Below are 144,179 nucleotides of genomic sequence, written 5' to 3'. Positions count from 1 at the left end.
AAAAGGGATAATTTGCATATTTAGTGGTAGTGCATTGTGGGTAACCACAAATGTTCATTTATAACTGAATTATTGCAAATTTCCTTCTGTTTTAAGAAGGCAATTACACCAAGCTTGGCTTTTTTAGTAGGAGGGCTTTTTAGTTCCTTTTATCCCCCTATACATTCCTAGTAGTTTGGGTCACCCTGAGCTGCTTGATTACTCTGTTTTTTAAATATGTGTTGATTTTAATTTTTTTTTACATTTAGTTGTAGTTTTACTTTTTGGCCACAAGATGGCAGAGTTTGTTTACATGACGTCACTCTAAGCGTAACATGTACGCTTAGAGCGACGTAGGGGGACGTTGGAGCCAGAAAAAGCGAAGCTTCCGAGAGAAGCTGTCGCTCTTTCTGCATGGGAGAGGAATCAGTGATCGGGCACCATAGCCCGATTCATTGATTCCTGGGCTAACGATCGGCCGGATGGCAGAGTTTGTTTACATGACGTCACTCTAAGCGTAACATGTACGCTTAGAGCGACGTAGGGGGACGTTGGAGCCAGAAAAAGCGAAGCTTCCGAGAGAAGCTGTCGCTCTTTCTGCATGGGAGAGGAATCAGTGATCGGGCACCATAGCCCGATTCATTGATTCCTGGGCTAACGATCGGCCGCAGGAGCGCACATGGCCTCCTGAACATAGCTAGTAAAGTTATTAAGGGGGTCAATTGTAAGCTTCCCTCCTCTTTTAAGTTTCTCTGAAGAGTAGCAACATGGGGGTATCAAAACAACTCTCAAATGACCTGAAGACAAAGATTGTTCACCATCATGGTTTAGGGGAAGGATACAGAAAGCTGTCTCAGAGATTTCAGCTGTCTGTTTTCACAGTTAGGAACATATTGAGGAAATAGAAGACCATAAGCTCACTTCAAGTTAAGGCTCAAAGTGGCAGACAAAGAAAAATCTTGGATAAACAGAAGCAACGAATGGTGAGAATAATCAGAGTCAACCCACAGACCAGCACCAAAGACCTACAACATCATCTTGCTGCAGATGGAGTCATTGTGCATCGTTCAACCATTTGGCGCACTTTACACAAGGAGATGCTGTATGCAGAGGAAGCCTTTTCTCCGCCCACAGCACAAACAGAGCCACTTGAGGTATGCTAAAGCACATTTGGACAAGCCAGCTTCATTTTGAAATAAGGTGCTGTGGACCGATAAAACAAAAATTGAGTTATTTGGGCATAACAAGGGGCATTATATGCAAGGAGGAAAAAGAACACAGCATTCCAAAAAAACTCCTGCTACCTACAGTAAAATATGGTGGTGGTTTATGCTGTGGGGCTGTGTTGTCAGTGCAGAGACTGGGAATCTTGTTGAGGGATGCATGGATTCCATTCAGTATCAGCAGATTCTGGAGAACAATGTGCAGGAATCAGTGACAAAGCTGAAGCTGCGCCGGGGCTGGATCTTGCAACAAGACAACGCCCCTAAACACTGCTCAAAATCCACTAAGGCATTCATGCAGAGGAACAAGTACAATGTTCTGGAATTGCCATCTCAGTCCCTAGACCTGAATATAATTGAAAATGGAAGTGTTTAGAGGCTGTAATTTCTGCAAAAGGAGGATCTACTAAATATTGATTTCATTTCTTTTTTGTGGTGCCCAAATTTATGGACCGGCATAATTTTGTTTAAAGAATTATTGCATACTTTCTGTAAATCCAATAAACTTCATTTCACTTCTCAAATATCACTGTGTGTGTCTCCTATATGATATATTTAACTGACATTTTTTATTGTAATAACCAACGATTTATACAGGAAAATCATGACTATTAACAACGTTGCCCAAACTTTCGCATCCCACTGTATAATGGACGAAAACTGAGAAATAATTATTTTTTCTTCTTTTTCTCTTCTTTTTTTCTGTTAAACACTTGTAGAAAAAAATAATTCTTAGCAAAAAGTACCCCCCAAAGAAAACCTAATTAGTGGCAAAAAACAAGATGTAGGCTGCTTCATTGTGATAAGTAGTAAGTAATAAAGTTATAGGCAAATTAATGGAAGGAGCGCTGTCAGGTGAAAATTGCTCTGGATTTTTAAGGGGGAAAACCCTTGGAGGTGAAGTGGTTAATTCATTTTCTGCAAAAACACCAAACAACTGAGCAGATAGTATCTACTTCCTTTTAATATGATCCACCTAAATCATCATCACTGCTGTAGCCAACTATTTGCCAAACTCACATATTTGGTTAAATGAAGATCACTTGTACTCAGTCGAGAAGTAAGAAGTGACTGTGGTATATTAACGTGTACCAGTACACGTGTTGTACAGCAGGGGACAAAGGGGAGGGTTAGCTTCAGCAAAAATAATATGTGTACAAATTATTCACTACTAGACTCTACCATGGCGATGACATACCCTCACGGAAGAGGCCTAACCACTACCACTAGCCTAACTGTAAAAACATAATTCTTACCTGGTGCTGCTAGTCATAAATGGTATACACATATTTTCTTTTCCAAAGGACAGCAAACAATTGACAGCTTGAGATAAGAATAGTTTGGGAAGTGCTGTTAAAGAGACTCCGACCAGTACTGCAAAGTACTTAAAGATGCATATGTTTCTGTAGCTTGGGCTCTCTTCTCTCCTTTGATGCCTGAATCGCCGTTCTAAACCAAATAATTTTCATTAAATTTCAATTTAAAAATCGAGGCTGCCATCTTGGATTATTATAACTTCCGGGTCACCCCTGTGTTCTCTGTTAGAGAAGTGCATCACTGAACGAAGCAGGAAGAGGAAGTGACACGCATGGCCATTGCAAGAGGCTCCTCCAGAAGGGTCATAGCATGACTTTGTTGGAAGTTGTCTGGCTTAAAGGCATACCCATGAGAGGTGCTCAGAGTGCCTTTAAGTACAGGTGTATACTTTTAAATGCTTATCTCTTTGTTTATTGTTATAAAATGTATTTCACACTTACTGACGGCATCTGAGGCAAAATCTAATGGGACTACTCATTAATGAAGGGAGAGGTGATTCCCTCAGACTGCATCTGTTAACCCTGAGTGTGAGAGAAAGCTCTCACTGCCTGTCACTGACTGAGCTGTCTGCAGAGCAGAGGAATGTAACTTGTTTGTAATTGTTTGTGAAATCTGACACCCCTTTTCATATGCAGTCTGACATGCAAAGAACAGTGTAATATGCACCGTTTTCGTACTATCACTGTGCGACGAAAACGGCGCACCAAACGTAGGGCTAAATAACGCTCAAGTTATAGTATTTCAATGCGTTGCATTAGGGGCACGTTATGCGACCTTAACATCGCATCAAACACAACGTCTTAGTGTGTAAGAGGCCTAAAACTCATGATTTTGCCTACATTTTCCAAAAATTGTATGAAAGATGCTTGATGACACCAATGACACCAATATTAAATGTTTAAGTCATTAGTTACACTACACACTATATTTGGCATACGCTGAATAGTGCACTTCATCATAAATAAACCATACCTACAGTGAAGCATGGTGGTGTAACAAGGTTTGTCCAGGCTTGTGAAAGTAAAAACAAGATACAATAAAAACCTGAGTTCTTATACAGCAAGGACACTATATGCATGAAGCTTGGAGTATGTTCTCCATGTGTTTCTGTGGGTTTTCTCCTATTATCAGAACTGCAGGCAATAGAGTATTTCAAAACATCAAGGTTTTCCCTGTCAAAAGATCTGCCATTCTGCAACGCGGGTACTTCTCATATCACGTTTGTAGCCTGAGGTGCCACTGACTTCCCCACTGACTTCCTCTCGAAAAATGTCCGTTGCTAAAATATTGGTATATATATCCTTTAATGCCTGCCCTTCCTCTGTTTACAAGCTCTGCAGGAGGAGCTCAGTTACATTTGTTTGTGAGAACGTAGCCAACGTAACTTACATTGCAGCATAAATCTGGCAGTGCTACTTCAGTTTGGTATTCATTTTATCTAGATATATTGACAAATGTCGGATTACTTCCTGAATATAACAATACTGGGCCCATACAGTGCTGAACACTGATTAGACTCAATGAGCCTGAAACAGCTGTATGCAAGTTAGATTAGTATAACTGTGTAAAAAGAATATGCTATGGACACAGTGGATCTGGATGTGTGTTTGGCTTTTCAGGGATATACAGTTGAAACTCAAAAAGTTGGAATATTATGCAAAAGTCCATTTATTTTAGTAATTCAACTTATAGGTGAAACTTAGATATGAAATATACTCATTACATGGAAAACAAGATATTTTGAGTCTTTATTTGTTATAATTTGATGATTATGGCTTACAGCTTATGAAAACCTCAAAATTAAAACCTCAGAACATTAGAATATAGTGAACATGTTGAATATGAACATGTTGAATATTCTAGGTTTAAGTGTCAGACTCTAATCGGCTAATTCACCCAGGTTCCTATTTCATATACAGTATATGAGAGAACGCGGAAAAGCCGCCGCATGTGCTGTTGAGGAGGCGGCTGCTTCCGCGTCCAATGCAGCGGTTTGCATGCGGAGGCGTGCGTCTGGTAACAGGGCAGAACGCGGAAAAGCCGCCGCATGTGACAACAGTAAGGCGGCTGATTCTGCGTCCAGCGCGGCAGTTTGCACGCGGCAGCGTGTGTCTGGTGTGGCTGGGTCTGTTAGTGCACACAGGCTTAGGAATACACGCGCGCGCGCTGAGAGGCAGAACTCTTATACTGGATGAGGAGAAGTCAGCTGATCATGCCGATCAGCTGACGCCAGAGCAAGATACTATTGGTTGATCATTTAGGGGTGGTGCTGGAGGGCACTGCTCCATATATACTTGCTGCTGGCCAGTCTCAAGTTGTCTGCCGTTGCGATCACTACGTGGAAGCACTCAGACCTTAGTCAGATCCTACAGTGTGTTTGAACCAGGGTGATCTGGGAATTCACATTGAGCCAGTTTACTTGTATCGTTATTCTGTTTATGCGTAGACTAGTTCCAGGGTGTAGAGACCACGGACCTCACACCCAGACTAGGGAACTGTGTTATCATCTGTGTTATACTCCAGTCTAGTTCCAGGGTGCTGAGACCACAGACCTCGCACCCAAGACTAGGGAACTGTATTGTCATCTGTGTTGTGCTCCAGACTAGTTCCAGGGTGCTGAGACCACGGACCTCGCACCCAAGACTAGGGAACTGTATTGTCATCTGTGTTATACTCCAGACTAGTTCCAGGGTGCTGAGACCACGGACCTCGCACCCAAGACTAGGGAACTTGTACGATCATTCTGTTATACATCAGACTAGTCCCAGGGTGTAGAGACCAAGGACCTCACACCCAGACTAGGCATTGTTGATATCTGTTATGACTTATTGCTTCCCTGACCACTCCTCTGTCTTCTGATTCGGTACCTCGCATATCTGATACTCTGTTGCCAAACCCTGCTTGCCTTGGATACCGAATCAGTTTTCCGTCTATGTACTTTATCTGACCGTGTGTTGCCGACCTGGCTTGCCCGACCTCGAGAGCTATCTCTCCCTTTAAGAGATAGTCTCCAGATCAGATAGTGACATTCAATTTCAGGTGTCACTCACCTTCTGGTCCTTCCTACCTCCAGCCTGACTCCACCCCTTGGAGAGTCTCAGGCTGCCGGAAGGTTTCTGGTCCTCAAGAGCAGTATTTCTTCACTGCCTTTGATTACCTGCTCAGCAGGTGCAGTTCTCAAAGTATTACTGTTACACCAAACACTCACATACCATCGGTGTCCAGAGGTTAGTAATATATCTGTATTATCGGTGATTCTGCAGATCATCAATAATCAGGTATATATCTGCATTCTTGGTGATACTGCAGATCACCAATAATCAGATTCTCTCTGCGTGCTGACACCAATCGTTACACAGTACTAGTTTCACCTTTTAAATTGAATTACTGAAATACATGGACTTGGAATAAATGGAACAATTGGCAGTTTCACTACCCGTTGAATCATGGGAGATCCCTCTTGCTCACTCGGAATTTATTTATTGCAAGTACCTTCTGTTTCAAGAAGGAGAATTTAGCAAAGTTTTTATTTCTCTATGAAGGAGTTTTTTGTTTGTTTCCTTTTAAAATCCTAGTGGCTCTGGTTCCCATGATGTAACAAGGTATTTTGTAAAACTGCTGTTATTTGATAGTAGAACTCTTTTAGGAATCTTTTAGCACACTCTTTTCCAACTGTGGATCTTTAGTTAAATGTTTCCACTTTACAACAGAGTTGAGTCTGAGGTCACAAACTTTCCTGCACCTCTTCAGCTGAGGACATTGTTTATCCTGCAGGCTGGATAAGGTTGTTGTGCAGTGTGCAGTGCACTCATACAAACCCAGACTCCAGCAGTTCAAGTAAACTCTGTGTACCTCTCAAGGGTTTCGATCTTTGACTTATCTTCAGTTTCTTCTGCTTGTAATCTTATTCTTTCCATTGAAACACATTCACCAGTTGAATCTGGAATCTTTTTTAATAAGAGAACCATAAGATAAGATAATTGAGATAATGGGGTTTAGTGTGAAGTAATATTTCATAAACTTGCTCAGTTTTCCATCACAGATTTGACTTTGTTAACAATGTTGTTCAGAATGAATAAGTTAGCCCGACTGGTATCTATACTAACCGCATGCATAGTGCAAATGTTTCAGAAGGAGAATTTCCTTGAGAAAGTTACTAAGGGGCATCATTATTAAAGTGAGTCAATAAAAAAACAAAATAGATACTCAACTAAGGAGAGGGAAGGCTCTAGGTCCTCTAGAGCAGAGTTCCCCAACCCTGTCCACTGCCGCATGGAAGGGGGTGTTCGGGATGTCTGGAACCAACCCCTCACACCTAGACCGGAAGTGCCTCCTGAATCTGAGCAGCGGCAGCCACGGAATGTTATAGTGCAGCTGCCGCCTGCTCATGTGTGTGTGCCGGGGATGCAAACCCATAGGCCGCAGGGGGGCCCGGGGCCCGCCAGCCGTGTGTGGGGTGAGCGCTGACGCCCTAACGATTGCGGGACCCCCCCAGCCAGGTGTAGAACTTCTTCCCCGCAGCCTGCAGTCTCCCGAGAGGCAGAGCAGGGCTACGGCAAGATGGCTGCCGAAGCCCTGCTCTGGAGACTATTTGTGTCTCCAGTACAGGGCTTCGGGAGCCATCTTGCCGTAGCCCTGCACTCTGCCTGTCAGCGCGGGAGATGTGTTGCAGGAGGACTCGGGGAGCTGCACTCCAGAAGCCGGGAGAGGAGGAGACTTCTGTCAGGTAAGTGAATTGTTTTTTTTTCACAGGTGCATTTTTTTTTCTGGTGTCTGCTGCCTACATTGTGATTTTCTGGTCACTGCTGCCTACATTGTGATTTTCAGGTGTCTGCTGCCCACATTATGATTTTCTGGTCACTGCTGCCCACATTACGATTTTCAGGTGTCTGCTGCCCACATTACGATTTTCTGGTCACTGCTGCCCACATTACGATTTTCAGGTGTCTGCTGCCCACATTACGATTTTCAGGTGTCTGCTGCCCACATTACGAATTTCTGGTCACTGCTGCCCACATTGTGATTTTCAGGTGTCTGCTGCCCACATTACGATTTTCTGGTCACTGCTGCCCACATTGTGATTTTCAGGTGTCTGCTGCCCACTTTACGATTTTCTGGTCACTGCTGCCCACATTGCGATTTTCAGGTGTCTGCTGCCCACATTAAGATTTTCTGGTCACTGCTGCCCACATTGTGATTTTCAGGTGTCTGCTGCCCACATTGTGATTTTCAGGTGTCTGCTGCCCACATTACGATTTTCTGGTCATTGCTGCCCACATTGCGATTTTCTGGTGCCTGCTGCCCACATTGCGATTTTCTGGTAACTGCTGCCCACATTGTGATTTTCAGGTGTCTGCTGCCCACATTATGATTTTCTGGTCACTGCTGCCCACATTGTGATATTCAGGTGTCTGCTGCCCACATTGTGATTTTCAGGTGTCTGCTGCCCACATTGTGATTTTCAGGTGTCTGCTGCCCACATTACGATTTTCTGGTGACTGCTGCCCACATTGCGATTTTCAGGTGTCTGCTGCCCACATTATGATTTTCTGGTCACTGCTGCCCACATTGTGATTTTCAGGTGTCTGCTGCCCACATTACGATTTTCTGGTGACTGCTGCCCACATTGTGATTTTCAGGTGTCTGCTGCCCACATAACGATTTTCTGATCACTGCTGCCCACATTGCGATTTTCTGGTAACTGCTGCCCACATTGTGATTTTCAGGTGTCTGCTGCCCACATTATGATTTTCTGGTCACTGCTGCCCACATTGTGATTTTCAGGTGTCTGCTGCCCACATTACGATTTTCTGGTGACTGCCGCCCACATTGCGATTTTCTGGTGCCTGCTGCCCACATTGCGATTTTCTGGTAACTGCTGCCCACATTGTAATTTTCAGGTGTCTGCTGCCCACATTATGATTTTCTGGTCACTGCTGCCCACATTGTGATTTTCAGGTGTCTGCTGCCCACATTACGATTTTCTGGTGACTGCTGCCCACATTGTGATTTTCAGGTGTCTGCTGCCCACATTACAATTTTCTGGTCACTGCTGCCCACATTGCGATTTTCAGGTGTCTGCTGCCCACATTGTGATTTTCAGGTGTCTGCTGCCCACATTGTGATTTTCAGGTGTCTGCTGCCCACATTACGATTTTCTGGTGACTGCTGCCCACATTACGATTTTCTGGTGACTGCTGCCCACATTGCGATTTTCTGGTAACTGGTGCCCACATTGCAATTTTCTGGTGACTGCTGCCCACATTGCGATTTTCTGGTAACTGCTTCCCACATTGCGATTTTCTGGTGCCTGCTGCCCACATTGCGATTTTCAGGTGTCTGCTGCCCACATTGTGATTTTCAGGTGTCTGCTGCCCACATTACGATTTTCTGGTCATTGCTGCCCACATTGCGATTTTCTGGTGCCTGCTGCCCACATTGCGATTTTCTGGTAACTGCTGCCCACATTGTGATTTTCAGGTGTCTGCTGCCTACATTATGATTTTCTGGTCACTGCTGCCCACATTGTGATATTCAGGTGTCTGCTGCCCACATTGTGATTTTCAGGTGTCTGCTGCCCACATTGTGATTTTCAGGTGTCTGCTGCCCACATTACGATTTTCTGGTGACTGCTGCCCACATTGCGATTTTCAGGTGTCTGCTGCCCACATTATGATTTTCTGGTCACTGCTGCCCACATTGTGATTTTCAGGTGTCTGCTGCCCACATTACGATTTTCTGGTGACTGCTGCCCACATTGTGATTTTCAGGTGTCTGCTGCCCACATAACGATTTTCTGATCACTGCTGCCCACATTGCGATTTTCTGGTAACTGCTGCCCACATTGTGATTTTCAGGTGTCTGCTGCCCACATTATGATTTTCTGGTCACTGCTGCCCACATTGTGATTTTCAGGTGTCTGCTGCCCACATTACGATTTTCTGGTGACTGCCGCCCACATTGCGATTTTCTGGTGCCTGCTGCCCACATTGCGATTTTCTGGTAACTGCTGCCCACATTGTAATTTTCAGGTGTCTGCTGCCCACATTATGATTTTCTGGTCACTGCTGCCCACATTGTGATTTTCAGGTGTCTGCTGCCCACATTACGATTTTCTGGTGACTGCTGCCCACATTGTGATTTTCAGGTGTCTGCTGCCCACATTACAATTTTCTGGTCACTGCTGCCCACATTGCGATTTTCAGGTGTCTGCTGCCCACATTGTGATTTTCAGGTGTCTGCTGCCCACATTGTGATTTTCAGGTGTCTGCTGCCCACATTACGATTTTCTGGTGACTGCTGCCCACATTACGATTTTCTGGTGACTGCTGCCCACATTGCGATTTTCTGGTAACTGGTGCCCACATTGCAATTTTCTGGTGACTGCTGCCCACATTGCGATTTTCTGGTAACTGCTTCCCACATTGCGATTTTCTGGTGCCTGCTGCCCACATTGCGATTTTCAGGTGTCTGCTGCCCACATTGTGATTTTCAGGTGTCTGCTGCCCACATTATGATTTTCTGGTCACTGCTGCCCACACTGTGATATTCAGGTGTCTGCTGCCCACATTGTGATTTTCAGGTGTCTGCTGCCCACATTGTGATTTTCAGGTGTCTGCTGCCCACATTACGATTTTCTGGTGACTGCTGCCCACATTGCGATTTTCAGGTGTCTGCTGCCCACATTATGATTTTCTGGTCACTGTTGCCCACATTGTGATTTTCAGGTGTCTGCTGCCCACATTACGATTTTCTGGTGACTGCTGCCCACATTGTGATTTTCAGGTGTCTGCTGCCCACATAACGATTTTCTGATCACTGCTGCCCACATTGCGATTTTCTGGTAACTGCTGCCCACATTGTGATTTTCAGGTGTCTGCTGCCCACATTGCGATTTTTTGGTAACTGCTGCCCACATTGTGATTTTCAGGTGTCTGCTGCCCACATTATGATTTTCTGGTCACTGCTGCCCACATTGTGATTTTCAGGTGTCTGCTACCCACATTACGATTTTCTGGTGACTGCTGCCCACATTGCGATTTTCTGGTGCCTGCTGCCCACATTGCGATTTTCTGGTAACTGCTGCCCACATTGTAATTTTCAGGTGTCTGCTGCCCACATTATGATTTTCTGGTGACTGCTGCCCACATTGTGATTTTCAGGTGTCTGCTGTCCACATTACAATTTTCTGGTCACTGCTGCCCACATTGCAATTTTCAGGTGTCTGCTGCCCACATTGTGATTTTCAGGTGTCTGCTGCCCACATTGTGATTTTCAGGTGTTTGCTGCCCACATTACGATTTTCTGGTGTCTGCTGCCCACATTACGATTTTCTGGTGACTGCTGCCCACATTACGATTTTCTGGTGACTGCTGCCCACATTGCGATTTTCTGGTAACTGGTGCCCACATTGCAATTTTCTGGTGACTGCTGCCCACATTGCAATTTTCTGGTAACTGCTGCCCACATTGCGATTTTCTGGTGTCTGCTGCCCACATTACGATTTTCTGGTGACTGCTGCCCACATTGCGATTTTCTGGTGCCTGCTGCCCACATTGCGATTATTTTCTGATGACTGCTGGCTGCTGCCCACATTACAATTATTTTCTGATGACTGCTGCCCATATTACGATTTTTTTCTGGTGACTACTGCCCACTTTACGATTATTTTATGGTGAAATGCTGCCCACTTTACGATTATTTTATAGGTAAATGCTGCTCAATTTATGAATAATTTCTAGTGAAATGCTGCCCACTTTACGATTATTTTATGGTGAAATGCTGCCCACTTTACGATCATTTTATGGTGAAATGCTGCCCAATTTACGATTCATTTCTAGTGAAATGCTGCCCATTTTACGATTCATTTCTGGTGAAATGCTGCCCAATTTACAATTCATTTCTGGTGAAATATTGCTGCATTAGGATTATTTTCTAGTGAAACATTGCTGCATTAGGATTATTTTATAGTGAAACATTGCTGCATTAGGATTATTTTATAGTGAAACGCTGCCCCACTACGATTATTTGGTTCCTATGGGGAGGGCCCCATCCTCATTTTGGCAGAGGGATCCAGTGATTTCTAGTTACGCCCCTGGGGGAGGGTCTCTCTGACTGGCGGTATGAGAGCGGGGGTACTAGGGGGGCGGCGCAGAGATACATTACCTTTCTCGGCGGCGGTGATGGTGTCCCAGGTCTCCATGGCTAGTTGGCTACCTTTCATCTTGGCTCTTACGTGACGTCACCACGCCATCCAGCTGCAGGGGCCACGCTCCTCCCCCTGAAGGCCATTGGACATCAGAGTATGCGTCCATGGAGAGAGAAGTACTGCTGCTGGATGAGCTGGAGTCTGGATAAGGCAAGTGCAGCCAGGGCTCACTGAGAGGCAGGGCGGGGGGAAGTTTGGAAGCCAGCCAGCCAGCCATTCCATGATCCACCATATGTGAGAGGGAGAGACGGGGGGGGGGGGGGGGGGTCATCTGGCTATATATACAGGGGGTATCTGACTATGTACACTGGCTATATGCAGGGGGATCTGACTATATACACTGGCTATATGCAGGGGGATCTGGCTATATACACTGGCTATATGCAGGGGGATCTGGCTTTATACACTGGCTATATGCAGGGGGATCTGGCTATATACACTGGCTATATGCAGGGGGATCTGGCTATATACACTGGCTATATGCAGGGGGATCTGGCTATATACACTGGCTATATGCAGGGGGATCTGGCTATACACACTGGCTATATGCAGGGGGATCTGGCTATATACACTGGCTATATGCAGGGGGAGGCACCTGGCTACATACAGTGGGTATATGGCTATATACAGCGGGGGATCTCTGGCTATATATACAGGGGATCTGACTATATACACTGGCTATATATACAAGGGGGATCTGGCGAAATACAAGGGGGAATGTACTGAACGTGGAGTCATCTGGCTATATACTATAAATGGGGATCATGTGGTTACTTATCCTAACTGGGGGGGGCCTCATCTGGCTACCTGTGTGATAAATGGGGGTCATCTGGTCACCTATACTAAAGAGGGGTGGGGTAATTTCGTTATCCATAATAAAGGGGGGTTATCTGGCTACTTAATCACTGCCACATTATATATATTTTGGTGAAACACTACTGCATCATGTGTATTTTGTAGGGAAACACTGCGCATTGTGTGTATTTTGTGGAGAAATGCTGTGCATCATGTGGATTTTGTGGGCAAACGCATGCGCGGTAGTGTGCGGCTTGCCAAAAGAGACCTATCAGGATTCCCCCTCTTGAAAATCCTGGATTTGCCCCTGCTGTCCTCAAGGCCCACCAACAGTACAGGTTTTGCAGGAAACCACAAACATGCACAGGTGGGGTAATTAGTGTCTCAGCAGAGCTGATTAACTACCTATGTGGATTTCCACAAAACATGCACTGTCGGTGGGCCTTGAGGACAGGGTTGGGGAACACTGCTCTAGAGCCTTTCTGTTCCTCCTACGGTTCCTGCGTTCTAGCACTGGCTCCCCCGTTAGCTGTCGGAGACTGCTCACTTCTATCGATGTGGGAGGCTTTGGCAATCTTCAGGAGTCCCAGTGCTCCCAAAGACAGCTACTCCATACCTCCAGGACCCAAAGCCTTCCCTCTCCTTAGGTGTTTTTTTTTTGTTTTGTTTTTTAATTGACACCTTAGACTTCCTTTAAAGAGGAACTCTTACGAAAATCTTAATACACATACAAATAGGAAGTACATTTTTCCCAGAGTAAAATGAGCCATAAATTACTTTTCTCCTATGTTGCTGTCACTTACAGTAGGTAGTAGAAATCTGACATTACCGGCAGATTTTGGACTATCCCATCGTTTCATAGGGGGTTCTCAGGGTTTTCTTTATTTTAAAATGCACTTAGTGAATGGCAGCTGCTCCGTCCAACTGCTAAAATAGTGTACAGCGAGCAGAGAGGCTGGCCAGCTTCTTTGCATTAATCATTTTCAGGGAATGTCTTTATAAAGAATAAGGGCCATTCTGAGAATCCCCCATGAAGAGATGGACTAGCCCAAAACCTGTCGGCAATGTCAGATTTCTACTACCTACTGTAAGTGACAGCAACATAGGAGAATAATTTATGGCTCATTTTACTCTGGGCGATATGTACTTCTTATTTGTATCTGTTTTAAATTTTAAGATTTTCGTGACAGTTCCTCTTTAAGTACAGACAGTCCCCTACTTAAAAACAAATGACAGATTTTCAGATACAAACACAGTGGCCTTCATGTAAAAATGATACTGTTTTTTTCATTACATATTTTGATTGTTAAATGTTACAACACTGTATAAAATTTTATAAGTACTTAACCACTTGAGGACCTAGCCTTTACCCCCCCTTAACGACCAGCGCTGCTTTTTCAGATCTGTGCTGGGTGGGCTCTACAGCCCCCAGCCCAGATCAAATGACAGGCAGAGTGACCAGACCGCCCCCCTTTTTTCCCCACTAGGGGTATGATGTGCTGGGGGGGTCTGATCGCTCCTGCATGCTGTCGGTGGCGGGGGGTGCACCTCGAAGCCCCCTCCACCGCAGGATTCCCCCTCTCCCTCTCCTCCCTCCCTTCCCCGAGAGATCGGAAGCTGCACAGTAACGGATCTGTCCTGTGCAGCCTCTAACAGGCTCCCCGCTGTCATGTGACAGCGATCCCCGGCCGCTGATTGGCCGGGGATCGCTAATCTACTACAACGCTGCTACTGTAGCAGCGTTGTAAAAATGTAAACAAAGCGGATTATTTCCGCTTGTGTTTACATTTAGCCTGCGAGCCGCGATCAGCGGCCCGCAGGCTATTCACGGAGCCCCCCGCCGTGAAATAACAGAAAACAGGCGCTCGCGCGAGCGGCTGTTTCCTGATTAATTAGCCTGCAGCCGGCGACGCAGATCTGCGTCGCTTTTCCTGCAGCTGCCACTTTGCCGACGCGCGGTATGAGTGCGCGGTCGGCAAGTGGTTAAAAAACTTCAAAAGCACATTGAAAACAACAAAAAAACATAGTTTATACTATACAGTATGTCCTAATCCACAGTTGTCCAAAAGTAAATCATTTATCCACATTTCTCCATGTTTTTAACACAGGACTCAAGCTACAAACAACTTCAGCTTACAAACAAGCTCCTGGAATGGAACCTGTTTGCAAGTTGGGGAACGCCTGTAGTAGTAAACCACTATTTTAGGTATTGCAGTAATGTATGTAAACTTCAATCTATTTATAAAAGACTGAAGTATATTAGGAATTTTGTATGTTTACAAATGAACTCTATAACAAATATGGTCCAGAATGTGAATAAGTCATATCAGATTCCAAGCAACGTGATTAGATTGCTAATTTGCCTCAAAACATATGTATAAACAGTGCAATTTACCTTTTCCAGCTTGTGACACATTTTGAAAAATGATTTTCTCTTAATGGACCACCGTCGCGAAAATCTTAAAATTTAAAGAGACTCTGAAGTCTCGTAAAAAACATCTTTTTATTTTAAAAATGTGTTTAACATGATTGTCCTAACAAAACCGCTGCATCCCCGCCGCTGTAATCTATCTAAATCCCCCCCTAACTCCCTGGGGGGCAATCCGGGCAGCGCTTCCGTGAGTGGCAGAGAGGGGCGGGGGAGAGGCAGAGAGCGCTGACAGACGCGTGTCGAGGCAGTTTTGCAGGGGAGAGGGAGGGGGGAGTTAGGGGGGATTTAGATAGATTACAGCCGTGGGGATGCGGCGGTTTAGTTATGACAATCATGTTACACACATTTTTTAACTAAAAAGATTTTTTTACGAGACTTCAGTGTCTCATTAATATATATATATATACACACATGCAAATAAGAAGTATGTTTCTTCCAGAGTAAAATGAGCCACAAATTACTTTTCTCCTATGTTGCTGTCACTTACAGTAGGTAGTAGAAATCTGACATTACCGACAGGTTTTGGGCTAGTCCATCTCTCAATAGGGAATTCTCCGCATGGCCTAAAGACACTCCCTGAAAAAGATTTATACAAAGATGTTGGCCAGCCTCCCTGCTCACCATACACTTTTATGGCAGTTGAACGGAGCAACTGCCATTCACTAAGTGCTTTTGAAAATAAAGAAATAAAGAAATCCCTGAGAATCCCCATGAGGAGATGGGCTAGTCTAAAACCTGTTGGTTCTGTCAGATTTCTACTACTTACTATTAGTGACCGCAACATAGGAAAAAAGTAATTTAGGGCTTATTTTACTTTGGGAGAAATGCACCTCTTATCTGTATATGTTTACATATATATAGTTTAAATTTTAAGATTTTCATGACAGTGGTCCTTTAAATAAGAGACTCTTCATTAAAGAGAACCCGAGGCGGGGTTCTTACATCGCAATCCATATACAGAGGCAGGGGCGTAACTAGAAATCACTGGGCCCCCCTGCAAAACTTTGAATGGGGCCCCCTTCTGCCAACCTTCCCCCAACCCCCCATCTGGTAAACTGTGTCACAGGTAAACTGAGAACCAATGTTATTAATTTGGCTAGTGCACACTGGAATGTGTTTTCCCCATGCAGATAAAAGCTGACAACAGTAAAGCACTGCAGGCATTTTCTCTATCAATTACATTAGTTTTTGTGATAAAACATGCATGATGTAACACATACAGACACACATGGTGTGCAGAAAATGCATACAGAATACAGATAGATGAGTCCCAGCCTCAGCTTATTACACTCACTCTGTCCATCGCTGATGGAGCAGAACTGGCTCTACAGACTTCTCCAGCATCACTACAGTACACAGCACTTGGGGAGGGGCAGAGAGGTTGGTGGCTGTACAGAAGAGCCTGCTGCACACTGAATAGCGTCTGTTTACAAATCTTTGTTTGTAAAACTTTGTATGATTCCTTATCAGTGGCTGAGCAAATGCAGTCATTAGAACAATTTTGCAGAGAGCAGAAAGCTTTTACCTACTTGCCCTTAGTTGTCAGTCTCTCAGGACGGGGCCCCATGTGGCTTCTGGGCACCCCTGAGGCTGCATCTCTTGCAGGGTCTATTGTTACGCCCCTGTACAGAGGCTGGGTCTGTCTATAGAGCCCAGCCTCTGTTGCTAGTTCGTTTCCTTCAAAGCCCCCCCCCTGCGCACTGTCAGACCCCATAAAACACAGCCGCGCTGGCGACATGCAGCGTGTCGCAGCCGGCTGTGTTTATCTCACTAATGTCAGTCTCGCCGCTCCCCCGCCTCCTGAATCGCGCCGGTCCCCGCCCACGTCCCTTCCCTCGCCGCTGATTGGAGGGAAGGGACGTGGGCGGGGACCGGAGCGATTCAGGAGGCGGGGGAGCAGCCGAGACTGACAGTAACTATGCGGCTGTGATTTATGGGGTCTGACAGCGCGCAGGGGGGGGGGGGGGGCTTTGGAGGGAATGAACTAGCAACGGAGGCTGGGCTCTATAGACAGACCCAGCCTCTGTATATGGATTGCGATGGAAGGGCCCCGCCTCGGGTTCTCTTTAAATGGATAGTGTTGTGTAATGTTTACCAGTTTCTGCTAAACATATTTATGGGAAAAAATGTCTAGTGTCTTTCTTAGACAAGTGAGAAAGCTTGGTATGCCGCGGGAGCTGCTGGCCAGCTTTTACACAGCCGCCATGAAATTGATCCTCTACTACTCCGTCACTGCCTGGTATGCATGGGCAACCGTGAGCGGCAGGAACAAACTTCAGAGAGTAATCAGCACTGCAGAGAGGATCACCGGGTCACCCCTGCCACCACTGGACTTCCTCCACAGATCTAGACTAAAGTCCAGTCCCAACAGGATAATGCAGGGCCCCTCCCACCCTGGCAGTCACTTCCTCTACCTTCTCCCCTCAGGCCTCTGTTGTAGGACCATCCCAGCCAAAACCTATAGGAACCGGAACACCATTTTCAGGCAAGCAGTTCACCTTCTGAACTCAAGCCCCCTCCTCAGCAAAACCTCCCACCCTCCTCCAGCTTCTCTGGAAGTCCTAAATCACTGAACCTGTGCTCTAATGTGTGCCTTCAGTGTTTGCTACTCACTGTCTGTCATTTGCATTACGTCTGTTATCTGCACTTTATGTACTACAAATAATCCTGGGTCGTACTTGGCGAATAATGTTGATTCTGCTTCGAGTTTATCTATGCTGTAAAGAAAAATGTATTCTAAGCAAGAACACTACACTTCTGGAACAGAACCACTTGAGGGCAGTGTTGTTTAGCAAGTTTCCTTGTACCATGCAAAAGGATTCATTTGAAATTTACAGCAATTTTGCTAACTTTGTATTTCTTCAGACTCATGTTTTAGCAATGTATTGGATCAGACTCACTAACAAGCGCTAAAATTTAGGTCTGCAAACTTTACTGCCTTTTACACACAGTAACTGGCATTGTACAAATAGCGCAGCTCGTGTTATGTAAGTTACGCACATGTTGCTTGTGTAATGGATGTTACACTATTTGCATAACACACATTACACAAGCAACGCATGCATTATATATACTACCCAAGATGTGTTATTTTCATAAATGTTGTCATTAACCACTTGCCGACTGCACACTCATACCGTGCGGCGGCAAAGTGGTAGCTGGAGGACCAGCGATGCACATCTGCGTCGCCAGGTGCCTCCCTAATTAATCAGGAATGGCCGCTCGCGCGAGCGGCCGTTTCCTGTTAGATCACGGAGCGGGTCTCCGTGAATAGCCTGCGAGCCGCTGATCGTGGCTCGCAGACTAAATGTAAACACAGGAGACGTTTATCTCCTTTGTTTACATTGAACGGCGCTGCTGCTACAGCAGCGCTGTAAGGCAGATCGGCGATCCCCAACCAATCAGCGGCCGGGGATCGCCGCCATGTGACAGAGGACAGCTTGTCACAGGCTGCACAGGACGGTTAGCGTCCTGTGTAGCCCCGATCACCAGGTGTGAGAGGAAGAAGAGGGAGGGGGGGAATTTTGCCGTGGAGGGGGGTTTTGAGGTGCCCCCCCCCCCCCCCCGCAACACCCAGGCAGGCAGGAGCGATCAGACCCCCACTGCACATCATCCCCATAGGGGGGGTAAAAAGGGGGGTGATCTGATCGCTCTGCCTGCAACCTGATCTGTGCTGGGGGCTGCAGAGCCCACCCAGCACAGATCATAAAAAAACACGCTGGTCCTTAAGGGGGGGTAAAGGCTGGGTCCTCAAGTGGTTAAGACAACAGAACAACAAGGTCCAACAGGGTAGATTTGGCTGCAGTCATATAACTAGTTTACGTAACCTCAGGAAAGAAACTAGAGCAGTCGAACGGAAATGGAGGAAATCACGTCTCAATTCTGTATTCCTAGATTACAAGGCCAAACTGTTACTCTTCCACACTGCCCTCTCTGAGGCTAAACAAAGGTACTTTGCATCACTGATTGGAACCCAAGCTTCCAACCCTCGACAGCTTTTTGCTACCTTTAACTCCCTCCTCAACCCCACTCCTCCGCCTCCCAGCTCCTCCCTCTCAGCCAACGACTTTGCCAACCACTTCACCACCAAAATTGCAACAATACGCAATGAAAGTTCCCTCCTCCATCCCTCCCTTTCCAACGCCTCTCAGGTGTCCCCTTGCCTTCCCTCTCAGCTGCTCCCCTGTCTCATCCACCCCTCACCTCTTTCGCTCCTGCCGCCATTGATGAAGTCAGCCTGCTGCTAGCGGCTTCCCCCCCTCCTCCTTCCCCTGTGATCCTGTATCCACAAATACTCTTAGTCCCCACTTCCCTGACCTGGCCCCAGTCCTCACCTCCTTGTTCAATCTTTCCCTTTCCACAGGCACCTTCCCCAAAGTATTCAAACAGGCCACTGTACTTCCCCTCCTGAAAAAACCCTCACTTGACCCAGCCCTACCCTCAAACTACCGCCCAATCTCCCTCCTTCCCTATGCTTCTAAACTCCTCGAACGCCTAGTCCACCAACGCATTACCCAATACATCAACACCAATACCCTACTTGACCCCCTACAGTCTGGATTCCAACCTGCACACTCAACTAAAACAGCCCTCACCAAGGTGGTCAACGACCTTACCCTTGCCAGGGCCAAAGGCAGTTATTCCATCCTGCTCCTCCTTGATCTCTCCGCAGCATTTGACACTGTTGACCACGCCCTCCTCCTCCAATCACTGCAGTCCATGGGCATCCATGGTCTTGCCTTGACCTGGATCTAGTCCATCTATCCAATCGCTCCGTCACAACTTCCTTCAATGGCTCCTCCTCAACCGCTGCCCCCCTCGCAGTTGGGGTCCCCCAGGGCTCTGTTCTGGACCCTCTCCATATACACTTCCTCAATTGGCAAGCTTATCTCCTCCCTGGGCTTCAAATATCACCTCTATGCCGATGACACACAGATTTCCTTCCTTACCCCCAATCTCTCATCCACCACCATAAACAAGGTCTCCACGTGTCTCTCTGCAATTTCCTCCTGGATGTCTGCTAGGTTCCTGAAGCTTAACCTAGACAAAACTGAGCTCCTGATCATTTCACCCCATGCTGCTGCACCCCTCCCAGATTTCCACCTGACAATCGATAACACAACCATTCACCCTACCTCCCAGGCCCGCTGTCTGGGTGTCACCTTGGACTCCGAACTCTCCTTCATCCCACACATCGAAAACATCACCAGAGCCTGCAATTTCCACCTCCGATAAATCTCCAAGATCCGCCCCTTCTTAACTCCGGACACGACCTAACTGCTCATCCATGCCCTCATCATCTCCTGCCTTGATTACTGCAACTCCCTTCTTTCTGGCCTCCCCTTGAAACGCACTGATGAACGCGACTGCAAGACTCATCCATTCTTGGCACCGCTCCGCATCCACATCTCCCCTTTGTGAATCCCTGCACTGGCTCCCTATCCGTTTCAGGATAACTTTCAAGATTCTATGCCTGGCGTGTAAACCTGTGCACAAAACCTGCCCTACCTACATCTCGGAGCTTGTTCACAGGTATACACCAGGTCGCCCCCTCCGATCCTCCAACGACCTTCGCCTCACCACCCCACGCATTTCACACTCCCATGCCCACCTGCAGGATTTCTCAAGAGCTGCCTCCACCCTCTGGAACGCCCTTCGACCACTCATCAGACTTTTCCCTCCCTTTTTCAACACATTCAAGCAAGCCCTCAAAACCCACTGCTTTATGATGGCCTACCCACCTCCTACCACACAGTAACTCTCTACTGAATATTTAACAGCCCCACCTAGTGTTTCCACCCCACCCTTTAGATTGTAAGCCTCTGGCAGGGTTTTCCATTCCCTAGTGTAATCTACAGGATCATGTACTCCTGTCCTATGACAGCCTGTACTTGTATTACTGGGCCTACCTAACCAGCCCATATTGCATGATCATGTATTTTGTACAATTTGCATGTATAACTTTGTTCTATGTTGTATAACCTTGTTATGTCTGTCATCCTTGTATCATTGTATATATTTATTATCCAGCGCTGCGTAATAAGTTGGCGCTTTATAAATACAATTAATAATAATAATAATACCGGTAATACTTTTAGAGTGGCCATCCTTAGGCAGATACAGCAGAAACGATGGGTGCTATGAGATATGCTCATCTTTGGTTCATGCCACAGGTGCTATTGTATTATACTTAAATGTACCCAAAAACATGATAGTTGGGCTGGCTGACATGGTTAATATTGGCCATCTTGGTATGCCTTCTACTGCCTGCAAAAAGACAAGGCCACCAACAAGGCAGTACAAGGAGTACTGTCCTATGGGGCCTGTGAAGAGTCTGGGGCCCAAACAGTGCCTCAAGGTCCCTAGCCTGTAATCTGTGTTTATATCTAAGGAGGGGGGAGGGGTAATTGAGCTCCTGGGGTAAGGAGTTAGCACATGATTAAATAAGGGGGGAGGCTAAGGGAGTGAGGAGGGCCCAGTAGGTTTGCCCAGTATGGGGCTTAGAGATTTCTGATGGTGCCCACTATTATTTATTTTTTGAGACAGGTGTCAGGGATTTTTTTTTTCATAATTATGCCAACTGGCCTGCCAAAAAGTGGACCAATCACTGCTACATCAGTACACCAGCAGCCAATATTTGTCAGCTGAAACAGAATCAATAGGCAGACATTATGCCGTAGTTTCCAATAGGCAGACATTATTCCTTAGTTTCCAATAGGCAGACATTATGCCGTAGTTTCCAATAGGCAGACATTATTCCTTAGTTTCCAATAGGCAGACATTATGCTGTAGTTTCCAATAGGCAGACATTATGCTGTCGTTTCGTCTGACAAATCTACAGACAGCAGGCTGACTGTTGATGTTAGTTGGCCTTCTATCTCCAGACTAAATTTTGAAGGCAACAGCGACCATAGTTCAGATGTTGGGTGTTTGTGGTGCACTGGTGCTAAGGTCGTCATTTGTTTTTCTCTGAAGAAGCTGTATGTGCTGTTGACCTCCACACAAGCACATTGTCATAAGTGATAATGGAAGCCCTGCATTCTGCTATCAGGCAGTCTACGGCAGCTGTGCTACGTTTCCCACAAAAATAAAGCCAGCATGCAAGTCTATTTCAGTTTTCTACTAAAGGAATGTCAATAGATGCCAGGAAAGAGACACTTAACATGTTTTGCATTAAACCAGCGATTAATTAAAGAACGTCTTATGCAATTAATTATATTCTCATAATTTTAGCTTTTGTGGCTTCTATGTGGTTTTCCCTCAGTCTGCCGTACACATCAATGTGGGGGATCGCAGAGCTGGCATGAAACGTGCACAGAATGGGCCACACACATTTACCAACCCAAAATTCATGTTTTATAAACAACATAGCATCTCTGCATTTACATGGCCCATTACATCATCACACACTTTTTATCCTTATTCTTACTATTACGTGTCTCTGCCATTCCCCACAGTGCTTTAACAGAGTATATTGAGTAATTCCCATCACTCACTATCCCTCAATGTGGTCCAATCCAAAGGCTCCTACACACGTCTAACAAATCTACCCAATTGTCTCCTGATTTTTGTCTGATAGATGACAATCAGGCGAGTGGACGCGTGGCAAACGACAAGACAAGTGACTGATAACAAGCAGTTTGCCCGATCCATCTGGGTGGATCAACTCACACCACTGTTGGTCCAATATTGTGCAGTTGGCCATGTTTGTACAAGTCATTTGAGTGACATGCACTTGTTTTGAATGCGGCCATGCCATGCAGTCCATCGTTTCGCTTGCACGAGCAGTATGCAAATAACTGGTCATTCAGTTGGTTGGTGCATGGAAAATACAAGTCATGTAAGCGGTGTGTGGGGTCAGTCATGTCGTGGAGTTGGTCATGCACTTTGTTCAACGTGTGTACGAGCCTTAAAGCAACCTGAAGGACATGCAGGTTGGGTTCATTGACGCCTATTGTAAAACATATAGCAGTGTATACACAATAGGGGCGTAGCTTCTTAAATAAAAGTGCTGGTGTATTTCTCAGTGTGCACCCGGATGAAGCTTATGTAGGTTTAGAAAAACACCTGGAACAAGCATGCAGCTAATCCAGTCAGACTTCAGTCATAAACATTTTATTTGCATGCTTATTCAGGGTCTATGGTTAAAAGTCTTATGCCTGGTACAAACAATGCAATTTCCTGTCAGATCGACGAGTTGAATTGATGATTTCTGTCAAGTCCACACAGAATTCCAAACATTTTTCTTATCAATTTTTGGATCACTTTTGTACAAAAATGATAAAAAATTGATCAGAAACTTGATTGGATCTGTGGGACATTATTGATTCTACCCATCGATCTGGTGGGAAATTGCATTGCGTGTACCAGGCATTTGAGACAGAGGTTTTGCTAGACAGCCAGTCAATTTGCATTGTTTAAAAGGAAATAGATATGGCAGCCTCCATGTCCCTCTCACTTCAGGTGTCCTTTTAAACCTGGCTTGGATAGTGCCAGAGTCCTGTATGCAGTGGTACTGTTATCACTATGATATAACTGCTGACTATCAGGCTGTCTTGTAAACAATGTGGGTAGGAATTAGGAAAGTGCTTTGTCATACTAGGGGCTCTAGTTATGGAACATCTCAACAAGCTCTAAAGAAATGCTGAGAGTTTCTGAACAAAAGTATTTGTATTGTATTTAACTCTTTAACCACTTGAGGACCCAGGGCTTAAACCCACCCAAGATACCAGGCCATTTTTCACAAAATAGGCCACTGCAGCTTTAAGGCCTCGCTGCAGGGCTGTAATACTCAGCACTAGGGCTGCTCAAATCCGGATCTGGGAGATACCTGGGTATTGCTATCCGGATATCTCCCAGTAAACCTGTTCGGGGTGGGTGGGGGGTCAATCTTACCTGTCTGACATCTTCTTCGTCCGTCCCTCGGCGCCTCCCGCGATGCGCTCCACGCGCGTCACGTGATTACAAACACTTCCTCCTTCAACCCGGAAGGAGGAAGTGTTTGTAATCACGTGTCCGCCGCTTGGACCGCATTGTGGGAGGCGCTGAGGGACGGACCGAAGAAGACGTCAGACAGGTAAGATTGACCCCCCACGCCGCCCATCCCGAACAGATAGCAGGGAGATATCCGGATATAACTATCCGGATGTCTCCCGGATTCGGATTTGAGCAGCCCTGCTCAGCACACATGTGATCCCCCCCACCCCAGTTTTCTGCCCAACAACAGAGCTTTCTGTTGGTGGACTGTGATTGCTCCTCCAATATTTTTGTTTGTTTTTTTTATAAATATTTCTTTATTTTTGTAATAAATGTTCCTATTTTTTTAAACCCTCCCTCCCCCCGCCAGCCAATCAGTGCGATAGCTTCCTTGCCTCCAGGGGGACAGCCATGTCACACGGCTGTCCCCAGTACAGCACTGCCGCAGATTGCAGCACTGTATGGAGTAAATAGACGGCAGTTTCGCCGTCTAACAGTCTCCTAGTGGCGATCGCTGCTCCGTCATCCAAGCGGAGATGAGAGTGCATCAGCGCGTGCAATCTCCTGCAAATCCCCGCCCCAGGACTTTACGCCGAGGTGGTCCTGGGGCTGCCGCCATGATCACTCCCATCGGCGTGACACGGTCATATAAGAGTTAAACAATGGCAGCTAGCAAAACACCTCTCAACCTCTCAACATTTAAACTCACACAGCTGCCCTGTCGTAGCTGATTGATTCTCCCATGTTCTAAAGCTGCGTACGCATGCCTGACTCAAGTCGGCTGAGCCAGCCATAGTGACCGCCTCAGCTGACAATCAGGCGTGTGTACGGCAACCAACATCTCCTGACACTCAACCCACCAGCGATCCGCCGGACGGATGTACCCAACCCCAATGACGCTGATCCCATTGCTCGCGCCACACCCCCACCCACTGATTGATGGCCTGCATGCACTGCTCATCATCTCTCCGTCGTTCCCACGCATAACAAGACAGCATGTCGTCAGCTACACCGCTGACGTGCTTGTGTGAATCAGGGCTCAGCTCCTGATCCCCGATGAACGACATGCGTTGTAGATATTTACAAGCCCTAAGACAGAAGAAGCACAGAATGAGAAGGTAGATGCCCTTGTTGTGACTTCAGCATTTGGGCACTTCATTGTGTGACCGTCTTGTATACATAAACTGTCCGAAACAAAAACACAAAAAAACAAAAACTCAAGACAACCTGGATAATGACAAATGGTTCTATTTATGTTCCAAAACAGATGAAAAAACTTCAGAAAAGTTTCAAAAAATGGACATCTTAGTATGAGCAGAAATATCTGAGGTATTCACTGTACAGGCCAGTTCAGGAACACCATCAGTAATTATAGAACAGAGATGAAGTAAAGTAGAGGCCAAGGCATGGGAAGTACAGAGGGGAGTTGGAAAGGTTTTTACTATGCTCTGTGTCCTCTTTGGAAGGAAATTTCCACTTACTTCCTATCCCTATAGCTCCACCCATAGCTCCCACTATGCTGTTTTTTGGGAACCTAGTCCCTCTGTCCCTCTTTCTTCCTCATTGGTCCCTCTTTCAGGACTGATGTATAAATCTATGTAAATATGTGTTTTTCTCTTGAAAAAAAAATGCTTTCAACTGACTCTAAAGTTTTTTCTCATCTTTAAAATTAATATTTTTCTTACTTTTAAATGTTATTATGAAATAAAATTTATGATGATAGATAGATAGATAGGATCACTGTGGTTTGAATGATAAAACAACATTTTCTGCCTTTGAATTCTTTGTTATATCCGTGACTAGGGGTGTGGCTGGGTGTGACTAGGGGTGTGACTGGGTGTGACTAGGGGTGTGGCTGGGCGTGACTAGCGGTGTGGCAGGGGTGTGACATAAACTGTCCCTCATTCTTAACTCAAAAATGCTGGGAGGTATATCCATCCCTGTGACAGATGGCACCAGGACAAAGAGTTACAAGATGAATTCCAAAAAGTTATGGCTGTCACTGGTACAGGAGTTAGGTGAAGATCTTCCATGGAGACAAGTACTGAAGATGGGACATTACATAATACCTTGGAAGAGTACTAATTATCATGGCGCGATTGATTTTGGGCTCAGGAAGAGGGAAAGGGACGGCTCCCCCAGCCCAAGTTTATTCTCGGGTATATCAAATACATTCCCCTACTGATTACCTTGTTTGACCTCAGGACACGTAATTTGGGGTCCAGGTAATGCCGGCACCCAAATCACAGTGTTTAAACTGCCATTTGGGCTGCAGAGCTATTAGTAATAGAGCTATAGCGGTGTCCATATCCAGCGCAGCGGGGAGGGTAACAAGCGCCAAAATGTCCTGCTTCACCTTAGAAGATGTTCCTCTAAATTCTGATTGTAAATCAGTATTCACAGATTCCCTTGCCTCTATCTGCTTTCTGAAAACCACTCAGTGCTGCCCATGGCTGTCTGTGACAGAGTCACCTGTTATCTGCATATCAGGTCCACTGAAAACAATCTGAAGTTAGGGAAAAAAAAGTTAAATACTTACCTCAATAGGGGAAGCCTCTGGATAGCCCACAAGCTTCTATCAGAGCCGTTTCTAACATTTTTTGTCACCCCAGGCAAGAAGTCCTAAGTCAACAGCTGCCCCCCCCCCCCCCCCTCGCAGGGAGGTGGCACAAGGGGGACAGAATAAGGCACAAGAGACAGAAGGAAGCATAGGGGAGCAAAAAGAGGCACAGGGAGTAGAAGTAGTCGCAAAGGACAAACAGGGGGCAGAGGTGGCACAAAGGGACTGAAGGTGGCACTAGAAGACAGAAAGGGGGGACAGAAGGAGGCACAGGGGAGCAGAGGTGGCACGGGGGACTGAAAAAGGCACTAGAGGACTGAAGGAAGCACAAAGGGGGACATAAGGAGGCACAAACACTCCTGGAGGCATGGCTTCATTCAGGGGGGTGGCAAGAAAAAAGAAGCAGTCCCAGGAGCTCAACTGTGATTATATAATTGAGCCAGGGAGTCAACCAGTCCACACCCGGATCCCTCACGGTGCAAAAAGTCCACAGCAACAGAAGAAAAAGACTGGGTCTCTACCTGGATAAATGCAATTGTAGCACTATTTTATTGCACCATAGTGACAAAACCACACGACGTTTCGGCCATCAGGCCTTTATCAAGTGTGATAAAGGCCTGATGGCCGAAACGTCGTGTGGTTTTGTCACTATGGTGCAATAAAATAGTGCTACAATTGCATTTATTCAGGTAGAGACCCAGTCTTTTTCTTTCATTCAGGGGGTGGCTTCATTTGAGGGGCGGGCTAAATCAGGGGCATGGTGTGCCCCAGGATGAATGGCACTCCAGGCAATAGTATGGAATGTCTTTGCTTAAAAACGGACCTGGCTTCTATGATCTTTCAATGACCCAATGTTCCTCTGCTGGGGCCCTTTTTAAAATATTCATAGGTTGAATATTCGTTCGGTGGCACTCCCCTCCATGTACAAATGTGGCTGCACTGTCTGTGCAGGTGCAAAGGACAGCCTGCGTCTGCCCAGTAGCACTGAGCTGCCCATGCATGTTTTTTTTCTCCATGCAGGAATGTCTGCATGCTACTCTGTAAGCACAAGCCCTACTGGCACCTCCTGCGCAGTGCAGCCACACTGGTTACCATTAACTGACTACATTCTGGTTTGCGTTAACTGACTACATTGTAGGAAAACTGTGCATCTTTTTAATGTAGTTGATGCTGACTAATCTCCATCTAATTATTGCTCTGAAACCCAGTAAAAGTTATATTCATTGAAAATAAAGCCTGTATGTAATCAATGGACAGCTCCCAGCAATACTTTATACAATACACTACAATAACATTTGTAAAGCTTTTTTCTCCCATGTGGGTTAATGGTGTGCACACTAGTAAATTCAGTTAGAATCGTGCCAGTCGGGCTTCTTGTGAACCTGTGATAAGTTTCAGCTATTGATAAGAATAAAGGGGTTAGGGATGGTCCTTTTCACTTCCTTTAAGATACCAAGAAATGCTTCCACACCCTCCTCATCTGGACTGTCAGCAGTGTGTATTGCAAGCTGTGGTTTTCATGCTGTCCAGACCAGGACAGCCACAAACTACAACAGAAGAGAAAATACGTATGTGAATCCGAGAGGTTGTATGTTTACAACACATACTTACAGCCCGCGTGATGTGTGCATCCTTACATTATGTTTCCACTACATCAGCAGATACCAAGCTTCACTTCAAGAAATAGACCTTTTCTCATAAATGTAGCAGTATTTATATTATTAAAGCGGAATATAACCCTGCATTTCAACTTTGCTCTAAAACATTATTTACAGTATATTATATGCAACCAGCATTTTTTTTTTACTAGACCAGCATTGGAAGGGTTACACAGGGCTTTAAAGTTCCTGGAGATTTCTGCAGACGCATCCGAAGCTGACATAGATACATTTTGTTTACATAAATGTATCTAAGTGTTGAATGTGACTCACTGTCTCTGACTGAGAAGGAGCTTGGAGGACAGCCAAAGAGTGTGTAACATTTATCAATAGATACATTTAACTAAATAGAATGTATCTATCTGATCTTCTGCATATCTCTCCACGGAACTTTAAATCTCTGTGTTTAACCCTTCCAATGCTGGTCTAGTAAAAAAAATGCTTTTTGCATATAATATGCTGTAAATAATGTTTTAAAGCAAAGTTGAAATGCAGGGTTATATTCCGCTTTAAGTTTGGACTGCTATCAGAGGCAATTCAGACTACAGACGGTCCCCTACTTACAAACAGGTTACTTTCCGGGAGATTGTATATTAAATGTGTTTGTAAGTTATTACCTGAGACAATGAAAATAAAAATGTTATACATACCTGGGGCTTCCTCCAGCCCCCTTCAGGCTAATCGGTCGTCCCTGGCCATCCTCCTCCGCCACCAAGATCCTCCAGTAGATGCCTCTTTTCTCCAGTAGGGGCAGTCTGGCCGCGTGCGCTGTCCCGTTGTGCTCCCGTGGCTGGGAGCATTTTGAGCCTGCGCAGGACCTCAGTCACAACCCAGTCTCATCTCTATGATGCCCTCTAGTGACACCTCCTATTATATGCACCGTTGCAGGGGGAGATAAGACTGCGACAGAGGCTGAATCGGAGTCTCGGCAGCGCGGACCCAGAAGTAAATGAAGCCCGCTACATCATGCATTGCTGTGCCGGAGCCACTTGGGGAACTTATGCTGGACATCATTGGGAGATGTCTCAAAGTGCAGCCGCTGCCCATCCGCTCACCCACCGAGATGTATAGGTAAATATGGCTATTATACTTGCAGGGCCCCGAGGAGCAGGCAGAATGGAGCAGGCTCGGCACTGCGGGGGCCTCAGCAGTGGTCGGGGCCCCGGGGCAGTTGCCCCCATTGCCTCTACAAAGAGCGCCGGCCCTGATTGAAAGTACAGTCTACCTGAATTGTCTAGGTTGGTTGGCAGTATGATCTATGCCCAACACCATTCATTCAGAAGTCAGAATTACTATAGACATGCTGCAGTGTGAGGAATATAGAGGCACCAGTAACAGTGGCAGCTCCTAAAATGGACACTGTGTGCTTTTAAAGTGACATCGAAGCAGAAAAAAACAGAAACGAAAACGTATGATATAATGAATTGTATGTGTTGTACGGATAATTAATAGAGCATTAGTAGCAAAGACAATAGTCTGATAGTTTTATTTTCATATATATAGCTTTTTATCACATTGCATAGTTCTGTCATATTTGCAATTTACTTTTATATTGCTGTATAAGTGCTTCAGAAAATATGGTAGGACTGTCTCCAATCCAAGTTGGGTCGGAGAGCTCAGAGAAGCTCTTTTGCTTAGATAACTGAAGTCTTTTTTTTAACTCTTCCTGTACTGGAAACTACTGGATATGAGACTCATATCTTTGCTACTAATGCTCTATTTCTTAGCTGTACTACACATACAATTCATCATCTCATAAGTTTTTTTTTTTCGCTACGGTGTCACTTTAATTCTGTAAATATATACTCCATGCCAGACAAACTCAAGTTTACAAAGCAGCCAATCACTGGAAGCCACCAGGAATGTAATAGGAAACCATATATTAAAACTGATTTTTAAAATAGTACATACTGAAAATACTTTTTATATGAACATGAACATATGTTTATCTGTATTCAACAATAACAGAGTAAAATCCATAGTTTCCCTAAATTTTCCCACTGTGTTTTTCTTGGCTTCAAAATCCTGATTTTGGAACCACTGACCAGAAAATGATTTTCCTAAATGTTGTGAGTTCAGGGTGGGTTAAAAGTGAGAATGAACATTATTGTAGATCCTTATCTATATCTGCTTTGTTAGCTATCTAAATCTATACAGTATGTGGCCTCTTAACTCTTTTCTGCATGCTCAAGGTCAGCAAGGTCAGGAGAGACCTCTAGCAATCTGGGTGTTCTTTCCTCCATCCAAGGCGGATGTATAATTGTTGTGCCCCTAGGCCAAGTATGTTGTGACTCCCCCTTCTTGTGCCACAGTGCCCCTCCCATTCCCTGTGCAGCCCCCTCTTCCATGTGTATCATCCATGTACAGCTGCCCCTTTTTTCATGAAGAGCTCCCTTGGGCATCCTTTTTCATGTGTTCTCCCCATCTTCACCCTCTTTCATATGTATTACCCCCTCCTTCATGTCCAGATGTCCCTTTGCTTGCATCCGCCCATGCCCGAGGTATTTGTAGCCTTTCCAGAAATCTGGCCCTGCCTCCATTTATGGGAGCATTATTATGTATGAACCACCAGCATTTTAAACACAGTGATATACTTTCCATGTATCCCTTTATGTCATTCCATTGTTTCTGTCCATCTCTCTCTCTGTCTCTCTCTCTCTCACTCATCTACATGAGTTTGTGCTTTTATATAGTATTTCCAACCTGTCCTAATTAACGGACAGACTGTCACTGTAAATATAACCTGTATTAACCACTTGCCGACCGCACACTCATAACGTGCGTCGGCAAAGTGGCAGCTGCAGGACCAGCGACGCAGTACTGCGTCGCCAGCTGCAGCCTAATTAATCAGGAAGCAGCCGCTCGTACGAGCGGCTGCTTCCTGTCAAATCACGGCGGGGGGCTCCGTGAATAGCCTGCGGGCCGCCGATGGCGGCTCGCAGGCTAGATGTAAACACAAGCGGAAATAATCCGCTTTGTTTACATTTGTACGGCGCTGCTGCGCAGCAGCGCCGTAAGGCAGATCGGCGATCCCCGGCCAATCAGCGGCCGGGGATCGCCGCCATGTGACAGGGGACGTCCTGTCACTGGCTGCACAGGACGGATAGCCGTCCTGTGCAGCCCCGATCACCGGGGGAGGCAGCAGGTAGGAGAGGGAGGGGGGAATTTCGCCGCGGAGGGGGCTTTGAGGTGCCCCCCCCGCCACCCACAGCAGGCAGGAGAGATCAGACCCCCCCAGCACATCATCCCCATAGGGGGGAAAAAAGGGGGGCAATCTGATCTCCCTGCCTGCACCCTGATCTGTGCTGGGGGCTGCAGAGCCCACCCAGCACAGATCAATCAAACCAGCGCTGGTCCTTAAGGGGGGGTAAAGGGTGGGTCCTCAAGTGGTTAAAACCACAGTAATATACTAATGTGAAACATCTCTTCTAAATCTATCCTATACAATAAAATGCAAGTGTCCCTGCGTCATCAACTGAATGGTTGTGTGTCCCTGGCTGTTTTGTACTGAGCATGTGCACAGCTAGGGCAGTTAGGACACAGGGCCGGATCTGACAGTTTGCTGTGTGTGGTTCACAGAGGTTCTCATTGCATTGTGGGAAATAACAGCTTTTTCCAACTGCCAAGCAAGCAGCTCCTTATGTGCATATACTTCAGACAGTGGTGGGGAACAAGCAAGCGGGACGCGTATGTGCGCGCATTGCAGGGGGTAGTGGCTGTGACCTAGCGCCCGTTTTTTAATGGGTGGGCCTTTTTACTAGTGAATGATAATGAGATACAGTAAGTATTATTTTCGTTTCTCTATTGAAGGTGCAGTAATACAGTCTGCAATGCTTTCTTTATGGCTATATTTACTGTAGAAACCTGCCATAATAGTCCCATGCGTTCCCAGGGGTCTGTTTGGATGACATTCAGTGAAATAGCTAAACTTCTGTAACACTTTATAAGAAGGAAACAATATAGGTGAACCCAAGGTTAAAATTAACTGATGAGACAAGCATTGTATCTATCCTCCTCCTACTCTTAAAAAATATTTTTTTATATATAATCCATGGTTTTGTTTTCTGTTTAAACATTTACAAAGTAAATTAATGTTTTGTTGTCTCTGCTCTATGGCAGTCTATAAAGTGTCCCAGAGCTAAAAATCTATGAACTATTGACCTTTTTTATCTATCTCTGGTACTCAGAAGTTGTTCTCTGCATGAAAGAGTTTTATGGCTGTAATTCCTTATCAGTGAGGGTTACGCTATAATCTGAAAAGGTTCTGACAAGAGTGACACTGTTACAGCCTGAAGGTTAACTCTTGAAGGCAGAAAAATAAAAATCGAACACAGCCTAGTTATTTATATGTTTGACACTGTACATACCGAACACATGCTTATCTCATCCTGTCAAATGTCGTCTCGGGTACATTATAAAGTGGACCTGAACTCAGTTCTGAAATATAAGCAACAGCATTACAACCTTTAAAGAAAACATTTCTGTGTAATAGCTGATACAAATCCTGCAATAAATCTCCTACTTCCTGCTTTCATGGAAGCAGACATAGGGTTAACATACTGGCCCATATGCAATTACATTTTTCTCCGGAGTTTACTCCTAGGTGACATTTTTAAATTTGTCAATAAAATGCCCTTTAAGCCACCAGCAAGCAAGAAAAGGCTCAAAATAAATTTAATAATACTTTTTCATTTACTTTTAGGTACTTTTTTAGTTGAAAAGTGCTGGAAAGTTATTTTAACCTTGTAACGATCAGTGTAACACAGAGAGGATCTGATTACCGGTGATCTGCAGTATCACCGAGAATACAGATATATACCTGATTATTGATGATCTGCAGTATCACCGATAATCAGATATATCTCTAACCTCTGGACACCTGAGTAATATGAGTGTTTGGTGCAACAGTAATACTTTGAGGAGAGCTCCCTGTATAGAGGGTGCAAGGCAGTAAGATACTGCCCAAAGAACAGGCTCCTTCCAATGGCCTGAGGCTCCCCAAGGGGAGGAGTCAGGCTGAGAGTGGGAAGGACCAGAGTGTAAATGACACCAATGGTGGAGTGTCACTGACAGATCTGTGAACTATCTCTAAACAGAGGAGATAGTTCTCGAGGTCGGACAAGCCAGGTCGGTAACAGACAGACAGAACAGATACAGAGGAAAGAGACTGATACGGAATCCTAAGGCAAGCAGGGTTTGGCAACGGAGTATCAGATATAGCGAAGTATAAAATCAGAGATCAGAAGAGAGGTCAGGAAAGCAGAAGGTCATAACAAATAATCAACAATAGTCTAGTCTAACGGTGTGAGCTCCTTGATCATCAACACCCTGGAACTAGTCTGAAGTTATAACAGGATGATAAAGCTAATTCCTAGTCTTGGGTGTGAGCTCCGTAGTCATCAACACCCTGGAACTAGTCTGAAGAATAACACAGATAATATACAGTATTCCTAATCTGAGGTGTGAGGTCCGTGATCATCAACACCTTGGAACTGGTCTAGAGAATAACACAAATGATATACAGAATTCCTAATCTGGGGTGTGAGGTCCTTGATCATCAACACCCATGAACTGGTCTAAAGAATCACACAGAATCTGACAAAAGGTCTGAGTGCTACCACGTAGTGATCGCAACGGCAGACAACCAGAGAAAGACCAGCACCCAGTATATATAGCAAGGCGCTCTCCAGCGCCTCCCCTAAGTGCTGGACCAATGGGAAGTGGTGGAATTGTCAGCTGACTCCCTTCTGGCTGTCATAAAAGCTCTGCCTCTCAACGCGCGCGCGCGTCCTTCTGAACCTGTGTGGACTATCAGTCCCAGCCACACCAGACCTGTGCTGTAAGACATCCGCTGTGCTGGACGCGGAACCAGCCGCACCGCTATCAGAGCATGCGGCGGTTCCTCCACGTTCAGCCATACTGCCAGATGTAGGCCTATGCGTGCAAACCGCCGCATCGGACGCGGAATCCGCTGTCTTGTTCTCAGGACATGCGGCGGTTTCTCCGTGTTCCGTCATGCTAGTAGATGCAGGCCCACGCGCGCAACCTGCCGTGTTGGACGCGGAATCAGCCGCCTTGCTCTGAGTACCCGCGGCGGCTTTTCCGCGTTTTCTCACAGTACCCCCCCTGAGGAGTGGACTCCGGAAAGCTCCTACCCGGCTTCTCAGAATGTAGGGCGTGGAATTCCTTCTTTAATTTGTCCGCATGCATGCGACAATCAGGTACCCATGTTCTCTCCTCAATGCCATAACCCTTCCAGTGAACTAAATACTGTACTGAGTTCTGTACAATACGTGAGTCTAAAATCTTTTCCACTTCATACTCAGGTTGGTCATCCACCATCACAGGGAGAGGAGGAGTGGAATCTACATGCACTGCTGGCTTAAGCAGGGACACATGGAACGATCTCACCCCACGCATACTGGCAGGAAGGTCAATGGCATAAGTAACATTGTTGATTTTCTTGGTTACTGGGAAAGGACCCACAAATCTGGGTCCTAACTTGGGCGAAGGCTGTTTTAAAGTCAAATGACGAGTGGACACCCAGACCAAGTCTCCTGGCTGGAACTTCCACTCAATGGAACGTTTCTTGTCAGCTTGACCTTTCTGACTCTGAAAAGCCTTCTGTAGATTCTCCTTCATGATTCCCCAAATGTTCCTAAATGACTTTTGCCAAGCCTCCAAAGCTGGAAATGGAGTAGAAGCTACTGGCAGTGGGGAGAACCTAGGCAACTTTCCGGTTACCACCTGAAATGGAGAGAATCCAGAGGAAGAACTTTTCAAAATATTGTGTGCAAATTCTGCAAATGGCAAAAACTTGACCCAATCATTCTGCGCATCCGCAACATAACACCTTAGAAACTGTTCCAGTGACTGATTCATTCTCTCGGTCTGACCATTGGTCTGTGGGTGGTAGCCCGACGAAAACAACAGTTCCATGCCCTATTGATGACAGAATGCCCTCCAAAATTTAGAAACAAATTGGACTCCCCGATCTGACACTATATTTTCCGGAATGCCATGTAGCCGGAAAATGTGCATGATGAAAAGATCGGCCAATTCGTGGGCCGAGGGGAGTCCTTTCAGAGGCACGCAATGGGCCATTTTGTTGAATCTGTCGACTACCACCCAAATGACCGACATGCCCTCAGACCTCGGGAGCTCACCCACAAAATCCATGGACAAGTGGGTCCATGGTTCATTCGGGGTGGGCAAAGGCTGCAATGTTCCCACAGGTGCCAGACGGGAGGGTTTACATTTTGCACATACTGCACATTCTCTCACATACTCCTTGCAGTCAGTTGCCAAAGAAGGCCACCGAGCACACCTAGCAACAAGGTCCTGTGTTCTGGAGGCCCCAGGATGTCCAGCATTTTTGTGGGAGTGGAACATCTGCAATATCTGGAGACGAAACGGCAATGGTACAAACATGACCCCTTCAGGTTTTCCCCCAGGGACATCCGGCTGGAAGGGACTTAAAGTCTCCATCCAGTTCTTCCAGGTCTCTGTGGCAGCCAATACCACTTTCTGTGGGATAATAGTCTCTGGGTCTGAGGACTGTGCTGTCTCTGGCTCAAAGCATCTGGATAAAGCATCTGCTTTAATGTTTTTACTACCCAGAGTATACGTAATTACAAATCTGAATCTCGAGAAAAACAGTGACCACCGAGCCTGACGGGGACTCAATCTCTTAGCCCCCTCAATGTATTCCAAATTTGTGTGATCAGTGTAAACTGTAATCGTATGTTCTGCTCCTTCTAGCCAATGACGCCATTCCTCAAAGGCCAATTTAATGGCTAGGAACTTCCTGTTGCCTATATCGTAGTTTTTCTCTGCTGGTGAAAACCTACGTGAAAAATAGGCACACGGGTGTAATCTTCCCTGCAACCCAGAACGCTGAGACAGCACAGCCCCCACCCCGACCTCTAAGGCATCCACCTCTACGATAAAGGGATAGGAGGTGTCGACGTGTCTCAAAATGGGTGCTGAACAAAACAATTCTTTCAGAGTGGAGAAAGCAGCCAGAGCTTCGGGGGACCAGTGGTTGGTATCTGCCCCTCTCTTTGTGAGACTGGTGAGGGGTGCAATGACTGTGGAGTACCCCTTTATGAACCTTCTATAGTAATTTGCGAACCCTAAAAATCTCTGGAGAGCCTTCAGTCCCACTGGCTGAGGCCACTCCAGGACAGCAGAGACTTTGGCGGGGTCCATAGAAAGGCCCGAGGTAGAAATTATATACCCCAGAAAGGCGACAGATGTTACCTCAAAAATGCATTTCTCCAACTTAGCATAAAGCATGTTTTGTCTTAGCTTGTGCAACACAAATCTGACATGAGCCCGGTGCTCCGTGAGGTTAGCTGAGAAGATTAGTATATCATCTAGATATACCAGGACAAATTTACCCAAAACCTCCCTGAACACTTCATTGATGAGTTCCTGAAAGACGGCCGGAGCGTTACACAACCCGAAGGGCATCACCAGGTACTCGTAATGCCCATCTGGTGTGTTAAAGGCCGTCTTCCACTCATCGCCCTCTCTGATCCGTACCAGGTTGTATGCACCCCGCAAATCCAATTTTGAGAAAATCTTAGCATTGGTGACCTGAGTAAATAAATCGTCTATCAAAGGTAATGGATAGCGATTTTTTACTGTGATTTTATTCAGACCCCGATAATCAATGCATGGTCGAAGGCCTCTGTCTTTTTTCTTTACAAAAAAGAAACCTGCTCCAGCAGGTGACCGGGAAGGGCGAATGAACCTTTTAGCTAAGTTTCTGCGGATATATTCCTGCATGGCCAATTTCTCCGTCCCAGATAAATTGTAGAGGTGACCTCTAGGGGGGCATACAACCAGACCGGAGATCAATGGCACAATCGAAAGGGCGATGTGGAGGAAGTTTATCAGCTGATCTAGGACAAAACACGTCTGAGAATTCAGAATACTGATCTGGTACTCCCTCCATGTGAATCTTGGTCTGGCCCAAGGTTACCTTCGCTAAACAATGATGAAAGCAATGGGACGACCAGCTCGTTAGCTGACCAGTGGCCCAATTTATCTGAGGGGAGTGAAGTTGTAACCAAGGCATGCCAAGGATGATCGTGGAGGTTGTCATGTGTAACACACAAAAAAATCAAATTTTCCTTATGCAGCACCCCAATAGCGACTCCCACCTCAGGGGTCTGTGACAGAGGACTGTTACCCTGCAGAGGGGAATCATCTACTGCCGTAATTTGAATAGGAGGTTTTACCGGGGTGACCGGAATACCCAATTTTTTTGCAAATTAATAATCCATAAAATTAGCCGCTGAGCCCGAGTCAATGAAGGCTTCAGTGACTTCAGACTTATCTTCCCATGAAATAGTACAAGGAAGAAGCAAACGTTTATCATCTAGGGGTAAAAATTGCACGCCTAGGATATTACCCCCAACTACTCCTAGGCAGTAGCGTTTCCTGATTTCTTAGGGCAATTCTGTACTCTATGACCCCCCTCTGCACAATAAAGACAAAGCTGCTCTGCTATCCTGCGTTTCCGCTCCACTTGAGACAATTTTGACCGACCAATCTGCATTGGTTCAGGTGGAGGCGAAACGGGAGGAGGTGGAGTCATAGGGGGCGCAGCGTGAGATACCATTCTCGCATAGTTCCTACCCCGGGTCTGTCTCTGATAACACAGCCGGTGATCTATTCTGATGGCCGATGAAATGGCCTCATCGATGGACTTAGGTTCAGGCTGACTTAACATAAGATCGGAGACCTCATCTGACAACCCTGATATGAAACAATCTAAAAGGGTAAAGGTATCCCACCTGGCTGATACTGACCACCTCCTAAATTCAGCAACGTACTCTTCAACCAGACTCTTGCCTTGACGTAACAGTTTGAGCTTCTGTTCAGAAGTCGAGGCAATGTCTGGATCATCGTAAATTATACCCATGGCTTTAAAAAAATTCCTCTACAGAGGTTAGGGCCTGGTGACTGGTGGGAAGGCTATACGCCCAGGTCTGAGAATCACCAGATAACAAGGTTTTAATAAAGGTAACCCTTTGGGCCATAGTTCCTGAAGAATTAGGTCTCAACTCAAAGTATGATAACACTCTACTCCTAAAATTTCGGAAGTCAGATCTGTGACCGGAAAATTTTTCAGGTACAGGCATACGTATGCAGGGAAGTAGATCACAGTCCTGGAACAACTTCAGGAAGAATATTCCTGATTTTGCCGGTGCTGCGCCTCACCCAGGTCACCCCCCTGGGGAAATTGAAACTTACATACAGTGAAGAGGCGGCACACAACAGGCTTGCTATTCAAAGCATATATTCGTGGTGGAGCAACACTACATGTTACGAACCTTCGCGGTTCTTCATCAGTTGTATAATGAGACAAAACACAACACCCACATTTATAATAGCACCAAGACCACACTCCTTCACCTAGGGGCGTTGGTCATTAACTATACAATAACCACACCTTACTATCCAATGCTAGCCCATTACATCGGCTCTCCATAAATATATATGAAATATAAATGCATATAAATAGTACAAAATTACCACAACTCTTAACTTTATTTGTTTTTTTGTTTTTTTAAAACCTATCTTCATAAGGGCACTCCTGTATCAGGCTACCCATCTAATAAATTTTGACTGACCGTAATCCTAGGGCACTCCACTAGGGCAACCCGTAGACACCGACCTAAAAAAGAAAGGTGAAGGCTGTAACAATGTCCAGTCACATCAATAATCAATTGTATAATCAATTTTACCGCTAACTTCACTTAGCTACCTTCTAAAAGACCCTCTACACAGCATCATAAAAAGCATTTCCACTGTACATGTTCATTCATCCCTCTTGGATGCACAACATCCAAGTAATTTATCCATCGTGCTTCTTTTTGGAGCAGTAACTTCTCTTTATCTCCCCTACAACTCTGTAAATCCAGGGAGTCGAGCACCATCCATCTTAATTGTGGGACTCTGTGTCTAGCATCACGAAAATGTCTAGACACAGAAGTCTCATATTTTTCTTTCCCTTATCTGCCAATAAATCGCTTGTGTTCTTGAATTCGTACCCTTACTGCCCGTGTGGTCATGCCTACATACATCATGCCACACTGACATTTTAAACCATAAACAACATATGTGCTTGCACAAGAATACCTCTTTCTAATTTGTACTTTCTTTCCTGTATGGGGATGAGAGATGGAATTGCCTCCTATTATTGCTGAACACACGCTGCAACTCAGGGGTGCCTCTAGCCATTTTGTCACTCCAGGCGAGAAATCCTGTGCCCCCCCCCCCGAAAAAAAATAATTGTATTGCAGCAGCGTTTTACCATAAAATCAGAAAATACACTTATCGCGGCATGGGTTCACCAGAAAATACAGGTGATGGGAGCACAATCAAGGAGGCCCACAGATGCCAAGACTGGGCATGTGCAGTAGCTGCAACTAGTGCTTTCAGAGGGGGCTGCAACACAAGCGAGCAGACCGGGGGGACACTGAGGGACCTGACAGGCTACAGGATGCTGGAAGGAGCCCCAGGCAAGTAAATAAAATCTACTTTTTTGGGTGCCAATTCAGTGGTACTTAAGTGCAGATTACGACCCTGTTCATTATCTGCAATACTTAAAGTACCCCTGAATTGGCCTAAAAAAATCGATTTTACTTACCTGGGGCTTCCTCTCGGCCCCTGCAGTCCATATGTTCCTTTAGTGTCCATCTGGTCTGGTCCATTCTCCTGCAGCCAACTCCAGTAAAGTTCCACACTGAGCCAGTTAGGGACTACTTCACTTGCGCAGCCCTAGCCATGCATCTCCTTGGTTGCACTCTAGTGGACAGGACCATTCTGCGCCTTTATAGTTATAAGCTTTAATTAACTTTGCAGGTGCAGTACACTCCTCGCCACAGCAGTGTGACCAAGGAAACGCATGGCCAGGGCCACGCATGTGCTGTAGTTCCTGACTTCTGGGGCTGACAGCGGTAGAACGGAGTGGCTCAGAAGAACACAGAGGGAGGCACTATTATTATTTTATATAGCACCAACAACTTCCGCAGTGCTGTACAGTGCCTTTTCGCTTAGCTGTCCCTCAGAAGTAGAGTTGGGCCGAACCTCCGATTTTAGGTTCGCGAACCGGGTTCGCGAACTTTCGCGGAACGTTCGGTTCGCGTTAAAGTTCGCGAACCGCAAGAGACTTCAATGGGGATGCGAACTTTGAAAAAAAAAATAATTATGCTGGCCACAAAAGTGATGGAAAAGATGTTTCAAGGGGTCTAACACCTGGAGGGGGGCATGGCGGAGTGGGATACACGCCAAAAGTCCCCGGGAAAAATCTGGATTTGACGCAAAGCAGCGTTTTAAGGGCAGAAATCATATTGAATGCTAAATGACAGGCCTAAAGTGCTTTAAAACATCTTGCATGTGTATACATCAATCAGGTAGTGTAATTAAGGTACTGCTTCACATTGACACACCAAACTGTTCACTGAACAGAACAGGTATACAGTGGCGGGTTCACAGAACAGGTATACAGTGGCGGGTCCACTGAACAGAACAGGTATACAGTGGCGGGTTCACAGAACAGGTATGCAGTGGCAGGATCACTGAACACAATAGGTATGCAGTGGCTTGTTCACTAAACAGGTATACAGTGGCGGGTCCACTGAACAGAACAGGTATACAGTGGCGGGTTCACTGAACAGGTATACAGTGGCGGGTCCACTGAACAGAACAGGTATACAGTGGCGGGTTCACAGAACAGGTATGCAGTGGCAGGTTCACTGAACACAACAGGTATGCAGTGGCGGGTTCACTGAACAGGTATACAGTGGCGGGTCCACTGAACAGAACAGGTATACAGTGGCGGGTCCACTGAACAGAACAGGTATACAGTGGCGGGTCCACTGAACAGAACAGGTATACAGTGGCGGGTTCACAGAACAGGTATACAGTGGCGGGTCCACTGAACAGAACAGGTATACAGTGGCGGGTTCACAGAACAGGTATGCAGTGGCAGGATCACTGAACAGGTATGCAGTGGCAGGATCACTGAACAGGTATGGAGTGGCAGGATCACAGTACAGGTATGCAGTGGGCTGAGGGCTCACTGAACAGAACAGGTATGCAGTGGCAGGATCACTGAACAGGTATGGAGTGGCAGGATCACAGTACAGGTATGCAGTGGGCTGAGGGCTCACTGAACAGAACAGGTATGCAGTGGCAGGATCACTGAACAGGTATGCAGTGGCAGGATCACAGTACAGGTATGCAGTGGGCTGAGGGCTCACTGAACAGAACAGGTATGCAGCCAGGAAGAAGTTAAGCCTAACTAATCTTTCCCTATATGAGAGACTGCAGCAGCTCGCCCTACTCTCACTAATGCAGGCACACGAGTGGCCGTAATGGCCGCCGCTGCCTGCCTTATATAAGGGGGGGTGGGGCTCCAGGGGCTAGTGTAGCCTAATTGGCTACACTGGGCCTGCTGACTGTGATGTAGAGGGTCAAAGTTGACCCTCAGTGCATTATGGGGCGAACCGAACTTCTTCCGCAAAAGGTTCGCGTGCGGTACCCGCACGCGAACCACCTACGTTCGCGCGAACCACGTTCGCCGGCGAACCGTTCGGCCCAACTCTACTCAGAAGGCCTCACTATCTAATCCCTACCATAGTCCTATGTCTATGTATGTATCATGTAGTGTGTGTATTGTAGTCTAGGGCTAATTTAGGGGGAAGCCAATTAACCTATCTATATGTTTTTGGGATGTGGAAGGAAATCTGAGTGCCCAGAGGAAACCCACACAGACAAGGGGAGAACATACAAACTCTGTGTAGATAGCGGGATAGCTGGGATTGGAACCAGGGACCCAGCACTGCAAGGCGAGAGAGCTATCCACTATGCCACCGTGCCTCTAGTTAAAGGTTTCCTGAGCGCAAAGCATTAGGAGAGACGGATGCATGAATGGTGAGCTATCCTGATGCCCACTGCTCCCCCCCCCCCCCCTCTGCTCTCCTCTGCCCCGCTCCTTTCATGCCCGACTCCAGCGACCCGGAAGAGGCTGTCAAAGGGGCTTTAGGTATGAAAGGAGGGGGCAGAGAAATGGTGGTCGTCAGGACAGCTCACTATTCATGCCTGCTCGCTCCCCCAGTTTCTCCTAATGCTTTGAGCTCTGGTATCCTTTAAAAGAAACCTAAAGGTACATACTCGCTGGAAGATGGATCAGGTAACCCACGGCAACACAACAAACAAGCATTTCTTAATCTATATTCCTAGCGCACGGCACACGACGGGCACGAACGAGAAATCGCTGGTTGTGAGAAAATTTCACACCAAAGTTACATCTTGGGTATGTGCCTTTAGGGTTATTAGAAATGAACTGGAGGAAGACAAGGGCAGGAGGGGAGCTGACTAATTAGGCTGACCCCAGGTCATAGCTGGACAGGGAGTATGTGTGCTGATAAAAAGGCTCCCTTCCCCCATGACTCCTGTCTGTTTAGCAGCGGACCAGCTCAGACAGTGGATGCAGCAAAAACAAATCCAGGGGGAGAGAGACTCACAGGAAGGGACAGTTCCTGCCTGTCCCCAGGGAGAGAGACCTGCTGGCATCACATGCTTTCAGCACGTGGGATAAGGCAGCCAGCAAGTACACACAACATGAGAGGAGTGCAGAGACTCAGCAGCACAAACCTTTCTGTGCTGGGACTGTGGGACACTGATCTAGCTGTCACTTGTCATGCTGGCTGCTCTCTGCTCTGCTCGAGAATCGAGCTGTCTTGCTTCTGTTTCTGCGGTGGCAACAGAGGGCTGGAGGCGGAGACGAAGTCTGACTGGGCAGGCTGGGAGGGACAAAGGCTGGGCTGAGCTGTATTCAGGAGACTCCACTGCACTGAAGGAGAGAGATGGCGGTCCAGTAGGCAGAACACTGGGAACGTGTCAGCTGTGCTAGCTGACAGAAAGAAAAAAGCACTCTGCAGTAGGAGCGAGTAGTCCCCTTGCATTGCGCTCCTGCCTTCTCCTGCGCTCTAGGCAGAAATTTATACTTGCCTTATGGCTCAGACGGCTGGCAAACGTACCATTCTTCTGTTGATTGTGTCTGGTAGGACTGGTGTCCGTATCCACCTTCCTGACAGTGTTTTGGATAGTCCTTCCTCTTTTGAGGGCGAACACAGGTTGCTCCTGAAAAAGGCCTCCCACCCCTTGGTCGCTGCTAAGTACAGGCCAAAACTTTCTCACTACTTTTTTAACCAATGGGGTATTTTTACCAAACTGCATGACAAATGGTATCCGTTTATCACCTCCCCCTGTTCTGTTGCTGCCTCTCAATAACTTCTCTCTTTCCAACCTACCCACTTCCTCCTGGATTCTCACTACGTGATCCCGTGGGTAACCCTTGGTAACAAATTTGTCTACCAACTCATGCCCTGCCCGAGCATAATCCTCAGGCGTGGAACAAATTCTTTTGGCTCTTAAGAATTGGCCTTTGGGGATGGCTCTTGTGGTATGTGGATGATGATAAGTATCCTTTCTCAATAAGTTATTACGATCGGTGGGCTTTTTAAATAATTTTGTACTAAACTTGTTCTCTTGTTTAGAAATGGAAACGTCCAGGAAGTTGACCATCTCACTCGACGTCTCCATTGTAAACCTAATGGTGCTGTGGCCTATATTGGCCTCCCCCACCATTTCTTCCAATGTAGCCATGGGTCCCTTCCATAAAATTAATACGTCATCTACAAACCTGAAATACTGGTAGATGTATTCTTTGTACCTCAGGTTGTTAAGAAAAAACTTTTTCTCGAGGGACTCCACAAATATATTTGCCACCGAAGGGGCAGCTGGTGAACCCATACTTGCCCCTTGCTTCTGAAAATAAAACTCCCCATGGAACTTGAAATAATTGAACTTGAGAATTAACTCTTATACATCCAGCAAAAAGTACACTTCTGAGTTTGTCAAATTCATATCTAGCAAATTCGATTCGACACAGCTAATGGCCTCCTCCTGTGGAATGGCAGTAAACAAACTCTGAATGTCTAGACTACAAAAAATTAAATCATCAGGAAGTTCATTCAAAGACCCCAATCTACATAGTAGATCGGTGGTGTCCTTGAGGCAATGTGTAAAAGTCTTTACAATCTCTTGTAAATAGCCATCCAGTTAACCCGCCAGTGGATACAATACACTCCCACGGCTGGACACAATGGGGCGGCCTGGAGGGTCCTGCAGCCCCTTATGGATCTTAGGAAGGAGATAAAGCAATGGGACACAAGGATAATCAGTGGTCAATCCCTTTGCTGTTTGTTGTGGAATAGTCCCATCCTCAACTGCACACGCTAACAGGAAGTCCACTTTCGCTTTTACCTCGTTAGTTGGATCACTCTCGCACCGCTCATAGTGCTCGATGTTACCCACTTGTCTCAATCCTTCTTGTACATAGCTGTCCTTGTCTTGCACAACTGTTGCGCCCCCCTTGTCTGCCTTTAATATAATGATGCTGTAATTGTCACGAAGTGCACTAAGTGCCTGCTTTTCTGTTACCGTGAGATTACTACGTACTTTTTTATTGTCCCACTTTGCTTTCACCTCATTTTTCACTGCTTTTTCAAATGCATCTATTGCTGGGCAACACACATCAGGAGTCCAATCTGATCTATTCAGGTACCTTGCAACATTAACATGCTTGTGCTCACTACTGCGGGGCTGGTCTTTAAAGTGTACTTTCAATTTCAGTGTGCGAATAAATTTATAGAAAGCAACTTCCCATTCAAATAACTGATCACTGTACACAGGGACAAAACCTAATCCTTTTTCCAATACTGATAACTCAGCTGGGGATAACACATAGTTCGAAATGTTTATCACATTGCTCACCTTCGGCCGGTTGCGCGTGTTATAACCCTCTCTCGGTGGTAGTGCCACATTGTGATCAGTGCTGGTGCCCGCAATGTCCCGGATTGATTGGTTTACTTGCGTAGGTCTTGTATGCTCATTGCCTGAGTCGTCCGTCATTGAGTCTGAGGATGCCGTGTATCTATAGGCTAAGTCTCTTGCGCCACCGCGGCCACGCCGCCCACGGTGTTCGCGCTGTCCACGGCTTCCTCCGCGTCCTCTGCCCGGTCTCTCTCCACTATTCTGCCGCTGCGGAAAGCGGCGCCTCAGTGGGTACTCGTCCCTTGTGCTTCCGGGTCGCATACCCCTGCCGGATGTGGCGTAACTCTGGTCAACCAGTTCATCCTCTACTCCGGCGGGACGTTGATAACGGTTTCTCCTTTGGCGTCTATCTTGCTTCCATGAGTAGACCTGATCTAAGGTATAATCTTCAACATCTCTTAATATCTTTTTCTTCTTCTTATCCGAGATGGCAATCTTTTCGTCCTCTATGTTGTTATCAAGTTCCTCCATTATATCAATGTATTCACAATCATTGGCACAACTCTCTAGATCATTAGTTGCAGTAGATATATCCACCTTAAGTTTATTCAAATGCACAGATAATCTTTCAATGGTCAGCGCCATCACATCAATGCTGCTTTTGTTCAATATTTCAAAGAATCTTTGTATGAAAATCGGGTCGTCATTCAACAAAGTGGACCTCAGTCCAATTCGATATCCTCTTGGTATTCTTCTGTTTTTAACATAGTCAGCCAAAAACATGCGGTGTAGATTATATCTTAACTCTTTTCTTTTTAGGTCATACAGCACTTCCTTAGCCTGTTTGACGTTACCTCCAGTCTCCACACTCATCTCAGGTACCTCACTTAGGATCCTTTGGATGTCCTGGTCGTCATAGGCAAAGGTACATGCTTGTTGCTTGATGTTTTCTGTGGTAGTGTTGGTGTTATTCTCATCTGCTCCACTGGTTCCAGAAGCCATGGTGGGTGAACATACAACATGCAGGGAAGTAGATCACAGTCCTGGAACAACTTCAGGAAGAATATTCCTGATTTTGCCGGTGCTGCGCCTCACCCAGGTCACCCCCCTGGGGAAATTGAAACTTACATACAGTGAAGAGGCGGCACACAACAGGCTTGCTATTCAAAGCATATATTCGTGGTGGAGCAACACTACGTATGTCTGTGCTTGGAGGAGATCGCACTTCATCCACAGCCGTCTGGAGGGTTTGTATAGACCCGGACAATGCGTTAATTAACGCCCGGTGACTACCCAGCACTTGGTTGATGTTATCCACCGAAGTGGTAAGTGTGCCCAGACGGCCAGTGAGAGCGTCCATTTGCATTTTTGGTCTGCTGTTCTGTAACGATCGGTGTAACACAGAGAGGATCTGATTACCGGTGATCTGAAGTATCACCGACAATACAGATATATACCTGATTATTGATGATCTGCAGTATCACCGATAATCAGATATATCTCTAACCTCTGGACACCTGAGTAATATGAGTGTTTGGTGCAACAGTAATACTTTGAGGAGAGCTCCCCGTATAGAGGGTGCAAGGCAGTAAGATACTGCCCAAAGAACAGGCTCCTTCCAATGGCCTGAGGCTCCCCAAGGGGAGGAGTCAGGCTGAGAGTGGGAAGGACCAGAGTGTAAGTGACACCAATGGTGGAGTGTCACTGACAGATCTGTGAACTATCTCTAAACAGAGGAGATAGTTCTCGAGGTCGGACAAGCCAGGTCGGTAACAGACAGACAGAACAGATACAGAGGAAAGAGACTGATACGGAATCCTAAGGCAAGCAGGGTTTGGCAACGGAGTATCAGATATAGTGAAGTACAAAATCAGAGATCAGAAGAGAAGTCAGGAAAGCTGAAGGTCATAACAAATAATCAACAATAGTCTAGTCTAACGGTGTGAGCTCCTTGATCATCAACACCCTGGAGCTAGTCTGAAGTTATAACAGGATGATAAAGCTAATTTCTAGTCTTGGGTGTGAGCTCCGTAGTCATCAACACCCTGGAACTGGTCTAGAGAATAACACAAATGATATACAGAATTCCTAATCTGGGGTGTGAGGTCCTTGATCATCAACACCCAGGAACTGGTCTAAAGAATCACACAGAATCTGACAAAAGGTCTGAGTGCTACCACGTAGTGATCGCAACGGCAGACAACCAGAGAATGACCAGCACCCAGTATATATAGCAAGGCGCTCTCCAGTGCCTCCCCTAAGTGCTGGACCAATGGGAAGTGGTGGAATTGTCAGCTGACCGGCTTGGTCAGCTGACTCCCTTCTGGCTGTCATAAAAGCTCTGCCTCTCAACGCGCGCGTCCTTCTGAACCTGTGTGGACTATCAGTCCCAGCCACACCAGACCTGTGCTGTAAAACATCCGCTGTGCTGGACGCGGAACCAGCCGCACCGCTATCAGAGCATGCGGCGGTTCCTCCGCGTTCAGCCATACTGCCAGATGTAGGCCTATGAGTGCAAACCGCCGCATCGGACGCGGAATCCGCCGTCTTGTTCTCAGGACATGCGGCGGTTTCTCCACGTTCCGTCATGCTAGTAGATGCAGGCCCACGCGCACAACCTGCCGTGTTGGATGCGGAATCAGCCGCCTTGCTCTGAGTACCCATGGCGGCTTTTCCGCGTTTTCTCACAAACCTATTTTGGTTCCTGGACGTATAAACTACGTCCAGGAACCATGCACGCTGCCGCGCGCTCCCGAGGCCGATCGCGCGCGGGCACGCGTGCTCCCGGCCCACGGTTCGTTAGCCAGGCAATCAGTGAATCGGGCTATGGTGCCCGATCACTGATTCCTCTCCCACGCTGAAAAAGCGACAGCTTCTCTCGGAAGCTGCGCCTTTTCTGGCTGTTACCTCCCCCATGTGTCGCCCTAAGCGTGTGTTACGCTTAGAGTGACGTCATGTAAACAAACTCATGGCCGCCATCTTGTGGTCAAAAAGTAATACTACAACTAAAAGTAAAAAAAAAATGAAAATCAACACACATTTACATTATAAACCTATTGTTTACCTCCCACCCTCCCAAAACTACCCAAATAAAATGTTTAATATAAAAAAAACAAAAAACATTACAATAAAAAAAAACGTAAATATTTACCTAAGGGTCTAAACTTTTTAAATATCAATGTAAAGATGAAATATTTCTATATTTTTTTTTATTTTAAACTTGTAAATAGTGCTAGATGCAAAACGGAAAAAATGCACCTTTATTTCCAAATAAAATATTGTCACCATACATTGTGATAGGGACATATTTTTAATGGTGTAATAACCGGGACATATGGGCAAATACAATACGTGAGTTTTAATTATGGAGGCATGTATTATTTTAAAACTATAATGGCTGAAAACTGAGAAATAATCAATTTTTTCCATTTTTTTCTTATTCTTCCTGTTAAAATGCATTTACAGTAAAGTGGCTCTTAGCAAAATGTACCCCCCAAAGAAAGCCTAATTGGTGGCGGAAAAAACAAGATATAGATCAGTTCATTGTGATAAGTAGTGATAAAGTTATAGGCTAATGAATGGGAGGTGAACATTTCTCAAGTGAAAATGACGGAACGCGAATGGGTTAAAAAGGAAAATTATCTCCTAGGAGAAAACTTGGGTGAAAAAGTGAATTGCATAAGGGCCCACTGTGTTTACAAATTAGCTGCTCTGCTAAGGCAGCCAGCTGACACAGCTGAGAGATCAAATGACACCTGTGATTAGTCAGAGATGAGGGGGAATTAGACAAGCTACAGGGAGTGCAGAATTATTAGGCAAATTAGTATTTTGACCACATCATCCTCTTTATGCATGTTGTCTTACTCCAAGTTGTATAGGCTTGAAAGCCTTCTACCAATTAAGCATATTAGGTGATGTGCATCTCTGTAATGAGAAGGGGTGTGGTCTAATGACATCAACACCCTATATCAGGTGTGCATAATTATTATGCAACTTCCTTTCCTTTGGCAAAATGGGTCAAAAGAAGGACTTGACAGGCTCAGAAAAGTCAAAAATAGTGAGACATCTTGCAGAGGGATGCAGCACTCTTAAAATTGCAAAGCTTCTGAAGCGTGATCATCGAACAATCAAGCGTTTCATTCAAAATAGTCAACAGGGTCGCAAGAAGCGTGTGGAAAAACAAAGGCGCAAAATAACTGCCCATGAACTGAGAAAAGTCAAGTGTGCAGCTGCCAAGATGCCACTTGCCACCAGTTTGGCCATATTTCAGAGCTGCAACATCACTGGAGCGCCCAAAAGCACAAGGTGTGCAATACTCAGAGACATGGCCAAGGTAAGAAAGGCTGAAAGACGACCACCACTGAACAAGACACACAAGCTGAAACGTCAAGACTGGGCCAAGAAATATCTCAAGACTGATTTTTCTAAGGTTTTATGGACTGATGGAATGAGAGTGAGTCTTGATGGGCCAGATGGATGGGCCCGTGGCTGGATTGGTAAAGGGCAGAGAGCTCCAGTCCGACTCAGACGCCAGCAAGGTGGAGGTGGAGTACTGGTTTGGGCTGGTATCAAAGATGAGCTTGTGGGGCCTTTTCGGGTTGAGGATGGAGTCAAGCTCAACTCCCAGTCCTACTGCCAGTTTCTGGAAGACACCTTCTTCAAGCAGTGGTACAGGAAGAAGTCTGCATCCTTCAAGAAAAAACTTGATTTTCATGCAGGACAATGCTCCATCACACGCGTCCAAGTACTCCACAGCATGGCTGGCAAGAAAGGGTATAAAAGAAGAAAACTAATGGCATGGCCTCCTTGTTCACCTGATCTAAACCCCATTGAGAACCTGCGGTCCATCATAAAATGTGAGATTTCCCAGATTTTATCAGCATGTGGACTGTAAAACCAGAGGAGAAAACACCTAGGATCATGTCTATACAAACATAAAAAGTGCCTATAAGATCACCCCACGCCCCCCACTGGGACAGTCTGACCATCTATCTTTGTTTCTTATTCCCGCATACAAAGCCATTATCAACACTGCTAAACCAATTTGCAAGTCTGTTAAAGTCTGGCCTGAGACTGCCATCTCTCAGCTCCAAGATTGCTTTGAAAATACAGATTGGGATATTTTCTTTCATGAAACAGACCTGGAGACGAGTACTTCCTCTGTATTGTCATATGTTAATTTCTGTGTGGACACCATCGCTGTCAACAAAAGAATTACGGTTTACCCAAATCATAAACCATGGATAACAAAAGAACTCAAGGAACTTCTAAAGAATAGAAACAAAGCTTTTAAAATACAGGACAAAGAAGCATATTCTTCAGCCAGAGCAAGTCTGAAAAAAGGCATACAAAATGCAAAACTTAAATACAAACAAAGGATTGAGGAAAACTTTGAAAATGACTCAAACCCAAAGAGGATGTGGCAAAGCATTCAACTATTCACAGATTACAAAAAGAAGAATAGCACTCAACATACACTGGACAATAACATCCCCAGCCTAGCAGAGGAATTTAACAACTTCTTTGCTAGATTTGAAAAAGACAACAATCGGCCTCCAGTCAACTTTGGGCCCACTACAAACTCACAGCCTTTAATCCTTCACATACATGAAGTGCAGCAAGCACTCACAAATATCAACACCAGGAAAGCTGCAGGTCCTGATGGTGTGCAAGGACGTGTGCTCCAGGCCTGTGCTGGTCAACTAGCAAAAGTTTTTACACAAATATTCAACCTCTCTCTGTTCTTGGGTGTAGTCCCATCATGCCTTAAATCTACAACCATTGTGCCAGTCCCCAAAAATCCTAGGATAACCTGTCTTAATGATTATCGACCAGTTGCTCTAACCCCTGTCATCGCCAAGTGCTTTGAACGACTGGTAGCCACACACATCAAGGCCTCCATCCCAGAAAATCTAGATCAACACCAGTTTGCTTACCGAACAAATAGATCGACTGAGGATGCCATCTGTGTAGCTCTCCATGCTGCCCTCTCACACCTGGAAAAGCCCAACTCCTATGTTAGGATGCTCTTTGTTGACTACAGCTCAGCATTTAACACCATTGTACCTAGCCAGCTGACCAACAAACTCCATGCACTAGGTCTTGCTCCCTCCATATGTACTTGGTTATTGGACTTCCTTACTAATCACCCTCAAACTGTCAGACTAGGAATACAGACATCCACCACCCTTACCTTGAGCACTGGCATGCCACAGGGCTGTGTATTAAGCCCTCTCCTCTATGCACTTTTCACCCATGACTGCCAGCCTATCCATACCTCAAACGTAATTGTTAAGTTTGCAGATGATACGACTGTCATTGGGCTTATATCAGACAATGAGGAAGCTGCATACAGAGAAGAAGTTAGGAACCTGACTGCATGGTGCGACATTAACAACCTGTTATTAAATACAAAGAAGATCAAAGAAATTATTCTGGACTTTAGGACCACCAAAAAGACCACTCACCTACCGCTAATGATCAATGCAGAGGCTGCGGAGAGAGTTTCCAGCTTCAAATGTTTGGGAGTCACCATCGCAGTGAACCTGTCCTGGGCTGACAATGCTTTAGCTCTAGGAAAACAGGAAAAAAGAACCGAGAGCCGAATCTAGTGTAGTATGTTCAAAAATATGGCAAATGTATTTGACTGAGTATATACTCACAAGTGTGGGTCACCACGCAGGCGACCACTGTGAAGACAGGTGGGGAGAATTATTACCTGACCCCACTCAGGTTAAAAAGTCGCTCTCTATAGACAGGAAAAAATGGGGGAAACACCCCTCCACCAAGGGTGGACAAGATATGTATAATAATGGATAATAGAGGCGCCAAATCAGGATAAAATGGGTTAAAAACCGTTTAAAAAGAGGGGGTGGGTGGAACCGCTCCCCTTCGTAAATGACCAGGCCAAATTTAGCCGTAAATATTGTAAAAGATATTTATTTTACAAAGCAATATGTCTCCAAATAGCAATATGTCTCTGTAGGTAGCTACAGAGGCGCTCTGGCTCTATGCTGACCCACACTTGTGTTCTCCTTTGTTTATTGCCTGATGAAGCGGGAGTTTTGCCCGTGAAACGCGTTGCACTTTATTTGGAGACATATTGCTTTGTAAAATAAATATCTTTTACAATATTTACGGCTAAATTTGGCCTGGTCATTTACGAAGGGGAGCGGTTCCACCCACCCCCTCTTTTTAAACGGTTTTTAACCCATTTTATCCTGATTTGGCGCCTCTATTATCCATTATTATACAATGCTTTAGCTCTAACTGGCAAAGCACAACAACGCCTCTACTTTCTGAGAAAACTAAGGAGCGCTAACCTCCCACAGAAGCTGGTGGTTAATTTCTACAGATGCACTATAGAAAGCGTTCTGACCAATTGCATGACGGCCTGGTACAACAGCTGCACAAAGGCTACTAGAGAAGCCCTGCAGCGAGTTGTTAAAACAGCAGAAGCCGTTACTGGCACTGAACTACCATCACTGGAACTTTTGTATAATACTCGCAGCGTGAGAAGGGCCAAAAACATTATCAAGGACAACACTCACCCTGGAAATGCCTTGTTTGAGCTCCTTCCATCAGGTAAACGTTTTAGATCAATCCGCACACACACACAAACAGACTGAAAGACAGCTTTTTCCCATCCGCCATAAACTTGATGAACTCTGAATCCACTCTGAAATAATTAACACTGTGTGCAAATTGTTTAAACATCTGTAATACCTGGCATACTTGTATAATTTCTTCTCTTCCTTGTTACTATCACTATGTTCCCTATATGCACCGTGGGGTTGTCATGAAAAGTAATTTCGTTGTGTTACACAATGACAATAAAGTGAATTGAATTGAATTGAGGGAAAACAGTACACCTCTCTGAACAGTGTCTGGGAGGCTGTGGTTGCTGCTGCACGCAATGTTGATGGTGAACAGATCAAAACACTGACATAATCCATGGCTGGCAGGCTTTTGAGTGTCCTTGCAAAGAAAGGTGGCTATATTGGTCACTGATTTGTTTTTGTTTTGTTTTTGAATGTCAGAAATGTATATTTGTGAATGTTAAGATGCTATATTGGTTTCACTGGTAAAAATAAATAATTGTAATGGGTATATTTTTGTTTTTTGTTAAGTTGCCTAATAATTATGCACAGTAATAGTCACCTGCACACACAGATATCCCCCTAAAATAGCTAAAATTAAAAACAAACTAAAAACGACTTTCAAAAATATTCAGCTTTGATATTAATGAGTTTTTTGGGTTCATTGAGAACATGGTTGTTCAATAAGAAAATTATTCCTCAAAAATACAACTTGCCTAATAATTCTGCACTCCCTGTATACTCTATAATTACGTACAGGGTGTATTTCTCTACATTTTTCTTCTGCCCTGTACAAGAGCTCAGGTCCACTTTAAGTTAGCTGGATTTCATTAAAAGCCACATAGGCCATGAATTAATGGAGCGAATCTTCAAGGTGTGTGTGTGTGTGTGTGCGTTTGCGTGTGCGTGTGCGTGTGTGTGTGTATAAATGCAACACTGGTCAAAAGCCAGTTTCAAATTACCCAACTAGAGTTGTTGATCTTTGTCTTTATAGCTCATTTCTTGCACAGACTTGACACCTTCCTGTGAAGATGATGTCACTGACCTGAAATGTGTTGCAGTTCCAACCTTTCTCTTTTAGACACCCAAATGTATTCTGGGGCCTGGTACAGAGTGTGTTTATGATGAACTTCTGGCTTGATTCAGTTCCAAGCATACAATTGCTTCCAGGCTTTCAGGCAACATGGGGAACCTAGGCATGTGGCCTATCAGTGGGAGACATGAAACAAGTCATTTTTACTTCAGTTTCACCTCTTTCCTGTCAGAGGCCTTCTTCAAATTCCCAGGTGAAGAGAGGCAGCTCTCGGTGACAAATGTCAAGCCGCAGGATAAAATTGTCTCCATGTTTCTTCATCATAGCAACACAAATAAGCCACATGCTGCATGTCTCACATGTTTTTCTTTTATAGTTTTCTTGGTATATTTAAGTTTCTTCTCAGCCAGACAAACAAGTCAGTTTGGTTTATGAATAAAACAAAAGCGACCGGATCTTTCTCTCGAATAGTTTCCACGGTATCCAAAATAGATGGTAACGTTTGGAGAAAACAGGAAGTGGCTGTCCGTCTCGGCATTAATGTTCGCCTTGGGTGGGAAGGTCACAATAATCAGATGTTTTTTATTGTTAAAAATTACTCTAAGTACACTTGGGCTTTATAATTCAATCCAGCTATAGAGACATTTCTCACCATTCAAGCTTTATGCTTTGATGTTATCTATTTTCAACAATAAAAGAAAGGGAATAAATTCAATAAAAAGATGAGCAGGAATGCTTAAGATAAAACAAAACATACTAATGCTGCTCTTGCAAATTTGCCTTCAAAAGGTTTCCCACCCAACTCCCAAGACTTGTTTTATAGTATATGGGCAGCAGGGCGCCGTAGTGGTTAACACTCTCGCCTTGCAGTGCTGGGTCCCGGGTTTGCATCCCAGCCATGGCACTATCTGCACGGAGGTTGTATGTTCTCCCTGTCTGTGTGGGTTTCCTCTGGGCACTCTGGTGTCCTCCCACCAGGGCCGGGCCGAGGCATAGGCTGGAGAGGCTCCAGCCTCAGGGCGCAGTGTAGGAGGGGGCGCAGAATTCATTCAGCTGTCATTCCTAATTGTGTTTGAAGCAGAAAGAAATAAGAAAAGGGGATACATAGCAGTGACTGCAAGCCAGATAACTAGATATTAAGGTGTTGGAGAGGTTGTGGGCCCTGTGGCGCCTCTTAGTCTAATAGCAATCAGTGTGTGATGGCTGGGGTGCCAGGGATAGAGGGGCGCACTTTGGTGTCTCAGCCTTGGGTGCTGGAGGACCTTGTCCCGCCTCTGCCTCCCACATCCCAAAAACAGAGATAAATTAATTGGCTTCTTCCTAAAATTGGCCGTAGACTATGATACATAAACTACATTAAACATCAAATTTGCCCTAAACTTTGACAGACTCCTAGCTATGGTAGAGATTAGATTGTGAGCCTCTCTGATGGACAGTTAAGTGACAAGACTATATACTTTATACAGCACTACAGATGATGTCAGTGTTATATAAATACTAAATAATAATAATTGTTAGTACAGCAGTGCACATACAGTGGCTTGCAAAAGTATTCAGCCCCCTTGAAGTTTTCCGCATTTTGTCACATTACTGCCACAACCATGAATCAATTTTATTGGAATTGCACGTAATAGACCAATACAAAGTAGTGTGCACGTGAGAAGTAGAACGAAAATCATACATGATTCCAAACATTTTTAAAAAATCAATAACTGCAAAGTGGTGTGTGCGTAATTATTCAGCCCCCTTTGGTCTGAGTGCAGTCAGTTGCCCATAGACATTGCCTGATGAGTGCTGATGACTAAATAGAGTGCACCTGTGTGTAATCTAATGTCAGTACAAATACAGCTGCTCTGTGACGACCTCAGAGGTTGTCTAAGAGAATATTGGGAGCAACAACACCATGAAGTCCAAAGAACACACCAGACAGGTCAGGGATAAACATCACATTGGAAGTATTGTCTCGCACTCACTAATGGATCAAACCCAAAGTCTTTAAGGGGAGTGCAACAGCTAAAAAGAGGGATGACGCCCTCTATGCAGTATTCAACAAGGAGGAAAGCTGGCACATCCAAAATCAATCTTTATTAGTTTCATGTAAAAATATGGCCAACGTTTTGGAGCCGCGTAGGGCCCCTTTGTCAAGGCAATATTTGCTCTGAGGCAAAGATCTGTTTGTTGCTGCAAAAAATTCTACATAGGAATTCGGGAGTCTGGCTCCTCTAAAACACTCGCTATCAGCGATGTGTATCTGTGTGGGGCAGCAGCAGTCAGGTCAGGGATAAAGTTATTGAGAAATTTAAAGCAGGCTTAGGCTACAAAAAGATTTCCAACGCCTTGAACATCCCACGGAGCACTGTTCAAGCGATCATTCAGAAATGGAAGGAGTATGGCACAACTGTAAATTTACCAAGACAAGGCTGTCCACCTAAACTCACAGGCCGAACAAGGAGAGAGCTGATCAGAAATGCAGTCAAAAGGCCCATGGTGACCCTGGACGAACTGCAGAGATCTACAGCTCAGGTGGGGGAATCTGTCCATAGAACAACTATTAGTCGTGCACTGCACAAAATTGGCCTTTATGGAACAGTGGCAAGAATAAAGCCATTTTTAACAGAAAAGCATAAGAAGTCGCATTTGCAGTTTGGCACAAGCCATGTGGGGGACACAGCAACCATGTGGAAGAAGGTGCTCTGGTCAGATGAGACCAAAACGAAACTTTTTGGCCAAAATGCAAAATGCTATGTGTTGTGGAAAACTAACACTGCACAACACTCTGACAAGACCATCCCCACTGTCAAATATGGTGGTGGCAGCATCATGCTTGGGGGGTGCTTCTCTTTAGCAGGGACAGGGACTGAATAATTACGCACATCCAACTTTGCGGTTATTTATTTGTAAAAAATGTTTGGAATCATGTATGATTTTCATTCCACTTCTCAGCTCACGTGTACACCACTTTGTATTGTTCTTTCACATGGAATTCCAATAAAATTGATTCATGTTTGTGGCAGTAATGTGACAAAATGTGGAAAACTTAAAGAGGGCCGAATACTTTTGCAAGCCACTGTAGCTGGCTGCCGCATGTCACACATATGTTCTTTAGGGAAAGCCTGCACTAACATGTGTTTGACAATCCCTTCTCCTTACGCATTCTAAACTGAGACTGATGTGGTTTTCATTGCATGCATGCTCCTAAAATTGTCTCTTTAATTTTGCTTTTAAGCTGGGCTACAGGCAGAGTAAAACATTCAGCCCTATTTAATTGTGTAGCTATTAATACTAATATTTCCTCATCTGATCAGCCTCTACTTTATAGTAGAGCTCTATCACCTACAACCTATAATATTTTTTTTAGTAACTACACTGCAGTGTTTTTCAGATCCAGGCCATAAGTGCCCAACACAAGTCAAATTTTCAAGATTTTTATAAAACGGAAAGGGGAAAAAGTGTTTAAATGTACTGACCTCCATGATCTATGAGCTCTGCGGACTTCTCCATGCCCATTATTGCACCCTGCCTCCGCTCTGTCTTGCTCCTTCTGTATGCCCTGTTCAGAACTGGTCGGACCTCCATGCATTGGCCGTCCCTGCACCCTCTCTGTACTCGCACTTGCATGTTCAAATTGACTTTGAAGCGAGAACCTCTTGAACATTTCTGGCCCAAGCAGAGAAGCTGCCCACCACTTGCTGGAGCAAATCTGGGTCACTGGATCAGGTAAGGAAATCAGCCTGTCTGTAGCTGCCCACAGGCTGCCGCAGCAGCACACCACAGTGGGGGCAACTGTGGACCAGGAGAGATAATTTCTTTTGACAGCATGACTCTTTTGCTCTTCTGAATCCCACCGCCCCTTGTTTTTTTCTGCCCAAGGCCCAGGCCTTTACGTGCCTTCCCATAAATCTGGCCCCAAGGCCTGGTATTATAGCAAGAAGGACTCCATATTTTGATTCAAACAGACGTGTTAATTTTCATAGAACACATTCTATACAAGGGTTACACTAAGCAGCAGCTTGTGAGCACCAACTCATGAACTATACCAGGCTCCCCTCTCCAAATAAACAGTGGTAATGATTGATTCTAACCGTCAAGTCAATTCTTGCCCCAAACTATGTGCAGTGGAGTCCTCTGCTATTACAATCCAGTATAATTCTCAGAAAGGAAATCCCTGTGCAATGTTGTGTAGTGTTTTTGTGGCTCACACGTGTTTTTATTTTATCACACCCACACTGCTGTCCAGCTGTAATCAGCTGGGAGTTCTGTCACCACACTCTTGCATAACTGGGCCTGCAAACTACATGAATGGATTTTACATCTCAAGCACAAGAGAACCATTAAGGGGACATTGAGAGCTATTTTCACAAGAAATGAGCTGCCCTCTTTGAAACTCAAAACATATGGCATACAGAACCTTACTTCCAGGCAAGATTTATTATTCTAAATGGAGACAGGGGATTATGTACCTCTCACATTCTATAATCAACAATAGGAATATGTAGAGCCACAGCCAATCAATGCTCCCTGCCTGAATGTTGTTAAAATATCACGGCCCCTGACGGCTCGGCTTATGTGTAAGTGATGTAAATGGCCCCTCAGCTAAGGGGAATACAGAACAAATATATATTTTTTTGTTTGATTCAGAGTGATAATGAGAGGGCTGGGGAATCCCTTGTCCACTCGGAATACCGGGCAGCCATGATAGGAGGATAAAAAGTTTGGGCTCCTCTATGGTAACTCCACCTATGGACTTTAAAGTGGACCTGAACTCAGAACTTCTCTCTGCTCTAAAATATACACAACAGCATAATAACCTTTAAACAAAAAAAACATTTATTTTGTTACAGCTGATACAAATCCTAGAATAAATCTGTACAATTTCTACTTCCTGCTTTCATGGAAGCAGACATATTGTTTACAGTCTGTGCTTTCAAATGAGCTTATCTGCTTATCTGCCATAGGCAGTCATGTGACACAGGGGGAGATCAAATTATAACTTGTGATTAGACACAAATGAGGGGGGACTACACAGGCTAAACTCTTTAAATACATACAGGGTGCATTTCAGTTATGTTTTTCTTGTGTCCTGTGCAAGAGTTCAGATCCACTTTAAAGGATCCTAAAACATTACTGCTATTGTTAACTGAACAAGGTAAATAAGTTATAGAGAAAATTTACTGAATAAAATTGTTTATTTTTAATAAAACTATTTTATTAATTATTTAGTCACTGTTTGCCCATTGTAAAATCTTTCCTCTCCCCGATTTACATTTTTAAATGTATCACAGGTGGTGACATCTTTACTGCTGGTAGGCGCATCGCTGCAGAATTACACCCCCCCCCCCCTTTGCCTGTAGTGAGTAGAGATGTCGCGAACCTCCGATTTTCGGTTCGCGATCTTTTGCGGAAGGTTCTCAATGGGGAGGCGAACTTAAAAATTTTGAACAATTTCTGCTGACTGCAAAAATGATAGAAAAGATGTTTCAAGGGGTGTAATACCTGGATGAAGACATGGTTGAGTGAAATACACATCAAAAGTCGCAGAAAAAAATCTGGATTTAATACAAAGCAGTGTTTTAAGGTCAGAAATTTCATTGAATGTTCAGTTGCAGGTCTACACTGCTTTATGACACCAGGAATCTTTCCTCCCTCCCTCTTTCCCTCTTCCAAGAGTGAGGATGGTCTTGTCTACCAGGGAATTGTAGTATTTCAAAAGCCAGTTTACATACCTTGGCTAGGAATTGAACCCAGGTCTGAGTGCATGGTAGGTAGCTCACTTCACCACTATACCACCACCAACACTACCAGAGCCGGGACAAGGTCCTCCAGCACCCAAGGCTGAGACAGCAAAGTGCGCCCCTCCATCCCTGCCTCCCCAGCCGTCACACACTGATTGCTATTAGACTAAGAGGGCCACAGGGCCCACAATCTTCCCAACACCTTAATCTCTAGTTATCTGGCTTGCAGTCACTGCTATGTATCCCCTTTTCTTATTTCTTTCTGCTTCATACACAATTAGGAATGACAGCTGAATGATTTGAGCGCCCCCTCCCACACTGCGCCCTGAGGCTGGAGCCTCTCCAGCCTATGCCTCGGCCCGGCCCTGAACACTACATGCTGAAGCCAGCCTAGCATGTACCATTATGATCAATCCAAGAGAGAAATTAGCTTGCTTAAGGATTTGTAGCATGTCAAAAGCCAACTCACATTGGCTGGGAATAGAACACAGGTCTGAGTATGTGGTAGGTAACTCACTTAACCACTATACCACCACCAACACTACATGCTGAAGCCAGCCTAGCATGTACCATTATGATCAATCCAAGAGAAAAATTAGCTTGCTTAAGGATTTGTAGCATGTCAAAAGCCAACTTACATTGGCTGGGAATAGAACCCAGGTCTGAGTATGTGGTAGGTAACTCACTTAACCACTATACCACCACCAACACTACATGCTCAAGCCAGCCTAGCATGTACCATTATGATCAATCCAAGAGAAAAATTAGCTTGCATAAGACAAGACAAATAACATTTATATTGCGCTTTTCTCCTGGTGGACTCAAAGCACCAGAGCAGCAGCCACTAGGGCGCGCTCTATAGGCAGTAGCAGTGTTAGGGAGACTTGCCAAAGGTCTCCTACTGAATAAGTGCTGGCTTACTGAACAGGCAGAGCCAAGATTCGAACCCAGGTCTCCTGTGTCAGAGGCAGAGCCCTTAACCATTATACCATCCAGCCAGTTGGCTTTTGACATGCTACAAATCCTTAAGCAAGCTAATTTTTCTCCTGGATTGATCATAATGGTACATGCTAGGCTGGCTTGAGCATGTAGTGTTGGTGGTGGTATAGTGGTTAAGTGAGTTACCTACCACACACTCAGACCTGGGTTCTATTCCCAGCCACGGTATGTAAGCAGGCTTTTGAAAAACTACAATTCCCTGGAAGACGAGACCCTCCTCCCTCCAGGAGGAGGGAGAGAGAGGGTAATATAAGGAATATCAATCAGCTAGGAACAAGGCTACAAGAGCCTAACTAAACTCTCCCTAGCAGAGTCTGTCAGCAGCTGTCCCTTAACTAATTACTGTAGGCAAACGAGTGAGTAAAACGACAGGAGAACCTTGCCTTTTATAAGGGGGGTGGGGCTCCAAGAGTGAGTGCAGTCTGATTGGTGACAATGTGCCTGCTGACTGTGATGTAGAGGGTCAAAGTTCTGCTCAGTGGAGCATTATGGGGTGAATTGAACTTCTGCAAAAGTTCGCCTCCGCCGGCAAACGCGAACCATCTAAAGTTTGCCTGGAACCATTCGCGGGCGAACCGTTCAGGCCATCTCTAGTAGTGAGTGCTAGGTGTGTAATGCAGTCCAGTGGGGCTCTACACATCAATGCAGATAAATCATTCAGGGATAAGTTTACCCCCCTTTTGCCTGTAGTGAGTGCTAGGTGTGTGATGTAGTCCAATTGTTGGGGTCTATAAGTTTTGTTTGAAAGCACTGCCATGTTTCCTGCTGTGCAAGTTCAATGTAAATATACTAGTGGCCAGCTGCATTCACTGCTTAAATTTTTTTTTTAACCTCCTTGGATGTGTCCTTTAACCATCTTAGCGGTATGGATGAGCTCAGCTCGTCCATGACCGCTAGATGGCGCCGCTCAGGCCCTGCTGGGCCGATTTAATTTTTTTTTTTTTTAAAAAAACACGCAGCTAGCTACGTGTGGGGGCCGATTGCCGCTGCTCGCCGCCGATGCGCCGCTACCCATCGCGTAAGGCCCACCCCCTCCCGAGACCCCTGCGCAGCCTGGCCAATCAGTGCCAGGCAGCGCTGCGGGGTGGATTGGGACTCCCGATGACATCACCACGTCGATGACGTCGGTGACGTCATCACTATGGTTCCCATGACGACGGGGAAGCCCTCCAGGAAATCCCGTTCAAAACAGGATTTTCGGATGGGCTAATGCGCCGGAAGCGATCGGAAAGGTGAGTAAGACGCCGCCGGGAGGGGGGAATCATGTAGCTAGCGCTAGGCTAGCTACATGGTTTAAAAAAAAAATACTGCTGCGCCGCCCCACCCTGGCGATCTTAATAGAACGCCAGGGTGGTTAAGAACAATCACTGAACAGACAGACAGGTCCTTATATATATGCCTCCAGTTGACGATTAGGTCGGCTGAGTTCATTAAAGAAACTTAAAAAGAAAAAAAAAAAGCGAACAGCAGTGCATAAATTCAATGCAAAGTCAGCAATTCTATCTAGACATCAGACCACCAGAACAATGTGCTTCCCATATGGATAGCCCATGAAGGATATTTAGGTCATTGCTGCTGCATGTAGTAATGTAGAGATATTCCTACCTGTCTCTATTGTACATAATATCCATTCATCTTTTAAAGTACAACCAGCTTGTTTAAAAATATGTTACATAAGGAAGGAGTGCCCTCCTTCCTTATGTAACAGAACGCAGTCATCTCATACATACTGGCCACAGTTTAAATATTACAAACAGCCTTAAAGGGAACCTGAAGCGAGAAGTTTATGGAGGCTGCCATATTTATTTACTTTTAAACAGTACCAGTTGCCTGGATTTCTGCTGATCTATTTGGCTGCAGTAGTGTCTCCAGAAACAAGCATGCAGCTAATCTTGTCAGATTTGACAAAAATGTCAAAAACCCCTGATCATGCTTGTTCACGGTCTATGACTAAAAGTATTACAGGCATAGGATCAGCAGGATAGCTGGGCAACTAGTATTGCTTGAAAGGAAATAAATATGGCAGCCTCCATATCCCTCTGGTTGAACTCTATGGACGTATGTCTTTTTTCAACCCAAATAACTATGTATCGTAACTATGTAACTCTCACCAGGGCCAGGCCAAGGCAGAGGCGACAGAGGCCCCAGCCTCAGGGCGCAGTGTAGGAAGGGGCGCACAATTTACTCAGCTATCATTACCCTATTGCATTTGAAGCAGAGAGAAATGAGAAAAGGGGATACATGGCAGTGACTGCAAGCCACATAACTAGAGAGTAAGGTGTTCGGGGGTTGGGGGCCCTGGGGGGCCTTTTAGCCTAACAGCAACCAATGTGTGACAGCTGGGGGGGGGGGGGGGGGATGGAGTGGCGCACTTTGGTGTCACAGCCTTGTTGCTGGAAGACCTTGTTACAGCTCTGCTTCTCACTTCAGGTGTCCTTTAAGTGCAGATCTGACATTACTGCCTGATCAAAATACAATTATTGTGTATGACTGATTTTGATGCCCTGGAGTGATCTGAGACCCCCCAAAAATAAAAGAAATACTAAAGCAATACTGAAGTGACGCTGAGTTATATACTTACCTATGTAAAGATCCCATAAAGCCACCCCGATGCTCACTTCGTGTCATTGGTCCATTGCTTTCCTCCATTGAAATTCTGCTCCTTCAGGACTCCTCGGAAGGCTTCAGAAGCAATCGCGTCTCCGAGTGCTTCCAAAGATGGCGCATCTGTACTGCACATGCATGAGCCCCCAGTCGCACGAGCGCAATATGGACCCGCTTGTCTTCTGAAGTACTTGGGGATGGGAGTACTTCTGCAGCCTTTACGAGGACTTCCAAAGGTGTATTCCACCAGTTGGTCGACTAACTTCAATAGAGGAACAGCGGTGGAATGAGGGCATGGAGAGAGGACCAGGAAGGCCCTATAGGATCCAGAGCTCTCCCTCTACATATAGGAGTATTAGTATTGCTTAAAGTATTTTTTTACAAGAACTTTCCTTTTAGCAGCAACAGAAATGCTGCACACAGCACTATTGAGTGTCCTTCATACTACTACATCCAAACGCTCCTCTCCATTACTGACATATTCAGAGAGCTATGAGCCTGAGGCCGGTTTCACATTGTAAACTGGCGGCAGCGATGTGGTGTGGCGCTCTTCATCGGCATTGGGCCAAGCAGCAAATGACGCGCACTTGCCCTCACTTTCTGCTTCGGGTATGCGAAAGTACATGGAAGCGTATTGTAAAAAAAAAAAACGCTTCCGTGTATGCACACTGCGACGAGGGGTTGGTCATTTTTTTATATTACCCCAAGTCGCCATAGACTAGCATGACTTTCGGGCCAACACAGATTGCCGCAGCTCACCACAGAAGATGCGCGGTAACGTAGTTTTGGACCTGCGTCGGGGATGCAGCAAAAATTCACTTCTGTCGGGTTGTGCCTTACCGCGGAAGTATGGATGTCTTTGTAGACTTTCATTGCACGGCGGTGGGTGCGGTAAAAGTACTGCCCCGCCCAGTGTGAAAGGGCTCTGAGTCTGGGTTCCCAAAGGACTCTGTACACAGCAAATGAAATAAAGCACCAAAACCTGCCACAGACAACCACAGTGTCAGGGAGGTTTAAACAGGTAAATGGAATAGTTTGTTAATGATTACTAGGGATGGTAAATGAGATGCAAATAATTGACCATTGATGCACGATTATGAAAGTTTTGTATACAAATTTATGCTGCTTGAAAATAGACCAATCAAATTCCACTGTGGTGGAATTAGATTGGTCCATTTTCAAGCAGCATAAATTTGCATACATTTGCATAGCCCTTCATCAATACAGAATTATTTGCACCTGATTGACAGTCTCTAACGAGTGCCACTATTTAAAGCACTAACAGAGAAGTTCAGTAACAGCCTAGCACCAATGAAGGGGTCCAGTCAAAAATGGCGCATATGAAAAATGGCGCACAGTGATGCCGCTGGTTTTTTTTTGCCGCTTATCGTTATTTAACAATAAGCTATGACAACTTGCGACAACTCGGAGGGGGAATGGTTTTTAACGCCGCCTCGGAGTTTAGCGGCATCGGTGAGAGCCGTCATTCGGCTCTCACCGCGCCGAACTGATCGGTGCCAAAACAATATGCACTCCCCTTACTTGCCTTGTCTATCATAGGTAGCTACAGGTGTCCCTTAGTAATAGGTAGCCAGATGTACCCTCAATATTAAGTAGCTAGAGGTGCCCCCAAGTATTAGGTAGCTAGTGGAACCTCAGTATTAAGTAGCTAGAGGTTCCCCTGACTGAAGGGAGATCTGGTCAGTGGAATGCAGAGAGCAGGATGAGTAACCTCTCATATACACTCTCATCAGGACTCTGCATAGGGAAGGAGGGAGGTGTTTGGGTAGGGGAGTTTGGCCTTTTCATCAGCAGGTGCCTGTAAGCACGTGCCTACAGTGCCGTATGGTAAATCCGGCTTTGGGCTCAGGTGTCCATTAATGTGGGTGATTTGGCTGTATGATCGACCATTCAATTCAATCACTTTATCAATCGAGAGAGAACTGACTGTATTCTAGTATGCTCAATCGCTAAAAAAGTGGCCGATATCATGTCGGATCAACTAACGTAGCCGATTGAACAGGATAGAAGACAACGGTTGATCTCACAGGAATCTGCTACTGTGCACATATCATTCAATGGAATCAAAATCGACCTTTTTTTGCATTCAGAGCATGAAGGCACAACATCGGTCAGATCGACTATTGAAGATGAACCGCATAGGATATCACTTGTAGTGTGTGGGCCACTAATCAATCCACCTTATATCAACCACACTGAAGTTGATGGCCCAATAAAGTTGAACGCTTTGTCAGTTGAATCAGAATCACTAGATGCATGGCTACCTTTAAGCAATGCCCTATAATCAGAATTTCATTTTCCTGAGAGGGTTATTTGAGATACTGGACCTGATAAACAACATCACGTCCTATCTTTTCAATGCTGTAAACTTAACATACAATTTCCTTATCACCACAATAATAAATGGTAATGTTCCAGCATGTAACTTCTAAATACTCAAATCAGAGATGAAAGCAGGGGCGTAGCTTAGGGTGGGCGGGGTAGGACACGTGCCCCCGGGCGCTGGGTCCCTAGGGGCACCCTGCTGTGACCTTTGTTTTTTTTGTTATTATTATTTATTTATCCCCCCCAGCGGGAGCGCAGAGAAGAGGGAGAGCTGTGGGCACAGCGGGGAAGGGGGGGGGGGGGGGAGTCTCCCCCCCCCCTTCCCTCACCTTAGGGCTCACCCTCTCTCTCACTCCCCCTGCAGATATGAGCGGCAGGAGGGCGGGCGGCAGAACACTTACTCCATTCACACGGAGAAGACAGATCTGTGCTCCGCTGATCTGGTCTACACTAGACCAGATTAGCGGAGCACAGATCTGTCTTCTCCACGCGAATGGAGTAAGTGTCCTACCGCCCGCCCTCCTGCCGCTGATATCTGCAGGGGGAGCGAGAGAGAAAGTTAGCCCTTAGGTGAGGGAAGGGGGGGGAGACTTCCCCCCCTTCCCCATCACTGTGTCCACAGCTCTCCCTCTTCTCTGCGCTCCCGCTGGGGGGAGGGGGGGCACCTGGCTACATATACTGGGCACATATACCCCTGGCTAATTATACAGGGGACATATATACCCCTGTCTACTTATACTGGGCACATATACCACTGCCTACATATACTGGGGATATATGCCCCTGACTACATATACTGGGCACATATACCCCTGGCTACTTATACAGAGAACATATATACACCTGCCTACTTATACTGGGGACATATACCCCTGGCTACTTATACAGGGGACATATATACACCTGGCTACTTATACTGGGGACATGTATACACCTGGCTACTTATACTGGGGACATATACCCCTGGCTACTTATACAGGGGACATTTATACACCTGGCTACTTATACTGGGGACATGTATACACCTGGCTACATATACTGGGCACATATACCCCTGGCTACTTATACTGGGGACATATATACACCTGGCTACCTATACTGGGCACACATATACACCTGGCTACCTATACTGGGCACACATATACACCTGGCTACCTATACTGGGTGGGCACACATATACACTTGGCTACCTATACTGGGGACAGATATACACCTGGCTACCTATTCTGGGGACACCAATATGCCTGGTTACTTCCACTGGGGACACCTATAGACCTGGTTACCTATACTGGGGGCCCCTATTTTGGGGGAACTGCTGCCAGATTAACTGTATTTTTGGGGAACCGTTGCTGCCAGATTAAGTGTATTTTGGGGAACAGCTGCCAGATTATATGTATGTTGGGGGGAGCCACTGCTGCCAGATTATGTCTATTTTGGAGGAACCGCTGGCAAATTACATGTATTTTTGGTGAAATGCTGTCAGATTACATGTATTTTGGGGGGACACTATGGCAGAGCTCAAACATCCCTGGCAGACCTTTTACACCACTGCTAAGGTCATGTATATTTGGCCCACATTCTGTTGCATGGCCACACCCCTTTTTTCGCCACAGGTCCCTCCTTACAGGGCACATTAATAGTCGTTGTCCCCGGGCGCTGAAAGCCCTAGCTACGCCTCTGGATGAAAGTACCTCAAACCTGTTTTTGCATAAAGGCACACATGTAAGGGGATTAAAAGGTCCGTGGGAGAGACAGAATTGTGTGACTCCTTATTTCCATTTAGGAGTACAAAGTGACAGCATGCGAAGACAAACCGCTGTTGTATTACTATCAGCCTATGTGCTTCAGGAAGTCTTCAGACCTCTTATTTTCTTAAATGTTTATATAGTTGTTTATATTGCACAAATGCAGTACAATCTAATTGTGTCAGTTATGGCCAACACATAATTGCAGTGTGTTGCTAGGATTGCACACGGTACCGAATTCAATGCAGTTCAATGGCAACACAATTAACGGGAATAACACTCTTTGATGCACACAATGTTGATGAATGGCAGTAAATGAGAAAGATGTTGCACATGTGCACTGTTGACAGTTTTGAACATCATTTCAATTGTCTCTGTTAGATCGCATCAAAACGCAAATATCACTTTGTGTCATTATGCATTACGTTGACTGCACATTGTAACACGATGCAGCCCTGTGAAAGTAGCTTAACCACTTAAGGACCACAGGCTTTACCCCTCTAGTGACCAGGCTTTTTTTCACAATTTAGGCCACTGCAGCTTTAAGGGCTCGCTGCAGGGCCGCACAACTCAGCACACAAGTGATCCCCCCAGTGGCGTAGCTAAGGAGCTGTGGGCCCCGATGTAAAGTTTACAATGGGGCCCCCCAAGCACTCTATACATAATAATTGATACGGCTCACAAAAACCTGCCAATGGCAACTACAGTATCAATGGTGCAAGAAGGGGATGGGGGACAGCTTGTTAATGATTACCCAGATTCAAAGCATCTATAGAAGTGATTATTATGAGCACAGGACCAATAGTGAGCTAATACTGTAGTTGAGGGCCCTCTGGCCCAAGGGCCCCCGATGCGGTCGCTACCTCTGCACCCCCTATTGCTACGCCCCTGGATCCCCCCCCCCCCCCCTCCTTTCTGCCACCAACAGAGCTTTCTGTTGTTGGGGTCTGATCCCCGGTGGCATGTTTATTTGTTTATTTATGATTATTTTTTAAATACATTTTATCTTTTTTTATTTTTAATTTCCCAGCCCGCCAGCCAATCACCATCATCAGCTGTCATAGGCATCAGCCTATGGCAGCTGATCACTCCTGTGGGTCCCAGGGGGACAGCAGTGTCGCACGGCTGTCCCCAGTACAGCGCTGCTGTAGTTTGCAGCGCTGTACACTGTAAATACCGTCTAACAGTTTCCTGTCGGCAATCGCAGCTGGAAGACTGATGACTGAGCTGAGCTCAGTCATTCAAGTGGAGATGCTTGCGCATCGACGTGCGCGATCTTCTGCAAAACACGCCCCCAGGACTGCACTCGGTCCTAGGGCTACCACCGCGTCCATGCCAATTGTCATGGAGTGGATGTTAAAAGGTTAAAGTCTTGTTTAAAAAGTATCAAAGCTTTATAAGAGAACATCAAATAAATGTATTAAGAAAATAAACAAAATCCAAAATGGGTTTGCATTGCATAACAAACACTTCAGTTGTAACCTGGAAGCACCAGGAAATCTAAACAGATAATCATCTGGCTCTTGTAAAACATTGAAGTGATGACAGTGAAGTGTAATGAAAGCAGGCAGTGCTGTCTCTGGTTATACAATGATGCTGTGCACTTACCACACTCTTACCACAGCCTGCCTTTCACATGCGTTCCTTATCACACTGGGCAAAGCGGCTGAGCACACCTGGAGGATGCACCTCTCCTTATCAGATGAGAATGGCTCATGTTCTGTGCCAAGCAGCTGCTGTGGTCGAAGCGCACACTATAAAGCAAATCCATTTCGGGGATGCGTTAGGTGAAGCAACAAAGAATGTTTCAGCTTGAGAGCAGCAAAATCCATCTACATGCTACAGTTCAGTCAATCAAAATCTATTTTAGCTTTTTATATATATTAGCTTGTATATTTTAGCTTCTAGGGTTACTCCATTTTACTACAAACATTTATATAACCTATATAATCACTGTGCAAGTCGTTTTGTACGTCAATGCCATTAATAGGACCTATCAATTTCTGCCTGCCGCTACTGTAACTTTGTATTAGGAAACTTGCTGAAAATCATGGCAACACTATACAGTTTAGTGTAAAAAAGGCACTTAGAACTGTCTTCACTCTTTTGAATTGGTGCTAATGTCTGCACAAAGCAGAAGGTAATAATTGCTGCCTTCACGTCGATTTTGCTGTGCTCATTTATAGCATTGTCCTTAAGCCTCATACACATGCTTGATAAAAGTCGGCTGAGGTGGACGATAAAGACCCCCTCAGCCGATAATCAGGCGTGTGTACAGTAGCCCCCACCCCCAACCGCTGACCTGAAAGCGATCCTCCCTTATAAAAATGTCCATCATTCTCAACTGCTGGTCCAAAGTATTATATTTTCATCCTGAAGATTAAATAGGTACTCTGAAGACTGCTTAGTTTGTCATGTACATTCTTAGTCCTCCTCTTATTTGGTTTACTTTAAAACTCTAAAAGCAGAAAGTAAAGTTAAACATGTAGACAATTGTAATAGCTTTTGATATCCAACTTATTCTAGTCATGCTGCATTAAACCGGCACTAAGGCTACTGAGAGAGAGTAGGATTAATTAAACTACGTAAACAAAAATTTAGGTACCTACCCTTAGATACATAAAGAGCATTTGCAAGCATTCCCTGTCAACATTTTTGCAATGCAGAGAGCAGTAAAAGTTTATACTGCTCGTCTAATCCCTGCTTACTGGCAAATGTATTGATTGCTGGCCTGGATAAGCTCTCTGTCTTGCCTCTTCACTCTACTCCCCCTCCCTACTCTGCTGAAGTGATCCTGTTGCCACAGAAATTTGTCTACACACAGGAAATGCTTTCAAATGTTTTTTTATGTACCAAAAGGTATGTCCCACTTTAACCTGCATCCTGTAGTAATTAACTGTTGGACACATGACTACACTTCCCATGGTCTTCTTGTAGTGATTGGTAGCTGTTAGATGGCTGGTATCAACAAACTCTATATTCAACTTTACACAGTCACAGCTACAATATGTCTTTAAAATATTTTTCACACAGACATTTTTTTTTAAACAATGGGTCACCCTGTAAAATAATCTGCAGCAGAGAACACCTAAGTTATTATCTTTAAGCTTTGCTCTAATCAGCTTATGCACAAATATGATACAATTATATTAGCACTTTCTCTTAGAATTCTCTATACAACCACTAGGTGGTGCTCTCGCTCAAAACACTGCTTACCTGTGGTCATCTGGTAAAGAATTTCAGAAATTCCAGAACAATGATATATTTAGATTTCTACATTGCTGCAGAGTGAAGGAGGCCAATTTCTTTCTTTTTTTTTTCTTTAGTTTCCCTCTTTAATACTGGTTTCCCTCTTTAGAAATTACACGTTTGTTATGAATTAGTGTGATAAATTATTGTGTGACTGCTAAGAATTTAAAAAGTCACATTCAGTGTTGATAATATAATTTATCAGTGTAACAACAAATCACTAGAGAATGTAAGTATGGAATAAGTACCAGGAATGAAAAAAATCTTTAGAGAAGGGTAAAAATTACATTTGAAGCCAGAGGACTATAAGCAGATATAAAAAGTACATAATGTTGACACGGTTATACTTAGGTGTGCTTAAAGGGACTCCGAGCAGTGCAGAAACTATGGAAAGATGCACATCATTTTAAAGCTTTCTTTCTCCTCTTTCTAATGATATATAAACCGCCACCCTACGCCTTTTAGTTTTCGCTATTTTCGCGATTGAAATTGCCGCGGCTGTGATTTCGATCGCGAAAATAGAGAAAACTAAAAGGCGTAGGGCAACGATGTTGGTGTCGTCAGAAAGAGGAGAAAGAGAGCTTTAAAATGATATCCATCAAGCCATAGTTATATTGTATTACACAGGGCGACTTTTTGTCAAAGTCAGCAGCTGCATTCAGCAGAATGGAGCTGCTGACACTGGGGAAAGTGTCGCCCTGTGTAATACAATATAACTATGGCTTGATGGATATCATTTTAAAGCTCTCTTTCTCCTCTTTCTGGCGACACCTAAATCGTTGCCCTACACCTTTTAGTTTTCTCTATTTCCGCGATCAAAATCGCGGTCGCAATTTCAATCGCGAAAATAGCGAAAACTAAAAGACGTAGGGTGGTGGTTTATATATCATTGGAAAGAGGAGAAAGAGAGCTTTAAAATGATATGCATCTTTCCATAGTTTCTGCACTGCTCGGAGTCCCTTTAAAATACACACATGAGGTAACTTCAAATGAACATTACATAGTTACCTTGCCATCAGTTCCTCTCAGAAGCTCACCATTTTCTTCTGACAATAATCCCATCCAGTTCTGACAATATTTTGTCAGATCTAAAATATATCAGTTGCTGTCAGTTATAGCTGAGAGGAAAACGGATGTACCAGGTAATGTCCATGTTTCCCTATGGCTCAAGTGGGCGATGTTACAGTTTAACTGTGTTCTGACCATAAAGCTGTTATGGGTAATGGCTATTTTCAAAATGGAGGACGGAAAATTCCCTTGATCATAGTGAACAAATAGGACGCGGGACAGGAGAAAGACACTGAGGAGTAGACTACATGGAAGGTAAGTATGACTTGTGTATGCTTATTTTGACTTTTATTTTCAGTACACGTTTTCTTTAAGATGGCTTACAATGATAATCTGATAAAAAAAAGCAATATGTGTGCATGACTATGTGTAGTATAGACTTTTATTCTGTGTTTAAATGGAATATTAGCTACAGAACAATTTTTTTTTATTGTGTATTTACTGTATATAGTGTTGCTGACTTCTTCTGTGGCACTTTACAGAGTACAAAGTCATGTCACTATCTGTCTCCTAGAGGAGCTCACAATCTATTCAGAGCTGGACCGTCTACAAGGCACACCTAAGCAGTTGCCTGAGGGTCTGGAGAGAGCCTAACGGCCTGGTGTGTGCTAGCCCCCCACCAAATCTAAACAGCCAGGTGATCATCAGCGGTGGGCAAAAACTGCCATCTTACCTAGGGCCCCATTTCTTCTTAATCCTTTTCTGAATCTAATCCCTAATATAAGGTGAATTTGTGGAGGCATTAATTAATTTACAGTATCTGCAGGGCAGGGACAAGGACCTCCAGTGCCAAAGGCTGACATGGCAAATTGTGCCCCCCTCCCCCAATACACAGGTGCTTCATCATGTTTACTCAAACCACGCCCATTTTCATTTCAAACCCGTCTAGTGCCCGTAGTGTCCACCATCTCCGATCAGCAACAATGCCTTCTGCAGCTGAGGGACGTGTATAGTGCTTGTGCCCAGAAGTGTCCCTCTAGCAATTCATTTCCAATCGCGGCTGATGACAGTTGTGTGTGAGCATGTCATCAGGAAGGTAAGTAGAGTTTACCAGTCCACCAGTAAAAGTGTGGGTAGGCCTTCTAACCCTCACCCAAGGCCAAGTTTATAGTTTTTGGTAGCTTTGTTCCTCTACTCCTCACCTTTTCCCATAACTGTATATCCAAGGCTGGGGAAAGAGAAGCAAAACCCTCTGAACCTCCAGATAGATAATGACCTGGCTCAGATTTGAAGCTGAGATGTTGGTGCTGCAAAGCGAGTGTGCTATCCGGCATGCCATCCCGCGCACCCCAACAATAGGTTCTGATGCCTCTAAAGCCTCATACACAGGCCACATTATCAGTGCCCAAGACCAGGGTTGCTCGTAAACTACGCCAGCGCGAATCTACGCATCGTAGTACGCAACTACGCATCATAGTTCGTAGGCGAAGTTTAAGAACTACACGTACGCATTTCCGCGTAGTCGTAGTCCCGATATGTGTAGCTTCGCCCGCTACGCGTAGTTGACGTAGGTATTGCGAAGTCAACTACGCGTGCGGTAACTGCATTTATATGGATCATTGCGCATGCGCAGAAATTTTATTGCCCTTTATACGCATACAATTCCGCATTGGATGTTGGAATGTATGCTTATATTAGTTTGTGTATGCGCATAGTTAGCAGATTATTGCGGAAGTTTTTCCGCATAAGGGCATAAGCGGTCGCATCAACTACCCTACGCAATACGTGAAGCTTGCATAATTTAATGCGTAGTCTACGGTATGCTAACGTAGCGAAGTGGCTGATTTCGGAGCCGTAGATTGCGAAGCGTATTTGCGTAAAAATACGCGTAGTTCCAGCGTAGCGAAGTTGGCTGACTACGACCATCCCTGCCCAAGACACTCTTCTGAGGCAAAAACGTAGCTCCCAAATAATCTCATTTACAGTATCTCACTAAAGTGAGTAGGATTGTAACTTTTTAAAAATATTTTATTATATATTTTCATGGGACAACACTGAAGATATGACACATTGATACAATGTAATTGTAAAGTAGTCAGTGTGCAGCTTATATAACAGTGTAAATTTGTTTCTCATCAAAATAACTGAACACACAGCCATTCATGTCTAAACCACTGGAAACAAAAGTGAGCACACCCTTAAAGTGTACCTGAGATGGGGTCCATTAAAAAATGTATACACACCTAGGACTTCCTCCAGCCCCTTCTGGCCTGATTGCTCACTTGTTGTCCTCAGTCACTTTCTCCTTCACCCGCAACTGGCCCCGGGACTTTCCTGGGCCGATTGCAGAAGAACGTGGCGTCGGAAGGAGACGGCGTGGGAATGATCAGGGCAGAGGGGGCAGGAGGAAGTTTCAGGTATGTATATTTTATTTCTGTGGCTCCATCTCTGGGTCACTTTAAGTAAAGAATGTCAAAATTCTCGCCAATTAGACTTTTTCCATTCCTGGGGTCATGTTACGAGGTCTCATGGGTAAATGAGGAGCAGGTGTGTTGCATTTGGTGTTACTGCTCTCACACTCTCTCATACTGGTCACTGGAAGTTCAACATGGCACCTCATGGCAGAGAACTCTCTGAGGATTATTAAAAAAATAATTTTTGCTCTACATAAAGGTGACCTATGGTATTAGAAAATTGACAACATCCTGAAACTGAGCTGCAGCATGGTGGACAAGATCTTACAGAGATTTAACTTCACAGGTTCCACTCACAACAGATCTCACCATGGTTGACCAAGGGTCGTGTTCAGGGGCAAAGCCAGGATTTTCAAGTGGGGGATTCCTGAAAGGATTCCTTCAGCCACACACAATACAGTATAATAGTATGGTAGGACATCATGCTTGGTACACATAATACAACATCCCGTCTGACTGGCAGGATCTGACAACTATTTCCTAAATGTCAGATCTGCTCCCGATCGACAATGGGATCGATCAGGAGCAGTTTGAATACAGATAGTAATGAGGACATGGTAATGAAGGGGAAAGTGAAACATTCACACAGCAGGGCACAGGGCTGTGCTCATATTTGACTCTGTTAAGTTCCCCAGAGCTGCTCCATGCTCCATACACACGTTGCTGCTCCATTCAAAGTCAACTGTAGCAAGGAAAGAAAGGGGGCAGTGCTGTAAGCTGCAGGATACCTGCAGATATTCTGGGGTCTCAACTTGTGCCTGTCTCCAGAAACCGGCCCTGATCTGAGAGGGGGAGTCTGGGCAGCTGCAATCCCCTGCGTTTGCCTATGGTGTCCATCATCATATCCAGAGGTTGTCTTTTGCAAAAAGACGTATGAATGCATAGTACCAATGAAAAGCTAATAAGTTGGATGAAGGAGCGCCCCTAGTGGGCCCCTCTGGTCCAGGGTCTAAACCTCTGCACCCCCTATTGCTGCGCCACTGGCACCTATTTACAAAGAAACAGATGATGGATGATGGATGAATTCAGCAATCAAACTTTATTTAATAAACATGCAACAAAAACAATTTTTATTTACAAAGCATATGTGCTGACAGATTGACTCCTTTACAAACAATACTCTGTAGCATCTGGATATGTTTTAATGGAGTAGAGCTAATGTGACACAGGGGGCTTGATTTGTTACGCTAAGGATTGTAAATTGGGATCCATTGGCTTTAGTACAACATGGCTGATGTGATGACTGGTGGGATGTCTTCTGCTTGGCCTGTGGTGCCCCCATGATGTGCTGAGCAACTGGGATGCTGGCTGCCTTCCTTTTGTTCATTAATATCACACTACCCTGGCCACAGGCAGCACACTATACATGAAATGTTGTGCAACTGTCCTGCTGTGCAATACTTGTGCTTTCTGTAAAAAGAAAAAAAAGAAGAAAAACCGAGTAGTACTTTTCACTCCTCCACATGAGCCTTATTAAATCTTTAGTCACCCATACAGGTTGGGCGGCTACGAGGGAGGAGCCAGACAGTATGTGGTGGCACAGCATTCAACATTGAAGGGTACCTCACTTGGGTGGTGGGAACTAATCTTCCCCCCTCTCAAGACACCTTTGTCATAATGTTGGGGACACAACACACATTCTGCATACGACTGTTCTGGCGGGCTGTAATATGGACACATGGAGAAGCTGAGAGATAGCTCTCCCTGCGTCAAGTATTCTAGGAGACTGTAATAAATATATTCTCCTACTAAACCACTGCACTCACTCTCCACCCCAGCTTCACTCACTCTCCCTCCACCCCAGCTTCACTCACTCTGCCTCTCCTCCACCCCCACTGCACTCACTCTCCACCCCAGCTTCACTCACTCTCCCTCCACCCCAGCTTCACTCACTCTGCCTCTCCTCCACCCCCACTGCACTCACTCTCCCTCTCCTCCACCCCAGCTTCACTCACTCTCCTCTCCTCCACTGCAGCTTCACTCACTCTCCCGCTTCATCTTTTACCACCACAGCTTACTTTAAGTAATTTTTCCCCACACAATTGTCATCATGTTGAGCAATTCAGTACAGTGTACATTCTGCAACATGTATGCATGCCTTGATCAGCGAATTGAGGGTGTTTAATGTTGCCCTGGGTGTGTGCGTGTTGCTCAATTAGAGGCTGAAGTCAGAGAGCTAAATGAGCATCTCGCAACACTGAGACACATACACAACATGGAGAAGAGCTTAGATCTCACGATCCAGACACTGCAGGGAACCGGTGAAGATGAGCCAGAGCAAGAAGCAGAGGTAGCCGCTAGTTGGGTCACAGTTAGAAGGAATAGGGGGAAAAGTGGCAGGGAGGCTAGTCCCGAGTTGTTCCTCTCTAATAAGTATGCTTGTTTGTGTAATATTGGAGAGGATGATTCTGGAGTGGCAACGCTGCAGCAGGATGTGTCTCTTAGCAACCAAGAGGCAGACCGCTGCAATGAGAAAGGGAATAGGAGTGAAGCTAAGGCTAGACAGAAACTGGTGGTAGGGGATTCAATTATTAGGCACACAGATAGGGTAATCTGTCGAAGAAACCATGAATGCCGTACAGTCTGTTGTCTCCTGGGTGCACGGGTTTGGCATGTAGCGGAAAGAATTGACAGATTATTGGGTGGGGCTGGGGAAGACACACATTGGCGCCAATGACACAGTTAGTGGGAGATGGAAGGTCCTCAAAAATGATTTTCAGGTACTTGGAGAAAACTTAAATCAGGGATCTCCAAGGTGGTGTTTTCTGAAATACTGCCAGTCCCACGTGCTACATCTGAGAGACAGAGGGAGCTTAGGGAGTTAAATAAGTGGCTGAGAAATTGGTGTAGGAAGGAGGGGTTTGGATTTCTTATCTGGGTCTTCACTTTTTACCTTAAATCGATACTTCATTGTTGAGATATGCAGACCTCACAGAGCTGGAAGACAAAAGGAGGGGGTTCAGGGGCCTTCAAAAGGTGGCCAACTGGCCATACATCTTTAGACTTGGCAGTCAGTCAACCATCAGATTCAATAATTATTATTGAATCTGATGAAAGTCGGTGCCACCAAGAGCATGCTAGATCGACAATTCAACCAGTTTAATACCAAAATTGGTTGCATGTATCGATCGAACATGCTGGAAAATATTGGGCCGACATGCTCAATCAGGTAGTAGTATTTGTCTCTATTTGTTCTATGAGACTCTATAAACCTGAATTTCATTGCAAGGCCTTTACAAAGATATCCTTTGAGTTGATCCTTTGATTTGTTGTATAGAGTGCTATTTGCAGTAAACCTACCTTTGCTCTGACCCACCTGGTGGAGTAGTTAGTGCTCAGCATACTCTGAAGCAATGGATTCCTAGAACTGGCCTAACAAAGTACATGGCCTGGGGAGCGAAGGGATCAGCAGGATCTTTTCTTGGTGGTTCAGTGAAGAGTATTTTCTTTTGGACCAATGACACCACAGGTCTTGCGTTCACGCAATGGTACTGTGTTCCATGTGAAAATATCAGTACAATAACTATAGAGCTAGGGTTAAGATAACTGTAGGGTTATTACTGGGGGGTCCTAAAGGCTAGGATCAAGTGTATATATGGGAAGTAAAGGTTTTAGAGTTAAACATTTTCATGCGAAGGTTGGATTAAAGAAAAAGCAGGGCCGGCGCTGCCATTAAGTCAAAGTAGGAAATTGCCCCTAGGGCCCCCCGAATGTTGCTGGGCTGCTAATGCCCTCCCCTCCCAAACTGTGCTCCCTGGGACCCCTGCTTAATCCGAGCTTCCCATCTTTGTCCCTGCTGGATGCCTCTTTTCCATGATCTGCCGCACGACGTTATGCAATAACATGCGCCGGGTGACTGAGAAGAGGCAGTCAGCGGAGTTGAAGATTGGAAGCATAAACGAAGCAGAGCACTGGGAAAGGTGAATTGCAATTGCTTTAACAGTGCAGGGCCCCCGGGGAGCACAGTAGAGTTGAGAGCAGAGTCCTCTGAGACAGCTGTTGCCACCCCCTGGTCTCTCCTCTCGACTGTACTGTGCTCTCCGGGGCCAATGCAGGGTTTATAACAGCACTGCAACTCACCTATCCCAGCAAGCTGCTTTATCCATGCTTCTTGTCTTTATCTTCACTGGTTGCATCTTTTCCATGACTCGTCACACATCATTACGCAATAACATGCACCAGGTCAGTGAGAAGAGGCAGCCAGCGGGGACAAAGATGGAAAGCACCGGCGGATCTGTGTGCCGGGACAGGTGAGTTGCAGTGCTGTTACAAATCATGCAGGGGCCCTGCAGAGCACAGTAGAGTTAAGAAAGAGAGATCAAGGGCCGGCAACAGCTGGGTTGAGGTCCCTGGCGGCTGAATTTGCTGCAAGGAGGGGGTGCAATTTAACTTTACCCCAGGGCCCCATTAGAGCTTGAACTGGCACTGAACAAAGGCAAAGGTTTGGAGTTAGTGGTTGTTGAATTTGGAAACAAATCAGTGTTTTCCACCAACCAACCAATAAGACCATCAGGAAGTTAAAACCACCTTTATTAGCTGTTTGATTTGTGGCCAATGGCAACATTTTCGTGAATCTCCACTGCCTCATTCCGATTGTTTATCACTTGATAAAGCACAGCCACGGTCACTGTCAGCACAACGAGCTGCGTCTGTCGTTCTCCCAGATGTTGTGGTTAGTATGGAGAGTGTGGGATCTCAGTGAACCTGCGTGATTAAAATGAGGGGTATTGCAGACTAACAGAATAAGCTCTCCACTTGTAGCTTTGATCCTGCGATCACACGTGTTTTTGAAATTATCCATGGGAGCTGCTGTCTTTATATGGCATATTTTGGTTTATCGAGCGAGTGTCTCTCCTACGCACATAGATATCCCTCCCTTGGAGACAGAGAACTCTGTTATTTATCTCTCATCACTGTATTACACAATGTAATGAAAGTGTAGACGCACATTTTGGGAATGGAGATTAACTGCTTAATAGCTAAAGGTGCAGCTCTTACTTATCCTGATCAGTTTTCACGATTCAGCAGAGTGGAGATAATTGATAACAAAAAAGAGCAAAAAAAAGGAACAAAGGATCAAGTGGAGATCACTGCTAGGTTGTGTAGGAACATGCAATATGGTTGGTTTAAGTTTCACTTTAACTTTCTATGTATTATGGGCTATGGATAGCCTCTGGAGGTATCACTGCACAAAGCTTTCTGTCTGCTTTTACATATACTCTACAGCTATTAGTGATTATTATGATTTTACCTCTCGTATAATGATGTACATAATCAGCTTGATTAAAGTTTAAAGAGAGTCTGAAGCCATATAAATTACCTCTTTTTCTTGCACAGTTATTTTAAGCATTAAATGGGCACCATGGCGAAAAATTGTTAAATTTAAAATATATGCAAACTGTAATGATCTGCTCTGCTGTCTGCACAGGCAGACAGCTGTTTGACCATTCTTTAGGTCTGAATGCTACAGGTCTCTGGAAAAGAGACCTGTCTTCACTTTGCAAGTTTCAGAGTTGCTCTGCTGGTGAGGAATTTGCATACACTTGTCATGCAAATTGCTTACCTGTTTCCTCTGATGGCTTGCAGTATAAAAACCATTTCTTCCCAGAATTCCTGGCTGGTCATGATGGTTTGTTCCTGCTAACTAGTGTTGGGCGAACAGTGTTCGCCACTGTTCGGGTTCTGCAGAACATCACCCTGTTCGGGTGATGTTCGAGTTCGGCTGAACACTAAGAGCGCATGGCCGAACGTTCCCCGAACGTTCGGCTAGCGCTGTGATTGGCCAAACGGGTCACGTGGTTCGGACCCGAACACGCTCTGATTCGCCGAACGGGTCACGTGGTTCGAGTAAATAAATACCCGATCCACGTAATTTCTCCGCCATTTGTCTGTGGGTTTAGCTTTGGGTAGGCAGGCAGGGTAGTTCTCTCTCCAGCCAGGCTAGCCAGGGTCCCCCCAGTCATTGTGTCGCTGCTGGGAACAGTAGTACACCGCACACCCACACTATATAGCATTGTGTTTACTGCCACTCTGTGTCTCTGCTGGGAACAGTAGTACACCGCTCACCCTGTATAGCATTGTGCTCTGTGTCGCTGCTGGGAATAGTAGTACACCGCTCACCCACCACTGTATAGCATTGTGTTTACTGCCACTCTGTGTCTCTGCTGGGAACAGTAGTACATCGCTCACCCATAACTGTATAGCATTGTGCTCTGTGTCGCTGCTGGGAACAGTAGTACACCGCTCACCCACCACTGTATAGCATTGTGCTCTGTGTCGCTGCTGGGAACAGTAGTACACCGCTCACCCACCCACCACTTTATAGCATTGTGCTCTGTGTCGCTGCTGGGAACAGTAGTACACCGCTCACCCACCACTGTATAGCATTGTGCTCTGTGTCGCTGCTGGGAACAGTAGTACACCGCTCACCCACACTATGTAGCATTGTGTTTACTGCCACTCTGTGTCTCTGCTGGGAACAGTAGTACACCGCTCACCCACCACTGTATAGCATTGTGCTCTGTGTCGCTGCTGGGAATAGTAGTACACCGCTCACCCACCACTGTATAGCATTGTGCTCTGTGTCGCTGCTGGGAACAGTAGTACACCGCTCACCCACCACTGTATAGCAATGTGCTCTGTGTCGCTGCTGGGAACAGTAGTACACCGCTCCCCCACACTATATAGCATTGTGTTTACTGCCACTCTGCGTCTCTGCTGGGAACAGTAGTACACCGCTCACCCGCCACTGTATAGCATTGTGCTCTGTGTCGCTGCTGGGAATAGTAGTACACCGCTCACCCACCACTGTATAGCATTGTGCTCTGTGTCGCTGCTGGGAACAGTAGTACACCGCTCACCCACAGTATATAGCATTGTGTTTACTGCCACTCTGTGTCTCTGCTGGGAACAGTAGTACACCGCTCACCCACAACTGTATAGCATTGTGCTCTGTGTCCCCTTCAACTATTGGGTATCGAAGCTAGACACCTGGCACGAACTGGCAATGTACGCAATAGAGGTGCTGGCTTGCCCGGCAGCCAGCGTTATGTCGGAACGCTGTTTCAGTGCTGCCGGAGGCATCGTCACAGATCGGCGTATCCGCCTCTCCACAGAAAATGCAGACCGTCTGACTCAAATTAAAATGAATCAATCCTGGATTGGAAACGACTACGCAACACTCCCGGACCCCAACCAAGTAACATGAACAATGAACATCTGTGATGGGTTAGCGTTACCGGTCCCTTTTCCTGGAACCTCTCATCTGTATTGCATTTATGACTGCATGCCGACAAAAAGCAAATTGCTATCCGCACGCTTCTTGTCCGCATGCAAGGCCTGGGTTGTTGTGTCTCAAAGCGTGGCCTTCTCCTCCTGCGCCGCCCTCCTCCTGTTCTATCACGTGTGCTGCTGCTGGGTTAGCGTTACCGGTCCCTTTTCCTGGAACCTCTCATCTGTATTACATTTATGACTGCATGCCGACAAGAAGCAAATTGCTATCCACACGCTTCTTGTCCTCATGCAAGGCCTGGGTTGTTGTGTCTCAAAGCGTGGCCTTCTCCTCCTGCGCCCCCCTCCTCCTGTTCCATCACGTGTGCTGCTGCTGGGTTAGCGTTACCGATCCCTTTTCCTGGAACCTCTCATCTGTATTACATTTATGACTGCATGCCGACAAAAAGCAAATTGCTATCCGCACGCTTCTTGTCCTCATGCAAGGCCTGGGTTGTTGTGTCTCAAAGCGTGGCCTTCTCCTCCTGCGCCCCCCTCCTCCTGTTCCATCACGTGTGCTGCTGCTGGGTTAGCGTTACCGGTCCCTTTTCCTGGAACCTCTCATCTGTATTACATTTATGACTGCATGCCGACAAAAAGCATGTTACCTGTGCAAAGAAAACAGACATTTCCCGCATTTAAAAGACAGTTTTCCCTTTGAAACTTTAAAATCGATTTTCTCAAAAACTATAAGCTCTTTTTGCTATTTTTTTTTCCTCTTGTACCCACTCCCAAGGTGCACATACCCTGTAAATTTGGGGTATGTAGCATGTAAGGAGGCTTTAAAAAACACGAAAGTTCGGGTCCCCATTGACTTCCATTATGTTCGGAGTTCGGCTCGAACACCCGAACATCGCGGCCATGTTCGGCCTGTTCGGCCCGAACCCGAACATCTAGATGTTCGCCCAACACTACTGCTAACTCACCTGGAGTATCAGCCTTTGCTATTGTTTGCTAAGATTATCTTAGAGTAATTCCTTGGGACTGCACTAGGCATCCCTTCTAGCGTAGTCAGGTTGTATTATCTGTTTTGCCTTGTAACTGTCTATCTGTTGCGATCATCTTGTCGCTGGCGGCGGTCGACAGGAAATCATTCTGTCTGTAGGGGTGCAAGCCAGAGCAGCGGTTGCTACTGGTTGCTCCATCTGTTTGCCTGTCTGGATCGCATCCGCTCTAGTGGTAGTGTGCTCTGTCTGGGAGTGTAGGCCAGAGCTGCGGTTGCTGCTGGCTACTCCTTTTCTCGGTCTTGTCTGGTACGAACGCTTGCTGAAGGCTCGGTGAGGTAACCGTTTAGCAAACGTTCGTGTTCTCTATTTTGTGTTTGTGTTACATTGGTTAGTTAGGGTGGCACGCTTATCACTGGGCGCCTAACACGCGGTGATCGTGTCTTTAACGCGTTCGCTGTTGCGAATGAGTGCGGAGTTCGCGTTTAGCTAGCGTTTGTTATTTTCCTTGACGTTTTGGTTAATGTTACTGTGTTCTATAAGAACCCACCAGCTCCTCTGGTGAAGTCTTGCTAAACTTATTGTTACTGTGTTCTCTAAGTACCCACCAGCTCCTCTGGTGAGGTCTTGCTACACTTGTGCTCTGTCTAATTCGGTCTTGTGTCACTATTGGCAATCGTAACTCTTGCGATTGCGTTCCCACTTCGTTTCCGCTGTTGTGTGTTCACCGTCGCTGGGTGACGACTAGATTGGTGGACACACATACATTGGCAATCGCCACTCTTGCGATTGCGTTCCCACTTCGTTTCTGCTGTTGTGTGTTCACCGTCGCTGGGTGGCGACTAGATTGGTGGACACACATACATTCTGTCTCTGTGCTCTCTCTCTTTAAGGGCTATCTTGCCCTGCATTGCTTCAACTCATACAATTCCCACTGGCATCTGTGGCAGTGCAGAGGCTGTGTTCCTCTGCACTCCACAGCTCCATCTGCCGGTGGGAATTTCCCTCTACAGGTGCATGGTGCTATGCATGGGTTCTGTCAAATTACACGCTTGTGGAGGATTTCCGCAGTGTCGGCGCGCATCTTGTGCGCTGACCACGGAATTAATTCCGCAATCGTTACACAAACATAGACAAATAAAAAGTACGTTTTTTTCCTCAGTAAAATGAGCCATATATTGATTTTCTCCTATGTTGCTGGCACTTACAGTAGGTAGTAGAAATCTGACAGAAGTGACAGGTTTTGGACTAGTCCATCTCTTCACACGGGCTTCTCAGCAAGGCTTTTATTCTTTATAAAGATATTCCCTAAAAAAGGACTTAATGATGCTGGCCAGCTCCCCTGCTTGTTACACAGTTTTTTGCAGTTGGACAGAGCAACTGACATTCACGAAGTGCTTTTGAAAATAAATACATCCCTAAAAATCCCCTATGAAGAGATAGACTAGTCCAAAACCTGTCTCTTCTGTCAGATTTCTACTACCTACTGTAAGTGACAGCAACATAGTAGAAAAGTAATGTAAGGCTCATTTTACTCTGGAAAAAAATGTACTTCTTATTTGTATGTTTGCACATATTTAAAATTTTAAAATGTTTCGCCGTAGTGCTCCTTTAAGATCAAAGCTGATTTGCCGCATTCCTGCGGCAAAACAAGATATGTATCCCCTCAAAATACCAGAGGGGAATTTTGCTTCCTGGAAGAGGTAGAGCTTTGCACAGTAGCTCTGCCTCTGCTCCAGTCAATCTCCGCCGATCTCCGCCTCTCCCCACCCCTCTCAGTCTTTTGTCACTGAGAGGGGCAGGGAGAAGCGGAGATCAGCAGAGATTGACTGGACTGGAGGCAGAGCTACTGCACACAGCTCTGCCTCCCCGTGCTGCAAAATCAACGACCTGAAAAGTTGTGGAATTTTGCCCTTGGATTTTGGGGGGATTAATACCTTGTTCTGCTGCGGGATTGCAGCGATTAACCTGTAACTAAAAAACGTTCCCCTGGGGGGTACTCACCTCAGGTGGGGGCAACCTCCGGATCCTATCGAGGCTTCCCGCGTTCTCCTGTGTCCCACGGTGGTCTCGCAGTGCACCTCCGAACAGCGGGGATGTAAATATTTACCTTCCTGGCTTCAGCGCAGGCGCAGTATCGGCTCTCCGCTCAGAGATAGGCAGAAATAGCCGATCGCTGTCGGTCTGCTCTACTGCGCAGGCGCAAGTCTCCTGCGCCTGCGTAGTAGAGTGGACCCGATAGGGATCGGCTATTTCCGCCCATCTTCCTGCTGAGAGCCGCAACAGCTCCCCTGCTGAAGCCAGAGAAGGTAAATATATCAAGCCTTTTCAGGCTTGTTGAGCGAGGATTGTGGGACGCTTTGGGGGAGCCAGCACCGGATTGCCTGCAGCTACAGGGGAGGGGGAAGCTTCATTGGGACCCTGAGGCTTCCCCCTCCCGAGGTGAGTACCCCGCAGGGGAACTTTTTTTTGTTAGAGTCTCTTTAAGAAAAATAGGTAATGTATATGGCTTCAGACTCTCTTTGAGAGTGACATGCGACATGATGAGATAGGCCTGTGTATGTACAGTGCCAAGTATACAAATACTTATGCTATGTTGCTTTTCTTTATTCTCTGCCTCAAAGGGTTAATATTCAGCTATACAACTAACAGTTTTTCTCCAGTAGAGACCCAGTCCGACTATAGAGTCCTACCCTAATAAGGAATTACAGCCATAAAATACTTTCCTGACAAATAACTGGGCTTCTGAGAGCAGGGGATAGATAAAATGGTCAATAGTTCATATATTTCATCACTCTGAGATCATTCTGTTCATGGTCATTCAGACTTAAAGGGGAAATAAACTCAGAACTTGTTCCCTGCTCTAAAAGATTAGCCACAGCATGATAACCTTTATGGGGGAAAATTATGTTACAATTTATGGAAAACTAAAAAAAACCAAACCCTCAAGTTTAACTTGTTTTCACTGTGTGTGTATTAGATTTTATGTGTATAGCTTGCATTTATTCATAAAAGTGAGAAATTGGAGAAATGATTGACAGTGGAAGTGTTAAAATTAAATTGCGCTTCATTAATAAAAATTGCTATATACTGTACATAGATCAGTAGTGCTGCACAAGTCTGAAAATGTGGTACTATAAAAAAGGATTTTCCCATTGCAGTCTGCAGCCACTAGGAATTTATGAAACAATTTTGTACAAGTGAGGGATCTGTACTCTCTCCAGAGTAGGAACTGCCTAGAAATGTACCTCTTCCTTTATAAATAGATAGCCCCACAGAACAAGAACCCTATCTAATCATTACCATACCTGAACTACCTTAGTGACTATCCACAGTACGTTTGGCACTGCCATTTGACAGACTTTTAGGAACACTGTGGATTAGCTGTTTTTGTTATATATACATATATAACTGAACTGAATGAATTGCCTTGGACTGACTCCCATTTGCCTTTATGCCTAGTATACTGGAAGCCTTGGGGATATATACCAAACATCACCTGCCTGCCTCACACAGTGCATTGTCCTTGTTCTGTTTTTCTCACTATTTCCACATACTACTATGGAGCTAGAATTTGGTTTGGAACCTACTAGGAATCGCTTTTAAATTGCGCCAGCACTATGTACAGCGATTCCTAGGGCGATTGCAATTGCCACTCACTCACTCTGTTTTGAAGCACTGTACAGTAAACTGTACAGTGCTTCCCATTAGCGTTCCCTTTTTTGTTTTGTTTTTTAAATAAACTTTATTATAGTTACCAGATGTTACGATATCCGTCTTTTGTCTGTAGCCCCGCCCCCAAAGGATAAGGTCATAAGTGCTTCTCTAAGGCCAATCACAGAAGCGCTTGTGAACTCTTCTGCCTAGGGGACAGGGTAAGTATAATTAACTTTATTTGAAATTCTAAAGTTTCTATACATAGCATTGAGCTCAAACACTCTCAAAATGCTGCATGTCCTGCGATTGCAATTAACCCTAATCACAATTGCACTAGTGGTCTCTCCGCCATTTCCATACATTGGCAAAGTGTTTTTTGGAGTCACTGGCGATTGTCGGTGATCCAAAATCGCGTGTTGGAGGGTGTTATATCAGGGCAGAATAAATGCCATTCAGATCTATCCTTATTTTCAGCAAATACTTATTTCGTCTAAAATAATTCAGTTGGCTGAAACCAGAAAAGCTGAACATTTCCTTACTAGTGAGGCCAGCAATATATCAGTTTGCACAAGGAATGGCCAATCTGGTATCAGCCCAAATGGTTTCTATATCACAGACTGACTTCTGGCTTTGCCCCCCGATTGCCTGTCTCCCGCTGGCCGCCCTCTTTAGGTATTGTGGATATCCCCACCCTAATAGCAGTCTGGCCCAAACCTCAAATGGAGATCCCCTGCTCAGAATGTTTCCTCCGAATCTCCACTCATATTCTAGGCCATCCGCCATCTCTTTAGGGGGTAGGAATGTTTTTCACTAATCTTTGTCACATTAATTCTATCTGTCTTTACTGTTCCAGGTTTTTGTTTTCCCAGGGAGAAATTGGCTGCAGAACGTTAAACACAAATGGGGGAACACTGCAGGAAAACACAGGGCCGTCTTCCAGTCCTCCGCAGTTCGCAGAGAATGACACGCTGATCAAACGCATTCCTCAGCCTTCTCTGCTTTACACTTGCTGGAGGAATGGGAAACATGTTTTACCTATACAAAGTGGATTTATAGATCCGCATTCTCGGGAACAGGTCACCAGCATTGATGGGGATTATTACACTTTTATTGTAATACTTGCGTCACGTGTTGTATTTTCAAAAAGTAATTTATAGATTTTCATTTGTAATAAAAGAGAACCTGTAACATCCAAAGACAGATTTATAGCATTCGTGCCCCTGGGTGAAGTAAGTTTTGGCTCCCCTTTCATGTGCAGCTGCTCCCCTCCCATTCCATGTGCAGCCCCCTCTTAGATGTGTATCCTCCACGTACTGTAGCCCCTCTACTTTATGAAGAGCTCCCTTGGGCATCAGTTTCCCTTTTTCATGTGTTTCTCCCAATTTTCAGCCTCCTCTTTCATTTATAGCAACCCCTCTTTCATGTAAGGGTGTCCACTATGGCTTCAGCCGCCCAAGGCCCGGGCCTTTGCGGTCTTTCCAGAAATCTGGCCTTGATAACATCATATTATCAATGCTACCATAGTACAGAAACCTAGGACAAAAAAAAAATCCTGAAATCTGATTTCATATTCCTGATGCACCCTGCTCTAGTAGGATGTTGCTTTCTCTGTGCTTATTCAAGTTCCTCCATAACCAGAATTGTTTTGAAATTCCAATGTCTTTGTAACATAACTTTTTGGCTGCCAATATTTTTTTCTGTATGCTGCAGAGCCGGAGCTGGCTTTACTTGTCCAGTATCCCTCAGCCATCCAGCCTCCAAATGCAGAGTAGAGCAGGACGTGCTTTGATATTTACCTGATTTGTTCACTGGACTGGTCTTCTCTTCCTCCAGGAAGCAGCACCGTATGCCGACATCATGCTCCAGGTCCCGAGTACATACAGCACCACTCCATGGAGTAGAAGACTTGATGCAGTGTCCAGATCAGGTAAATATCAAAGTGCTCCATGTGCTACTCTGCATTTGGAGGCTGGCTAACTGACTGTGGGAGGCAGGACGAGTAAAGCCGGCAGTGTCGGCGCAGCTGAGTTATCTCACACGAGATAACTTGGGCGTGGTAGCCAAAGGTTAATGGTATTAAAAATTATTCCATTTCCATTTGCAGCTAGTATGGAATCTCTCTGGGGAATGGGCTGGCTAGCTGTGCACTGTGTGAAACAAGGCCACCCTGAGTAATAACATGTCCAATATAGGATGGCTTACTAGTCAAGACTCTACAGTCTGCCTACACATCAAGGAGAAGGAACACTCTTTTCAACATGATGAAATACATCTTTTGGATCTTTTGGATATCCAAGGCGATGGTAATAAATATATCTTTAGTCACCTGGGGCTTCTTCCAGCCTCTAGAAGTCATGTGTGTCCCTCGCCACAGTTGTTTTCAGCACTATACTGTTATCAGGACAGGAGTCTTTGTGCAGATGGATAAAATAATAATAATAATAATAATAATGTGTTTTGCCTTCTATTTACTTTTCAGGAGAGCTGGGCTGAATTAATGCTACTCAACCACTCATTTGCATAGATAAAAAGCTCTGCTCTATTAATGCCATAAAATAGAAAGTGAATATAGGCAAGCTCTAAGTAAGCATTGGACTATATGTATCCGTGTTTATCTCATCATGTCATATGTCAGTTCAAGTACACTTTAAGTTTGGCATAGACTATGGGTGGTGCACAGTGGTTACAAAGAATGATTTTTTTTCTTGTGCTTTGACAAGGCAGCTTGAGCACAATGTCGAAGAGGTCAACAATGTGCTGCTATTAGGGCTCACAGATCATTTGGAGTAGTACTTTTGGGCAGTGTATCCCAGGAGAGAGGACAACAATTACAAAGGACAGACTGCTGATCGGTGCCTTCTCGCGTTTCCCATACTGTGAAAGGCTGTCCAAATGACAATTTGCCCTACAAAAGCCCTAATGGTGGCACATCAGTGGTGTATCCCAACTCCTTCTCTGGCTGCGCAGAGCTCACCTCGAAGCAGGAGTGGAATGAATGCCCAAAAGAAGCCCCTGTGAGAATATTCTGCTGGATATCACTGTATCATGTACACTTTTATAGAGCAAAACAGCTGGCAGCACTCAAATAACATTCTGATGGGCCATAACAGATGCAATTTCTTTTCTGTTCTGTTTAAATTTAGCATTCCAAAATTATTTGCCATTACTTCTTAGCAAGTGGAAATTCATATTGAAAATATAATGTAATCATTTGGTCACATGCAGTGTGAAAAGTTTCATCTGGGAGGCAGAAAAGGACACTTTGTATCATTCAGGAGCAAATCTATTTTTGGAAAGGTGGAGTCATGTCATGAAACAAGCAGCTGCAGTATCTCTCCTATGGCATGACTAGGTAATTGCAGGAAACCAGCACAGCTAGAGGTATGTGAAGTCAAGGAAAAAAATGCTATGCACCAAGTGGGTAAGGGGTTTGAATGTCTGTAAGTGCCCATTTCCACTAGCAATCCACTAGCAATCGCTAGCGCTTGTGCTAAACGCTAGCGATTGCGTTTCAGCAAAGTCCCTTTTTTTTGGCGATTGCGATTTTGCTATGCAGTGCATTGCATAGCAAAATCGCGGTAAAAATCGATCCGAGGCACGATCGCGCTTTGGTAAAAAACGAATTGCGGTAGTGGAAATTACCTACTGCAATTCGTATGTTATTATGCAAACCCTAGTGATTTAAAAATTGCTAGCGATTTGTGATTTTGGGATTCAGCATCGCAATCGCCGCAAGTAGAAAACGGCCCTAAGGCTGTTATTGCCGTCTATAGGGTTTATTCACAAAGCTTACCTATTTTTCCCTTTAACTGTGAGGAGAGCTTATGCATGAGATAAACCAATACGGAGAGATAATTCATGAGTTAAGTCAAATAAGGAGCAATGAGGAGCGAAAATGTCGATATTCTATTTTTGTGAAAATAATGTAAAATTCGACCTTTGAGCGAAAATGCCATCAAAGGTAATTTAGTGATACGTTTTTATTTTTTTGCAATTTTCTTACTAAAATTAAATGATTTTCACTTCTTTTGTGAATTTTCGCAGTAAAAATAAGATTTTTTCACATTTTACGCAAAATCGCGGGTGCCGAGGCATGCTGATATGCAAATGTTGGCATTCGCTATGCAATGCAGCTATTTGCAGATCGGCATGCCTTGGTGCCTGCAATTTTATCAGGGGCGCAAATAGGCACCCAAATGTACCTGCTGATGCAATTTGCGGCTGTGTGGGTGCGTCTCAGGATGCCCACATTTACATTCTTTGCCGCAAATCAAGGCATTGCGTTGGCACCTCCCGGTGCCCAAATGGGGGTAGTTTGAGGTTAGGAGGGGAGTGGTTTAAATGCTAGGCGCCAGGGGGGTGTTAAGTGTTAGGGTTAGGCATAGGTAGAGAGAGGTCTTAGGGTTAGACATCGGTAGAGGGAGGTCCTAGGGTTAGGCATCGGTAGAGGAAGGTCCTAGGGTTAGGCATCGGTAGAGGGAAGTCTTAGGGTTAGGCATCAGTAGAGGTAGTTCTTAGGGTTAGGCATTGGTAAAGGAAGGTCTTAGGGTTAGTCATCGGTAGAGGGAGGTCTTAGGGTTAGACATAGGTAGAGGGAAGGTTCTGTGTGAAAGTAGGGTTAGGTTAAGACATAGTAAAAGATTGGTAAAGATTACCGATATTTTACTATTGGAATTATGTAGTAGAATATTGATTGTTTTAGCAATATTCTACTAGCGGCAATCCCTCACGCCCTTTTTTCCAGGTTTCTTTTTTACATTAATTCTCTAAAGCTGGGGATGATCAACTTATAGATTCCAGGTTGTGGGAGGTGTGGTAGAGTTCCAATAACTCTTTTACAGTAGATACGTAATCAGTAGAGTGAGAAAATAATCAGTGTGGCAAAGGTAGGGTTGGTTTGTTACCAATCTGCGGCAGCATTCTGTACTGACTGCAGGGGGTACAGATCCTTGGAAGACCTGTATAGAGGGCATTGCAATAGTCCAGCCATTATGTAATGAAGGCATGAATGAACTAGGGTAAGAAGATCCTCTGGGCGGATGAGGGAATTACCTTTTTTCCAATGCTCCCTCCTTAGTCGAAAGCAAAAAAAAAAAAAAAAAAAAAAAAAAGGAATCAGCAGATTTAAAGAGAAACTGAATATAACTTAATTATTAAAATTGTTTATATTTCACAATATTAATTTATAAATGATTTAATGATTTAATCAAGGTTGCACATTGTAAAATCCTTCCCCGCCCTGATCTACATTATTAAATTTGACGACATCTTTACTGCTGGCAAGGAGCATTGCTGCAGAATGTTTATTGTGTGTTTTGAAGTGAACAGAAACAACACCTTGTCTCCCAGAGTGCTCTTGGGCAGAAAGCTGCATAGCCAAATATCCCAGTCATCACTGACACGGTTACATACCAATATATAGCAATATATAAATATAATCACGTATATATATATATATATATATATATATATATATATATATATATATATATATATATATATATATATATATATATAGTGGTGTGAAAAACTATTTGCCCCCTTCCTGATTTCTTATTCTTTTGCATGTTTGTCACAGTTAAATGTTTCTGCTCATCAAAAACCGTTAACTATTAGTCAAAGATAACATAATTGAACACAAAATGCAGTTTTAAATGATGGTTTTTATTATTTAGTGAGAAAAAACAACTCCAAATCTACATGGCCCTGTGTGAAAAAGAAATTGCCCCCCTTGTTAAAAAATAACTTAACTGTGGTTTATCACACCTGAGTTCAATTTCTGTAGTCACCCCCAGGCCTGATTACTGACACACCTGTTTTAATCAAGAAATCACTTAAATAGGAGCTATCTGACACAGAGAAGTACACCAAAAGTACCCCAAAAGCTAGACATCATGCCAAGATCCAAAGAAATTCAGGAACAAATGAGAACAAAAGTACTGTAATTGAGATCTATCAGTCTGGTAAAGGTTATAAAGCCATTTCTAAAGCTTTGGGACTCCAGCGAACCACAGTGAGAGCCATTATCCACAAATGGCAACAACATGGAACAGTGATGAACCTTCCCAGGAGTGGCCGGCTGACCAATATTACCCCAAGAGCGCAGAGAAAACTCATCCGAGAGGCCACAAAAGACCCCAGGACAACATCTAAAGAACTGCAGGCCTCACTTGCCTCAATTAAGGTCAGTGTTCACGACTCCACCATAAGAAAGAGACTGGGCAAAAATGGCCTGCATGGCAGATATCCAAGGTGCAAACCACTTTTAAGCAAAAAGAACATCAAGGCTCATTTCAATTTTGCTAAAAAACATCTCAATTATTGCCAAGACTTTTGGGAAAATACCTTATGGATCGACGAGTCAAAAAGTTGAACTTTTTGGAAGGTGCGTGTCCCGTTACATCTGAGGTAGAAGTAACACAGCGTTTCAGCAAAAGAACATCATACCAACAGTAAAATATGGTGGTGGTAGTGTGATGGTCTGGGGCTGTTTTGCTGCTTCAGGACCCGGAAGGCTTGCTGTGATAGATGGAACCATGAATTCTACTGTCTACCAAAAAATCCTGAGGGAGAATGTCCGGCCATCTGTTCATCAACTCAAGCTGAAACGATCTTGGGTGCTGCAGCAGGACAATGACCCAAAACACACCAGCAAATCCACCTCTGAATGGCTGAAGAAAAACAAAACAAAGACTTTGGAGTGGCGTAGTCAAAGTCCTGACCTGAATCCTATTGAGATGTTGTGGCATGACCTTAAATAGGCGGTTCATGCTAGAAAACCCTCAAATAAAGCTGAATTACAACAATTCTGCAAAAATGAGTGGGCCAAAATTCCTCCAGAGCGCTGTAAAAGACTCGTTGCAAGTTATCGCAAATGCTTGATTGCAGTTATTGCTGCTAAGGGTGGCCCAACCAGTTATTAGGTTCAGGGGGCAATTTCTTTTTCACACAGGGCCATGCAGGTTTTGAGTTTTTTTTCTTACTAAATAATAAAAACCATCATTTAAAACTGCATTCTGTGTTCAATTATGTTATCTTTGACTAATAGTTAACGTTTTTTGATGAGCAGAAACATTTAAGTGTGACAAACATGCAAAAGAATAAGAAATCAGGAAGGGGGCAAATAGTTTTTCACACCACTGTATATATATATACAGTGGGATGTGAAAGTTTGGGCAACCTTGTTCATTTTCATGATTTTCCTGCATAAAACGTGGGTTGTTAAGATAAAAAATGTCAGTATATATATTATATAGGAGACACTCCCAGTGATATTTGAGAAGTGAAATGAAGTTTATTGGATTTACAGAAAGTGTGCAATAATTGTTTAAACAAAATTAGGCAGGTGCATAAATTTGGGCACCACACAAAAAATAAATGAAATCAATATTTAGTAGATACTCCTTTTGCAGAAATTACAGCCTCTAAACGCTGCCTGTAGGTTCCAATGAGAGTCTGGATTCGGGTTGAAGGTATTTTGGACCATTCCTCTTTACAAAACATCTCTAGTTCATTCAGGTTTGATGGCTTCCGAGCATGGACAGCTCTCTTTAACTCACACCACAGATTTTCAATTATATTCAGGTCTGGGGACTGAGATGGCCATTCCAGAACGTTGTACTTGTTACTCTGCATGAATGCTTTAGTGGATTTTGAGCAGTGTTTAGGGTCGTTATCGTGAAAGATCCAGCCCCCGGCGCAGCTTCAGCTTTGTCACTGATTCCTGGACATTGGTCTCCAGAATCTGCTGATACTGAGTGGAATCCATGTGTCTCTTAACTTTGACAAGATTCCAAGTCCCTGCACTGGCCACACAGCCCCACAGCATGATGGAACCATCACCATATTTTACTGTAGGTAGCAGGTGTTTTTAATTGGAATGCTGTGTTGTTTTTCCTCCATGCATAATGCCTCTTGTTATGCCCAAATAACTCAATTTTAGTTTCATCAGTCCACAGCACCTTATTCCAAAATGAAGCTGGCTTGTCCAAATGTGCTTTAGCATACCTTTGTTTGTGCTGTGGGCGGAGAAAAGGCTTCCTCTGCATCACTCTCACATACAGCATCTCCTTGTGTAAAGTGTGCCGAATGGTTGAACAATGCACAGTTACTCCATCTGCAGCAAGATGATGTTTTAGGTATTTGGTGCCGGTCTGTGGGTTGACTCTGACTGTTCTCACCATTCGTCGCTTCTGTTTATCAGAAATTATGCTTGGTCTGCCACTTTAAGCCTTAACTTGAACTGAGCCTGTGGTCTTCCATTTCCTCAATATGTTCCTAACTGTGGAAACATACACCTGAAATCTCTGAGGCAGCTTTCTGTATCCTTCCACTAAATCATGATGGTGAACAATCTTTGTCTTCAGGTCATTTAAGAGTTGTTTTGAGACCCCCATCTAGATAGGTCCAGATAGACCTAAGTGGTTAATATACGTAGCAATTTTGGTAGCAATGGCATGTATGGGGTGTTGCTATTCACCACCAAAATCGGCATTAAATTACGCTTAAATTACGCGTAAATTCATGCGTAATAATGAATGCTTACAATTACATACGAAACTAATTATGCTTTACCCCAAAAATTTGCATTACAATTACGAAGAGTAAATGCGAAGTATGATGCGTAATTACGCATAGGCGTAATTTCTGCTCATCCCTACTTGGCCATGGTGGATGATACAGTGGGATGCGAAAGTTTGGGCAACCTTGTTAATCATCATGATTTTCCTGTATAATTCGCTGTTTTTTACGATAAAAAATGTCAGTTAAATTAAGTTTATTGGATTTACAGAAAGGGCGCAATAATTGTTTAAATAAAATTAGGCAGATGCATAAATTTGGGCACTGTTGTCATCTTATTGATTCCAAAACCTTTAGAACTAATTATTGGAACTCAAATTGGCATGGTAAGCTCAGTGACCCCTGACCTACATACACAGGTGAAGCCAATTATGAGAAAGAGTATTTAAGGGGGTAAATTTGTAAGTTTTCCTCCTCTTTTAATTTTCTCTAAAGAGCAGCAACATTGGAGTCTCAAAACAACTCTCAAATGACCTGAAGACAAAGATTGTTCACCATCATGGTTTAGGGGAAGAATACAGAAAGCTTTCTCAGAGGTTTCAGCTGTATGTTTCCACAGTTAGGAACATATTGAGGAAATGGAAGACCACAGGCTAAGTTCCAGGTTTGGGCTCAAAGTGGCAGATCAAGAAAAATCTTGCATAGACAGAAGCGACAAATGGTGAGAACAATCAGAGTCAACCCACAGACCAGCAACAAAGACCTACAACATCATCTTGCTGCAGATGGAGTCATGTGTATCGTTCAACCATTTGACGCACTTTACACAAGGAGATACTGTATGCATAGGAAGCCTTTTCTCCGTCCACAGCACAAACAGAGCCGCTTGAGGTACGCTAAAGCACATTTGGACAAGCCAGCTTCTTTTTTGAATAAGGTGCTGTTGACTGATAAAACTAAAATTTAGTTATTTGGGCATAACAAGGGAAGTTATGTATGGAGGACAAAGAACACAGCATTTCAAGAAAAATACCTGCTACCTACAGTAAAATATGGCGGTGGTTCCATCATTCTGTGGGGCTGTGTGGCCAGTGCAGGGACTGGGAATCTTGGCAAAGTTGAGGGACGCATGGATTCCACTCAGTATCAGCAGATTCTAGGGACCAATGTCCAGGAATCAGTGACAAAGCTGAAGCTGCGCCGGGGCTGGATCGTTCAACAAGACAACAACCCTAAACATTGCTCAAAATCCACTAAGGCAGAGGTCCCCAACCTGGGGGCCACGGACCCTTGGTGGTCCGTGAGCAGATTTCTGGGGGGCCGCGGCGGATCTGGCCTTTCTCCCGCTCTCTCTCTTCCCCCCCCCCGCCGCTGCTCCTGTTACTTTATGCGGAGGGCTGCTTTCTTCCTTATATTACCCATAGCCCCCCTCCTCTTTGAAGCATTTCGTACAGCAGCGCTTCCTGTGCGGCTGCTGTAAGGAGGGAAGGAGGCGGGGCAGCGTTCCCATGGTAATGGCGATCGCCACTACAGGAAGCCGCTGCCCTGCTTCCTTCCCTTCCTTACAGCAGCCGCGCGGGAAGCGCTGCTGTGATACGAGATGCTGCAAGAGGAGAGGAGCTATGGGGAATATAAGGAAGCGACCGCCCGCTCATAAGATAACAGGAGTGGCGGCCGCGGGGGGGGGGGGGGGGGGGAGAGGGCAGCTATACTGGGGTAACTGCTGGCGACACTGGGCTAACTACTGGCGATACTGGGGCAGCTATACTGGGCTAACTACTGGCGACACTGGGCTAACTACTGGCGACACTGGGGCAGCTACACTGGGCTAACTACTGGCTACACTGGGCTAACTACTGGCGACACTGGGGCAGCTATACTGGGGTAACTACTAGCTACACTGGGCTAACTACGGGCGACATTGGGGCAGCTATACTGGGCTAACTACTGGCTACACTGGGCTAACTACTGGCGACACTGGGGCAGCTATACTGGGCTAACTACTGGCTATACTGGGCTAACTACTGGCTATACTGGGCTAACTACTGGCTACACTGGGCTAACTACTGGCGACACTGGGGCAGCTATACTGGGCTAACTACTGGCTACACTGGGCTAACTACTGGCGACACTGGGGCAGCTATACTGGGCTAACTACTGGCTACACTGGGCTATCTACTGGCGACACTGGGGCAGCTATACTGGGCTAACTACTGGCTACACTGGGCTAACTACTGGCGACACTGGGGCAGCTATACTGGGCTAACTACTGGCTACACTGGGCTAACTACTGGCGACACTGGGGCAGCTATACTGGGCTAACTACTGGCTACACTGGGCTAACTACTGGCGACACTGGGGCAGCTATACTGGGCTAACTACTGGTTACACTGGGCTAACTACTGGTGACACTGGGGCAGCTATACTGGGCTAATTACTGGCTACACTGGCGACACTGGGGCAGCTACACTGGGCTAACTACTGGCGACACTGGGGCAGCTATACTGGGCTAACTACTGGCTACACTGGGCTAACTACTGGCGACACTGGGGCAGCTATACTGGGCTAACTACTGGCTACACTGGGCTAACTACTGGCGACACTGGGGCAGCTACACTGGGCTAACTACTGGGGACACTGGGGCAGCTATACTGGGATAACTACTGGCTACACTGGGCTAACTACTGGCGACACTGGGGCAGCTCTACTGGGCTAACTACTGGCTACACTGGGCTAACTACTGGCGACACTGGGGCAGCTATACTGGGCTAACTACTGGCTACACTGGGCTAACTACTGGCGACACTGGGGCAGCTATACTGGGCTAACTACTGGCTACACTGGGCTAACTACTGGCGACACTGGGGTAGCTATACTGGGCTAACTACTGGCTACACTGGGCTAACTACTGGCGACACTTGGGCAGCTATACTGGGCTAACTACTGGCTATACTGGGGCAGCTATACTGGGGTAACTACTGGCTACACTGGGCTAACTACTGACGACACTGGGGCAGCTATACTGGGCTAACTACTGGCTACACTGGGCTAACTACTGGCGGCACTGGGGCAGCTATACTGGGCTAACTACTGGCGACACTGGGCTAACTACTGGCGACACTGGGGCAGCTATACTGGGCTAACTACTGGCTACACTGGGCTAACTACTGGCGACACTGTGGCAGCTATACTGGGCTAACTACTGGCTACACTGGACTAACTACTGGTGACACTGGGGCAGCTATACTGGGCTAACTACTGGCTACACTGGGCTAACTACAGGTGACACTGGGGCAGCTATACTGGGCTAACTACTGGCTACACTGGGCTAACTACTGGCGACACTGGGGCAGATATACTGGGCTAACTACTGGCTACACTGGGCTAACTACTGGCGACACTGGGGCAGCTATACTGGGCTAACTACTGGCTACACTGGGCTAACTACTGGCGACACTGGGGCAGGTATACTGGGCTAACTACTGGCTACACTGGAGCAGCTATACTGGGCTAACTACTGGCGACACTGGGGCAGCTATACTGGGCTAACTACTGGCTACACTGGGCTAACTACTGGCGACACTGGGGCAGCTACACTGGGCTAACTACTGGCTACACTGGGCTAACTACTGGCGACACTGGGGCAGCTATACTGGGCTTACTACTGGCTACACTGGGGCAGCTATCCTGGGCTAACTACTGGCTACACTGGGCTAACTACTGGCGACACTGGGGCAGCTATACTGGGCTAACTACTGGCTACACTGGGCTAACTACTGGCGACACTGGGGCAGCTATACTGGGCTAACTACTGGCTACACTGGGCTAACTACTGGCGACACTGGGGCAGCTATACTGGGCTAACTACTGGCTACACTGGGCTAACTACTGGCGACACTGGGGCAGCTATACTGGGCTAACTACTGGCTACACTGGGCTAACTACTGGCGACACTGGGGCAGCTATACTGGGCTAACTACTGGCTACACTGGGCTAACTACTGGTGACACTGGGGCAGCTATACTGGGCTAACTATACTGGGCTAACTATACTTGCTATACTGAGCTAACTATACTTGCTATTCTGGGCTAACTGTTCTTGCTATTCTGGGCTAACTGTACTTCCTATACTGGGCTAACTATACTTTCTATACTGTGGAATCTGGGAAAAAAGAGGGGGCACCACCGCCACTAGCCACGCCCCCCCCCCGGCAGGCCCCGGAGAAAGTTTTGGTCGGGATAGTGGGCCCCGGGCTCAAAAAGGTTGGGTACCCCTGCACTAAGGCATTCATGCAGAGGAACAAGTACTATTGTAATGATCCACTCAGCTGTCTGCACAGACAGACAGCTGTTTGACCATTCCTTAAGTCTGAGGGCTGCAGGTCTCTGGAAAAGAGACCTGTCTTTGCTTTGCAAGTTTCAGACCTGCTCTGCTGCTGAGGAATTTGCATACATTCGTTATGCAAATTGCCTACTTGCCTCCTTTGAAGGCTGGCAGTATAAATATCATGTTCTCCCAGAATCCTTTGCTGGTCATCCTCATGGTTTGTTACTGATAAACACTCCTAGAGTGTCAGCCTTGCCTGTTTGTCAAAGATTATCTTAGAGTAATTCTTGGGACTGTACTAGGCATTCCCTCTAGTGCAGTCAGATTGTATTATCTGTTTTGCCTGTACAGTCTTTGTGTTGCGATTGTCCTGTCGCCAGCGGCGGTCAACAGGAAATCGTTCTGTCTGTCTGGTGGTGCTAACCAGAGCAGCGGTTGCTACTGGTAGCCTTTTGTTCATCTGTCTGGATCGCACTCGTCCTAGTGGTAGTGGCAGTGCCTCCTTCTGTTGCGATTGTCCTGTCACCAGCGGCGGTTGACAGGAAATCGTTCTGTCTGTCTGGGAGTGTAGGCCAGAGCTGCGGTTTCTGCTGGCTGCTCCATCTGTCTGGATCGCACTTGCCCTAGTGGTAGTGGCAGTGCCTCTTTCTGTATCTCTGCCTTAGGGGTGCTAGCCAGAGCAGCGGTTGCTACTGGCAGCCCCACCTGTTTGTCTGCCTTGTCTGATACGAACGCTTGCTGTAGGCTCGGCGAGGTACCGTTTAGCAAGCGTTCGCGTTCTCTATTTCGTGTTTGTCTGTCATTGGTTAGTTAGGGTAGCACGCTTATCACTGGGCGCCTAACACGCGGTGATCGTGAAGAAACGCGTTCACTGTTTGCGAATGAGTGCGGTGTTCGCGTTTAGCTAGCGTTTGTTATTTTCCTTATCTTCTCATTGTTGTTTGCTGTCCCTTTGCTACTCTCGTGCTCTGTTCTGTTCAGCCTTGTGTCACTTCTGGCAATCGCCTCTCTCCTGCGATTGCATTCCCGCTTTTGTTTCTGCAGATGTGTGTTCACCATCGCTGGGTGGCGGCTAGATTGGGGAACACACATTTAGTCTGTCTCTGTGCTCTCTCTCTTAGAGGGATATCTTGCTCTACTTTGCCTTATCTGTACAACTCCCATCTGGCATCTGTGGGCGTGCAGAGGCTGTGCTCGTCTGCACTCCACAGCTCCATCTGCTGGTGGGAATTGCCCTCTACTGGTGCATTGCACCTAACCTGGGTTCTCCCAATTACACGCGTGTGGAGGATTTCCGCTGCGTCAGCGCACGTCTGGTGCGCTGCCCACGGAAACGATTCCGCAAACGTTACAGGATGACCAGCCAAACCGAAATTCCCAGGGTAGAGGGAATGTTCGATTTGCTTCAGATGTCACTGCCTAAGGCAAAAGCATTTGTGGATCCTATTATAGGTAGGATCATACATTATATTAAAGCAGTTAAAAAATCTGTGCATGTTCCTGAGTCCAACCCATATGAATGTTATCTTGATACAGGGTTGTTTGAACCTCCATTTGCTCCGTGGGAGTTGGGAGCTTTGATGGAGGAATTTGAGTTTGATTGGAAGGCCTTTTGCGATTTTTACATTGCAAAAAGCGAAGATATTCTGAATGCTTGTCTTGATTCTATGTACATTTTGATTGATTCTGATGAGTGTGACGAGTGTGTTGTGGATCCGGTGATTTGTGTGTGGCAGACGATTTTGGATGAATTGCAATGCAAACACACCAACCAATTGATTCCAATAAAGAGACACCGTTGTCACATGATTATTCCTGCCTTTCTGGGGTAAAGCAAGTGAATTTAAACACTGTTCGACCTGAAATGAATGGGTGTGCCTCGTTTGTGGACACCTGTGTGAATTCTGATAAATTCTCTTCTGTTTGTTTGGAGTTTGAATCTGTGCGATCTGATGCCTGTTTTTCACATAATCCTGCTATGGAGAAAATTCCTAAACCATGCAGCCTCAAAAGTAACCCTTTGAACACCTTGCAGTCCGCTCCACAGATTGCTGAGGCTTGCGCTTTGGAAGCGTCAGTTTCGCAACCTAAAGCGATCTTGGATTCACAAATTTTGCGTTCTGTCTCCTCGGATTCGACATTGTTAGCCGAGTCTAGGGGTGAGACAGCGCTTTGGTTTTGCGAATCTGATACTGAGGAAAGTAATGATTTCCCACCCTGTACTCTGGATGAGTCAATATCGCCTTGTATAAAATCTCCTGCAGTGACCCTAGAGGCTCGTCTATGTATTGCTACTATTCTCACCTGTTTCTCTGCTATTTTAGAATTGCAGTCTGGTTTGACTGCTATGGAGGATTCTGCCTCCAGTGAAACGAAACTCAGAAAATCAGAGCTAGTTTCACTAGCTATTCCTGTGTATCCTTGTCTTGATGATGAAATTCATTCTCAGCATATAGTAGAACCATTCCTGGGACATCTGCCCTGTCCGCAGGAGGTATTTAATCTTCGGCCCTGTAACATGGATTGTTCAGAATCCTTGTCAGAAAACTTGGAAAATGACACTTCTGAGGTCTTGTTTGATGTTTTGGAGGTTTCCAAGTCCCTCCTAAAGGGTGCAAAACTTCTAGGAGATGCCTCCTGCCCCCCAGATCCATCTGAGGTTTTGCCCACTTCAGTAGGCATTGCTATTATGCTGACTACCTTTGCAGCTCTTGTGGAGCTTCATTCATGTGTAGTCAATGATCCTTGTCTTGATGATGAAATTCAGCCTCAGCATATGGTAGAACCATTCCTGGGACATCTGCCCTGTCCGCAGGAGGTATTTAATGTTCGGCCCTGTAACATGGATAGTTCAGAATCCTTGTCAGAAAACTTGGAAAATGACACTTCTGAGGTCTTGTTTGATGTTTTGGAGGTTTCCAAGTCCCTCCTAAAGGGTGCAGAACTTCTAGGAGATGCCTCCTGCACCCCAGATCCGTCTGAGGTTTTGCCCACTTCAGTAGGCATTGCTGTTGTGCTGACTACCTTTGCAGCTCTTGTGGAGCTTCACTCATGTGTAGTCAATGATGAGTTTTGGTTAGATGATATTACAGTCACAGAAATTTCTGAGTCTGAGTCCGAGTCTTCTTTTGAAAGACCAGTACCTGTGACCTCTACTCGTGATGATTTTCTGCCCGATCCTGGTTTTGGTCTTGTCGTGTCGGACTCTGAGGTTGGCAGTTCCCCGACATGTCCCGAGGTTTCTCCTGTGCTGGTGTACCCCGATGTGCTCTGTGACCCAGAAAGCCCAAGTGTGCCTCGGTTACCAGCATGCTCAGATGCTTCCTCGGTGGAGACATGTTCTGATATTGTCTGCCTGCTTGCATGCCCAGAAGTGGTCCCTGAAAGTCCTGATCTTGATGGGTGTCCTGGTAATTCTGAATCCGGAATAATCATAGGTTCCATAGGGGTTCTTGGTAGTTCTCCATGTGAGCCTGGTGAGCGTTCTGGCCTCTTGGGATCTCTGCGGAGCTTCAAAGGGTTCTGGGAGATTCCGGGAGAAATTTTGCTTGGTACCCTGGATAGGATCAACAGTGGCTTTTTGTGTTGAAAGGGACACTTTGAACAGGTATTGTGGCAGGTTTGGTATTTTCGGACGCTCCGTGGAAGGTGGTGGGTATTGCCTGGAGGGTGTCGATGGCTTCTTCTCTGGCATTCACAGTTCTGATTGGTGTTACGCTGAGGCTTGTAGTACTGATGGGCATGTTTCGGTGCCTTCTGCTTCCGACGAGGTCGGTTTCGGGAGGATTGACTCTAGAATTGGGCCTTGTTGGGCTGTCCCGACCTTCATGAGTCTTCAGTTAGAGTTTTTTGGAAACGCCAGTTTTGAGAGACGTCTGGAATCCATCCCTAGAGGATGGGGGGGATGTACTGTAATGATGATCTGCTCAGCTGTCTGCACAGACAGACAGCTGTTTGACCATTCCTTAAGTCTGAGGGCTGCAGGTCTCTGGAAAAGAGACCTGTCTTTGCTTTGCAAGTTTCAGACCTGCTCTGCTGCTGTGGAATTTGCATACATTCATTATGCAAATTGCCTACTTGCCTCCTTTGAAGGCTGGCAGTATAAATACCATGTTCTCCCAGAATCCTTTGCTGGTCATCCTCATGGTTTGTTACTGATAAACACTACTAGAGTGTCAGCCTTGCCTGTTTGTCAAAGATTATCTTAGAGTAATTCTTGGGACTGTACTAGACATTCCCTCTAGTGCAGTCAGATTGTATTATCTGTTTTGCCTGTAGAATCTTTGTGTTGCGATTGTCCTGTCGCTAATGGCGGTCGACAGGAAATCGTTCTGTCTGTCTGGGGGTGCTAACCAGAGCAGCGGTTGCTACTAGTAGCCCCTTCTGTTCATCTGTCTGGATTGCACTCGCCCTAGTGGTAGTGGCAGTGCCTCCTTCTGTTGCGATTGTCCTGTCACCAGCGGCGGTCGACAGGAAATCGTTCTGTCTGTCTGGGAGTGTAGACCAGAGCTGCGGTTTCTGCTGGCTGCTCCATCTGTCTGGATCGCACTTGCCCTAGTGGTAGTGGCAGTGCCTCCTTCTGTATCTCAGCCTTTGGGGTGTTAACCAGAGCAGCAGTTGCTACTGGTGGCCCCTTCTGTTTATCTGTCTGGATCGCACTTGCCCTAGTGGTAGTGGCAGTGCCTCCTTCTGTATCTCTGCCTTAGGGGTGCTAGCCAGAGCAGCGGTTGCTACTGGCAGCCCCACCTGTTTGTCTGTCTTGTCTGACACGAACGCTTGCTGTAGGCTCGGTGAGGTACCGTTTAGCAAGCGTTCTCTATTTCGTGTTTGTCTGTCATTGGTTAGTTAGGGTAGCACGCTTATCATTGGGCGCCTAACGCGCAGTGATCATGCAGAAATGCGTTCGCTGTTGTGAATGAGTGCGGTGTTCGCGTTTAGCTAGCGTTTGTTATTTTCCTTATCTTCTCATTGTTGCTGTGCCTTTGCTACTCTCGTGCTCTGTTCTGTTCAGCCTTGTGTCACTTCTGGCCATCGCCTCTCTCCTGCGATTGCATTCCCGCTTTTGTTTCTGCAGATGTGTGTTCACCATCGCTGGGTGGCGGCTAGATTGGGGAACACACATTTAGTCGGTCTCTGTGCTCTCTCTCTTAGAGGGCCATCTTGCCCTACTTTGCCTTATCTGTACAACTCCCATCTGGCATCTGTGGGCGTGCAGAGGCTGTGCTCGTCTGCACTCCACAGCTCCATCTGCTGGTGGGAATTGCCCTCTACTGGTGCATTGCACCTAACCTGGGTTCTCCCAATTACACGTTTGTGGAGGATTTCCGCCGCGTCAGCGCACGTCTGGTGCGCTGACCACGGAAACGATTCCGCAAACGTTACAAGTATGTTCTGGAATAGCCATCTCAGTCCCCAGACCTGAATATAATTGAAAATCTGTGGTGTGAGTTAAAGAGAATTGTCCATGCTCAGAAGCCATCAAACCTGAATGAACTAGAGATGTTTTGTAAAGAGGAATGGTCCAAAACACCTTCATCCAGAATCCAGACATCTTGCACAAAAGTTGCTCTCCTGATGCTGAGCTTCTACTTATCAACTGCAGGCCTCAGTACTCGCCAAGGGAGTTCACCTCCTATGTCCTAGCAGGTGCCTACATCCCCCCAGATGCGGACACCAAGAACGCCCTGTGCACTATCAGCGACACCATAACATTGTGGGAGACCTCCCTCCCAGACTCCCTCTTCATCATCTTAGGGGACTTTAATAGGGCGAACCTCCGCCAGGAGCTGCCTCGATACAAGCAACACGTCACCTGCCCTACCAGGAACCAAAACACTCTAGACCATTGCTACACGGTCCTCAAAGATGCGTACAAGGCTACCCGCCGAGCTGCCCTAGGCAACTCCGACCACTGCCTAATACACCTGGTCCCAACCTACAGAAGGCTCCTTCAAACCTCAAAGCCGACTGTCAGGACGGTAAAAAAGTGGACTGAGGAAGCCAAGGGTCACCTACAAGCCTGCTTTGACAGCACTGACTGGTCGGTCCTGGAAGCTCCCTGCCTAGATGAATGGACGGAGAATGTCACCTCCTATATCCGCTTCTGTTAGGAGACCTGCATCCCAACGTCGAACGTCAAAGTCTTCCCAAACAATAAACCCTGGTTTGATGGCAGGTTACGCCACCTACGGAAAATCAAAGAGGAAGCTCACAAATCCGGCACCCCAGAGGAGTTCAGGGAAGCCAGGAACTCCTTGAATCTAGAGCTGAAAGTAGCAAAGCGAGACTACGCAAACAAACTAAGACAGGACCTGCAGTCCAACAATCCACGAGACGTCTGGAAAGGCCTTAGGGCAGCCACTAATTTCAAGCCCCCTTACCAACACACTCTTCCTAGCATTGCACTAGCAGACGAGCTCAACAAATTCTATTGCAGGTTCGAGCACCAACCCACCCACTCCGGGGACCCAGTACTCCTATCCTCACCCAGGGAGCCTCTCGCCACATCTCCCCAAGCTGCTACTGACCCCCAGACACCGGTAATCGTCCGGGAGGCTGACGTACTACTGCAACTCCAGAAGCTCAACCCCAGGAAGGCTCCAGGCCCAGACGGCATATCCCCGACCTGCCTGAAAACCTGTGCAAGCCAGCTAGCCCTGATCCTGACTTCAATCTTCAGCAAATCCCTGACAATGAGCAAGGTCCCTTCCTGCTTCAAGAAAGCTAACATCATACCGGTCCCCAAGAAGCCAGGTGCCTCAGATCTAAACAACTACAGACCGGTTGCCTTAACGCCAATTATCATGAAAACCTTCGAAAGACTGGTTCTCTCCTATCTAAAGGGGCACACCGCCACCAAAACGGACCCCCTGCAATTCGCATACAGGGCTAACGGTCCGTCGAGGATGCTATTAACATCAGTCTAGCTCACATCATGGAACATCTGGACAAACCCAACTCCTACGCCAGGATCCTGCTTCTGGACTTCAGCTCCGCTTTCAACACCATCTGTCCGACCATCCTGTATGACGACCTGGTAAGACTCGGTGTCGACCCGAATCTGTGCACCTGGATCAAAGATTTCCTTACTGACAGGTCGCAGGTAGTCAGGATTGGCAGCTGCTATTCCAGTCCTAGAATCACCAACACTGGTGCCCCGCAAGGGTGTGTGCTGTCCCCGATCCTCTTCTCATTGTACACGAACAGCTGCACCTCATCCGCGGACTCTGTCAAGGTCATCAAGTTCGCGGATGACACCACCATACTAGGCCTCATAGGCGGAAATGGTGAACAGGAATATCGCAAGGAGATCGAGCGGATCCTCGGGTGGTGCAAGGAAAATAAACTCGTTTTAAATACGGCAAAAACGGTAGAACTAATCGTGGACTTCAGAAGAAACGCTCCGTCCCCCAGTCCTGTCTCCATTGACGGTACCGAGGTCTCCAGGGTACACAGCGCTCGGTTCCTTGGTACCACCATCACAGACAATCTGAAGTGGGAAATGAACACCTCCGTAACTCAAAAGAAGGCCCAGCAGAGGCTGTTCTTTCTCAGGCAGCTAAGGAAGTTCGGAATGCCGCAGGAGCTAATGATCAGCTTCTACTCTGCCACCATTGAGTCTGTCCTTTGCTCCTCCATCATTGTCTGGTACTCTGGGGCTAACGCAAGGGACAAGCACAAACTACAGAGGGTAATCAGCGCTGCTGAAAAGATTATAGGGTCACCCCTGCCACCCCTGGACATCCTCCATTCATCCAGAATGAGGTCCAGGGCAAACAGGATCACTCAAGACCCCTCTCACCCGGGCAGCCGCTTCTTCGACCCCCTCCCATTAGGCCGCCGTTATAGGACCATTCTCACCAAAACCACCAGACATAAAAACTCCTTCTTTCCCCAAGCGGTTGTCCTACTTAATTCATGCACTCTCCCAACTGTCATCCCCTAATCACTCCATGGACCGGGTTGAAGTTGAGGTTGTTATTTTGCATCACCGATCCACACTAACTGCTGTACTGTCTGTCAAAATTGCTGTTGTGTCTATGTAGCATTATCTGTGCCATGTCGATGTTGTATGCCAATTGCCGTGTCTCCACAAAAAATTCCGGGTGCGGTCCCCGCCGCACTTGGCGAATAAAGGTGATTCTGATTCTGATTCTGATTGGAACCTACAGGAAGTGTTTAGAGGCTGTAATTTCTGCAAAAGGAGGATCTAGGAGAGCACTAACCACTATCGTGGGGTAGTGGCTATTGCTCTCGCCTTGCAACGCTGGGTCCCCGGTTTGAATACCAGCCAGTTCAACATCTGCAAGGAGTTTGTATGGTCTCACCGTGTCTGCGTGGGTTTCCTCCGGGTACTCCAGTTTCTTCCCACATTCTAAAAACATACAGATACTTTAATTGGATACAGAAACTGGCAAAAGACAAGCACAAAGAAACACCCGGCCACCGGGAGCCCGATCTGGTGTAATACCCTCTTGATAGGTTCAAATTACAGAATTTTAGTGAAACTATACTCACAAAGGTGGGTTGCTCTAAAGAGGCAACCACTCGTGCATGCAGATGGAGAAATACCGTCTCCACTCGGCCTTTCTCCGTAGCTTCTTGGTCGCAACTCCAAAAATGAAAAGATATTTTCAGCTCTCCTGGTGAGAGAGAGTGAAAAAACTCCTACTAAGTAGGATAAGATAGGTAAATTTGGAATGTTAGGAGGCGCCCAATTGGAATAATATATAGGTCATCGAATTGAGACGTTGAGTCTAGGTGGATTCTCTTAGAAGAGATAAAAAAAAATTAAAATAAAGTTTCTTTATCGATATGGTAAAATATGATTTCATTTATTAATTGCGAACAGCACTGGGACAACGCGTTTCTCGGCGTAAGCCGCTTCCTCAGGTCCAATGAGTGCCGGCTACACCGCTATGAAAGGTTCAGAGGCGCCTGTGTATCTTTCTACACAGGCGCCTCTGAACCTTTCATAGCGGTGTAGCCGGCACTCATTGGACCTAAGGAAGCGGCTTACGCCGAGAAACGCGTTGTCCCAGTGCTGTTCGCAATTAATAAATGAAATCATATTTTACCATATCGATAAAGAAACTTTATTTTAATTTTTTTTTTTATCTCTTCTGAGAGAATCCACCTAGACTCAACCTCTCAATTCGATGACCTATATATTATTCCAATTGGGCGCCTCCTAACATTCCAAATTTACCAGATACTTTAATTGGCTTACCCCTAAAATTGGCCCTAGACTATGATATATGCACTACACTACACGATACATATATAGACATAAGACTATGGAAGGGATTAGATTGTGAGCCCCTCTGAGGGACAGTTAAATGACAAGAAAATATATATACAGTCCTGGTCAAAAGTTTTGAGACTGTCAAAAATATTCGTTTTTACAAAGTTTGCTGCTAAACTGCTTTTAGATCTTTGTTTCAGTTGTTGATGTGATGTACTTAAAGTGACACTGAAGCGGAAAAAAAATGATGATATTATGATTTGTATGTGTAGCACAGCTAAGAAATAAAACATTAAGATCAGTTACATCAGTGTAATTGTTTCCAGTACAGGAAGAGTTGAGAAACTCCAGTTGTTATCTCTATGCAAACAAGCCATTAAGCTCTCCGACTAAGTTAGTCGTGGAGAGGGCTGTTATCTGACTTTTATTATCTCAACTGTAAGTGAACTGTTTACTTTTTCTCTGCTAGAGGAGAGTTCATTACTTCACAGTCTGCTCTGAAAGACTAATTTTGAATGCTGAGTGTTGTGTAATCTGCACATATTATAGAGTGATGCAATGTTAGAAAACACACTATATACCTGAAAATAAAAGTATGAGAATATTTTCTTTGCTGCTAATCTTCTAGTAATTATTCATAGTACACAACCAATTCACTAAATCATATATATTTTTTCGCTTCAGTGTCTCTTTAAGTATAAATGTAAGCACTGCATACGTTTCAAAGGCTGTTATTGACAATTACATGAGATTTATGCAAAGAGCCGGTATTTGCAGTGTTGGCCCTTCTTTTTCAGGACCTCTGCAATTCGACTGGGCATGCTCTCAATCAACTTCTGGGCCAAATCCTTACTGATAGCAACCCATTCTTTCATAATTACTTCTTTGAGTTTCTCAGAATTCGTTTGTTTTTGTTTGTCAACCCGCCTCTTGAGGAATGATTACAAGTTCCCAATGGGATTAAGATCTGGGGAGTTTCGAGGCCATGGATCCAAAATTTTAATGTTTTGGTCCCCGAGCCACTTAGTTATCACTTTCGCCTTATGACACGGTGCTCCATCTTGCTGGAAAATGCATTGTTCTTCACCAAACTGTTGTTGGATTGTTAGAAGAAGAAGCTGTTGGAGGGTGTTTTGGTACCATTCTTTATTCATGGCTGTGTTTTTTGGCAAAATTGTGAGTGAGCCCACTCCCTTGGATGAGAAGCAACCCCACACATGAATAGTCTCAGGATCCTTTACTGTTGGCATGACAAAGGACTGATGGTAGTGCTAACCTTTTCTTCTCCTGACAAGCCTTTTTCCAGATGCCCCAAACAATCGGAAAGGGGCTTCATTGGTGAATATGAATTTGCCCCAGTCCTCAGCAGTCCATTCACCATACTTTCTACAGAAGATCAATCTGTCCCTGATGTTTTTTTTGGGAGAGAAGTGGCTTATTTGCTGCCCTTCTTGACACCAGGCCATCTTCCAAAAGTCTACGCCTCACTGTGCGTACAGATGTGTTCACACCTATCTGCTGCCATTCGTGAGCATCCTCTGCACTGGTTGCACTCTGATCCCGCAGCTGAATCCTCTTTAGGAGACAATCCTGGTGCTTACTGGATTTTCTTGGATGCCCTGAAACCTTCTTAACAAAAATTGAACCTCTTTCCTTGAAGTTCATGATGATCCTATAAATTGTTGATTTAGGTGCAATCTTAGTAGCCACAATATCCTTGCCTGTAAAGCCATTTTTATGCAACGCAATGATGGCTGGTCGCGTTTCTTTGCTGGTCACCATGGTTAACAATGGAAGATCAATGATTTCAAGCATCACCCTCCTTTTAACATGTCAAGTCTGCCATTTTAACCCAATCAGCCTGACATAATGATCTCCAGCCTTGTGCTTGTCAACATTCTCACCTGAGTTAACAAGACGATTACTAAAATGATCTCACCAGGTTCTTTGATGACAGCAATGAAATGCAGTGGAAAGGTTTTTTGGGGATTCAGTTAATTTTCATGGCAAAAATGGACTATGCAATTCATCTGAACACTCTTTATAACATTCTGGAGTATATGCAAATTGCTATTATAAAAACGTACGCACCAACTTTTCTAATTTCCAATATTTTTGACAGTCTCAAAACTTTTGGCTAGGACTGTACTCTGTACAGCACTGCGGAAGATGTCGGCGCTATATAAATACTAAATAATAAATAATAATAATATACTAAATATTGATTTCATTTCTTTTACGTGGTGCCCAAATTTATGCACCTGCCTAATTTTGTTTAAACAATTATTGCACACTTTCTGTAAATCCAATAAACTTAATTTCACTTATCAAATATCACTGTGTGTGTCTCCTATATGATATATTTAACTGACATCGTAACAATCAACGATTTATACAGGAATATTATTCATGACGTTTAACAAGGTTGCCAAAACTTTCGCATCCCACTGTAAAGACTGCATTGGCTGAGAATCCTGGATTTTTAGCGATCCCAATGCGCAAGTGAGCAATGAGAAGATTATCCTCCCCACTCACGAGAATTTGCTCTGTCATGTGCTGCTCGTTGTCCCTCCTCCCCCCTCTTTCCAAAAACACACATTGCTAGCCTAGAGGCTAGTGACACATCTACACAGCATCAGCTATGCACTGTCATTTGAGGAATTAAGTCTCGCTCCCTGCTGGGTGACAGCAATATCTCAGTGTGTACTTTGTGTGAACTTTTCCTGCTGTATTTTTTCTCCCAAAATTTTATAATATACAGGCATTCTGTAGTAAACAAAATTTGGTAACAACATAAACTTGCTTGAACTGCTATGCTTTATATGCAAGATTTGCCATTTGCCTCTAAGCCTCAATGTGACGTTAATGTTTAGTTCCCATGATGCACACTTCTAGAGAAGAATGTACATTTAGACAACGGAATGCAAAAGTGATGGGCTTGGCCACATAGTACAAATACAAAATCTGTTTTATTAAAAGATAAAATGCATTGACAAGAACCAAAAATTCAAGTTGTGGGTTACTAACCAAAATCTCATCTGGCGCATTGCTTTTCTGCCTAAAATTAACTCTGCTTTTCTTGGAAAAGTACATTAATTCATTGTTATCCTTGAAAAATTAACAGATGTCTGAGTATGTTTTGTGTGTGTTCCAGTGTTCTCCAGCCCCGAGAATATCTCCGTGGTTATTCTAATGGAAAGAAGATGAAGGCGGTTGATACAATGTAAAAATCTGAATAAAGGAAGTTTCCTATGATGCATTTAAGCGTGGTTCACCAAGCGCCACAGGATAAACCAAGAAGAACGAACGATAAGAGAAAATGTAAAAGAATGCTCTGCAAATCTAGAACACCATGAAAACTACACAAGGAAGAGAGGGGCCACTGTACATGTAAGCTGCACATGGATGAAGGGGCTGACAGTGGAGACAGTATACCATATGAGCTATACATAATAAGGACTGCTCCTGCAAAAAGATATGATATTGCACATAGAGGAGGGCAGCATACAAAATGGGGAATGCATAAGAAAGCTGACCAATGTGGAGAAACGTATAAATCCTTGGACAAACACATGGATAGAATGGGGTATACTAGTCCTCTTTCTGGCAGAGTGAATGCAGAAAGGTTCCTCAATGTCTGTGTCCAACATTACAGTCTCTGGTTCTCGAGATCACTCTAATGCAGATGAGAGAGGTGAATGGAAACTGCAAGGCTAAGGAAAGGGACATCACTAGCATGTCAGACTGCTTGGATGGATGTTAGTATTCTCTACTCTCCCCTGAACTGGGTTTGTTTTTTTTGTTTTTTTTCAGGAGAACCACTTAAAACAAAACCTCTAGAATTTGAAATACAAAGTGGGGTAAGAGGCACCCAGAGAAAAAAAAACTAATAAGATAAAACTAAGTTAAAAACCACTAGAATGAAAAAGAGCTTACCTCAAAAATGACAACTTCATATGTCAATGAAATGCATTATGCATTCCCCCTATGCAATATAATCACATAGGACTCAGCAGACAGCAGCTGTCAAACTTTACAATACTAAATCTTTTTTTAATCAACAAATTATGAATTACATTTCAAATTCATGGATCTACCACATTTATCTCACAGGTATTTGTAAGGTAAGAGAAGGGATAGAAACCGCAGAAAAACATCACTGAGGTAGAGATGGCCCGAACCTCCAATTTTCGGTTCGCGAATCGGGGTACGCGAACTTCCGCAAAAGTTTGGCTCGCGTGAACTTCCGCGAACCGCAATAGACTTCAATGGGGAGGCGAACTTTGAAAACTAGAAACACTTATGCTGGCCAGAAAAGTGATGGAAAAGATGTTTCAAGGGGTGTAAAATCTGAGTTTTTGCATGGATGAGTGGGATAGACGCCAAAAGTCCCGGGGAAAAATCTGGATTTGACGCAAAGCAGCGTTTAAGGGCAGAAATCACATTGAATGCTAAATTGCAGACCTAAAGTGCTTTAAAACATCTTGCATGTGTATATGTTACGGCCAGAACCCGAAGTGTGGCCACTTCTAGTTCTGGCCGGCCACTTCGGGTTCTGGCCGGCCAATGCGCGAAGTGGCCGCAGCGCAGCGGCCAATGTTAGAAATGGAATGTTTCCTTTTATTATGAATGTAGTTTTCCGGCCGTCTCTGGCCAAAATGTAGCAAAACAGTTCGTTCATTAAATGAAATGAAGCTGGCGGCAATGTAGAAGGATGAAACCGCCCGGCTTCTGCTCCGCCTCCTCTCCTCCGCCCCTGCCTCTCTCTCTTCTCCCCGATACTGGCAGCGGGGGGACATGCGTGTCCCCCCCAGAGTCGTTCGTCGCGGCAGGCAATCCTGTCGTTCGTCCCTGCAGAGCGGGTGCTGGCAGAAGCAATGTCTGCAGCCTCCCCGCTCTGCTTTCCTGGCGCCACGAACGACTCTCGGGGACACGCGTGTCCCCGCCGGCTGCCCGAAGAAGAGAGAGAGAGAGAGAGAGAGAGAGAGAGAAGAGGCAGGGGCGGAGGAGAGGAGGCGGAGCCGCCAGCTTCATTTCATTCAATGAACGAACTGTTTTGCTACATTTTGGCCAGAGATTGCCGGAAAACTATATTAATATTAAAAGGAAACATTCCATTTCTAACATTGGCCGCTGCGCTGCGGCCACTTCGCGCATTGGCCGGCCAGAACCCGAAGTGGTCGGCCAGAACTAGAAGTGGCCACACTTCGGGTTCTGGCCGTAACATATACATCAATCAGGGAGTGTAATTAGAGTACTGCTTCCCACTGACACACCAAACTCACTGTGTAACACACCGCAAACAGCTGTTTGTGTAGTGACGGCCGTGCTGGACTGGTGCGCAACATGGCGAGAGTGCAGGTGATGGTGGCTTTCCAGCCCATATGGTCGCCGGGCTGAGGTAGCTGAATGACAGAACAGTGACTGTCCAGCTGATCAAATTTGGTCTGTCCACAATGAAGCAACGACCTTATTATCGTGGGTGTGCCCCCCCCCTCCCCCGACACACTCATATAGCCGTTGGTCATTGCTTCATTGTGATACACAAACCCCTTCACCGCGGCAAGGTAATGATCACGAAGGGAATTGGCACATGTACATGCCCTTTGTTATGTTGTTGCAGCTGCAGTGCAGCCAGAAAAATTAGGCAGGCATGTACACGCACCAGAAAAATTATTATAGTGGCCGCTGCAGCGGCCTTAAAAATTCAGGAATCCACCTGGAGTCCTGGACCCTGTTGGTGGTGGCGGAGAAGGCAGTCAACCGGCCTGCAGGCAGAGATTCTGTGTGGAGAGCGATTGGGAAAATAACAGATAAGTCAAGCAAGCTGTCCACTCTGTAATCACAGCTCAGTCAGGAGGCAACACACATCCACCTTACAGCACACCTGCTGCAATCCTAATCCAGTAATTAGTCTTGGGGCAAGCAGTCACACGGCGTGCAGGCAGAGATGCTGTGTGTGGGGACTTACTTAGTCTTCGGGCAGGCCTGAGCGTGCTTTGCAGACCAGGCATCCATGGTCAGATGGACCCTTGACCCAATGCTGTGTGCCAGAGATGTCACCACTTGCCTTTCAACATCACGGTACAGTTTAGGTATCGCCTTTTTTGAGAAAAAATTGCGGCCTGGTATCTTCCACTGCAGTGTGTGGCTTTGCTTTTGCTTACACAAAAAATTGAATGTGTGCATTAAACACCAAGTGAACACCTGACTTATCTGGCTTTGCAAATTTGGCCCTATTGGCTATTTTTGAGGCAATGCTCATGCAAAAATGCATTTGCTTTCACATGCTAAACTATGCAGGGTCAAAAACCAACACCGCAAAGCGGTTGCCCTGCGGGAATTAGTTCATGCTTCATTAGCACTTTCCAGGAGCGCCATGGGGAGGCTTCCCAATGCTTTGCTTTTGTGTGCTGCTTTTCCTCAGGTGGTCATCCCATTGCAGTTTGGGCTTTGTAATCATGTGCCTTCGTAAGGTAGTTGTCCCTACGTGGGTCTTGGTCTTTCCACTGCTCAATTTTCGGTGGCAGAGAGTACAGATGGCATTGCTCTCATCTGAGGCAGACACTGTAACGATTGTGGAACTTTCTCCGTGATCAGCGCACAACGCGTGCGCTGACACGGCGGAAATCCTCCACAAGCGTATAATTGCAGGAACCCAGCAAAAGGTGCAATGCACCTGTAGAGGGAAATTCCTGTCGGCAGATGGCGTTGTGGAGTGCAGAGGAACCAATCTTCTGTACCTCCACAAATGTCAGACAGAAATTGTACGAAGCGCAGAACGCAATCGCAAGAGAAGCGATTGCGAATGAGAACGAGCAAAGGGACAGGTTGTATGTGTGTGCACCAAACTAGTCGTCAGCCCGTGACGGTGCACACACCACAGCAGATAAGAAGTAGGAACGCGATCGCGAGAGGTGCGATCGCCAGACGTGACACAAGGCTACAGCAAGGCGGAGCACGAGAGTAGCAAAGGCACAGCAAATCATACAATGAGGAGATACGGAAAATAACAAACGCTAATTGAACGCGAACACCGCACTCATTCGCAACAGTGCATGCGTTCGTGCGCGGTCCCCACGTGATAAGCACAACAGGGACAAGCACGCCTAACTAACCACCGACAGATGAACATAAAACAGAGGATGCGAGCGCTTGCTTAACGGTTACCTCACCGAGCCTCCAGCAAGCGTTCGTAGCAGACAAGACAGACACATGAAAACAGGAACAAGCGAGAGACAGGATCCACAGCACTAGCGAAAAGAGGCCAGTGCAATCCAGGGAGACAGAACAGAAGGGTCCACAGCACTAGCGAAAAGAGGCTAGCGCGATCCAGGGAGACAGAACAGAAGGATCCACAGCACTAGCGCAAAGCGAGTGCGATCCAAGCAGACAGAACAGAGTAGCAGACCAGAAGGATCCACAGCACTAGCGCAAGGCGAGTGCGATCCAGGAAGGCAAAACAGAAGGATCCACAGCACTAGCGCAAGGCGAGTGCGATCCAAGAAAACAGATCAGAAGGGGCTACCAGTAACAACCGCTGTTCCGGTTAGCACCCAGACACACCGAACGATTTCCTGTCGACCACCGCTAAGACAGGACAATCGCAACAGACGAACAAAACAGATATGCAATCCTAACTGCACTAGGGAATTTGCCTAGTGCAATCCCAGGAATTACTCTAAGCTGATCTTCAAACAAAGAGCAAGGCTGACACTCCTCCAGGAGTGTTTCACAGGAAGGAATCCTTATGACCAGCCAAGCATTGTGGGAAACACATAGTACTTATAGTACACGCCTCCAATGAATGTGGCCAGGCAATTTGCATGACAACGTATGCAAATTCCTCAGCAAGCACAAGCTGCAAAACTGACAGAAGGTCTCCTTTCCAGAGTCCTGCAGCATGCAAACCTAAACAATGGTCAAAAAGCTGCCTGCCTGCACAGGCAGCTGAGCAGATCATTACAGACACACACAAAAATTTCCACACCGCTGAGCCCTGGGGTGATGGCACTTTGGTGGTGGCGGCCGACTGAGTGTTAAGTGGGGTGCCAGAATCAGAGCAGGAGGAGGAAGATATGTCACGCTTCCGTGCGGAAGCTGAGAAAGATGAGGTGTTTTGTGTTAAATAGTCAACTACGTCCTGACAATATTGGGGGTTGATGGCACATGCCTTCTTCTGAACACTATACTTTGGTCGAGGGCCACACAAAATCACGACAGCGTGACCTCGAACAGACCTGCCAGGTGGCCTGCCTCTGCCTTTTGTTTTGTCCATATTGGGGGGGATGAAGTGAAAGGTATGCGCTGACTTGACAAATACAATGTGCAGTTACACAGGGGCAGTTAACAGGTATGCACGGAGTGGTATATCACACTGCGTGCCCTCACGTAGGTAGGTGGGTGCACTGAACACAACAGGTAGGTATATGCAGTGATGAGTATTACAAATGTGCACCTGTCACACACACGTACTATGAACAGGTACAGTGACTGGTGGTATTAAATATCACACTGTGTGCGCTCACGTAGGTAGGCGGGTGCATTGAACACAACAGGTAGGTATATGCAGTGATGGGTATTACAAATGTGCACCTGTCACACACACGTACCATGAACAGGTACAGTGACTGGTGGTATTGAAAATCACACTGCGTGCGCTCACGTGGGTAGGTGGGTGCACTGAAGTGAACAACAGGTAGGTATTTGCAGTGATGGGTATTACAATGTGCACCTGTCACACACAGACAGGTACCGGACAGGCACAGTAACACTGCGTGTGCTTACGTAGGTAGGTGGGTGCACTGAAGTGAACATCAGGTAGGTATATGCAGTGATGGGTATTACAATGTGCACCTGTCACACACACAGGTAGTCACTGAATGTGCTGGGCCTGGCAGTGGCACACACAGTAGGAATTACCAAGGCTGTCTATGCAACACAAGTGTCTGTGGGACACACACATGCACAAAAAAAAAAGATCACAAGAACAAGATTATCTCTCAAAAGAGCTGTTGAGGAGTGCTTTTTTATCAATAAGAATCAGCAAGGAGCAAGCTAAGAAGCCTACAAGAGCCTAACTAAGCTTTCCCTATAGGTCTCTGCACAGCAGCTCTCCCTTCTCTAATTACTGCAGGTACACGAGTGAGTCCAATGCCTGACACTGCCTGCCTTTTATAAGGGGGGGTTGGGCTTCAGGAGGGAGTGTAGCCTGATTGGCTACAATGTGCCTGCTGACTGTGATGTAGAGGGTCAAAGTTGACCTTAATGATGCACTATGGGGGCGAATCGAACTTCCGGAAAAGTTCTCCGTTCTCCGCAAACCACCGAAGTTCGCCGGGAACTGTTCGGGCCATCTCTACACTGAGGTAGATTTTCATGGTGAGGGACTTTGAGGGTAAGTACAATATTTATTATGGCTACGCCTAAAACCAAATTCACAGATTGTAGTTGTAAAGTTACCATTGAAAAGGAAGAAACAAAGAAAAGGATCCAGTCATTTATGAGACAAACGCTTTCTAGTGTATTACACTATTTTATCCTTCTTTCCTTTTTTTATATTTTCTTTTTTTCCCTGTTTTAGCAAGGCTCCTCCAGTTTTGTTATTATGACTGATGCTGCATCTGCTGCTGTTGCCCTCCAGACTCTATTTTTTTGTTCTCTAAATATATCTTTCCAGATATGTCGGAATATTTGATCCTTGGCTTGGAGGGTTGAATGGCTGAGTAGAGGAGGAATGGAAGCTGTTATGAATTCATATGACAGCTGAAATACTCATCTGTCTGGACCACTCCTTGTTGCTTTCCTTCTAGTAGCTAATAGGTTAATTTTAATTGGGTAGGCTGGCGGTAAATATCTCCAGACAGACAGAATACATTTCATAGACTAGCCTGGGGTTAATGATGTGAAAATCAGTGACCGGTGTAGATCTGCTTCAGAAAGGACACGCAGCCTCATAGACAGAGCAAGAAGACAGTACATCTGTATCACCAGACTTAGCACATTCCATACAAACTGGCAGCGAGTGGCCTAAACCAGGTTTAGAAGGCATGGTTATCTGGCACCTACAGGGATTGGCTGGTGCCGGATAAGTGTATTGCCTGGTTGCTTGAGACTCAGTGTTAAAAATAGGCCTAGCTCAGGCATGTTTAAAGTCTGGCCTGGGGTCTACTAGTAGTTACCTCCTTTCTATGTAGTCTCTATCCAGATTTTTTTCTCAGCATTTCTTTCTCAGCCAACACACTTGTGGTGCAGTTCGGCAGGGGTTTGTAAGTTCATGGAGGGGGAAATATGGGGTGCAAGGACATCTTTGCCTATAGGCTCCTGTGATGTAAATCCAGGCCTGACTTGGTACGAGATCAGGAGAAAAAGACAGATGCTGCTCTTGCTTTGTCAAACATAACTTGAGGTGAGTGAGCTGGTGCACTGTCATCTCGCTGCGAACCGCAATCTTTTCCATCTCACACTTCAGTCACTTCTTGTATAATTTGTAAAGAAAAAAAAGGATACAATTATACAATTAGCTGATTTTCTCATCATCATGCACTTCGGGACCAATGATGATGACACTGACAAAATGTCATCAATATACCATAATAACTTTTGACACATTCTCCACAAATATAAAATTGCATGTGACTTATAAAAATTCTGTGAATTTCACTGCTAAACTCTTCTCATCATATCCAGAGTAGACGGTGGTTATAACCACTTCTGTGGTTTACCAGTAAACCAGTTAGCACCATTTCAGTCCCTCATAAACTCTGCTATCCAAATAATTCACTGGTTTTCTTGTTCCATAGATGCTACTTTTTTCTGTAAGTTTGATCAACAACAAGAGTCAGTCCCTCCATTGGCTCCTCATCAAAGACAGAATACAGATAAAGCATTATTGTTCTTTTTCTACAGAACTGTCAACAGTTTAGCTCTTCAATACATTAAAGTCTTCTCTGTACAGACGAAGGAGGGGGAAAGGAGCATACGTTAAAAAGGGGCGCTGGGAAAAAAGGGCACGGGGTTTTAAACGATAAGCATGGATAACGTTTAAAAATGAATTGTACTGTATTTCGTTTAAAATTAATGTTTTATAAAGTTATAAATCATTAAATAATGTCCATGAAATCGGCAATTGTAAAAACGTTAATCTTCCGTTTAAGTAGTGAAACGTATAATAACGTTTACAAAAAAAATTACTAAGTAACCCTACCTGTACCTACCCCTAACCCCTAGACCCCCTGTTGGTGCCTAAACCTAAGACCCCCCTGTTGGTGCCTAAACCTAAGACCCCCCTGTTGGTGCCTAAACCTAAGACCCCCCTGTTGGTGCCTAAACCTAAGACCCCCCTGTTGGTGCCTAAACCTAAGACCCCCCTGATGGTGCCTAAACCTAAGACCCTCCTTAGAGATCACTGTATTGTGTGTAGAATAATGTTTTAAAAACAGTAAGGGATAAAATATATTACAGTTTACGTTACGTACTGATCACTTTATTTTGTGAATAATAATGTTTTACAAACAGTAAGGGATAACTTTTAAAATAATGTTTTATTGAAATAGGGAACGTAAATCATCACAAGCAGTTAAAAAATCTTCGGACGCCGTTGGTAAACGTTATTATTCTCGGGCGCCCTTTTTTCCTGTTCGGCGCCCAGTAAACGATAATTATTATGGGAGTGAATGGCGGCGCCCGATTTGTCCACTAGCCACCTGCGCCCTTTTTTACTGTTACCGGGAAAGGAGGCCTACTTACAACATCAGGTTCACTATGCTGAGGTGACGAGATACCAGATGGTGGCAGTGATCTGCCCTTGAATCCCTCCCCTCCATACCCTGAATGAAGCAAAAGCAAAACTGGTTGGGTGGAGAGGAGGCAGACATATGCTGTGACAGAGTGCTTAGTGTACTTTAGGGTCCTTCATCTTGTTGACCCTGGATGTAAGGCTCTTGCTCTTTGATTTTTTTTTTTTTGCTGTGTTTAATTGGAATGATCTGCACTTAGAGCATTTTTACTATACTTTGCCTGCTGGGAAATTCCTTGACTTATGGATTACTGAGCGGTGTGGAGGGAGTTGGAGACAGAGACAGAAAAGGAGGCAAAGTAATGGAAGTGTTTTGGGGATTTTAACTCTTACCCAGTCTACAAAGAATGTTTGATTTGTTGTCTTTGTTGCTCTTAGAGAGCTTTCCCAAACTGTTTTCTGGACAGGATTTGTGGGAAATTCTCACAGATGTGGACACAGGACAGCAATAAAATCTCCAAATGAGGTTCTAAATCCTTACCACATTATCTAAAACTACAATAAAACATCTTTTTTTATTTATTTTTTTAAGTTGAAGTGCAGCAGAGGAGTTTTTTCAACTCTGATCAAAAGCCAAGAAGAAGTTCAAGAACAAAGCTAGTAGAGCTGAATAGTAACATTTCTTCATTCAAATTTAGTTGGTCAACATCAGCAATGAGTGATTTATTTACTCCAAAATTAAGGTAGCCATACACTCATAGATTGCTAAAAATATAGATTCCTCTCTGATTGGATGATCAGAGAGGGATCGAAACCTTTCACTTACTGCAAATAGATTTTCGATAGATTTTAACATTGAAAATCTATTGAAGTGCACTGCATTCAATATTCTGCCACCACTCCCTCCCTGGCCCTATGTGACAGAGATTTTCCACCTGGTCCCGTTCAGTATTTGACCTATTTTTGCAGATATGATCAGAGTGGCTACCTTCAGCACAACCAGCTGATTATGTGAAATCTGAAAGGGGAGATTCTGCTTCAGACTTTAATATTGAACATTTGTGGAATCTCATATATAAACAGCGAAAGGAGGAAAGTCTGCAAATAGAGGAAAGAAGATTAGTGTTGCAGGAGATACTGTAATTGGCTAAGTAAATATACACGCAGATGCAATTTCATTAAAGCAAAGAAGACATACTGTTTTTGTGATTTTTCAAGTTTTAGAACCACGGAAAGATTTAGGAATACAAGCTACGGTAATTCAAAAACGTTTTCAACTCTGGTGTAGCCTTAATATTGAAAAAAAGCTTTATGGTTCACTACTGAAACTCTGGTGATTCTGGTTCTTAATAATACAAGTGGGTATATAGTAGAAATAAAGGAGAAATGGCAGCGTATCCTAAGACTAGGCCACATCTGAATGGCTACCAACAGAGCCGTGCAGGGCCCTCCTAGAGGCAACATACACACCCTGTATTCAAAACAGATGGTACAATTATGCACTAAAGCCCTAACCTCTAATAGAAACGGAATATAAGCACAAATATCACATTGGCAGCAGAAAGCCATAAGGCAAACTTACATTTTTTAGACAGAAAGGAGAGGTGGCAGCACTTCCCAAGACAGATTGCATCTCAATGACTAACAGCATCGGTGTGCAGAGCCTAATTATAGCCAGCGTACACAACTTGCATTCAAAACAGATGCACCAAAATTAACATAATGGAGGATGTTAGCTTCCAAAACAGTTTGCATGCAAAATATTACGTATATACTGTAGTAGGAATAAGCATGCTAAATCTGCCAAAGTCAAATTTGCATTGATTCTGGCTGATTCTAAGTGAACCTGAGGCTAAAATTCACCATTTGCATTGAAATCTATTATGGCACAGACTTTCATGGCTAATGGCAATGCCCCCATAAGTATCATGATAGCCAAATTTGCTACATATGCCAGTGCCAATTGTGGAAAGGTGTACAACAAATTTTAAAGATGATGCAGTTCTTGAGTAAATCGGTTTTACAGTTCAGGAGGGAAACATTAAACAGGAGCAGTGTCCCTCTCAGGCAGTGTGGCACACTGCGAAGCTGCATGTACAAAACAAATCCCCAAAGACCTTGTAGAAAACTGATTTTAATATGCTGGTACTCTTTATTCCCTGTGCTGCAACAGTTTGTGCCCATTTTGGGCTTATTAATTTGTTTCCTAATCCTTAAATCTATAAGATTATTTTTCTTTTGAGCCAATCAGTAAAACATTAACATTTAAAGTGACAAGGCACATTTTCTTTAACAACGGGAAAAACTTACAGCATAGTCCCTCCCCCCTCCTTCCTATGCTGTCCTATCTGTCATCAATCTTCACTTGGCCCATGAGGTGTTACCTGTCACAGTGATGGCCCAGTAGTGATGTATGAGATAAAGGGAGATTAACCTATACTCAGCTTTCCTATGAATGTCCCTTTAGATTTCCATGGAGTGAAGAAGAATCTGACAGCACCACGTAGGTAAATTATAGCTCTTTAATGGGTAGAAAACAGAGAGACAGCCATGACCAGCCTCTAGACTTCCACAGTTCTTGGAGAAAACTGAAGATACATGTAGTCACCTCTGGGTGCCTGCACTTCATCTATCATAGCAATCCAGAACACTTAGGATCACCGCAGGTTTACTTTAACTCACTCTGTTGCTGTAGCAATCTAACAGTCTGTCTTTGGCAGTGCTTGTGTATTTGTAGTTCTGCTGTGTCAATTGTAATCATAAGATGGATGTTCAGTAAACAATGATTTCATCAATAAACTACTTTGACAGACCATTTCCTGCCAGATCATCTGCATTTAAACAATTCTGTTCCCACCTCAGCGTTCTGCTCAATGGCCAATCATTCTTTCCCTCCAAGGCATATGAGCACAGCTCTGGTGTTTTCCATTATGAAGTGTGCTGGTTTGTCACATCAGCTCCGCTCTAATGCCTCTGCCACTATCAGTGGCTCATCACAGGGAGCAGGTAAAGGAGGCTTAGCATGAAATCAAAGAAGAAAATAGTGAAATGTTAACATTTAACTTAAGTGTTATTTTGATTTTGGATAGTGTGGGGAAAAAAGTTTGAAACTTGTCTGAGTTTTCCATGTTGCCTTTATCCCCATGTAGGAAACTACACTTTACTTCCTGTCTTAAACTGTCCCGGTAGTGAAAAAAGTGCCCCAAATTGGTACTTAAAGGGAAACTGTGTCTAAGAATTTAACTTCATCCCAATCAGTAGCTGATACCCCCTTTTCCATGAGAAATCTATTCCTTTTCTGAAACGGATCAGCAAGGGGCTCTGTATGGCTGATATTGTGGTGAAACCCCTCCCACAAATGATTACAGCGCATCACAGCATGACATCACACTGTGGGAGCCTTGTTGCATTGTGGAAAATAACAGCTGTTTCCAACTGCCAAAAAAACAAGCAGCATTTCCTTCTACTTACATCACCTGCCAGCAGTAAAAATGTCACCATGTGATAAATGGCAGAATGTAAATCAGGGAGAGGAAAGATTTTACAATGGGCAAACACTAACTAAATAATTTATACATAATTATTGTAAAAATGAAGCACTTTTTTTTATCACATTATTTTCACTGGAGTTCCTCTTTAAAGGATACATGAGTTATGCTGATCTACTTACCTGGGGCTTCTTTCACCCCATGAAGTTTATGTGTCCCTTGTTGCAGCTCTGCCGGCAGACACTCTTCTGCAGTCCCCTCCGTAGCAGGTGGCTTCTGTGCATGCGCCATTATGCGCATGTGCCGCTCACGAGGTGCCGCACTGAGGTGGCAGCAGAGCTGCGACGAGGGGCACAAATACTTCAAGGGACTGGAGGAATTCTCAGGTAAGTGGATTGGCCTGTATCCTTTAACTAAGTAGAGTGAAGCTGCTGGATAATCCAGAGGCTTTCCCCGTCCACTTCCTCCTCGCTGTTCCAGCGGTGGGACCCCCCAAAGCCCAAGGCCTTGTCAACAGAGCTCAGCTGAACACCTCAGGTGCAGATGACTCATGCCTGCGCAGTAGCATAGAGTTGAAAAAGCTGAGCCCGAGTGGCAGCTCCATGCTACTGCTCAGGTTCACGCCATCCTTACATAGTTACATAGTTATTTGGGTTGAAAAAAGACATACGTCCATCGAGTTCAACCAGAGAACAAAGTACAACACCAGCCTACTCCCTCACATATCCCTGTTGATCCAGAGGAGGGCGAAAAACCCTTACAAGGCATGGTCCAATTAGCCCCTAAAGGGAAAAATTCCTTCCCGACTCCAGATGGCAATCAGATAAAATCTCTGGATCAACATCATTAGGCATTACCTAGTAAGTGTAGCCATGGATGGCTTTCAATGCAAGGAAAGCATCTAGGCCTCCTTTAAATGCAGGTATAGAGTTTTCCATAACTACTTCCTGTGGCTAAGCATTCCACGTCTTAATCACTCTTACTGTAAAGAACCCTTTCCTAGCTAAAATGTTTTTCCTCCATGCGCAGATCGTGTCCTCTAGTCCTTTGAGAAGGCCTTGGGACAAAAAGCTTGTCCGCCAAGCTTTTATATTGCCCTCTGATGTATTTATACACGTTAATTAGATCCCCTCTAAGGCGTCTTTTCTCTAGACTAAATAAACCCAGTTTATCTAATCTTCCTTGGTAAGTGAGACCTTCCGGCCCACGTATCAATGTTGTTGCTCGTCTCCACCTGCTCTAAAACGGCAATATCTTTTCTGTAATGTGGTGCCCAGAACTGAATTCCATATTCCAGATGTGGCCTTACTAGAGAGTTAAACAGGGGCAATATTATGCTAGCATCTCCAGTTTTTATTTCCCTTTCAATGCATCCCAAAATGTTATTAGCTTTAGCTGCAGCGTCTTGGCATTGAGTTACGATTATTTAACTTGTGATTGTGATTGCACAGTGCGGCTGTGCCTGTTTGCGTGTGAGAGCACATCCATAAACTTCTGAGGTCCCAGCACTGGATCAGTGATCAGGAGCAGGATGTGGGAAGCCTCTGTACGATATAGAGGCTTCCGCTACCGAGACAATTATCTATATTTGAGACCCTTTTTTGTGTTATTTTTTTACTGTACATCTCTCAGCTTTTAATGTTGTCCAGGGCCGGATATACCATAAGGCGCTTGATGATGGAAAGGCGTCTCCCTCCCTTCTCCTAGTTCCCCCTCCCTCCTTCCCTATGCAGAGTTACGAGCAGAGGGTAAATGAGAGGTTACTCGCCCAGCTCTCAGGGCCCTTTTACACTTAGGGCTCATTTCCATAAGTGCATCGCAGGAGCCGTGCGTCAGTGCGGCTCTGCATTGCACGTGACTCCCCGGGGCAGTGCTTTCAATCCCATTCATTATAATGAATGGGATCGTGGATGCAATCACCCCACAATTCAATGTGTTGGTACGTGTTTTTTCCACATCATTGCATTGTGAAAAGGATTTCAGTTAAAATATGTACAGTATAATGGGAACTGATCCATAGGAAAACATGGACATTACTTTGAAAATCAGTTTTCTTTCAGTTGTAACTAAGAGCAACTGATTAAATGTAAAAGGGGCCTTATTGTTCCACTGGTGAGATCTCCCTTCAGTTGGGGGCACCAATAGCTACTTAATACTAAGGGTACCTCTGGCTACCTAATGCTAAGGGACAGCTGTAGCTACCTATGACGGGCAAGGGAAGTAAGGGAGAAGTGACAGCTGGGCCAGCCAGCAGACTTGTTTAGCAGTGGTTTAGCAGTGGTTTAGCAGTAGTGTTGGGCGAACATCTAGATGTTCGGGTTCGGGCCGAACAGGCCGAACATGGCCGCGATGTTCGGGTGTTCGACCCGAACTCCGAACATAATGGAAGTCAATGGGGACCCGAACTTTTGTGGTTTGTAAAGCCTCCTTACATGCTACATACCCCAAATTTACAGGGTATGTGCACCTTGGGAGTGGGTACAAGAGGGAAAAAAAAATAGCAAAAAGAGCTTATAGTTTTTGAGAAAATCGATTTTAAAGTTTCAAAGGGAAAACTGTCTTTTAAATGCGGGAAATGTCTGTTTTCTTTGCACAGGTAACATGTTTTTTGTCGGCATGCAGTCATAAATGTAATACATATAAGAGGTTCCAGGAAAAGGGACCGGTAACGCTAACCCAGCAGCAGCACACGTGATGGAACAGGAGGAGGGTGGCGCAGGAGGAGAAGAAGGCCACGCTTTGTGAGACACAACAACCCCGGCCTTGCATGAGGGCAAGAAGCGTGCGGATAGCATGCTTTGTACCGCCATGCAGTCATAAATGTAATAAAGATAAGTGGTTCAATAAACAGGGACCACGCGGCAACGCTAACCCAGCAGCAGCAGACGTGATGGAACAGGAGCAGGCGCAGGAGGAGAAGGCCACGCTTTGTGAGACACAACAACCCAGGCCTTGCATGAGGGCAAGAAGCGTGCGGATAGCATGCTTTGTACCGCCATGCAGTCATAAATGTAATAAAGATAAGTGGTTCAATAAACAGGGACCACGCGGCAACGCTAACCCAGCAGCAGCAGACGTGATGGAACAGGAGCAGGCGCAGGAGGAGAAGGCCACGCTTTGTGAGACACAACAACCCAGGCCTTGCATGTGGACAAAAAGCGTGCGGATATAGCAGCAATGCTTTTTGCCGCCATGCAGTCATAAATGTAATACAGATGAGAGGTTCAATAAACAGGGCCCGGAAACGCAACACCATCCCAGATGTTCATTGGTCATGTTACTTGGTTGGGGTCCTGGAGTGTTGCGTAGTCATTTCCAATCCAGGATTGATTCATTTTAATTTGAGTCAGACGGTCTGCATTTTCTGTAGAGAGGCGGATACGCCGATCTGTGACGATGCCTCCGGCAGCACTGAAACAGCGTTCCGACATAACGCTGGCTGCCGGGCAAGCCAGCACCTCTATTGCGTACATTGCCAGTTCGTGCCAGGTGTCTAGCTTCGATACCCAATAGTTGAAGGGTGCAGATGGATGGTTCGACACAGCTACGCCATCTGACATGTAGTCCTTGACCATCTTCTCCAGGCGATCGGTGTTGGAGGTGGATCTGCACGCTTGCTGTTCAGTGGGCTGCGGCTGCATGGGTGTCAGAAAATTTTCCCACTCCAAGGACACTGCCGATACCATTCCCTTTTGGGTACTAGCTGCGGCTTGCGTTGTTTGCTGCCCTCCTGGTCGTCCTGGGTTTGCGGAAGTCAGTCTGTCTGCGTACAACTGGCTAGAGGAGGGGGAGGATGTCAATCTCCTCTCTAAAGTCTCCACAAGGGCCTGCTGGTATTCTTCCATTTTGACCTGTCTGACTCTTTCTTCAAGCAGTTTTGGAACATTGTGTTTGTACCGTGGATCCAGAAGGGTATAAACCCAGTAATTGGTGTTGTCCAGAATGCGCACAATGCGTGGGTCACGTTCAATGCAGTCTAGCATGAATTGAGCCATGTGTGCCAGAGTCCTACCAGAATCCTCATCATCCTCTTGTGAGCGTTGTGATAGTTGTTGTGATGCATCATAGTCGTCACCTTCCTCCTGGTCTGCTTCTGCTGACCATTCGCGTTGAATTGTGGAAGTCCAACGTGCACCGCTCTGGCCCTCGTCAGTGGTGGCATGAAATTCCTGCTCCAACTCCAGCTGTTCCTCCTCCTCTTCTTCGTCATAGCTGCTGGGGCCAGCGTTCCCTGAGGCGGATGGCCTGATGTTGGTACCATCACGCTGATCGTTTTCTCCTTCAGATTCCCCCAGTTGCATCATGACAGCTGTTTCCTTGATTTTTAACATCGACCTCTTCAGTAAACACAGCAGTGGTATGGTAATGCTGACTGAAGAGTTGTCACTGCTCACAAGCAACGTGGATTGCTCAAAATTTTGGAGGACTTGGCAGAGGTCCAACATGTTGGCCCAATCGGATCCACAGAAGCTTGGCAGCTGGCCGGATGCGCCTCGGTACTGCGCCGTCATGTACTGGACCACTGCACTCTTCTGCTCGCAAAAGCGGGCTAGCATGTGCAGCGTAGAATTCCAGCGCGTAGGGACATCACACAGCAAGCGATGGTGGGGGAGATTGAAGCGCTCCTGCATCTTGGCGAGTGCCCCCGAAGCAGTACTGGAATTTCTACAATGTTTGGACACTCGACGCACCTTCAACAGCAGATCGGGCACGCCTGGGTATGTCCTCAGGAACCGCTGAACTACTAGGTTCATCACGTGCGCCAGGCAAGGGATGTGTGTCAGCTTAGCCAACCTTAAAGCGCGAATGAGATTACTCCCATTATCACACACAACCATGCCCGGTTTCAGGTCCAGCGGTGCCAGCCACAAATCCGTCTGTTCCTTTATTCCCCTCCAAATTTCCTCCCCTGTGTGCTGCTTATCCCCAAGGCAGATTAGCTTCAGCAACGCTTGCTGACGCATGCCAACAGCTGTGCTGCACTGCTTCCACGATCCTACTGCTGCTGGGTTAGCGTTTCTGGATGAGGTACAGCTTTGAGATGCGTTGGAGGAGAAGGAGTCAGAGAGGTAGGTGCTGCTGTTATCCAGTGGGAGGGACGGCGGTGCAGCTGTTTGTGGCGTGGGCAACACCCGTGCCGTAGCAGGTGAGGAATCGCTGCCAGGCTCCACAAGGTTCACCCAGTGCGCGGTAAGGGAGATGTATCGACCCTGGCCGAACGCACTCGTCCAGGTGTCAGTGGTGAGGTGAACCTTGCAGGCAACGGCATTCTTCAAGCTTCGGGTTATTTTGCTGACCACGTGCTCATGCAACTCAGGCACTGCAGAGCGTGCAAAGTGGTAGCGGCTGGGAACCACGTAACGTGGGATGGCCACTGACATCATGCCCTTGAAGCTGTTTGTCTCCACCAATCGATATGGCAGCATTTCGCAGGCCAGAAGCTTGGCTATGCTGGCTGTTACTGCCACGGCCCGGGGGTCATTTGCTGGCAATTTCCTCTTGCGCTCAAACATCTCCGACACAGACAACTGAACCGTAGCGCTGCACACGGAAGGGCTGTTGGTTGTTGTGTTTGATGAACACTGGGAGACCTCAAGAGCACTACTCCGGAAAGTGACAGTGTCAGCGTCGTCTGATGTTTGTGAATGTTGTGAACCACGCAATGGCTGGGCTACTGCTGCTGCTGAGGCGGGTCTGGTGAACCCAAGGGAGGCAGTGTTGTTTCTGGTACCCTGTCCTGACGCGTTTGCCCAAAGAGTGGGATGTTTGGATAGCATGTGACGGCTCATGCTGGTGGTGGAGAGGTTGTTAATATTTTTCCCCCTGCTCAGGCGGGTCTTGCACACCTTGCAAATCGCCATGGTAACATCCTCAGTGCAGTCTTCAAAGAAAGCCCAGACTTTGGAGCACCTGCCTCCTTGCTGGCGATTTCTGTTTGCTCCTCTTTTGCCTCTCACTTGAACTTCCACGCTTGTGGTGCCTGAAATTGCGCGCCGCCTACCTTGTGGCACAAGGCGAACTCGTGCAGCAGTGTGTTCTTCAACAGACTCATCTGTGCTGCTGCTACGACGGCGATGTTCTCGTTCACAAACAAAATCTGGGTCTCTGTCCACATTGTCCATACCCTCCTCTTCCATCTCCTCAAACTCGTCATATGTCATTGTGGGCCACCGCCGTGGAGTAGAGCTCCCCACAACAACCTCTGCGCAGCACACTCCAACGTCGTCTTCCAGATCTTGTCGGCCGACCTCCTGCAATTGCAACCCCTCCTGCCCAAATTGCTCTGGGATTTGGGTTTCAGAGTCCTCTTCGGACTCGCCTTGTATTTCAGTGCGCGGTGCATTTCCCACAGTTAACGGTTGTGAATCCAGGCACAACATTTCTGGCTGTTCCTCCATTGACCTTTGAAAGGTGGAAGTTTGTTGGGCTGGGAATAGCTCCTGCGAATACCCCATTGTGTCCTGAGGTAATTCATCGGACTGGTTATCTGGCAGTTGTGTGCGTGGTGTCGCTGCCGGTTGTGTCAGCTTTGTGCCCACTGGCTCCTTGTAACTGGCTGAGGACTCGGACCTCGTGCGTGATGTGCTGGTGCTGCTTAACCCACTGCTGGACGCTTGAGAGGTCATCCAAGTAATTATCTGGTCCTGTTCTTTTGGATTTGTGAGGGTTGTTGTCCTGGACAACATGGGCGGTATTGAGTGGGTTTTCTTGGGTGCTCCCCTGTGGCCTGTACGTGAACCGTCAGGGGAAACACCTCTTCCCTTGCCCCTCCCTCTTTCACCGGATTTCTTCCTCATTTCACTTATCCTTACAGTACACGCTGACTGGCAGCAGTACAGTGGCAGTACAGAAATGCTATACAGTACCACTATTCCCAGCAGCGACACAGAGCACAATGCTATACAGTGACGGGTGAGCGGTGTACCACTATTCCCAGCAGCGACACAGAGCACAATGCTATACAGTGACGGGTGAGCGGTGTACCACTATTCCCAGCAGCGACACAGAGCACAATGCTATACAGTGACGGGTGAGCGGTGTACCACTATTCCCAGCAGCGACACAGAGCACAATGCTATACAGTGGCGAACGAGCGGTGTACCACTATTCCCAGCAGACACAGAACAGTACACAGAATGCTATATAGTGTGGCTGAACGAGCGGTGTACCACTATTCCCAGCAGACACAGAACAGTACACAGAATGCTATATAGTGTGGCTGAACGAGCGGTGTACTACTGTTCCCAGCAGACACAGAACAGTACACAGAATGCTATATAGTGTGGCTGAACGAACGGTGTACTACTGTTCCCAGCAGACACAGAACAGTACACAGAATGCTATATAGTGTGGCTGAACGAGCGGTGTACCACTGTTCCCAGCAGACACAGAACAGTACACAAAATGCTATATAGTGTGGCTGAACGAGCGGTGTACCACTATTCCCAGCAGACACAGAACAGTACACAGAATGCTATATAGTGTGGCTGAACGAGCGGTGTACCACTATTCCCAGCAGACACAGAACAGTACACAGAATGCTATATAGTGTGGCTGAACGAGCGGTGTACCACTGTTCCCAGCAGACACAGAACAGTACACAGAATGCTATATAGTGTGGCTGAACGAGCGGTGTACTACTGTTCCCAGCAGACACAGAACAGTACACAGAATGCTATATAGTGTGGCTGAACGAGCGGTGTACTACTGTTCCCAGCAGACACAGAACAGTACACAGAATGCTATATAGTGTGGCTGAACGAGCGGTGTACTACTGTTCCCAGCAGACACAGAACAGTACACAGAATGCTATATAGTGTGGCTGAACGAGCGGTGTACTACTGTTCCCAGCAGACACAGAACAGTACACAGAATGCTATATAGTGTGGCTGAACGAGCGGTGTACTACTGTTCCCAGCAGACACAGAACAGTACACAGAATGCTATATAGTGTGGCTGAACGAGCGGTGTACCACTGTTCCCAGCAGACACAGAACAGTACACAGAATGCTATATAGTGTGGCTGAACGAGCGGTGTACCACTGTTCCCAGCAGACACAGAACAGTACACAGAATGCTATATAGTGTGGCTGAACGAGCGGTGTACTACTGTTCCCAGCAGACACAGAACAGTACACAGAATGCTATATAGTGTGGCTGAACGAGCGGTGTACTACTGTTCCCAGCAGACACAGAACAGTACACAGAATGCTATATAGTGTGGCTGAACGAGCGGTGTACCACTGTTCCCAGCAGACACAGAACAGTACACAGAATGCTATATAGTGTGGCTGAACGAGCGGTGTACTACTGTTCCCAGCAGTGACACACAATGACTGGGGGGGACCCTGGCTAGCGTGGCTGGAGCGCGAACTACCCTGCCTGCCTACCCAAAGCTAAACCCACAGACAAATGGCGGAGATATGACGTGGTTCGGGTATTTATTTACCCGAACCACGTGACAGTTCGGCCAATCAGAGCGCGTTCGGGTCCGAACCACGTGACCCGTTCGGCCAATCACAGCGCTAGCCGAACGTTCGGGGAACGTTCGGCCATGCGCTCTTAGTTCGGCCATATGGCCGAACGGTTTGGCCGAGCACCGTCAGGTGTTCGGCCGAACTCGAACATCACCCGAACAGGGTGATGTTCTGCAGAACCCGAACAGTGGCGAACACTGTTCGCCCAACACTATTTAGCAGTGGTTTGTAGGTTATGGAGGGCAAAGCCTAGGGTGTCAGGACGTCTGTGCCTATAGGCTCCAGTGACGTAAACCCGGGACTACCTGGTTCTTTTTTACATTAAACCCATGGGGTCCCAGGGCCAGGAGGAGAGGGACAATCTCCCCAATGTAATCGAACAAAAAGCCTCTTGAGTATGTCACTCCTGTTAGTGAATACTTTATTCGTAAAATGCATGAAGAAGATAAGACAATGTTTTAAGATCACTTAATATTTCTTCATCAAGACCCAGTAATAAATATAAATATGAAAAAAGCACCTAGCTACATTATAAGCAATGCAGAAATAACTAAAAATGACAGTCAAAATGACATGCAAATATAGTACCACTAGTGTGTTTCATAAATACCAAGGGATTCTAAACCCAATTAAAAATCCAAAGGAATCTGCCTATGACTCACCAACCGAAAAAAAAGAATAGAAGATCTTTACTTTTTTCCTCTCTCTTATCATGTTTGTTGCATTTGGCACATTATCCATGCTTTGGAGACTGTACTCTTTATTATGATTTTGATATCAGGCCATGCACCTTATTCTCTATTAGCACAGTCACAATATGCTCTTTATAACATTCTGTTGTTGCTTTTTTTATTGTTGGTGAGTCACAGGCAGGCACTTTTGGATTCTGCATTGACTTCTGCTAGGATTTAAAATACACTCCAGTGGGTTCTTTGAGGGCCATCTGCATAGCTAGTGGGGCCACGCTATTGCAAAGCTAATAGGGCCACACCAGTGGCGTCGCTAGGGGCTTTGACCCGGGGCACCCCCCGAACCTGTTGTTATGGTGCCCTGGATCAGACTGAGCGGCAGGAGGGGGCACTGGGCGGAGCAACGGGGGGGAGAGCGGGCATAGTGTAGTTAAGAACTCACCTTCCGTTCCGATCCCTGCAGCCTCCATCTCCTTCCAACTACCTCTCCCGACATCCGTTGCCTTGGTTACAGTGCCCCCTGTGATGACATGACCGATGTCATCACAGGGGGCACTGTTACCAATGCGAAGGACGCCAGGGGAGGAAGTCTGAAGCAAATGGAGGCTGTTCCTGCGGGGATCGGAATGGAAGGTGAGTTTTTAACTACACTATGCCCCCCACCGCTCTGCCCAGTCTGATCTGGGGGACTTTGGGGCACCTTCCTATCTAACCTATACTGGGGGAACCTACCTATCTAACCTACACTGGAGTCACCTACCTATCTAACCTATACTGGGGGAACCTACCTATCTAACCTACACTGGAGTCACCTACCTATCTAACCTATACTGGGGGAACCTACCTATCTAACCTATACTGGATTTAAGTTACGCCACTGCTATGTTCTTGTAAATTTGGCCCCACCTATGACCACACCCACTTTCCGCAACATGACCACACCCATGCGCCACACAATCATTCCCTCTTGGTGCCCAGGGGTGCCCGTGCCCCGGATCTCCCAGGAACCTAGAAACGCCCCTGGGCCACACCACTATGAACTCAGCTATGTGATTTCCACTCAGTTAAAGAGACTCATTAACAAAAATTGCATCCTGTTTTTTATCATCCTACAAGTTCCAAAAGCTATTCTAATGTGTTCTGGCTTACTGCAGCACGTTCTACTATCACCATCTCTGTAATAAATCAACTTATCTCTCTCTTGTCAGACTTGTCAGCCTGTGTCTGGAAGGCTGCCAAGTTCTTCAGTGTTGTGGTTCTGTGATGCATCTCCCCCCTCCAGGCCCCTCTCTGCAAACTGCCTGTGTATTATTTAGATAAGGGCAGCTTCTCTCTTCTCTCTTATCTTTTACAAGCTGGATAAATCCTCCTCTGAGCTGGCTGGGCTTTCACATACTGAGGAATTACATACAGAAGAAACAGCCTGACACTTCAGTGGAAGATAGCTGCAGGGGGAAAGAAACACACAAATGATCTCTTGAGATTCAAAAGGAAGGCTGTATACAGCCTGCTTGTGTATGGATGTATTTTCTATGTGTGGACATACTGTACATCAACCTACTTCCTGTTTTGGTGGCCATTTTGTTTGTTTATAAACAAACTTTTTAAAACTGTTTTTAACCACTTTTAATGCGGCGAGGAGCGGCGAAATTGTGACAGAGGGTAATAGGAGATGTCCCCTAACACACTGGTATGATTACTTTTGTGCGATTTTAACAATACAGATTCTCTTTAAGCAGCAAATACAGAGAACACAACCTCCCTCCTCCCGTCTCCTCTGTGACTAGACAACAATTCGGAAGGTTGAACTGTAGTAAAGATCTTAATGTGCTCATGTCACTTACACAGAATCTCAAATAAAATTTCACAATTATGATTACGCATAGTTACTATTTCGAAATTGAATTGATTTCCCACAATCCATGCCTAAATTTGGCATGTTATGCAAAATTATGAAAGTGTCATAAATAATTTTTTGTATGAATTGTAAAAAAAAACGAAAACCGTTTGCGCAAACCAGAAACCTCTTCTACTCATAGGACATCTAATTTTGGGCTCTGGCAACCCTGTCCTTTAAACTTTCTTCTGCCAAACTACCCGACCCCACCTCTCCTCTCCGCTATGAACTCTCTCCTCATTGGTCAAGTTTTTGCAAGCTGCTTAAAGGGGAACTGTAGTGAAATTAACATAATCAATACAATTGTTTATTTTTATTTTTTTTTACAATAGTTATTTATAGATTATTTAGTCAGTGTTTTCCCACTATTAAATCTTTCCTTTTCCTGATTTACATTCTAAAATGTATCACTGGTGGTGACATCTTTAATTCTGCCCTGTGATTTGTATGGAATGTTTGTTTACTTTTTTCCCACAATGCAAAGAGGTTCACAGACAGCAAAGTGGCATGGCCATGGTCATGACATCACACTGTGGGAGGGGTTTCACCACAATATCAGCCATACAGACACCTCTGATGATCTATTTGAGAAACAGTAAAGATTTCTCATGGGGAAGGGGGTATCAGCTACTGATTTGGATGAAGTTCAGTCCTCGGCTCAAGTTCCTATTTAACTGCAGCTGGGTTGGTTGTGTTTTTCATCATTTGCAGTGGCACCAAAGATTAATGCCAGGCATATAGTCACAACACTAAGTGCTACCTAGGTAACCCGCAAGGCTCAAAAACTGCAATTTACTACCTATATTTAGTAGCAGCCTGGTGCAGAAATAACCAATGTATAAATTAAATAGGTTCAAGGATTGAATATCAATCCTTCCTGGTTAATTTCTGGCAGGTCACAGAGGTCGCTCCACTCTGTGAGCTTCTGCTCTTCCCATACGAGATTAGTGGCAATGGGTTTACTGAATTGTTTATTACATTTGGCTATGCAAGGCTGGCTTGGTTGTCTTGGCTTGCTGCTTAGGATATCAGCTTGAGTTACTGTTAATACTGCAATGAGCACAGGATTCGTGACATTACACATGGATAACATTCAGAAGAAACAGAGTTTTAATAGTCAGAGATACAAATCAATGGGGTTTGGTTCTTTCACAGCACCAGATGAAAGGCCGTACCAATGTATCTGCCAGAAGAGAGATGTTTGATCTGGTTGCAGCTTCTGAGACTCCGAAGTCAGACTTGCCAAATTCTCAGGAATATGCAACACTTTCTTCTGCCATTACCTGACAGAGTTTACAAAGGTTACAGGCTGGGCCATTGGAGGGAAGCTTGAGAGGTGTTCATGTGCTCTGGTGGCAGAATAATGTTACACTAAGGACATTCTATAGACAGACTTTTATATGCAGATCAGCTGTCATTTTAACATTAGTCAATGTTGGCCAGTTTGACTCCAGGTGAACTGCAGCTGTCTACAATTTGCCCGCTTTTTTTTTCAGTTTAAGCTTAAACCATAAAATGATCTGAACTCAGAACTCTGTCTACACAGGCCCTTGCTTCTCTTTGTTGCCCATGTAGTTATCTTACTTGCATTTGTTCAAAGGCAGGCATGTCCAAAGTCCGGCCCGCCAAGCCTTTTCTGTGGCCCCCAAAGCTCTAAACAGTTGTTAATTCCATGCAGCTTGAAGGCCATCATGCCACATGCAGAGGCCAACTTGTGTTGCTGCTCTGCCTCCCCCTTTGTTCACCTGTAGGTTATCAGCCACCAATGTAGCAGTAGAAGCCACTGATTAGCAGCCGCCACAATGCCAGCAGCAGTAACGGCCACTGATTAGCAGCCGCCACTGTGCCAGCAGCAGTAACAACCAGTGATTAGCAGCTTCCACTGTGCCAGCAGCAGAAACAACCGGTGATTAGCAGCTGCCACTGTGCCAGCAGCAATAACAGCCACTGATTAGCAGCCGCCACTATGCCAACAGCAGTAACAACCGGTGATTAGCAGCCGCCACTATGCCAGCAGCAGTAACAACCGGTGATTAGCAGCCGCCACTATGCCAGCAGCAGTAACAACCGGTGATTAGCATCCGCCACTATGCCAGCAGCAGTAACAACCGGTGATTAGCAGCTGCCACTATGCCAGTAGCAGTAACAACCGGTGATTAGCAGCCGCCACTATGCCAGCAGCAGTAACAACCGGTGATTAGCAGCTGCCACTATGCCAGCAGCAGTAACAACCAGTGATTAGCAGCTGCCACTATGCCAACAGCAGTAACAAGCGGTGATTAGCAGCTGCCACTATGCCAGCAGCAGTAACAAGCGGTGATTAGCAGCCGCCACTATGCCAGCAGCAGTAACAGCCACTGATTAGCAGCTGCCACTATGCCAGCAGCAGTAACAACCGGTGATTAGCAGCCGCCACTATGCCAGCAGCAGTAACAACCGGTGATTAGCAGCTGCCACTATGCCAGCAGCAGTAACAACCGGTGATTAGCAGCTGCCACTATGCCAGCAGCAGCAACAACCGGTGATTAGTAGCCGCCACTATGCCAGCAGCAGTAACAACCGGGGATTAGCAGCCGCCACCATGCCAGCAGCAGTAACAACCGGTGATTAGCAGCCGCCACTATGCCAGCAGCAGTAACAACCGGTGATTAGCAGCCGCCACTATGCCAGCAGCAGTAACAACCGGTTATTAGCAGCTGCCACTATGCCAGCAGCAGTAACAACCGGTGATTAGCAGCTGCCACTATGCCAGCAGCAGCAACAACCGGTGATTAGCAGCCGCCACTATGCCAGCAGCAGTAACAACCGGTGATTAGCAGCCGCCACCATGCCAGCAGCAGTGACAACCGGTGATTAGCAGCCGCCACTATGCCAGCAGCAGTAACAACCGATGATTAGCAGCGGCCACTATGCCAGCAGCAGTAACAACCGGTTATTAGCAGCCGCCACTATGCCAGCAGCAGTAACAACCGGTGATTAGCAGCCGCCACTATGCCAGCAGCAGTAACAACCGATGATTAGCAGCCGCCACTATGCCAGCAGCAGTGACAACCGGTGATTAGCAGTCGCCACTATGCCAGCAGCAGTAACAACCGGTGATTAGCAGCTGCCACTATGCCAGCATCAGTAACAACCGGTGATTAGCAGCTGCCTCTATGCCAGCAGCAGAAACAACCGGTGATTAGCAGCTGCCACTGTGCCAGCAGCAGTAACAGCCACTGATTAGCAGCTGCCACTATGCCAGCAGCAGTAACAACTGGTGATTAGCAGCTGCCACTATGCCAGCATCAGTAACAACCAGTGATTAGCAGCTGCCACTATGCCAGCAGCAGTAACAACCGGTGATTAGCAGCCGCCACTATGCCAGCAGCAGTAACAACCGGTGATTAGCAGCCGCCACTATGCCAGCAGCAGTAACAACCGGTGATTAGCAGCCGCCACTATGCCAGCAGCAGTAACAACCGGTGATTAGCAGCTCCCACTGTGCTAACTGCACACAGTATATGGGTTATTTCCTGTGGAGATGTTTTACTTGACAAAATGTCAAGGCATAGTGTACCTAATGGCAATCAGCAAAAATTTGTGTAATTTCGATAGTTCAGCCCCTTAGCACTCTCAAGAATGGTGATATGCCCTTGTCTTAAAGTATGGACACCCCTGGGCTAAGGCAATATCATATGTGTAAAAAATGTGTAGCCATGCTTATTCTGCTGGGACTTGAATTTTAAAGCGGAATGAAACCCAGCATTTCTTCTTTGCTCTAATACATGATTTACAGCATATTATATACTACCACCATTTTTTAACTAGAACAGCATTCAAAGGGTTAAACACAGGACTTAGAAGCTCAGTGCAGAGAAAGCTGGACGCATTTGAACTGGAGATAATGTGTTTACTTAATTGTATCAAGTGAGGAATGTAATTACTTCTCTGACACTGCAGACTTCTCCTGAACACAGTCAGACAACCAGAAAGCATTTCTGCTTGCATTAGAAGATGAATAAAGCAGTTATGAATAAAATGCAAAGTCAGTTCTCAGAGCAAAAAAAGTGTACTTTGGGAACTTGTAATTTCTAAATGAATAATAATACTTTTGCATAAAAGCAAATATGATAACCGTATGGCATATAAGAAGTAGGAAAACATGTTTTTATTGATTATTATGTCAGGGTTTTATACCGCTTTACTCTACTTTACATTAGTCAGTAAGCGAGAAAGCAAAAAAACGCTTCATTCTCTCAAACCTGAGGTTCCAGCTGAGGCAATTTCAGGTTTTATCTTTAACCACTTGAGGACCCACCCTTTACCCCCCCTTAAGGACCAGCGCTGTGTTGAGTGATCTGTGCTGGGTGGGCTCTGCAGCCCCCAGCACAGATCATGTAGCAGGCAGAGAGATCAGATCACCCCCCTTTTTTCCCCACTAGGGGGATGATGTGCTGGGGGGGTCCGATCTCTCCTGCCTGCATGTTGCTGGCGGGGGGGGGGGCACCTCAAAGCCCCCCTCCGCGGCGAAATTCCCCCCTCCCTCTCCTACCTGCTCCCCCCCGGAGATCAGGGCTGCACAGGACGCTATCCGTCCTGTGCAGCCAGTGACAGGACGTCCCCTGTCACATGGCGGCGATCCCCGGCCGCTGATTGGCCGGGGATCGCCGATCTGCCTTACGGCGCTGCTGCGCAGCAGCGCCGTACAATGTAAACAAAGCGGATTATTTCCGCTTGTGTTTACATTTAGCCTGCGAGCCGCCATCGGCGGCCCGCAGGCTATTCACGGAGCCCCCCGCCGTGAATTGACAGGAAGCAGCCGCTCGCGCGAGCGGCTGCTTCCTGATTAATCAGCCTGCAGCTGGCGACGCAATACTGCGTCGCTGGTCCTGCAGCTGCCACTTTGCCGACGCGCGGTATGAGTGCGCGGTCGGCAAGTGGTTAAGACACATGCATGTCCATAAATCAATCTCAATTCTCAGGGGAGCTCAATTTGAATATCAGGCTCAGGAGCATGAAGTGAGCTTGTACTGTAACCTTTAGGCAGATGTGGTGGAAGACACAGGAGTGAGCTAGCAGTGCTGAGGAACTGCCTTTTATCTTTGATGTCTGGCAGGTGAGAGCAATGCTCAGTTGAATGACGATTATTCTCTTGAGCAAGACTCTTCTTGCTCAGCCATTGCCTGGATCAAATCATCAATTGAATTTACCAGTAATTCCCGAACGCTGTTCAGGTGATAACAAACTTACCCACAGCAATCTTCTTATCACCCGGAATTGCATTAGGCCAACCCTCCTCTTCTAGTGCCTAAACCTAACATCCCCCCACCTTACACTAAGCCTCCCCCCAAGTGCCAAAAACACTAACCTCCCCCCAGCACTGAATGGCAGCTTTTTTATCTGACCGCCATACAAGATCAGCTGTTCTGTTCCTTCCCTAACTAATAACTGATTGGCTATGCCTGTACTAGTAACGCATTGGGTGGTCAACTCACCGCCTGGGTGCCCGATTATTGATACTTTGAAGAGGCACCAATTAGACCCCAACACCCAAATCACCTGCTTCGGGGTGATTTCCCATATACTATAAATACAGTTGTGGCTGGCAGCTAGATTCAGTGAGTAAATGACTTATGTCTATAGTTACTTTTACCTATTATACTTTAAGCCTCATACACACATACAAGGACTGTTACAAGTACTCATTCCCTTGGGCAATAGGCCGAGGCTGTACAGATATTTTGCTAGCCTCGAGGCTAGAGATACCTTTTGTTACTATGCAGGGGGTAGGAGGGCAGACAGAGTGGTGAGTGATGGAGCTGCATGGAACAGAGACGAGGTGAGTGGGGAAAATGATGCCCTAGACCAGCACTCAGTCAAGCTAATTCACCAGGCTGGTTGATGGCTGAGGCGCAGGAAACGAGGTTGGAGGCCGCTGTATGCATGCTTAAAACGTGGCAGAGGAGGTCCCAACCAGCCACTGCAGCCAAGAACCATCGAGTGCGAGCACAAGGGTACATCACCTATGTTCTTCTCTGCCTTCCCAAGGTACACATATTGATATTATAATATAAATTCTGCAGCTATAAAAATACCTTGTTGTGAGAATACTGTATGAAGGTCACCATATTTATTTCATTGAAAACAATGCCAATTGCATGGCTTTCCTGCTGACCTCTCTGTGTCTAATACTGTCCATCACTAGCTCAGAACAAGTCTGCAGATCAGTGGCTGGATAGTGTACTATCAGTGGCTGAATAGTGTACTGGTTAAAGGCTTTGCCTCTGACATAGGAGACCAGGGTTGAATCCCGGCTAGTGTCAGTACCTATTATTCAGTATAAAGTCCTTTGTGAAGACTTCTTAACACTGCAGGGTGGTCCCTTGGTTCGCCTCCTCTTGTAACATACAATATGGGGGAAATGCAAGAGAATGGCGCTCACAGTGATTAATACCAAAACTGCTGTACCACGTAGCTTTCCAGAGTTTAGACAACCTCACATATACATGGGTAGCTAGGCACTATGCAATGGTAGTTTCCAATGCATCATTCTAATTCTATATCATACAATTTGTCAGTAAAGGAAGGAGCTGTCCACACAAGCAAAGAAATCCACAACAGAATTTAAATATTGAAACCACATATACTGTATGTATAAAAATTGTGATCTTCAATATCATCCTCCAACTTCTTAAATGCAGTCCTATTATATTGGCAGTTTCACTCTCAAGTAGATAGGCCACTTTCACCACACCCTAGTGATCAACTCCCCATGCGGGAAGACCTACTGGCAGGTTATATGGTGCATTGGGACCTTTTCCAGGCCGGCCGTCACCCTCTGGCTCTTGTCCTTGCAAATTAAGTGCAGACCCTTTTCAAATCTGTATTCCTCAATCAGTTTCCCTCAATAAAAAGGCTTTATATAGTGTGATACCATTTACATTTATTAATTATTTATTAGGGGTGGAGCCTAGACGCAGAAGAGACCTTACTTATCACACACGTGGGAGGCGGCGAGCACCCGGAGTGGGGACCGGAGACACTGACTGAGCGTGCGGCGGTTCAGACGCAATCCAGAGCGAGGGGAACTGCTCAGCCTGCCATCCGGCCAACAGAACGGGGGAGAGCCAGTGCAAAAACTCTGAGTATTAATATTCTTTACGGAAATTGTAAGTGCAATGTAATTTTATCCTCTTAATAAATGTAAACAGTATCGCACAATATTAAGCCTTTTTATTAAGGGGAAACTGATTGAGGAATACTGATTTGTAGAGGGTCTGCACTTAAGTTGCAAGGACAAGAGCCAGAGGATGAGGGATGGGAGTAGAAACTATGCCAGTGCGAATTTACGCATCGTAGTTCGCATCTACGCATTTTCCGCGTGCGATTGTATGCTTACAAATTTACGTATTGGAAAGGGGAATGTACGCATAGAAGAGTTCCTAGTATAAGCATTTAAAGAGGCGTTAATGCGTAAAATTTTCTGCATACGGGCATAAGCATCCACATAAACTACGCTTTGTGCTACGCATAATTGCGTATTTTAATGTGTAGTCTACAAAATGCATACAAAACGAATATTTGATTGCGAGGCCGTAGCTTGGCGAAGCGTAATTGCGTAAAACTACGCGTAGTTCCAGCGTAGCAAAGTTGGCTGACTACGACCATCCCTGCTGGGAACGGTCCCAATGCTTCATATGACCTGCCAGTAGGTCTTCCCACGCGGTGAGTTGATCACTAGGGTGTGGCGAAAGTTGCCTATCTACTTGAAAGCAAAGCTGCCAATATAATAGGACTGCGTTTAAGAAGTTGGAGAATGATATTGAAGATCGCAAGTTTTATACATATGTGGCTGCAATATTTAAATTCTGTTGTGGACTGTTTGCGTGTATGGACAGCTCCTTTACTGACAAATTGTATTATATAGGATTGATGTGCATATTGATGCATTGGAAGCTACCATAGCATAGTGCCTATGTGAGGTTGACTAAACTCTGTAAAGCTGTGTGGTACAGCAGTTTGGGTATTAATCACTGTGAGCACCATTCTCTTGCATTTCCCCTACAACAGCTGTATGCTTGTTACAGGTGTGTGATTCAGACACTACAGAAACAAAACATTTCAGCAGGTCCGTCAGGTCATTGGCATCATTTAAAAGGAAGAATGGTAAATATGGCAGCCTCCACATCCTTCTAACTACAGGGTCACTTTAAATGCAATTCAGAGTTAAGTTCTTTGCTTCGGGTCAGATCTCCACAGATGTAAATGTAATGCCAATCGTTGTGCTTTGAAAAGACTTTTACCTTTCCACATCCTGTTCCTTTGGTTAAATAACGCTAATTCAATACATTTTTAAAAAAAGGAAGTTTGTGATGACAACCTGGACTGGTGTGGAGCCCAGGACAAATACACTTCAAAGATCTTCTAATCACGGCCTCCCTTGTGGCACAACAATGGACAAAGCTGGTGATTATATGTTTATGGCTTGTGTATATAAAATTTGTATTGTTCCCATACTTTGTTTACAAGTGCTCAGGGAGGGAGACTTTGGGAATCATTTATTTAAGCCATGAAAACAAAAAAAATGCAAAATGATTGTTTAGAAGTGGTGACAAGAACCGTAATGAGAAACAAGATGAAGTGCCGAAGGAAAGCATTTCCATGAAGTAATGGGCATGAAGAGAGGCTCACTGAGAGAGGAGTCCAGGAAGACATTTGGAAAAAAGTTACAGTGAAACAATAACCACGAAGGCATGTGCTCCTGGCCACTTATCTTTCAGATCGGAGCAGTGAGGAACTTTAGACTATTCGTAGAAACAATATGAGATTTAGACTTGAGTAACGCCTTCTCTCTGGAAGAATATTTATATATTATTTATTTATTGTATTTATTTCTTGTATTTATAAATAGTAGTGTGATGCACGCCTCCTGTTGCTAATAATCGATGTGCCAGGCTAATGATCCAGCAGCACTCCGGGTCAGATACATGTAGTAGAGATTAAGCCGGCACCATCCGTTGTAATTTATTGCTCTTTTATTGTATTTAAAGCATAACAGCAAGTATAGGCAACGTTTCAAGGCTGCACGCCTCTTTGTCAAGCTATGCTGTTAGTCAATCACACATCAAACAGTATCGCATGAGTTTAAATAGTATGCATGGTTAAGCTGCAGCCAATACAATTGAAACTATTTTCCTCCAATCATAAAAGTCCTCCAGAAATCGGACCTGATGGGGAACTGATATGCTGCAACGCTATAGGTTCAAAGAATTCCAGTCCCTCCCACCCTCCCAACACCCACCTTGAGTCACGGCTCCCGACTCCCTTTGTCCGCCCCTCTCTGCATAACGCTCCACATCCCCGCCCTAAGCGGACCTGATGGGAGCCCTACAGGATGAAGCACTAGAGGCGGCAACCAGCGTCGTCTCTGTGCGTATGGGCGGACGTGTGGGGACGCGAGTGGCCGGAACAGCCGCTGACGTCACCTGTTGTTTACTAGGAAGTCGGGGCCACGAGCCAAAGGGAGCCACAGACCAAGATGCGATGATAACGTCGCATCAGACATGTATATTAGTGTGGCCAACAGAGGGCGCACCCTCCCGAAGGCACATGACTAATTACCATAAGTACATAAACACACTCATCTTAGATGCGACGATAACGTCGCATTAAACATATAAAGCAGTGCGGCCAAAAGAGGGCGCACTCTCCCAAAAGCACATGGCTAATTATCATAGATAAATAATCATACTCATATCAGGGCATAAGTACACATATACATCATCCACAAAGGTGAACTTGGCTCAACTGACGATAGGCGGACCATTGAGAAGGGGTGGTGACCGTGCTAAGAAATTACTCTAAAGGGAGGTTATTGGATAAAGAGGCTGGACACAATGGAGCTTAGAGGACTCAACAGAGAACTTGATTTGTTACCTTTTTTATAATATGCTCCATTGTGCCCAGCCTTATCGTTAGTTGAGCCCATTGCATGATTACCCATAATGAAAGTTCACCTCTGTACTGACAGTGACGATTTCCCCTCTTTTCTCTTTCCCCTCTTTTGTCTTTCCCCTGTTGCTCCTTCTATGGCCAAGGTCACCTTTATGGATGATGTATATGTGTACTTATGCCCTGATATGAGTATGTTTATT

At 45.6% G+C, this 144,179-nt stretch overlaps 2 long non-coding RNA genes across 2 annotated transcripts; one reads left to right on the top strand and one right to left on the bottom strand.

Annotated features, from left to right (window-relative positions):
* Nucleotides 1–27,746: 27,746 nt before the first annotated feature.
* LOC137544051 (uncharacterized) lies at nucleotides 27,747–42,919 on the bottom strand. The gene is made up of 4 exons (XR_011025706.1): nucleotides 42,824–42,919; nucleotides 38,794–38,837; nucleotides 32,515–32,584; nucleotides 27,747–28,036 (listed from the first exon to the last, which is right to left on the bottom strand). It is a non-coding gene; the product is annotated as an uncharacterized lncRNA (long non-coding RNA).
* LOC137544050 (uncharacterized) lies at nucleotides 31,804–110,995 on the top strand. The gene is made up of 6 exons (XR_011025705.1): nucleotides 31,804–31,927; nucleotides 34,474–34,579; nucleotides 45,827–45,932; nucleotides 87,499–87,592; nucleotides 88,891–89,046; nucleotides 110,910–110,995. It is a non-coding gene; the product is annotated as an uncharacterized lncRNA (long non-coding RNA).
* The last annotated feature ends 33,184 nt before the right edge of the window (nucleotides 110,996–144,179 follow it).

Source organism: Hyperolius riggenbachi, chromosome 2 (genome assembly GCF_040937935.1).
Source record: "Hyperolius riggenbachi isolate aHypRig1 chromosome 2, aHypRig1.pri, whole genome shotgun sequence".
NCBI classification, from domain to species: Eukaryota; Metazoa; Chordata; class Amphibia; order Anura; family Hyperoliidae; genus Hyperolius; species Hyperolius riggenbachi.
This window is presented reverse-complemented; position numbering and strand designations above follow the sequence as displayed.